The sequence below is a fragment of the Neophocaena asiaeorientalis genome, unplaced genomic scaffold, assembly GCF_003031525.2.
Source record: "Neophocaena asiaeorientalis asiaeorientalis breed wild unplaced genomic scaffold, Neophocaena_asiaeorientalis_V1.1 scaffold5, whole genome shotgun sequence".
Classification (NCBI taxonomy): domain Eukaryota; kingdom Metazoa; phylum Chordata; class Mammalia; order Artiodactyla; family Phocoenidae; genus Neophocaena; species Neophocaena asiaeorientalis.
Genome location: NW_020174698.1, coordinates 884,513 through 1,028,691, shown reverse-complemented (window position 1 = coordinate 1,028,691; position 144,179 = coordinate 884,513). Strand labels below are relative to the sequence as shown.

Genomic DNA, 144,179 nt, shown 5'->3' with positions numbered 1-144,179 from the left:
TTTGTTCTTTAATTCTTCTAGGTGTTTCTTCTTTAATTCTTCTACGTCTTTGTTAAACATTTCTTACATCTGCTTGATCTTTGCCTCCATTCTTTATCTGAAGTCCTGGATCATCTTCACTATCATTATTCTGAATTCTTTTTCTGGAAGGTTGCCTATCTGTCTCCATTTCATTTAGTTGTTTTTCTGGGGTTCTATCTTGTTCCTTCATTTGGTACCTAGTCCTCTGCCTTTTCATTTTGTCTGTCTTTCTGTGAATGTGGTTTTTGTTCCACAGGCTGCAGGATTGTTGTTCTTCTTGCTTCTGCTGTGCCCTCTGGTGGATGAGGCTATCTAAGAGGCTTGTGCAAGCTTTCTGATGGGAGGGACCGGTGGTGGGTAGGGCTGGGTGTTGCTCTGGTGGGCAGAGCTCAGTAAAACTTTAATCTGCTTGTCTGCTGATGGGTGGGGCTGAGTTCCCTCACTGTTGGTTGTTTGGCCTGAGGCGACACAGCACCAGAGCCTACAGGCTCTTTGGTGGGGCTAATGGCGGACTCTGGGAGGGTTCTCGCCAAGGAGTACTTCCCAGAACTTCTGCTGCCAGTGTCCCTGTCCATGTGGTGAGCCACAGCCACCCCCCATCTCTGCAGGAGACCCTGCAACACTAGCAGGCAGGTCTGGTTCAGTCTCCTATGGGGTCACTGCTACTTCCCCCCCCGGGTCCTGATGCACACAGTACTTTGTGTGTGCCCTCCAAGAGCGGAGTCTCTGTTTCCCCCAGTCTTGTTGAAGTCCTGCAGTCAAATCCCGCTAGCCTTCAAAGTCTGATTCTCTGGGAATTCCTCCTTCCGTTGCCAGACCACCAGGTTGGGAAGCCTGACATGGGGCTCAGAACCTTCACTCCAGTGGGTGGACTTCTGTGGTGTAAGTGTTCTCCAGTTTGTGAGTCACCCACCCAGCGGTTATGGGATTTGATTCTATTGTGATTGTGCCCCTTCTACCGTCTCATTGCGGCTTCTCCCTTATCTTTGGATGTGGGGTATCTTTTGTGGTGAGTTCCAGTGTCTTCCTGTCGATGGTTGTTTAGCAGTCAGTTGTGATTCTGGTGCTCTCACAAGAGGGAGTGAGGAATATTATATACTCCTAATTCTATAATGCTACATACAAAACAAGGTATATATAATTTTAAATTATCAGAAATCAGTAAGGAAACCAGTAAAAGATGTATCAAGCAGCTAAGATAAATTAAGAATTCAATTGATTGCTAAATTTAGCTCTGTGTTTTGACTGCCCAAATAAAAAGAAAGCACATGATAGTACAGACATTCATGTGAAGAGTCAAGTCTTAACCTGGCACTGAATTCTACAAAATAAAGACTTTATTACATAGAATCTGATACAGGGGACATTGGGGAATACAGTACAATTGAATATGGATTTGTAAAAAAATTATATATGTTCTTCAAATTTAGATTTAATATTTTTAAAACCAAGAACCTGATATTAAATATTAATTCAGTGAAGGCATTATTTTAGAGGAATCTAAAATAGTATTCAGATATAATGCTTTCTGGTTATATTAACTTAATAAAAAAGAGGAACTGAGGGGATTATATTGTTCACTGAAAGCTCACAAGTTGGCATTCCACAGCAGGAAAAAAAAGAATTCAAGGAAATGGAGAAGTAACATATTGCTTGGATCCTTACCACAAAAGCAGGCTTCCCTAGAAGCTTTTGGCAAAGATTAAATCACAGTCAATGAATGATAGAATTATAACTTTGTAAATAGTCTGTGACATCTTTACACTTTAAAAGGGCAGGGCAACAGAACTGAAGTTCACTAGTCAAAATTATATCCTCCCTCAGAGTCCATTGCACTTCCACTTAGAGATTGCCCGGGGGACACCTTTGAGAACACCTACAGGTAGGGCAAAGAATTTTCCTGATAAAGAGCTAGAGAAATATAAGGGAGAGATTTCCACTTCTGATTACAACAGATTAGGTAATACTGATCAACCGGCTCACTAAAGAAGACTAAGAAGGCTGGACAAAATTTAAAATAAAGGCATCAAAGGACTAATAAGACAATGAGGAACTATCTGGAGAGCTTCTGAAAGAAAGGAATGGGATTCAGAGGGTGGGCCTACAGTTGGGGCTGCTTTGGGCCTGGCAACTTTTGTGCACAGGAATTAGGCGACTGGGAGGCTGAACTGCATTTCTGACACCTCAAAGGATGAAGAAAAAGTAAGGGTGTTATAGTCTAGTCTAGACGTATGTGTGAATTGGACGCAAAATGACCCTTTCGTGGATAGCAACTCTTCCTTCTGAACATATGAGTAGCCCAGAAAAAAGTCTCAAACCCTGAAAGTGGATTAAGGTAACTCCAGGCATTCAACAAACAAAATTCACTCCAGAGAAAGACAAATCATCCTGGACCATGAATTATTTCACAAATATAAGATCCGTAGATGCAGACAAACATTTTAGTGCATGGTAGAATGGTAGAGTAGGAACAAGAATACGAATCCAATCCTGCCTTGGCCTGCTGTTCCTGAGTTCTCCCCTCCAGAACTACTCTCCATTTATATCCCCACAGACTCTGCCTCCGGAGGCTAATCTGTGTGAATTAAATCAATGGGTTTCCTTGCTTTCTGTTTACCAATTGGGTTTGGTCAATGCGGAGTCCAGCAGGGGTTCTGAGGAAGGACAAATACTGGGACTCATGAGTCACCTCAGGCTGGCTGTGTTGCTCAATAGGAAGTCATTCCTCTTCTCAAGGTGGCAGATCCTAAAGGAAGTACAGGCTTTCATACTCATCCCTCACCTTGTCCTTTGGCACCTAGAAATGATGATGGCTCTGAAACTGCTGGCTCCAAGTTACTGCGCAATACCTTCAAACTTCCCTATAATCCCTCCACACCTTTGCAGTTAGTCTTTTTGTAAATAAATCCACCTCACATTATCCTGTTTCCTGCTGAGACTCTAATAACTACCAATGAGCCTTTAGAAATTAGAAAACGAATCTAACCTCTTTCAATTTATTTCTTCATCCATAAAAATAGTGTTGAATTAAATTAAATTGAAAATCCTTTAAAGCTTTAATGTGCTTCGTTTAAGAATTCAGTAGTGATACCTGTTCTTATGCTGAATTGAAATGTGTAAAGAATCAAAGTACTACTGGGTAACCAAACAGTGGATGAAGGTATGTTATCTTTATAGAAATATTTCAGCTAATACATATAAAGAGTCGGAGATAGTTAGAATGTCACCATTTTGCAACGCAGTGAATTTGGATCCAGGTATGGATAATCAATAGTTACTAACATCACTAAAGGAGAGACAACCGGATCTGTCATAAGCCTCCTGATAGGAAAACAGACCACCACTTATGAGGTGGTCATACCAAAAACAGTAGGCGTGAATCTCATCAAAGCCCTGGAATCCAAAGCTGAGGTTCAACAACTAATTCCAGGAAATACAAAGAACAAAAAAACAGGTTAAAATACTCCGGAGATGCAATGAGTAAAATCTAGATGGTGGGAAATTCTGCAAGCAAAGGACTCGTTTTAATTTTTGCACAAGTAAGTTACTACCACTGTAAATGATTGCTAAGTTCATTTTCTAGTAATAACATGATCAAATGTGTCTGAGAGCCATTTCCATTTGAAAAAAATACAAGTGCCCATCACCATGCTAACTGCTTTCTATGCATATCTCACATCTCCCATCATTATAATGAGAAATCCAGGAGCCCAGGGGGAAAAGGTTACCCAATATCAGGCAAGGAGTTAGTAACAAGACCAGGGTTCCAATCCCGAGCTTGTGCTGCTTGTTATAATGGGAGGATAAGACCATTGCCTCTGAAAATATCAAACAACCTGCTTTTTTCATTGTGGTGTGAGGACATACAACCAGTTCGTTTAAAGCTGCATGAAGTTTAAAAGAAGGGTGATGAGAAGTTAAGACAGAGTCTATCTGCCAAATTTGGAATTGAAATATCATGTCCAAAGACAATTCTTTCTTCTTATCCTGGAAGCTGGGTACAGTAGCTGTGTTTCTAAAGTCCACAAGGGTGAATGTGGTTTGTGTTTGTTTGATGCTTCTGTTTTGTCTTGAAGTTTGCCATTTATTTCATAATTAATGCTAATTTGTTTTAATACAAAATCATGTTTTGGATTTCTTAATTCTCCGAGAAAAACCTGTGCTCGTGGAAGATGAACCAGGTTCCTTGGCTTATATATTAGCTTCTAATTCTCCCTCCACCTGCTTCAGCAAACTCCTGGAGCAATGGTACTTAGCCATGGGCGCAGATCAGATTCACCTGAGGAATTTTACACACATAGAGACCCTCCCCCCAACTCCTAACCCCAGAGATATGATTTAAATAAGTTTAAGAACAAGAGGCTTTCAATATACCTATAGGATTTGATAAAGCAATTTTGTTATCTAGAGATCTTACTCTTGGGATTCTTTTCATCTTTTTTTTTTTAGATCAGTAAAAATTTATTTATATCTTTTCATCTTTAAGTGACTCAATAAATGCTTAAAAATGGACAGAATTGTCACACAGAGTGAAGTAAGTCAGAAAGAGAAAAACAAATACTGTATGCTAACACATATATATGGAATCTTAAAAAAAAAAAATGGTCATGAAGAACCTAGGGGCAAGATGGGAATAAAGACTCAGACCTACTAGAGAATGGACTCTAGGACACAGGGAGGGGGAAGGGTAAGCTGGGACAAAGTGAGAGAGTGGCATGGACATATATACACTACCAAATGTAAAACAGGTAGCTAGTGGGAAGCAGCCGCATAGCACAGGGAGATCAGCTCGGTGCTTTGTGACCACCTAGAGGGGTGGGATAAGGAGGGTGGGAGGGAGGGAGACATAAGAGGGAAGAGATATGGGGATATATGTATATGTATAACTGATTCACTTTGTTATACAGCAGAAACTAACACACCATTGTAAAGCAATTATACTCCAATAAAGTTGTTAAAAAAAAAAGAAAGGGATTTGCCATAATACTTAAAAGGATTTGTACTCATTCATTTAGCACTACATTAAGCTTTAAGTATTAAACAGTAAAGTATGATCTCAACTGAGTTCACTCCTATCTGGAGAGACAGATGTGTAAAGAGATTGAGCTGCGATAGAATAGGTACAGAAAGAGTGGGAGGAGGAGCTATATCAGTCCAGCTGAATGGGAAGAAATTGTGGCCTATGGAAAAGCATGCAAAAATGTACAGACACGGGCTTCCCTGGTGGCGCAGTGGTTGATAGACATAAATTGGTATGTTGAACTATAGAAAACTGCAAGCATTTCAAGTACTAATATGTGTAAAAGAGTCATAGTAGTAATAGCTTCATAGAAATTATGGTCTTACAGTCCGCCACTACTAGCTATTGCTACTCATTTTCAGACAGGCTGGGACCTGGGACCTGAGGCCCTTTGCTGCAGTGCTTGCCCCTGGACAAACATCTCCTTGAGCAACAGAATACAAAGACACTGTAAGGGTCTAAAAATAATTGTATGCGTGTCCAGCATGTGCAGTTGGGGCATATTATGAACAACAGCATACAAAAAGACCAAAACCCAGCTGACACTTCTGAGGTGCCGGAAGCAAAAGCAGTGTACTGCGTGTGATGCCTGCACACAGCACCAACAAGGGGGTGGGCAGCCCACCTAAGCCACCACTCGGCCTAACCCACCGCTCCTCCCCTCACCTGGCCTCTTATCAATTTCTAAAGAGTCCAAGAACCCAGGTCAGTAACAATTATTTCTACAAAACTACTTCTACTACTACAACTGCTCTATTGTTGTGCTACTACTACTATTACTAGGATGCATGTCTGATACGGTAGTTGTTAAGAAAGTATGGAAACCAAGGCTGAGGCCGGATTTTGAAGCATCTTCATGAAAGTCAAGTTTAATTTCATCCTATAAGGAAAAAAGACATTCAAGGATTTTAAGCAGAGGAGTAATATGACCCCATCTATATTTTAGACAGAAAACTATGGCTTGCTGTAGAAGTTTAGGCCTGTAGCTAAACCCAGAAGGAAGTTAAGATGCTTCTGTAAGATTCCAAGCCTGGCCTCGGGAAGGAGCAGTGATCTTGTTGCCTCTCAGGTCTCCTCAAGCTGGAATTTTTTTTTTTTTTGCTGTACGTGGGCCTCTCGCTGTTGTGGCCTCTCCCATTGCGGAGCACAGGCTCCAGACGCGCAGGCTCAGCGGCAATGGCTCACGGGTCTAGCCGCTCCACGGCATGTGGGATCTTCCCGGACCAGGGCATGAACCCGTGTCCCGTGCATCGGCAGGCGGACTCTCAACCACTGCGCCACCAGGGAAGCCCTGATGTAATCTTTGATATGCTTCTTTTAAAAGTATAGCTACCAACATTTTAATTTCTATTTCTGTCCTAATAAGTTAAAGCAATTTTAATGCAGAGAAATGGTTCTCTTCACTTTTTGTGAAAGGAAGACCAAGGCCCTCTCTATTTAGTATTGTTCTATGTCCCACGCACATACTCACCATTTCCCAGACTGTCAACGTGTCCCCTTCTTCCTCCCTCACTTCGACTAACGTTCTTACTGTTAAAGGCATCCCTTTAATTTAGATAAACAAATCATGGCAAATACATAGATAGAGCCACAGTAAGAGCTTCTGTGTAAGAAATGGAAACCAACTCTGACTACCAAAACCAAAAAATGAATTTTTTATGAGGATATTGGGGCTCACGCATCAATGCAAGGTTGGCATCCAGGCTCAGAAAAGGCAGAAACCAAAAGCCTTCAAAGGCCAGGAGCTGTAGCTGAGGTCGCTCCACAGGAACAATATCTGTGACTTTTTCTTTGTCACAGAAAATAACTGTGAATTACAGTTGTTAAAGACATAAGACTTCTAAAATTAATAGTGCTACTTCATGAATAAATAGACAAATCAATCAGACAGAATAGAAAATCCAGAAATACATCAAGTTACATAGGAACATTTAGTATAAGATAAAAACAACCTTTTAGAGTATTGGAAAAAAAGGACTTTCAAAAAAGTGGTGTTGGAATAACTGCAAAGCCATATAGAAAAATTAAAATTGGATTCATTTCCCACACCATACACCAAGAAAAATTCCATATGGATATGAGATCTAATTATAAAAAATGAAACAATAGGAGTACTCAATAAATATATGGATATATTCTTTTCAGCTTAGGAGCGAGAAAAACTTTCAGGACTATGACTCAAAATTCAAAAACAAAAGGAAAAATAGATAAACCTGATAGCATACAAATAAAAAGTCTTTATATGGCAAAAGATGTCACAAACAAACTAGAAAGACAAAGAGCAAACTGGGAATAAATATCTGCAGCTGATAGCACAGCTCACAAAATGAGCTTCTAAAAATAGAGACTAAAAATCCTATAGAAAAATGAGCTATAGAAAGCTACAGGCAATTCATAAACATGGAAAAACAGGTGTCCTTTACCCATATAAAAAATGCTCAACCTCATTCATAATGAGATAAATGCAAGTTCGCATTCCATTTTTCAGTTACTAAGTTGCCAAGAATCCAAAACTTTGACAACACACTCTATTGGTGAGACTGTAAGAAAGTAGGCACTCATTCATATCTGGTGGAATAAAACAATGATAAAATACCTGCAGAGGGAAATTTGGCAATATCTAACAAAAGTATATACTCACTGATCCCTGGCCAATCAATCCTACTTCTAAAAATGTATCCTGAGGTTACACTGGTGAAATTATGAAAGACATTTTTAAAGACTGTTCATATTAGTACTATTTACAATAGCAAAAGATTGAAAATCACCCAAGCGTTCATAAGTCAGGAACTGGTTTAATAAACTATGATATAGTCACTCAATGGAGTACTATGCAGCTATAAAAAGGAATGTTGACTATCTTTACCATAACCATTTTTTCTAGTTTTCTGGTTATTTTCACTAGGATGATAATCCCAGGTGAATTCAAGAAATAATTTTTTAAGTAATGTGTTATATTGCTACTGAATTTTGTAATATAAATTCATACATACATGTATATGTCTCATTTTCTTAATAAAATGGTAACACATGATATACAATTGCTTACTGCTTACGGTTTCAGGTATTAGACAACAGGCAGTACAGGACTGGGAACCCTGAAATAAGGGAAATGAATGAGGTGACTTCTGTCAGAAGGCATTTTCTGTACAGTGCCGTAAGGAGAACTCATACATACACGTATATCTCTCATTTCCATTAGGATGATCAAAGATTATCTTGATATCTTGGAATACTATATGAATAGCAAAGATGGATACATGTAAATATAGGCTGCCCTTGAGATAATCTGAAATCCTCTTTCAATGTATGGGCCAAAATATCATATATATTTCTACTATGTTTATCTTAATTACAGATCTCTAGTATAGAGTTCCAATTTATGAGACCTTTGAATAAAAACAAATATTTATTGTCTTAATGATTTGTGAACTAAAACATACAAAAGCCAACCAAGAAGAATTTGTTTAAATAACATTTTATTTAGATAATAACATTTAATTAAATTGATCATTGTGATGATTAATTTTATGTTTCAACTTGACTAGGCTATAGTGCCCAGTTGTTTGAGCAAACCCTAGTCTAGACGTTCCTATGACGTCTATGACGTTGCTAGAATGGTTAAAACATACAACAACTGACTTTAAGTGGATTACCGTCTGTAACTCATCCAATCAGTTGAAGACCTTTAGAGCAAAGATTGAGGTTTCCTGGAATTCTGCCCCAAGACTGAAACATAGAAATCCTGCCCTAATTTCTAACCTGCACTATGTATATTAAAAAAATATGTCAAATGCTAAACATTTAAACTTCACCCACAATTTCAAAACAGAAAATTTTCTGTAGATTCAAGAAGTTTTCAATTTTCCTAACTTGTGTTAGAACTGATTCACAAAACGTACAAGTGTTTACATACTTCAAGCACAATACATTTCATTTAAAGCCTCATGTTTTTCATTACATAAATTTAACTATTTAATTTTAGTACATGATTCTGAATTTGTGCATGCCATCAAACATACCATATCCCAATTCCCAATTTGGTATTTTTTAGTAACTGTGCTTGTCATTACTGAGAAAACCAATAAAACTATATTTCTTTAAAAATTAAGGTAAAAATTTAAATCTTCCAGACTCATTGTAGAATATTTTGTATCTTTAGGTATTTAAAATATGTTTAATATAAAATACCCAAATTTGGAGTGTTAAAAAAAAATCCTGAAATTCATAAATCATTTTTCTACCAAAAGGGATGGGAGGGTTGGTTTAATCCCTATCTTTGTAAAACCAGAGATTTTATTTAAAACTAGATAAAATTTAAAACTGTCATTTTTTTTCTCCTTTATTTCTTTGAAGTTCTTTGTCTATTTCCTATCTTTGAAGTCCCTTTGAAGTTCCTATTCTTCTCCTGTGGCCTATGACATTTCTTTTTTACTTTTTTGAGCTTACCTCTGATTTCAGAAAAAAAAAATTATTTTTAAAAGTTTATTTCACACCACTTTTAGCTTCATACAAATACATTCACAGCCCTACCCCCTTTCTGGATAAAAGCAATTTCAAGTACAATACTCAACCTCCAGTTCATTTTATTTCATGTGTTTTACCAATTAAAGCTTCCTAATTTCAATTAAATCATGTTTGGAATACACAACTCTTAGATAATCATTCTTAAGCCCTGAGATCTCTGAATGCCATTTCCAGTTCGATAGACTTCTACTATGTTTGTATGATTCACAGCACTCCAAGCTCTTTTTGGATAGAATAGAAAATTTTGTCTGTATAACAGATTACCCCACACTGTAAAACAGAGTCTTAACATTTACAAATATTTAAAATTCATCAACAGGGGACTTCCCTGGTGGCGCAGTGGTTAAGAATCTGCCTTCCAATGCAGGGTACGTGCGTTCAATCCCTGGTCAGGGAAGAGATCCCACATGCTATGCCTCGACTAAGAGTTTGCATGCCACAACTAAGGAGCGTACTGGCCGCAACCAAGACCCGGTGCAACCAAAAATTTTTTTTTAAATAAAAAAATAAAGTTCATCAACAGCTCATTTACTGCCTCTGTTTCACTGGGATTCTTTATTTCAAACATGGACAGTTCTTTACTCTTTGTAGTCTAGGTTTATTCTGATTTTTAGTTTCTGAAATACTAAGCTTTAGACTATGAGGAAGTTAATTTCAGTACATCTGACCTCTTCTGGGGAGATGTCTTTAGTCCATTTAAGGTAGTTGGGGCAAACTCCACTGGAGCACAGCACTTTAATAAGGCCCATACCCTGGTAATTCTATTTCCATTATTTCTAGGATATTCACTAGGATATTGCCTTTCTCAAATTGGAAGGCTGTTAGAAAAAAAGCGTCAGGGAATAACTAGTGTGGCTAGGGTCATGTGTAGCTCCAGAATGAGACTATATCTAGATCAGAGGACTAGGAAAGGCTTGGCCTTGGTTTTAAACCCAGGCCTGTGGAGTGAGGGGTAGAGAGAGCAGACGTCAGCTATTACAAGTGAGGGAGCAAGGAGCAGATAGGATTAATAGCCATGGCAGAGACTTTAAAGTCTCTACCTGTAGACTGAAAGGAATTACCCAGTCTAACCTGTTTTTGTGTGAATTCCATCACATTATTCCCATCAGCATTTCCTGGGACCTGAGCTCTGTAACACTGATACTTTGTTCAGTACTCAAGTGTCATAGTCACACAAGGGAGACTTTTTACCAATAGTCCTGCCACCCAGCATGAAAGGGATTAGATAAGATAGTTGGTCGCAATAATTGGAAAATGAAAGCATTCCATATTTATTCCCAAATGAGCCGAGATATCTTTATCACACCACTTATGGTCCTTTATAACCAAATGCAGAAAATATAGTTTTGTCAAACGTGTGTGTGAACCTGATGCTGACTGCCTCACTTCCGAGTATAGGGGTTGCTCTGTTGAACAGAGTCCATATCGAGTCAAAGCATGCAGTTTCAGTGAAGAGCCCTGAAAGTGTTGCTCACTTCTAGTCCTTCTGGTTATTACAAATTTCTAGGGGAAAAAAGAGAAACTCTGAAATGTGGTTTTCCTCTCTTACAAATGTTCTCTTCTGTGTCCTCTGCAAATCCATCTTTGCTGTGCTGCTAGTGTAAAGGGAAGGGTTTCAGATTTTTTTTTTTTTTTGCCTTTTTAGGAAGAAGTTGGTGTTTTCTTTTTACATGAACATTTAGTCAAACTTGCAGAGGAAACATTTTTATTAACTGTCCCCAAAAGTTTGTTGGATACTCTAAATCCCTATTAATTTTACTTGGGCTGTCTATCATTCATCAATCATTTCTCTGCTCATTTATTATCCTTCCTATGTACCTTTAAATTTAGATTGGTTTAATGGGAATACGATATGAATTTCCCTGAAAAGAAGGCACTTACTATCATCAATGAACATTACTAGCTCCTCATTTACTAGTGGCCCTGACTCATTCTAAGCATACGTCATACTCAAGAAAGGGGAAATGAACTAATGAAAAAAAACCCCAAAAAACCCCATTGTATTAAGCAATGCATTTCCAATGGCATTTTACTTTTTGTATTCAATAGTTATTTATCAAATTTAATTACAAGTTCATATAGCTTTGATTAACAATACTAGTCATCATACTAGTACTGACAATAAATGAATGATAACTAGTCTTAGAAAGAGACAATCCCCCAAACCATATGGTTATAGGATACGTTTTTAATTAAAAATTTAATTTACATGCATATTTTTCTTATGGTGATATATGATAAGGAAATAAATAAAATAATTCCAAGCATAAAAATATATTACATTAGAATAAGATTCAGAGGAGAATAGAATGGAATTAGGAGTTCAAGGAGAAAAAGAAATGATAAAATTTCTAACAATTAAAGATGAATCTTCAAGCATTTTTAAAAATTGATAATAGTGATAGGCAGGCTCTATAAAGTGGCCCCCAGTGATCCCTGCTTGCTGGTTTTTTTTTTTTTTTTTTTTCTTTTTTTTCAGCTGTACTACTCGTGGGATGTTAGTTCCCTGACCAGGGATTGAACCTGGGCCCTCAGCAGTGAGAGCACAGAGTCCTAACCACTGGACCACCAGGGAATTCCCTGCCTGCTGGTATTTATACCCTTGTGTAATCCCATCCCTTTGAGAATGTATTGACCTAATGACTTACTGCTAACAAAGAGAATATACAGCAAAAGTGATGGGATGCAGCTTCCAACATTAGAAAAAGACTGTGGTGACCAAAAGACTGTGATTTCTCTTCCAAAAGAGGATCTTGCTCATCCTCTTTTGTTCCCTCTCTCCCTCTCTCACCTGTTCTGAGGGAAGCCAGTTGTCATGTTGTGAACTGCCTTATGGAGAGCCCCATGTGGCAAGGAACTGAGGGAGGATTCCAGCCACTGGCCAACAAGGAACCAGGTCCTTAGTCCAACAGCCCACAGGGAACTGAATCCTGCCAACAATTACGTGAGTGAACTTGGAAGCAGATCCTCCTTAGTCAAGTCTTTAGATGAGACTGGAGCCCCGGCTGACCCCTTGATTGCAGTCCTGCGAGAGATCTTGAGTGATCTGACCCAGAGAATCTGTGAGAAAATAAATGGTTTCTTTAAACTGCTTAGTTTAGGCACAATTTGTTACATAGCACTAGGTAACTAATATAATAATTGTGAATCAAATGGATATTGTCCTTAGAATCTGTTGGACACATTTAGGAATGAGAAGATATTTTGAATTTTAAAATGACATTTTTCAATAAGCTTGAAATTATATCATTTGCAGCTATTTAAACTTGTGAGAAAACGTTTTAGAAGGCAACTTAAAACCTGTGTGGGGTTCATAATTTTTCTAAATTCTTTTAGGGAGTACAGAAGTGAAAAATTAGCCAAGACCTAACAGCACTGGGAAACCCCATTCCTTGGTGATAGTGGAAAAGGTTAAGGGAGAGAATTAAATCTTAAATGGAATTAAAGAGTTCAGTTATCTGCCTTGAGAAAGTAACATTAGTAATTGAGCCAAGCTACGTGGTGCACAGCTATAATAGCCTCTACCAAATGAGGACTTAACAGTTACACATTTTACCTCACTTAATCATTACAACAACGCTTTGAGGGCGATTTTATCTTTATGGAGATTTGAGGAGGCCAGTCTTTCACACCCAAATTATTATGTTGAGTTGAGCCTACAGAAGGGGCACTCATTTATGCAGCCATTTCTCCATGTGATCCAATATCCATTTTTGGGATAAATCCACCCATTTATCCCATTTATCCTATGACTAATCAAGGGACTGTCATTACATGTGCAGCTCACCTAAAATGTTATCCTGCCCCAGAGCTGAAAGTGGATAAAAAGATGTCAGACTCTCCTCATTATACAAGTTAAAAAACACAAGGCCTAAAAAAAAAAAAACACAAGGCCTGGGTTCAGTCCTAAGTCCCTGATTCTGAAGGCCTGTGCTCTTAACGGCTCTGTCTTTCCAGAAGATATGAAAAACGATTAAATGCATTTTCTACTGTGTTCAGATTATGTCGATCATACAGATTTTTGCCTCTCTACATAAAGGTTCAGTAAACACTAACACTCTAGTTAAGATGCTAAAACGTTTTTATTGTAGTAAAATATACATACCATGAAACTCACCATTGTAACCATTTTAAGTGTAGAGTTCAGTGGCATTGAGTACATTCACATCGTTGGGCAACCATCGCTGCCATCCATATCCCAAACTTTTTCATCTTCCCAAATGGAAACTGCATTCCCATTAAGCAATAACTCCCTATTGCCGCCTCCTCTTACCCCTGGCAACCACCATTCTACTTTCTGTCCCTATGAATTTGACTGCTCGATGTACCTCATATAAATGAAATCATATAATATTTGTTCTTTTGGGGCTGGCTTATTTCACTTAGCGTAATGTTCTCAAGGTTCATCTATGTTGAAACATGTGTCAGAAGTCCCTTTCTTTTTTTAAATTTTATTTTCTTTCTTTTAATTTCTTTTGGCTGCGTTGGGTCTTAGTTGCAGCACGTGGGATCTTCACTGAGGCATGCGGGATCTTTCGTTGGGGCGAGTGGGCTCTTCCTTGTGGTGCGCGGGCTTCTCTCTAGTTGTGGCGGGTGGGTTTTCTCTTCTCTAGCTGTGGCGCGCAGGCTTCAGGGCACGTGGGCTCTGTAGTTGTGGCGCGCAGGCTTCAGGGCACGTGGGCTCTGTAGTTGTGGTGCGCGGATTCCAGAGCACGTGGGCTCTGTAGTTGTGGTGCACGCAGGCTGTAGTTGAGGCGCGTGAACTCAGTAGTTGTGGCTCGCGGGCTAAGTTGCCCTGAGGCATGTGGGATCTTAGTTCCTGACCAGGGATCGAACCCATGTCCCCTGCATTGGAAGGTGGATTCTTTACCACTGGGCCACCAGGGAAGTCCGAAGAAGTCCCTTCCTTTTTAAGGCTGAATTGTATGTATGTATATACCGCCTTCTGTTTATTCATTCTTCTGTCTGTGAACACTTGAGTTGCTTCCACCTTTCGGCTATCGTGAATAATGCTGCTATGAACATGGGTGTATGAATACTTGTTTGTCAGTTCTTTAGGGTATATATCCAGGATTGGAATTGCTGGATTAAATGGTAATTCTATGTTTAATTTTTTGAGGAACTGCTATACTGTTTTGCACATTGACTGTATCATATTGCATTCCTACAAGATTTCAAGTGGTTAGTGATGAACAATGAGTAATACAGACAATTAGCCCACAATTATGGACTCTTGGAGCTTGAAGACACTTTACATTAGTCCAAATATCCTTCATATTCAAAGATAATGCTTAAAGTGTTTGGATGCTGATTATGTTACCCTCTAGCAAACATTGATTAAAGGCTTCCTATGTGCCCAGCACAATGCTGCACAGAACTAAAAGGGAAAAAGAAATTACCCATCCTTTTCTGGAATTCTTTCCTGTAACTACCATATGCAGGCTTAAACATAGCAACCTGTTCATTTACCTTGGATAATCGGATTCACCTGGGTGGAAAGACCATACATTTCAATTATTTTACTTCCCATCTATCTCCATGGGAAAGATAAACTAGTTTCAATAAAGATGTGGGTTGGTAAATATTTGCAATTAGAGTCTTTATGAGGTCACCATAGCAGTTATAAAAGCAAAACAATTTAAATATAATTGTAGATCCTTACATAAACCTGACATCTAGCCATGTCTACCTACATTATTTTAGTCTTCCTCAGCACTGGCCAAGTTTAGAAGTTACACAATTCTGAGGTTTAATGAATGTTTAGATGAAAACAGTTTCTACCTCAGTTGTGAAAAACCAAATACCCTGAAATGATAATGAGGATAGGTAGTAGACAAGCATATTATAATAATAAAGGGAGCTCTGTATAAGTGCTGTTAATGCTCTAAGTGTTCTAAGTGCTGGAAATGGTCTCTCTGCTGGACCTTCAATGACCTGGTATCTTACCTCCTCTTCAAGACTTCTGTTAAAAGTCACAATTAAGTGAATACTATTCAGTTTTGAAGAACAAAGAAAGCCTGTGATTTGGCACACTATGCTAAGTGAAATAAACCAGACTCAGAAAGACAAATACTACATAATCATGCTTATATGTGGAATCTAAAATAGTTGAATACATAGAAGCACAGAGTATAATGGTGGTCGCCAGGGGCTGGGGTGGGGGAAATGAGAAAATGTTGGTCAAAGGACACAAAGTTTCGTTATGCAAGATGAATAGTTCTGGAGATCTAATGTACAGCATGGTGACTATAGTTAACAATACTGGATCATATACTTGAAATTTGCTAAGAGGGTAGATCTTAAGTATTCTCAACACACACACACACACACACACACACACACGCACGACTATGTGAGGTGATGGATATGTTAACTAGTTTGATTGTGGAGATCATTTCAAAATGATAGCGAAACATGTATAAATATATACAATTTCTATTTACCAATTACACCTCAATAAAGCTGAAAGAAGAGTATCAACAAGGTGTGCATGGCAGACAGCAAGTCTATGCCTTAGTTTTCTTGGCTGTGCAGAATCTTAGAAATCAACCTGTTTAATACCTATAAACCTTTTCAAAATTTTTCCTCCATGAGCTCCAGAAATGTCATGGTTTCATAAGTGGTTAATCAGAAGTTAATATCAACATCAGAGAATGAATGTAACCACCCTGCATTCATATAACCTCAGCCTAAAAACAAAGAAAATTAGAATTTTGTCTGGCCTTTGCTGCAGAATTATAAACGTGCAATTCCTATTTGGCTTTTGAAATATTTAGATTAGTTTAATCTTGTTGTAGTCTTTTAAGACCTCCTAGCTAGAAATTATTGATCCAGTTGAAACTTTTCCATTTTACAGAGGAAGAAATAAAAATCTAGGGAAAGTATGGAATTGAGAATTAAAGGGCAAATTGAGATTAAAACGCAGTATTCTTTATCCCATAGCTTACTTGCATTTAAAAAAGGAATCTTTAATTAATTTAAAAAGTCACAGGGAGGGCTTCCCTGGTGGCGCAGTGGTTGAGAGTCTGCCTGCCGATGCAGGGGACACGGGTTCGTGCCCCGGTCTGGGAAGATCCCACATGCTGCAGAGCAACTAAGCCTGTGCGCCACAACTACTGAAGCCTGCGCACCTAGAGCCTGTCCTCTGCAACAAGAGAAGCCGCCACGATGAGAAGCCCACGCACGGCAACAAAGCATAGCCCCCGCTCGCCGCAACTAGAAAAAGCCTGCGTGCAGCAACAAAGCCCCAACGCAGCCAAAAATAAATAAATACATAAATTTATTAATTAATTTTTGGCGGCGTTGGGTCTTTGTTGCTGCACGCAGGCTTTTTCTAGTTGCGGCGAGCGGGGGCTATGCTTTGTTGCAGTGCGTGGGCTTCTCATCGTGGCGGCTTCTCTTGTTGCAGAGTACAGGCTCTAGGTGCGCAGGCTTCAGTAGTTGTGGCGCACAGGCTTAGTTGCTCTGCAGCATGTGGGATCTTCCCGGACCAGGGGTCAAACCCGTGTCCCCTGCATTGGTAGGCAGATTCTCAACCACTGCGCCACCAGGGAAGCCCGGAAATATGTTTCTAGTACTGGAGTTTCAGGCAGTCTTTGACTCTACTTCCATCCATATGCCTAGCAAAGCTGGAGAGTACAGGTGTGGGGAGAGGTGTGAAGAGAGGGAAAGGGAGAGATAGGAGAAGATAAAAAATATTTCACGTCTCTCTTATTCCTTAATTTTCCAATTCAACTCAAGCTGTCAAACATTTATGGAAGGCCTACTGTACATTGAGCATTCTTTAAGATTCTGGAGATTCAAACAAATTAGACCTGGACTTGACTTCAAGTGCCTAAAATCCAGTATAGGAGTGGGTTTATTTATGTATATGTTTGTTTTTATTCTAGAAAACCTAGCCTGTGGGATGAACTACAGTATTCTACAATGCTGTAGTCACGTATTACTAGAGAAGGAGTGGCTAATATCTCAGAGTCCCTCAGAATTTTTTCCATGGTCAGGATTATCATAAACGATTTACCCCAGTTGGAACCAGCCTTTGTCCTTTCCAGAGAGACCACACTATTTTTAGCTTAGACTGGAAATTTTCCTGTACCACTCTTGGGCAAGGTTCCAGCTGTTTTGTGTTTGCTCACTTCAATATTTTCGTAACTTCTCTTTAGCATTGTGAAAAACTCCAGAAATTTGCTAATTTACTCTTTGCACTATTACAAAAAATACAGTGAGGGTTTAGGCTTGTATTACGCTGCAATCACTCAATAATAATATTTCCTGAATGCCTATCTCAGGTCCCTGGGATACACCATTGAACATAACAGGCAAAGATTCCTGCCCGCGTGGAACATACACTCGTTACTACATATAATAGAAATCTGAAATAATTAAGACTCAAAATATAATTTTTTCTCTCATATAAAATAAGTCCAGATTTAGTCAGTCCAAGGTTCCACTGGTGGCTCCACTGTCACTAAGGATCTTGACTCCTTCACTATTCGTTCTCTCAGCCTTGTCTCATAGCTTTCATCCTCAGGATCACCTCATACTCAGAAAATGGCTGATGTAGTCCAGTCATCATGTCTGTATTCCAGGCAGCAGGAAGGAGGGGAGTGCAGGCAAAAGACCGTGACTTCATGCTAATCAGCTCTTTTAAAATAGCTTTCTTAGAAGCCTCGCCCAATTATATCCACTTAGAGAAGCGATATCTGCTAAGGAGCCTGGAAACTGTAGCTTTAAACGTGGCAAGTATACGCAGCCAACGATTTAGAGGTTTTGTTACCAGGAAAGAAGGAGAGGATGGATGTTGGATAAGCAATAGCCTTTGTCACATATATCTTAATCTTCAGTATAATGCCTGTGCATGTGTGTGTATGTATCTATAAATAGAGAGATGATAGGTAGGTAGATAGGTGGATAGACAGATGTACAAGGAGAAATTTTAGAGCATCATAAAGGGGACTCATCATATATATGTAGTACTTTGGGGGTTGTTTTTACCCTTGTAAAAAATCATATATATAAAACCTAACTTTAAATATTAGACTTCTACCCATCTTTAAATTTTTACAGTGATTATCCCACCTAGACAGTTATTGTTTAAGGAGTGTGGGGTATGGGCTGTCACTCATTTCACTGAGTGAAATCCACTATCCTTAGTTCTCAAAATAATCTGCCAATTCCTTACTGTATTTATAATCTGAGTCAAAAAGATCTCCCTGATTTCGTAAATAAGAGAAAAAAAAAGGACTCCTCTGAGAGGTCCTATATTTGGTTCAGGTAAAGGAGTGTGTGTCCTTAAACCTTTCGGTCACATTGGGGGTTGGGGCTTGAACATATAAACTGGGGGTGGGGGGAGGGGGAACACAGTTCAGACCACCACAAACAGTAACACAGAGAGCCGTTCTCTACCATCATTTCTTGATAACTGTGGCAATGCAGTAGATGAAATACATAAGCTATATGTTAGTTTAAAGTCTCAAATTGCTTCTTCATTTTGGGCCTAAATTATTCAAATTGGATAGCTTAACTGACTATAAGACTGGATAATTGCTCCATGCACTCTCATTTCCCTGATTTAACTACCTGAAAAATAAAAAAAACAAGCTTCCTTTCAAAGGGTACATGGTCTTAGATCCCATTTAATTTAACACTTACTCTTCAGAATTTATTTCTTCAGAGCAGAAGTCTACTACGAACACAAAGACAGAAATAGTTAATAACAACATACTTTTGTCTTTCTATTTCAGGCATTTAACTAACTTTTTCAAATGACTAAAAAGCCAAGAGAGAAAGAAATCTAAACTTCACTGAGCGCTTACTATGTACCTGGCATAATACTAGGCCCTTTGCATAAACTGACCACTACATCCTTACAACAGACCTAGAGGCTATTATTATATCCATTTACAGAGAAGAACTGCCCACAGTTGAACTGAGAGGGTGGAACCCGGATTTTAAACCAGATCTGCTTAGTTCCAAAGCGTGTTCTCAGCAATATTATTTGGGGTAAAACTGAATATACATAATTTCAAGTAGATTAAGATACTTCTATGTTGTTAAAAAGCATGGGATTAAGACTGTGTGTGGTTATGGCATGGTCTTCAAGATATATTGTGGGAATTTTTAACTGATAGTTTCATATGGCTTAGAATTAAAAGATTAAAAAAATATATCCAGTGACTAGTAAGTCTTGATTCCATCTTATCTCCTAGTGTCTCCATTACTGCTTCCCAGTGGCAACCACTATTACCAGTTTCCTTGTGTTTCTTTTGAGATATTCTATCAATTGAATAACAGGACATCTACACACATACACACATTTTGAAAACACAAATGGTGGCATATTGAAGCCCTGTTCTGCACTTTATTTTTTTTAGTAAACACTATATTGCTCTCTGACCAGGGGCACTGAAAAGTTAGAGTGAGAAGGACACTGCTTCTCACTATATACTCTTGAATAATTTTTTTAACCATGTGCATGTATTATTTTTCTCAGTTGTAAAATGTACATACAAGAAAATGTCTGCATATTTTTAATATTTGGACAAAGATCTTAAAAATAAATAGGAAGATTTTAAAGAAAACTAACTCAAGGCCATTTTATGTCTCTTTTAATTTTGTGGCACAATTTCTTCCTCTTGAGGAGCATGATTTTCAGCAATATTTACTTTCTGAATTAAGCTTTGGGTTGTGATGCTACCTAAAGTCAACTCACCTCTAACAGGAAATGTTACTCTGTTGTCTATGAAATATAGAATCCAAGTTTTGGAATAAAGTATGGCTACAGCCTGGTGGTCTTACTTTGAATTTAAAAAAGCTTCATTTACAATCACTTTTCTTTAAGACAAATCTTGGAGTCATGATATTAAGAGATAAAAAGAGTCAGAATCTATCACACTTATTTTACACCTAAGAAAGAGTACCAAAATGTAAAGCAATGTGTCCCAAAACATAAAACAAAGATTCCTGACATTCAGTCCACTGCTGTTTCCATTAAAAAAAAAAAAACCTTAATAATCATTATCCTTATATTTTATTCATTAAACTTGTCACAAAAAGGATATGACCTGCACAACCCCCCCCAAAAAAAAGAGAAAATAAGAAAAGCAATTACAATTCTTAAAAATGATATTAGATGAATGTTCTTTTCATATTCAGAAGTTAAGTTCTAGAGATGAGTTAGAACTTCTGGAAGTATTCAAACTTGAGGGAGAATATGAAAGAGGACAGAGAGCTTGTGGGATAACAAAGCAAAGACTTTTCCTGCGTAGGGGGTAGCATTAAAGAACACCCAGAAAAGTTAGTGGGTGTAGGGAACAAAAGAATCTTTCAGAAGAAATCTGTAGGCAATCCGTGTTAGTGAGGTGGGGGAGGGGAGATTTTATTTTCTTTTTTAGCTTTTTGAAAGTTTTCTCTCTGAAGAGTGGTGGAGAATAAAATTAAATTATAAAAATTTTCAATTTACTTAAGAACATTAAAGTTTGTTTTTAATGCACCAGACTTTCTGTAAAATTAGACTTCTTTAGAGCAGTTTTAGGTTCACAGCAAAACTGAGGGGAAGGTACAGAGATTTCCTATACATTCCCTGACTCCACACATGTGTTGCCTCTCCTACTATGAACATGTCCCACCAGACTGGTACATTTGTTAAAACTGATGAACCTACATTGACACATCATAATCACTCAAAGTCCATAGTTTACATCACGGTTCAGTCTTGGTGTTGTACATTCTGTGGGTTTGGACAAATGTATAATGACAGGTATCCATCATTATGGAATCATACAGAACATTTTCACTGCCCTAAAAATCCTCTGTACTCTGCCTATTCATCTTTTCCAACCCCCTCAATCTCCACCCCATGGCATCCACTGATCTTTTTACTGTCTCCATAATTTTGCTTTCTCCAGAATGCCATAGTTGGAATCATACAGTAAGATTGGCTTCTTTCACTAAGTATTATGTATGTATAGTCCCTCCATATCTTTTCATGACTTGATAGCTCATTTATTTTTAGTGCTGAATAATATTCCATTGTCTGGATACACCACAGCTTATTTATCCATTCACCTATTGAAAGATATCTTGGTTGCTTCCAAGTTTTAGCAATTATAAATAAAGCTGCTATAAACAACCATGTGCATGCTTTTCTGTAGACATAAGTTTTCAGCTCCTGTGGATAAATACCAAGGAGCACAACTGCTGGGTTGTATTATAAGAGTATGTTTAGTTTTGTAAGAAACCACCAAACTGTCTTCCAAAGTATCTGTACCATTTTGCACTCCACCAGCAATGGATGAGAGTTCCTGCTGCTCCACGTCCTCACCAACATTTGATGTTGTCAGTGTTCTGGATTTTGGTCATTCTTATAGGTGTGTAGTGGTATCCCAGTACTCTTAACAATTCTCTAAGTCATATGGCTTCCAGATCCCTCACTGCTCTGCTTGCCCTTCTCAGAAGCTCTATTTTATGAAAAACTGAGGCTCGAAGAGATAAATTATTTGCTCAGAATCATACCGTCAACCACATCTGAGCTAAAATTTGTATTCATCATTATTTGCAATGAATTGACTCACAGTGCAGCCACTTTTTTCTTTTTTCTTTTTTTTTACTGTGAATAATGCTGTACCGTAAATCATCACGCAGTCTGGGGACTATGAGAAGAATGCCAGACAACTTCTAAGATTTCTCTTTCACATGAAAGCATGCCTACCTTCTTGCACAGGTTTGAAGGAAATCAGTGCTGTTTCTACTTCTTAGTTAATGAAAATGATAGCTTTTGAAGAATATGCTATTTTCCAGAGCTAAGAAGTCCAAGGCAGGTAATGAACATACTAGGTTTTTAATGTCTGATACTCACTTTTAAGATGACCATGTATATTCCTTTTGTACTTGGTAAGTTGTTTCTCTATCTGAACTTATCTTTCTTAAGAATATATGAACCCATACACAGTCCTGAGAAATACCTTCGTACTATTGTGCATATTTGTCTGAGAGAATGAAATATATATAGTGACCTAGGTTTGTGTTCATTGTAAATGGTAAGATTTATGAATTGTCGAGTCAACCTTACAAAGAATCCTGGAAATGAGTGATCCTGATCTGACTGTGATTTCTCCCTGAGGTCAGCTCTAGGATACCATATTCTGAGTCTTTATGCCACTTAGTCATGATGGGAATTATAGTTGAGCTGGATTTCCCCATTGACATTTCCACTTGATTAGCTGTGTTTCATTCTAGACTTAAGTAGGAGGAAACTTCTGTTTTTCTTCTCAGACATATGCTCTCAAATCTATAGAAGTCAGAAGTCCTAGCGGAATCACACAACAGACATTTCTGGTATGTGATTCACCCATAGGGACTATGTGGGCATCAGTACAGGGCCTCCAGGTGTTACTTAACAAATTAGAGCCATTTCTTACTAATTCAAACTAATTGGACAAAGAAAAGTCTGAATTAGTAAAATCTTTAATCATATACTTAAGAAAACCTTTTAATTGTAATAATTTCAAACTTACAGAAAATTTATAAGAATAATACTTGAAGTGGCCATATATGTTTTACCCAGATTACCAAATTTTTAACATTTTAAACCACACTTGTTTTTATCTTTCTCTCTACTGTGCCTGTTTATATTATTTATTTTTTCTGCACCATTTGAAGAGTTATCCTTTTATAACTCCCTTTACCTCGTATTACTTCCTAAGTATTTCCTAAGAACAAGGGCATTCTCTTATGTAGCTACAGTACAGTCATCAAATTTGGGACACAAATGGATACAATAGTTTTTATCTAACTACCATTCATAGTTTTCAATTATCCCAATAAGGTGTGCATGACAGCCAGCAACTACATTCCTGAATCCTCTTGGCTGCACAGAACCTTAGAGATCAACCTGTTCAATATCTATAAACCTTTTCAAAGTTTTTTCCTTCGTGAGCTCCAGAAACATTACGATTTCATAAGCAATCAATCAGAAGTTAATATCAACATTAGAGAATGAGTGTAACCACACTGCATTCACATAATCTCAGCCTAAAAACAAAGAAAATTAGATTTCAGGCTGGCCTTTGATGCAGAATTATAAATGTGCAACTCCTGTTTGGCTTTTGAAATATTTAGATTAGTTTATCTAATCCTGTTATAGCTTTAAAGACCTCCTGGCTAGAAATGATTGATTCAGTTGAAACCTTTCCCTTTTACATAGGAAGAAACAAGAATCTAGGGAAAGTGTATTACTGAAAAGTAAAGGGCAAATTGAGATTGCACCTCAGTATTCTTTGTCCTATAGCCTACTTGCCTTTAAAAGAGGAGTCTTCAAGTAATCAATCAAAAAACTCACGGGAAGGGCTTCCCTGGTGGCACAGTGGTTGGGGGTCCGCCTGCCAATGCAGGGGACATGGGTTCAATACCTGGTCTGGGAAGATCCCGCATGCTGCAGAGCAACTGAGTCCCATGCGCCACAGCTGCTGAGCCTGCGCTCTGGAGCCAGCGTGCCACAGCTGCTGAGCCTGAGTGACGCAACTGCTGAGGCCCATGCGCCTGGAGCCTGTGCCCTGCAACGGGAGGGGCTGCTGCGGTGAGCGGCCCGTGCACCGCGGCGAGGAGTGGCCCCCGCTCGCCGCAACTGGAGAAAGCCCACACGCAGCAGCGAAGACCCAACACAGCCAAAATTAAATAATTAAATAAATAAATAAATAAAAACAACTCACGGGGAATACATTTCTAGTACTGGAATTTCAGGAAAAAACAGGTCACTGGTGGATCAGGAGGTAGGCGTGGGTTTGATTGAAAATGGGCACACGGGAACTTTCAGGTTAATTAGGCTCTGAAAATATACTACTAGGTTAGGCTCTGGTTAACTTGTTTTCCCTGAGACCAGGCCTTGTTAAGAAGAACCGAATGCGCTGGCTTATTTCAAAATGGTTCCTTTTCTCTTCCCTCTGCAGGAAGCACAAAGTGGTTTTTTCCCGATATTTACTGTGAGAAACTGGCTGGCCTCCTAGGCGTAAATCTCACAATACTGTAGAGCATGACTCTTTTCACCCCCATTACCATAATCTTTGTTTAAATTCTTATCTTTTGCTTGAACTATTGCTAAAGTCTTAACTGGCCTCCCCATTTCCAATCTGTTTTCCAGTTTGTGTTGCCAGAAGATCTTTTAAAAGGAAAACTTGGTCATCTAATTTCTCACATTAGAAAACTTTGATGGTTCCCCATTGTTTACGTTACAGTAGAAGTCAAATTCCCTTGGTATTGCACACAAGACTCTTCATGAAGCAATACAATATTCTAGTCTCTCCGTCCAATACTCTTCACCATACCCCTTTCATCTGGGCAGGCTGATACCTGGTAGCCACAATCTCCTATGGGTCCTGCTGTTTTAGGTCTCCTGTTATTCCTGCTCCTATAATGACCTCCACCTCCTTGTCTATTTAAAGAAAACCTTATCATCATTTACACAAACATTACTTGTTTTCTGAAGGTTTTTCTCCCATCCCCCATCTTCCAGCACTGACAATTCCTTTAAAAATAGCCCCTATATATTTTTCATAGCATCTACAGTTTTTTGATTACACTTAACTGATGACACAAACTATATCTTATTGCATTTGAATCCCCAGTGCCTAGCACGGTACTTTGTGTATAAAGTGGCCATATGACTAGGTTTGTACCTGTTGACCTGGCTTAATTATTAACTGCACTCTCTTTTATTCTCAGAAGGGTCTTGTTTGGCAGATAAGCAATATATGGCCACCCTCCACATGGTATACGCCTGGTAAATATTTGAATGGATGAAGGAGCCTTCGTTTTCAGAGCATCTGAGCACTTACTACTATACAATAAATATAGGAAGAATTTTAAAAAAATTTTAAGTTAGTTTCTTACGATGTTTTTTGCCTTAGCTTGACTACCGCTGATTTAACTTTGCTTTAATTTACCTCGGGCAACACCGCGCTCAATTGCCTCCTGGACTCGCAGCATGGTTTCAGACTTTGCTGTAACTTGTCTCATTTTGTAATCATCAGCCACATTTCCTGATGCCAGTCTTTCAAAAGGTCAATAAATTAATAAAAACCAGATAGCCCGCAGTGGAGGCTGATATGTAAAAACAAAAGGTGTCAGAATCACCACCTAACTCTCAGAAATACTGCCTTCACGTCTACTTCGTCACAGCGGGCGCCAAGCATCTGTTTTGCCCAAGACAAAAATGGCCTCCGTCAGAGTCAATTCCCTTTCCTTTGCGGACCAATCGAAACCTAGCATTCAGGGCACCCAGTGTCCTCACTTCCGTCTCAGCTGCCAGGATCTCTAATTCTCTTAGCGAGTCCGGACCGGTCGCCTCCAACTCGGAAGGGCTTCGGCGGTTGGGGCGGCCAGGCACGCAGGCGGCGGGCGGGATGAGCGCGGCGCGTGGCGGAGCGGTGCGGACGCTGCGGGTGCCAGGCCGCCACGGCTATGCAGCCGAGTTTTCCCCGTACTTGCCGGGCCGCCTGGCCTGCGCCACCGCGCAGCACTACGGCATCGCGGGTGAGGCCGGGCCGCGCTGAGCCGCCGGGGCGGGGGCGGGTTCCAGCTGAGCTCCAGCTCCCTCTGGTGGTCCAAAAGCACTTCCGACAGTAGACGGCGCCAGAAAAGAACACCAGGGGAAGCAGAGGAGGAACGCCTGGCTCCCTGACCGCCTTTGTCCAGTGTGGGGAGTTGGTTTAGAGTCGAGTCCATCATCTTTTCCAGTTACAGTGCGGAAGTAGCGTGTGGAAGATGCCTAGTGCCCCTAGTTCTTATGCCTTAGAGCGCACCGACACCATCGCCCCTAGTGACACACACCCCTCCAGGTACACGTGGCCCTGCGTAGAGCGGGCTGAACCTGTGGGGCCCCTTCTACCGGTCCGACGGGACCAACAGCTCTTGGAAGACGGTCTGCAGGGCCACCCCAGTACCCACTAATTGGACCACATTCCCCACAGGCTGCATTCCGGCTGTGCGTCTTAAGGATGCTCCTGAGCAGACGCCAGGAGTTTCCCCGCAAGTGCCAACACGAAATTGTTCACGTTCTTTTCTCGCTTTTTATTGTCTCCGGAGGAATACAAACATTTGCAGGCAGTTAAGAGGTTCAGGTTAATGGTCTCTGGTCCTGGACTAGGTTGAAAGGCGGGGTTCTATTCTTGACTTACGGGCTTTCTTTTAATTCATCTCGTAGCTGTTGTATACGCACTGAAGGTCTATGAAAAAATTCATTGCATAATGTCAGCTCTCGACAGTATTTTTTGTTGGGTCCTACAGTGATTTAGTGATTTCTAAAACTGAGAGGGAGAGAAATATTTGCCTTAATATTTTCACCATTAGCTTTTAGTGGTTGCAAATTCAGGTTTACAATACTTGCCTACCATTTAGGTTGAAGACTCGTGAGTTTGTAATGATATTTTAAATTAGATCCTTAAAAAAAAGTCTTAAGAGGAATTGATATTTTTTTAAGTCAGTCATATTTAGTAGTTTTCTTTCCTTCAACCCAATAACAAATATAACTTTTAAAATATGCTGATCCTTTAGTAAAATAATTCCTCTTTGGTAGTTAATGATATGTTGTGTTCAGCATTTTACCACCAAGTACGTGGTGAGTTCCAGTAGGCATTTTGTTTTAAAATTCCATGCTGAATTTATTTTATTTTATTTTTTAAAGTATGAAACCAGTACTCTTTATTTATTTTATTTATTTTTTAAAAAATAAATTTATTTATTTATTTATTTTTGGCTGCGTTGGGTCTTCTTTGCTGTGCGTGGGCTTTCTTTAGTTGCACCAAGAGGGGGCTACTCTTTGTTGCGGTGCACAGGCTTCTCATTGCGGTGGCTTCTCTTGTGGAGCGTGGGCTCTAGGTGCACGGGCTGGGTAGTTGTGGCTTGCCGGCTCTAGAGCACAGGCTCAGTAGTTGTGGTGCACGGGCTTAGTTGTTCCGTGGCATGTGGGATCTTCCTGGACCAGGGACTGAACCAATGTCCCCTGCATTGGCAGGGAGATTCTTAACCAGTGTGCCACCAGGGAAGTCCCAGAAGGTATTGTAGATTTATTGTGAAGGCAGTGTGATGTAGAAGGTACACAATCCTTGGGGTCTGTTAGCCTGAGGTTTCTCACCTGTAAATAGGGATGATAACACCTGTTTGGGAGGTTTGTGTGCCTGTCAACCTGCCTGGCCATAGAGTATGCACTTAAATATCTCTCCCCTGTTAGAGCTGTGTCTGGATTCCAAGCATAGGTGAGATGGTAAGCTTAATATTTAATTAAGCACAATGTAGAGAGAGAGACAGAAATGGAGAGCACGGTCCTGATCATTTTGTATACATGGCCTCAAGTAACTTGAAATTTGTGACTGTAAAATTAGGTACTCAGTACTTGATACCTCTTTGCCTTGACATGGTCCCCCAGCGGGTTCAACAGCATGACCTCAGCAATTTTCTCCTTAGGCTGTGGAACCCTGCTAATACTGGATCAAAATGAATCTGGGCTTAGGCTTTTTAGAAGGTAAGATGACTCTAACTATTAAACTTATACGTGTTCTCTGTTGCTTTTAAGACCTTAATAGAATTAGTTTTGAATCTTTGTGATCAATAAGATGTTTTAATTTGCCGTATAAAAGAACCTTCAGGATTTGCATAGTATAGAGCTTATTTTTGCCATGAACTTGTGATTATGTCACTTTTCTTCTAAAGCTCTTGTCTCTTAGCATTCACTTATACATTGTAAAACTTAAACATAAAAAACTGTGAGCTCGTTGGTATACTGTTTGACATTCCTATCTTTGCTTTCTTCTTAATGTACTTTAGCTTTACTCATTCAGGAACTAATTATCCATTTTGTGGATTATCGCTTCTTTCCCTTTCTTCTTTCCATGCCTGTCTTGTCTGTGTGACTGTTAGACTCATTAACGTCTCCATCAGAGTTAGTCAAGGGTAGAGAAAGGAAAGGAAATTTCATCAGAAATAACTGCCTGCTGATAGCTCAGGTGAAAGATTTATGGGAAACACTGAAATTATTGATCTAAATTAGTACTTTCAAGTGCTTGTTCTTCCCTCCTATGAAACACAGAAAGCAGTGAGCACCCAGGTGTGGCAGCATGTCCTCATGTAAATGGTATTTCTAGTTGGGAGCCCTGATTTTAACCTAGCTGTGCAGTTTTCTGGCTGTGTGACTAGGCTGTTCTTTTAAGCTCTCTGAAGTTGTTTCTGAATCTGGCAAGTGCCTGCTCTACGAATCTCCCATATTTGTGAAGACCACGTGAGATAATGTGTGTTAAAATAGGTGATAAACTGTAAAAAAAAAAAAAAAAAAAGCAATGATTGTTATTTTATGTTCAGCTGCCTATGTAACTAGATTTTTTTGTTTTAATTTTCCTGGTGTAGCTTTGACTGGAACGATGGTTTGTTTGACGTGACCTGGAGTGAGAATAATGAGCATATCCTGGTCACCTGTAGTGGTGATGGCTCGTTACAGCTCTGGGACACCGCCAGAGCCACAGGGCCACTGCAGGTCTACAAGGAACACACTCAGGAGGTAGGAAGGGAATCTTTCTGGGCTGATTGTTTTTCTTTGGTTGAAATCCATTTGGGGGTGGAAACATGGGGGGATGTCTTCAGGGGACAAGAAGTTTAAGCTTTAGTGTTTCTTGTACATGTGTACATGTTAGATGTCACTTGTTATTTGATTCTTCAAACATAAAGTACCTTTTAGCCTAAGGAGCTGGGAAAGAAGAAAAGGTCAGGCTTCTCATTAGTCAGTAAAAACGCCTCCGGTAGGAAATATACCGTGGCACCGGTTCCTCCAGAGGCGCATGGCTTTCTTTACGCTGTAAGGAAGGATATGCCTCCGTACGCTGCCTTAAGATAGAGGTAGGTGGACTTTTCACAGAGACATCATAAGATTGCCTTTAGGACTTCACTATGATTCCTAAGGATTTTCAGAATATATGGAAGCAAGAGCTTGAAATACTGACTATAAGGCAGAGCTTACCAAAGAAGTTTAAAAACTAAATCTCTTACACGTGCTAGATATTGTGTGTGTGTATGGGTAGCAAAGAGAATAGTTTGGCCTTCAGTCATATTAAAATACGTATATACTTTTCATGAACATGATGGTAAAGACATTCTCTTTTGGTGTTTTACCTTAAATGTTTTAAGAATTTTCTCAAGGTAGCAATAGATGCTTCAAATGAAAACTTGCAAATTTACTTTCAAATTTGTGCCTGGCTCACGGAAAGACCTCAGTAAATGCTTATTAGGTGCAAGAATGTTAGTCTTTTGTAATAATAGACTGGTTATGTGAGGATTCTAGACATCATTTTTATAGTTCTAGCTATTAAAAATGAATATCTCTAAGATCTGACTGAAAATAATAGAAAATTTTAGTTCCTCCATATTATTGTAAAGGAGACTCTTTGAATAAATGTAGTTATAAATGATCGTGTTTTCATAGAACCACTGAATACCAAGACAACTTTGGTAAAGGAGGAACTCTAGTTTCAGCATGGTCAATGCAAAAATCCCCACGAAGCAGCATGTCCAAAATTCAGACATTTTCGTGGTACCTTCATGATTTTTGCCATTTTCTTATACCACTTAGATTATGATTAACTTAATGTTTTTCTTTCTTTTTTAAAAATATTTTTCCTCTCAAAAGTTTTCTTTCTTTTTCTTAAATCTTTGGGCCTTGTATTGCTTATCTATATAAATTCTAGGGCTGTAGCTAACAAATCGTAAAATAATATATCCAGTTTTATTAAATGGTAGATACTGATTTAACGTGTTTCTTTAAATGAACTTTACATAGTTATTTCACTTATTCTAAAACAGCGCATATTCATGAAACCATGGAATTGATAGCTTAGTATGTACATTTATTTCATGTATGGTAAAATAAATATATAACGAGTAAAATAAAATGTATGTACCAGTTAAAATCATCTCTCGTACAACCAATGGTGTTTGTACTGCTACTACTCTGGAAAATACTGTTTGACAATGTTCCGTGTGATGGTCACGCAGTCTTTGCTTCTGCTCATTGAAAGTGAATTTCACTGTCTCATGTGATAACTTATTTGACTTTTTGATTGCTCTATTGGTTAGATAATTGCTCTCTTAGGCCTAAATCTACCTTCAATATCAACGAACCGTTGCTTCAGATTCCTTTCTCTGACATGGTGAGACCAAGTGCAGTCCCTCTTTTCCAGGAGAATCCTTGAAAATAGCTGTCATGCCCCCTGTAAGTCTTCCCTCTTCCAGACTGTACACTTGTAATTCCTTCGACCTGTCCTCAGGTTACACGGTCTCTATATCTTTCTCCGTCCTGGTAAACTCCTTTGGGTGATCTCTTGTTTTACACTGTTGCCTTTAATGTTGTAAAACCTAATTTATTCCAGAAATGTGTTTATTAGTGCTGAGCTTTATATGACTTCGCCACCATGATCTTGAGCCTCTGTTTCTAATAATATTACCTAACATGGCTGTGCATTTTCCTCAGCCACGTTGTAGTGCTGGGTTACTTTCAGTCCACTTGTAAAGATCTTTGTACTATTGTTAAGCCAGTGGTTTACATCATTCTATAATTATGTAACTGGTTTTTTTGAACTGAAGACTTATTTTATTGTTTGTTTTTTCAGACTGTTGTTCTAGGTTGTCCTTCCTCATTTTCTTGTCAAATGCAATTTTTTTTTTTTTGCGGTATGTGGGCCTCTCACTGTTGTGGCCTCTCCCGTTGCGGAGCACAGGCTCCGGACGCGCAGGCTCAACGGCCATGGCTCACGGGCCCAGCCGCTCTGCGGCATGTGGGATCTTCCCGGACCGGGACACGAACCCGTGTCCCCTGCATCAGCAGGCGGGCTCTCAACCACTGCGCCACCAGGGAAGCCCTCAAATGCAATTTTTGATAAGCATTTTGTGTCAGTTAGATGCCTTGGCTGTTACCATAAGAGAAAACCAAACTAAAAGTGCTTTCAACGATCTGAGTTTTTTATTTCACATAACCAAGGATATGGAGCTGGGAATGGGTCCAAGTTTGTTTAATTTAGTCTTGGCAATGTCATCAGATACCCGGGTTTCTCCTGCCTTTCCGCTCTGCTGTCCTCGGTGGGTTTCTTTCTTCTAACGCTCCATAGAATTCCAGTTATCATCTCATCACATGCCCAGTCGTAACTCTGTCACTTGTGAGGGAAACAAGTCACCACTCGTACTTTCATCTAAGTAAGATTCACCCCTGGGATGAGGAAAGGACAGAGCTTTTCCTGAAGGGCAAAACTGGGGTTCTGTGGGGAAGGAGAAAGGGAGATTGGTGGTTGGGGAGTCCCCATCACTGTGTGCCACAATATTACTTCTTGTCTTTCTCACGATTGTTAGTAAAAGTCGAACCACACCAAGGCGGATGACGAGTAGAGAACTGTAGGACCCTCAGAAAGGTTGTCCTCCGTGAGATTGTTAAAGAATTTCTGGTGATCAATCTAAAGCTCAGTGTTATAATACCAAACATTTGGCATTTTTCATTAAAGAGAAATACAGCATTTATTTAAAGTTTGTCTCTTATGCCAAATATGCAGAAACACTTTTAAGGTGTTTGATTTAAGGTCAAATAGAGTTTTGAGGAGCAAATAAATATTTGTTGAATATTCAACAAATAGTGTTGAATAAAGTCCAACAGTCAGTTTTCAGATAGTCAGACAAGTACTTACTGAAGCAAAAAGGAAAATTCCAAGACCTAGATATATTTTAGGCCTTAAGGAATAAAGGTCCTGGTGAAATGAAAGAAAGAAAAACATGGAAAGTTTCCCTTTGCATGGCTTCTAAACTTAGCATCAAAGCAGGAATCGGATTCTTCTCTGTATTATTTAACTGCAGAGGCCATTATGTCTTTTGAGCCCCATAAAATGCCTTCAGCTTAGCCTGCTGCTGAATATATAATAAGAATGGAAGAATAAGAAGATTTTAAAAAGTTCAGCAAGAAGGAGAAAAAAGAGAGTAATTGAGAATTTTGTTTCTGACTTCATGGCTTATAGCACTGTGCTATTGAGAGTGAGTTAAAAGTGACTTTAAAGATGACAGACTCAGTTTAATATTCATTTCAGCATCTAATTCTCAGTGTTGTTATTACAGTTTTTAAAAAATAGTTAAAATTTGTCTTCATTGTCAAATAGTGAGGCTTATCAGTTTGCTGAAAAATTTTAAAAGATATTTGATCCATTTAAAGTTTTTGATCATGAATTTATAAATAAAGGTAAAGAATCAAGGCATTTATCCTGCTTTTCCTGTATGAATTTCACTGTGGGGTAATCAAATCGTTGGTGCAGAAATTTTCTTGTCATAGAATTCTACCTAGTAAATGTAGAAGGGATAATAGAATTAGAAAATCACCATTTAGTAGCCCCTAATGAAATAATGACCCTAGGCAGGGGTTATCTGTGGATGCTAAAACCATTAATTTAAAAGTGATCCATCTTATGAACAATCTTAGGATCACTAAAAGTGGATCAACTGGAAATTACACACCTCCTAATACAATAGAAAGCTAAAAAAAAGATTGAACTGAATCAAATCAAGCCTCTAGATCTAACTTCCAATTTTAAGAAAATAGGAAGGGTAGAGGAAAAAGTTGCACACCACCATGAGGAAACAATTAGCCAAATCCAGAATGTATTTAGAACATTCCATAGGACCAGTAACTTTGTTTCTTCAACAAGTAAATGTCGTTGGTGGGGTAGGGGGACCTGAACCAAGGTGGGAAAGGGAACTTTCCTAGATTAGAAATAACTTAAGAGACATAACAGCTAAGTATAAAATATGGATTTTGTTTGGATCCTATTCAGATAAACCAACTATAAAAGGACGTTTCTGAGACAATCAGGGAAATATGAATATGGGCTGAGTATTAGATGATGTTAGGAACTGTTGTTAATCTAAGATGTGAAAATGGCCTTGTGCTCATGTAAAAGGTGAAGACATTCTTTCTCCTGAAGTATTTGTGAGTGAAATGGTCTGATGTTAAAATACTCCAGTAAGTAATGGAACAGATGAGACAGGATGGGTAAAATATTGACAATTATGGAAGGTATGTGATGGATACCTGGGGATTTATTATGCTATTCTCTCTACTCTTATGTGCATTTTAATATATCTATAATGAAAAAAAAATTAAGTTTCACATTAAAAGAAATATGTAGCGCTTTTTTTTTTTAACTTTTTTTTGTTTTTCTTTTTTTTTTTTTTTTTTTTTTTTTTTTTTTTTTTTGTGGTACGTGGGCCTCTCACTGTTGCGGCCTCTCCCGTTGCAGAGGACAGGCTCCAGATGCACAGGCCCAGTGGCCATGGCCCACGGTCCCAGCCGCTCCGCGGCATGTGGGATCTTCCCAGACTGGGGCACGAACCTGCATCCCCTGCATCGGCAGGCGGACTCCCAACCACTGCGCCACCGGGGAAGCCCTGTAGCCCTTTCTAACCGCTCAGTAATTAAAAGTCAGTGTCCCTTTCCTTTGTATTGATACAGATAAGTAGGAACATTCTGGACACAGTTTTTTATTTGATGATTTTTAATTAAATAGACCAACTTAAAAAGGGCAACACTGTACAGTAGATTAAAAATGAGCTCTTTGGGAATTGGATTCAGTAATAAAATTTGTCCTCCTCAAACTGTGGTTCTGATGAAGTTCAGATTTCATAAAGCAGCACAAAATAGTCTTCAGTGTTTTTCTTTTTTCTTTGTGTAGTTTCCCAATTAATTTTCTTCAATTTTCTTTCTACCAAGAGTAATTTCATTAAGATAGGCCTTTAGAGGACCCTGCTTTTAAAGCATAGCTGCATATCTCTCTTCTTTTTATATTTCCCGTGTCCACTATTTGAGTGCGAGTGGAGGGGGGAATTGGGAATAGGGAAAAAATGTAAGAGTAGACTAATGTGAGATGTGCTTTCTAGTCTTCCGCCCTTGTTATTATTTTCTAGTCTTCTTACTTTACATTATTTTTCTTAGTAGTTTTTAAAAAATCACAACCTGAAATTGTGTATTTATACTTACAGCCTATCTTCCCTTGCTAAAGTATAAGACCCATGAAGGCTGGGGCTTTATCTGCCTTGTCTAACACTATACTCTCCCTCCCACATGCCTTGTTCATAGTAAGTGCTTAATAAATATGTATTGAATAGTTATGTGACTTGAGGTTGGGATAATGGAATCTAGTCATCCCTTTTCAGCTGTCTCCCAAACATCTCTCTGGTTGTAAACTTTTTTCAGGGCTTGAGGTTAATGCCCAAACCCTGTTCTTCCTAGACATTTCCACTTGACTGTCAGGCTGTCACCACAAACTCACTGTGTCTAAAATTACACATTATCTCCCTTCCTCCAGTCGTCCAGTTTTGTTAATGCCACTGTCACTGACAGTTCTGAGGCACAAAACCTTGGTGTTATCTTGCAGTTGTTCACTAGTCCTATAATCCCTAGGGTGCTTTATGTCCCCATTTATGTCTTTGGGGGAGTTTCTGGTCACTATTTTCACCTCTGCTTTCTGCTATTGACATTTTAACCAGCCCTCAGGGCCCTGCTAGGATACCTCTCTTCATCAAGCTGAATTTTCCATCCCTCCAGCTTTTGTATTTATGGTCTACAGTTTTCGTTTTTGTGTTTTAAGCACAATATCCTGGCTTATACTGTTAGTTTCTTTCCCATATCCTAGTATATTAAACACAGTAAAACAAACGAACAAAAAGTATATGTTGATTGAGTCACCTTTATTTCCTTCTTTTTTATCCCATTTTTAACCTCACCATGTATGCCCTGTGCTTGATTTTGTCCTAGACCCTGATTAATGCTTGCCACTTTGTTATGAGTCACATAGAAGAGCTGGCAGCAGCCCTGGTATCAGCATAGTTTTCTTAAGTCGTGTCTTTTGTTCTCACTGGGGCTGGGTTCTCTCTGAGCCCGCGGAGGCTCTTGCAGTTTTAAAAGGTGAGAAGTTGTCAGGTTTCAAGTCCTCTGTCATGTTGGAAATGTGTAGAGGTAGAGGAGTCTGAGCTAATGATGTTATCTTTTAATTGTATTTGTTCAGTTATCCTCTAAAATGAAAACAGTAGCTCTTTATAACTACTTAGCAACAGCACAGGTTGTGGAGATAAATTTGGTTGGTTAAATCATTTTAACTCAGTTTCTTGAGTGCCTGTTATATTGCAATGAGCATGAACAAGATGGTTTTGTTTATGATGGTTCTTCCAAAATATAGCAGGTGTGGCAGTTATTTAACACTAAATTTAGTAAAGCATGGTGAATGCTGAACTAGGAGTAGGTGTAAGATGCTGTCGGAGTGCACAGAAGGAAGCATCTGACTCCTCGATGCCTGAGGGGTTCATCAGGGGAGGCTTACTTCACAGAAGATTTAAAGGGGCTGGGTCTTGACAGATGAGCGGGGGTTCACCAAGTAGATAGATAGGTAGGGGCTTTAATATGGGTATGGATAATTCATGAAAACAAATTGCAATCAGTCTGGGCCCAAATGGAGCTCCAGTGAAGGGTGATACCAAAAAGGGCAGGGTTTTATTTCCTTAATATCACAGTCCAAGGTCACTGAAAAGTTCCATTTTAAAGCGCCGTCATGCAACATATTGTAGGGACAGCCTAGCATCATGATTAAAGGTGGACTCTGCGATTAGGCTGCCCAGGTTCAGACTTCAGCTCTGCAGCTTACCAGCTGTGGGAATTTGGACAAGTTACTTAACCTCTTTGGGCCTTGGCACGGTATCTACTGCACAGAAGTGAAGATGAAATGAGATAAAATACGTAAAGTGCTTATGACAACATCTGGCAAACAGTAGGTGCTCAATAAAGATTTCCTATTGTGGTTATTTTTGACTGTTCACATCAGCTTGGAGCAGAGGTTGGTCAGTTAGTACTCGTGGGCCAAAGCCAAATCCAGCCCACTCTGATTTGTAAAGCTTTATTGGAACACAGCCATGCCCATTTATTAAGTATCATCTATGGCTACTTTGTGCTCTACAAGCCTGAGTTTAGTAGTTGTGACAGAGACCAAATGGTCCATAATATATTTATTATGAATATAATAAATATATTAATATGGTTATTATATAAATATTTAAGGCCTAAAATATTTATATGGCCCTTTACAGAAGAAACTTGCTGAGCCCTGGCCTAGAGGGTAAAATCAACCTCTTTAGGTCTCAAGCTCTTCCCTGATTGCTTCCGAGCCTGCCTTTTTCCATCCATAACTGACAGATGGCTGCAGCAGCACTTTGGATTTTGCTGACCTTTCTGTATACTTTATGAGCTACTCTCTGTTGCTGGATCATGATTTCTTTAGTGTTCCAGCTGCTTTTCTCTCTTGTGCAAGAATATGGGCCGCAACAGGGCCAGAACTGGGTGGTGAAACACTCACCTTAGTACATAATTTAAGTACATAATTTAAGGGGGCCCCAAAAGCTCAGTAGTCAAGATAAATAATCTCTTAATGCAGTATTTAAAAAATCAAAATTAATGTAAGAAAAATCTACAATGAACAAAATAGCAAAGTTTTAAGTAAGAACATAATTCGTATTACTAATTATTTTTTGTTTTAAACTCAGGTTCCAACATGGCTAGGCATAGCACTAGGCAGCAGAGAACAGGGAATCCATACTTAAGCCACAACAAACCCCAGACAGTCATGCTTTCTGCATAAATATGGTAGAGTTTTTAGATTCAAAATAACCTGCTGGCTGGTCACATTTAATGGCATACTCAGGTCCATGGCAGGACTACTTTTGTAAAGTTTAATTATACACATATTTGGTTGAACTTAGCTTCCAGTAGTGATCTGTATATAATCCGTTGTATCAAATAACAGAATTAAAAGTATTTCCATAAGTTTTCATATAATTCATTTGAAGTGGTTTACTGAGAGCAGCATTGGATAACTAAAGCTGTTTACCAAGAGATCTGAAAGTATCACGTCATTCCGATAAGCTTTTTCAAAGAAAGGCCAGAAAGGGATATTAATTGAATTTTAATGCTTTCTGATAAACATTGACCTGGCAAGCTTTTTTAGATGACTAACTTTCTAATCTGCTCTGACATTTCTTCAGGGTGCTGCAAACAGTGATTTGTTGGTAGGTTTAAAAATATGTATAATTTGTTTTAGTGAAGAAGGTTTTGGAAATATTCTGTAGGATCCTGCTAAAGTAGAATGGAGTCTTATCTGTTAAGGGTAAGGCTGGAGGAACGGACAAGATGACCTTTCCCTTTCTCAGACACCATATTGAGATTTGCAGGACTTTATTTGATGTTTCAGCGAAGTGAATTAGTTGTTCTAACTGACTGTCACTGTTACAAACAGATAACTGTAATATTGAACTTGATGCTCTTTTGCATTCTAAATGACACTTTAAAATGTTTTTAGGTGTACAGTGTTGATTGGAGTCAAACCAGATGTGAACAGCTTGTGGTGTCTGGCTCGTGGGATCAAACTATCAAACTGGTATGTCCACATTACTGTATTTAAAACCAAATATTCCCTTCCTCAAAGCTTCCACTGAAGTTTTTTCTTTTCTGGAACATACTTCTGTTGCTTTTCAGTTAGGCAGTTAATTTTCTTTTCAAAAAACATACTAAAGCATTTAATAGAATTTAAAATTTTCTAATCTTCTAGCTGGAAACTAATAATTAGCTCAGTGTTGATTATTTTGGCCCCTTAAATACCATCTTGCTTTATATAAAAATAGACTTTTGGGCTTCCCTGGTGGCGCAGTGGTTGAGAGTCCGCCTGCCAATGCAGGGGACACTGGTTCGTGCCTTGGTCCGGGAGGATCCCACATGCTGCGAAGCGGCTGGGCCCGTGAGCCATGGCCGCTGAGCCTGCGCGTCTGGAGCCTGCGCTCCGCAACAGGAGAGGCCACAACAGTGAGAGGCCCGCGTACCGCAAAAAAAAAAAAAAAGACTTTAAAGAAATCCTTGAGATATATATGTATATTTTGTGTGTATATAGATACATATATATGGTAATATAAAGCATAATGAATTTGCCTCTGTTAAGTAATTGATCTATTCATTTATTTGTAGTGGGATCCAACTGTTGGAAAGTCTCTGTGCACCTTTAGAGGCCATGAAAGTGTCATTTATAGCACAATCTGGTCACCCCACATCCCTGGTTGCTTTGCTTCAGCCTCAGGTAAAGAATTCATTTACCAAGTGTTATTTGTAGGGAATGGTGGCCTCACTTTCCCCGGTAGGTGGCACTGTGTACCTTAGATTTGGAGAAGAAAAGAGACTACATTCCTATTTGAACTCGAGACTCTTTCATTCTTTCTCAGTCTCTAGGTAAGAATTAGCCCAGCCTGCTTCTAAACCTTTGACTTAACGTGTGCCTTTTTGGTGAGGTGAGAGGTAAGGGACAAAGTGAGGGCTTTGGCATCAGACTTGATTGAATTTGGAAACTCTCTTCAGTGGCCGATTGTGGGGCGTCAGGGTGATGTGATGGGTTTTCACATCAGTAATATGGGGCTAAGAATGTCTAACTTACGGGGTTGTTGTCAGCATGAAATAAGGAAACATGTAAAATGTCTAGCACACAGTCAACCTCCTTTGCTTGATATTTACCCTCTTTTTAGGGATAGTCTCTTTAATTCATTGCCACTAAGCCATAGCAAGAATATGTTTGGTATAATCTTTTTTCCTAACTGTTTACTTTTGATTCATGTCAGCAATTCTAAGATAAAGCGGATACTTACATTTATATGTCTCTATGTTTTTTGTAGAGAAAAGTCATTTTATAGAAATTTAAAATTACACTTTGTACTGTTTGCATAAGGATTTACAAATTTGGTTTGTTGGCCGATTCCTAAATCGTGTATAATCTGAACAATCTACTTTATATATAATTTGAAGAGAAACATTACACAGTTTCTCTGCAGTGCCATTTAAAACAGCTTGGTCCACCTGCCAAATGGTCATTTAAATAGCTGTCCTCATCTTCACTCGCCCCTGGCTGCTCTGGAGTGGGTCTCCCCTGGCCATTTACCTTCTTCTCACACCCTGTAACCCTGCCGTCACAGCTCTTGTACTTTTCTCCTCTTACCTTTTCTTTCTGCCAGTCTATCCTGTCACCCTTCTGTTGTCCTGACTTTACATGAACAAGTTCAGTGGAAGGGTCCTTCCATAAGGTGATGGGGAGTAGAAGCTGAGATAAGAAGAATAACACTCCCTTCTTCCCATGGTTAGAAGGTAGAATCATTCCCAGTGGGGAAACAGTATGTTGGAAGGCATTTAGAGGTTATATTCATGTGGTTAAGGATATAGAATATTAATTCTCAGTGATATTATATCTGTGATAATATCTGCCACAGTATGACTTATCATACTGTGAATTTTATAAGCACAACTATTAATGAATAAGTATGGTTAATTAATGATTAATTAATGATTAGTGGTCTGTCTTAGGCAGATCATAACCAGTTATAAATCTTTCAAAGTTGGGAACCAGTCTAGCTCGTTTTATTAGCTACTGAGCTGCTTTGCTTAGATGGCTTTATTTTTGGTTGGTTTATCAGAACAAAGGTTGAGTAACCGTTATAAGAATGTGTTAATTAATCATAAATATTTGTGGTGATTGACAAGATAATATCAGCTCTTTATTTCTTGCTTCTTTTATAACTTTCAAAAAATAAATTTATGAAGAGAAAACAGAAATGGTATCTCGATAATTCCTGTTTGAGCATATGCGTAGTAAAGAAATTTAAACAAAACAGAAACATGCCAAATAAAAGTAAGTGCTCAATCCCCTCCTCCTATAGAACCACTGTTAACATTTACTTGTATTCCTCCATAAAAATTCTTATGCTCATTCCAGAATATATGTTCAAAAAATTAAAAGTATTAATGGGGAATATTCTTCAGGAAAAAGTCAGATATCTTTAAAGGCTGAATTTGCTTAGTGATGTTAGGTTTTACATGCTTATAGGTGTAAAACTTTTGTTGTTGTTGAAATTGTACAGGAAAATAATTTTGCAGTTTTGAGTCAGAAAATCTCCTGTCCCAAATTCATTTTCCCCACTGAAAACATTGTTATTATAAAACAATTTTTGATTGTGGAGATTTCTTAGTAGCTGTAGTCCAGTATTACAGCTGAATTGAGTGAATCATACCACCATTCAGAAAGAGTTCTTAGACTATAGGTTTGAATACACTTGATGGAAGAGAACATCTCCCAATTATATATTATGAATTATACATATGCATTTATATTATATATTTAAGTTTATAAAATTAAAACAAATCTAAAGTAGAAAAAGAGGTACAACAGGTTTCTTTTATTTGATATACCACCAATAAACATTTGTCTAAAGAAAGATTTCTGATACTATTTCCTTCCTAAAAGCTCTGATACCTTAAAATATATTGCTTCACTTTTCTTTTAGATAATTTGTATAATGTATTGAGTGCCATTAAAGCTGTAAAAAGCGTAGAAATAAAACAAAGGTGAGCAATTTAATTGGCGTAAGCAAGGGCAGAGTTTCTTTTCTAAGGCTGCCTTTTTGAGTCACTTTCATCTGCCTCAGAAGACACATACTGGGAAGGGGAAACTGGTATCTGCTCAGGGTATTCCAGTGTAAGGAATGATTCAGTTAGACCATTTGGGAAAATGTATGCATAAATATAATCTATATGACACTTGTTATTTTCCAATGTGTTTATTTCAGGGCAGCAACACCTTATAGATTAGACAAAACAATAACAACTTTCCCGGTCTAGATGATGTCAGTTTATTCTGATAATGAGAATGCTGATAGTGTCAAGGTAACAGTTATTTTAAGGTTTGGACCTTGAAATGGTGAATGGATGTGTCTCCTCCATCTGTTAGAGGTTTGCCAATTCCATGAATGAAAAATTACAACTAATTGTTGTTTTGATTTGTGTATTTGATTACTAGGACTAGTGAACACATTCAGTATGTCAACTGGCTGCCGTAGTTGTTCTTTTGTGAGTCACCTGTTCATGTCTTTGGCCTGTTTTGCTACTGAGAGCTGTTTGTTGTTGTTTTTCTGTATTGATGTATGAGCTCTTTTTATTTTTGCAATACGCGGGCCTCTCACTGTTGTGGCCTCTCCTGTCGCGGAGCACAGGCTCCGGACACGCAGGCTCAGCAGCCATGGCTCGCGGGCCCAGCCGCTCCGTGGCATGTGGGATCTTCCTGGACTGCGGCATGAACCCATGTCCCCTGCATCGGCAGGTGGACTCTCAACAACTGCACCACCAGGGAAGCCCTGAGCTCTTTTTATATTTAGGAATTAGTTCTCTGTATCTTACGTCTGTTACAAATATTTTCCCAATTTTTTTCTGTCCTTTAACCTATTTATTTTAATTTTTACTGTATAAGCATTGAAACTATTTGGTAGTCAAAACTATCAATTTTTTGCTTGATAGGTTTCTGACTTTCATTTAGGATGAATAAGGAGTTGGCTCAGTGAAAAGTGGGAGGCCTTAGATGGCATAGCAAGAGAGAACATTCCAAGCAGAGTAGTATATTCAAAATTAAGAACTTGATGCATTTGAGAAACTGAAAGAGGGCCAGAGGGACTGTTGCCTAAGAGGAAAAGGGTAGTAAAAATGAGGTCAGGATCACAGGCAGGGGCCCAGATCATGCCTTGTGGGCTGGATTCAAGACTCTGGATTTTATCCTATGGACAGTGGGAAGACATTGAAGAGGTTTAAGCCTGGGAGTGATATGATTAGGCTTGCATTTTTATAAACCCATTTTGGCTGTTGTGTAGAGAATAGTTTGGAGGTGAGCCAGAGTGGTTGCAGAGAAAGAATTAAGAGAGAGATGAAGGCATGGATAAGGATAGTGGCAGAAGGGATGGAATAAAGTAGGCTGATTTGAGTGGTATTTCGAGATGATTTTATAAGATGTGGAAGAGGTGGGAGAGGGATGAATAAAGAATAAGTCCTAGATTCCTGGCAAGGACAAATTCATGGATGGTAATGTCATAACTGAGATAAGAAATACATTTGCAAACAAAGATCTTGAGTTAGTTTTAGAGCACGTTGAGCCTGTGGGATACACAAGTGGGGTTGTCAATAGCAGGTGGAGTTTGGAGCTGAGAAATCAGGCCTTATGAATAAAAATTGTGTCGTTGGCTCATAAATGGGATCTAAAGCCATTGCAGTACATCAGAGCACCCAGGAAAGACTAAATAGAAGAAAGCTTAGAATAGAGCACAAGTTGGCAAACTATTGCCCTCAAATCAAATGACCCACTGACAGTTTAGGTAAATAAAGTTTTATTGGAACACAGTCATGCCCATTCATTTATATATTGTCTGTCTATGTCTGTTTTCATGCTATAGTGGCAGAGTTGAGTAGTTCTGACAGAGACTGAATGACCCTCAAAGCCAAAAATACTTACAGTTGGGCTCGTTACAGAAAATGTTTGCTGACCCCAGGTATAAGTCTCATTTGAGGGCAGATAAAGGGATGGAAGGTCTTTTGCACAGTGTGGTTATTTAGGGGAGGAGAGAAGGCACAGTAGCAGGGGAGGGGAAGAGTGCTTCCTGTATTGTCTCCTCATTTCATTATCTAGCATCTGAAGATAGGCAGTTGGTAGGATAATTGCTCCTTTCTTGCTAATAAGCTAAATCAATGCCCTGAGATGTTGAATCATGTTGAGTGGGTTCCACAGGAAATATAATATCACAGAAATCCTTTCTATTTGTTATGTTTTTTAATTCTAAAACTTAAAAATGCCCAAATGTCCCTGAATTCTGAGGTATGACTAAGTTGGAGAACCTCAGAAGTGGAAACCTCCAGGTAAATTGTGAACAGACAAATACGTCCCATTTAGATTAAGCAATTTTTTTAGATCCTAAGATAATAGAGAATTATAATAACTTCTGTGTGTAGAGGTTCAGTTAACTCAGAAAATGTTTTGTTTGCTGATTAAAATTAATAGTATTTTCTAGAATGAAGAAAGGTACACTGATAAAATTATTCCTACTATTTTTAAAATTTCTAAGTTGTAGTTTCTCAGTCCATAATTTGAACCAAATCTTTTCTGAAATATCAAATCTTTGGGGATGGGACCAGTAATATATTTTTCCTTGTCACATTTCCTTTTCCAAGCCTAAATTTCTTCTTTGATTTTTTTCAATCTTTCTGAGGCACAACTAGCCATAAGCCTGGGTGTGTATTAAGTAAATGATAGCAATATTAACACACTTGTTTGAATTAACTAACCCTTTAGCCTGCATATATAACGTGAGTTAGTCATTTTTATGCTTTTAATGGAAATGCTAATGAGTTTCATGTTGATAGTGAATCAGATCTGCAAGATGACTGCAGTTAAGAATAATGGTTATAATTTGACCATTTTATAATTTTACTATTGGTGAAAAGCCCTAATACAGAGACTGTTAGTACAAGTTCAATTAAAATTCTTGTAAGGATGTGAATTAGTTTGACATTAACATCATTTTCTTAGTGTAGGGATGCCCTTTGGTCTTATATTCTACAGTTTCAAAGTATTCGCCTCAAACTCTGGAAGGAATTAGTGGTATAGAATAGATCCATCTTCAGAATGAACTGAAACATACTTCTCTTCTAGTGAAGCAGAGAAGGCATGTCTGCTAGGAGCTCTAATTGGTAGCATTTGTAATAAACTAGAATTAATAATGAGTATAATTTAGAAAAGTATTAATAAATAAAACCGTAAATTACTGATACATTTAAAAAAATTCCTTCACCTTACTATTGCATGTAATTTTATTAATTTGTATTATTATTTAAGGCCCCCAAATTATCTTTCTTTGTTTTTAATTGTTCTTTTACTGACCATGACCAAAGGTAAAATCTGATAGTGACAAAGTCAGGCAGGGGGAACCTACAAGATGGCGGAGGAGTAAGATGTGGAGATCACCTTCCTCCCCACAAATACATCAAAAATACATCTACATGTGGAACAGCTCCTACAGAATACCTACTGAATGCTGGCAGAAGACCTCAGACTCCCCAAAAGATGCCTGAGGGCAACCTACATGCAGAGGCGGGGCCAAAACCAAAGTTGAACCCCAGGAGCTGTGCAAACAAAGAAGAGAAAGGGAAATTTCTCCGGGCAACCACAGGAGCAGCGAGTTAAATCCCCACAATCAACTTGATGTACCCAGCATCTGTGGAATGCCTGAATAGACAACAAATCATCCCAAAATCGAGGCAGTGGATTTTGGGAGCAACTGTAGACTTGGGGTTTGCTGTCTGTGACTGATTTGTTTTTGATTTTTATGTTTATCTTAGTGTAGTTTTTAGCACTTGTTATCATTGGTGGATTTGTTTATTGGTTTGGTTGCTCTCTTTTTTTTCATTATTTTTATTTTAATAATTATTTTTTAATTTATTATTTTTTTATTTCTTTCTTTCTTTTTTCTCCCTTTTCTTCTTTTTAAAAAATATTTATTTATTTTTGGCTGCATTGGGTCTTCGTTATTGAGTCTTCGTTGCTGCACGCAGGCCTTCTCTAGTTGAGGTGAGCAGGGGCTACTGTTCGTTGCAGTGCATGAACTTCTCATTGTGTGAACCTGCAACCTGCGAAAAGGAGACCACAGACACAGTAAGTTAAACAAAATGAGAAGACAGAGAAATATGCAGCAGATGAAGGAGCAAGGTAAAAACCCACCAGACCAAACAAATGAAGAGGAAATAGGCAGTCTACCTGAAAAAGAATTCAGAGTAATGAGAGTAAACATGATCCAAAATCTTAGAAATAGAATGGAGAAAATACAGGAAACTTTTAACAAGGACCTAGAAGAACAAAAGAGCAAACAAACAATGATGAACAACACAAAAAACAAAATTAAATATTCTCTAGAAGGAATCAATAGCAGAATAACTGAGGCAGAAGAACGGATAAGTGACCTGGAAGGTAAAATAGTGGAAATAACTACTGTAGAGCAGAATAAAGAAAAAGGAATGAAAAGAATTGACGACAGTGTCAGAGACTTCTGGGACAACATTAAGTGCATCAACATTTGAATTATAGGGGTCCCAGAAGAATAAGAGAAAAAGAAAGGAACTGAGAAAATATTAGAAGAGATTATAGTTGAAAACTTCCCTAATATGAGAAAGGAAATATTCAATCAAGTCCAGCAAGCACAGAGAGTCCCATACAGGATAAATCCAAGGAGAAACATGCCATGACACATATTAACCAAAGTATCAAAAAATAAATACAAAGAAAAAATATTAAAAGCAGCAAAGGAAAAGCAACAAATAACATACAAGGGAATCCCCATAAGCTTAACAGCTGATCTTTCAGCAGAAACTCTGCAAGCCAGAAGGGAGTGGCAGGACATATTTAAAGTGGTGAAAGGGAAAAACCTACAATCAAGATTATTCTACCCAGCGAGGATCTCATTCAGATTCAACGGAGAAATTAAAACCTTTACAGACAAGCAAAAGCTAAGAGAATTCAGCACCACCAAACAAGCTTTACAACAAATGCTAAAGGAACTTCTCTAGGCAGGAAACACATGAGAAGGAAAGATCTACAAAAACAAACCCAAAACAATTAAGAAAATTGTCATAGGGACATATATATTGATAGTTACCTTAAATGTAAATGGATTAAATGCTCCAACTAAAAGACATAGGCTGGCTGAATGGATACACAAACAAGAACCATATATATGCTGTCTACAAGAGATCCACTTCAGACCTAGGGACACAGACAGACTGAAAGTGAGGGGATGGAAAAAGATATTCCATGCAAATGGAAATCAAAAGAAAGCTGGAATAGCAATTCTCATATCAGACAAAATAGACTTTAAAATAAAGACTGTTACAAGAGACAAAGAAAGACACTACATAGTGATCAAGGGATCAATCCAAGAAGAAGAGATAACAATTGTAAATATTTATGCACCCAGCATAGGAGCACCTCAACACATAAGGCAAATACTAACATCCATAAAAGGGGAAACTGACAGTAACACAATAAAAGTAGGGGAGTTTAACACCCCACTTTCACCAATGGACAGATCATCCAAAATGAAAATAAATAAGGAAACACAAACATTAAATAAGATGGACTTAATTGATATTTATTTATCAGGAAACAACAGAATACACATTTTTCTCAAGTGCTCATGGAACATTCTCCAGGATAGATCGTATCTTGGGTTACAAATCAAGCCCTGGAAAATTTAAGAAAATTGAAATCGTATCAAGTATATTTTCCAACCACAACACTATAAGACTAGATACCAATTACAGAAAGAAACTGTAAAAAATACAAACACATGGAGGTGAAACAATATGCTACTAAATAACCAAGAGATCACTGAAGAAATCAGAGGAAATCAAAAAATACCTAGAAACAAATGACAATGAAAACACAATGACCCAAACCTATGGGATGCAGCAAAAGCTGTTCTAAGAGGGAAGTTTATAGCAATGCAATCCTACCTCAAGAAACAAGAAAAATCTCAAATAAACAACCTAACATTACACCAAAAGCAATTAGAGAAAGGAGAGCAAAAAAACCCCAAAATTAGCAGAACGAAAGAAATCATAAAGATCAGAGTAGAAATAAATGAAAAAGGAATGAAGGGAACAGTTGCGAAGATCAATAAAACTAAAAGCTGATTCTTTGAGAAGATAAACAAAATTGATAAACCATTAGCCAGACTCATCCAGAAAAAAAGGGAGAAGACTCAGATCAACAGAATTAGAAATGTAAAAGGAGAAGTAACAACTGACACTGCAGAAATACAAAGGGTCTTGAGACATTACTATAAGCAACTATATGCTAATAAAGTGGACAACCTGGAAGAAATGGACAAATTCTTAGAAAAGCACAACCTTCCGAGGCTGAAAAAGGAAGAACTAGAAAATATAAACAGACCAATCACAAACACTGAAATTGAAACTGTGATTAAAAATCTTCCAACAAACAAAAGCCCAGGAACAGATGGCTTCAGAGGTGAATTCTATCAAACATTTAGAGAAGTGCTGACACCTATCCTTCTCAAACTTTTCCAAAATATAGCAGAGGGAGGAACACTCCCAAACTCATTCTACGAGGCCACCATCACACTGATGCCAAATCCAGACAAAGATGTCACAAAAAAAGAAAACCACAGGCCAGTATCACTGATGAACGTAGATGCAAAAATCCTCAACAAAATACTAGCAAACAGAATCCAACAGCACATTAAAAGGATCATACACCATGATCAAGTGGGGTTTATCCCAGGAATGCAAGGATTCTTCAATATACGCAAATCAATCAATTTGATACACCATATTAACAAATTGAAAGATAAAAACCATGTGATCATCTCAATAGATGCAGAAGAAACTTTTGACAAAATTCAACACCAATTTATGATAAAAACTCTCCGGAAAGTAGGCATAGAGGGAACCTACCTCAACATAATAGAGCCCATATATGACAGACCCACAGCCAACATCATTCTCAATGGTGAAAAACTGAAACCATTTCCTCTAAGATCAGGAACAAGACAAAGTTGCCCACTGTCACCACTATTATTCAACACAGTTTTGGAAGTTTTAGCCACAGCAATCAGAGAAGAAATAGAAATAAAAAGAACCGAATTGGAAAAGAAGTAAAACTGTCACTGCAGATGACATGATACTATACATAGAGAATCCTGAAGATGCTACCAGAAAACTACTAGAGCTAATCAATGAATTTGGTAAAGTAGCAGGATACAAAATTAATGCACAGAAATCTCTTGCATTCCTATACACTGATGATGCAAAATCTGAAAGAGAAATTAAGGAAACACTCCCATTTACCACTGCAACAAAAAGAATAAAACACCTAGCAATAAACCTTCCTAAGGAGACAAAATATCTGTATGCATAAAACTATAAGACACTGATGAAGGAAACTAAAGGTGATACAAACGGATGGAGAGATATATCATGTTCTTGGATTGGAAGAATCAACATCGTGAAAATGACTATACTACCCAAAGCAATCTACAGTTTCAATGCAATCCCTATCAAACTACTAATGGCATTTTTCACAGAACTAGAACAAGAAATTTCACAGTTTGTATGGAAACACAAAAGACCCTGAATAGCCAAAACAATCTTGAGAAAGAAAAACAGAGCTAGAGGAATCAGGCTCCCTGACTTCAGACTATACTACAAAGCTACAGTAATCAAGACAGTATGGTACTGGCACAAAAACAGAAATATAGATCAATGGAACAGGATAGAAATACCAGAGATAAACCCACACACATATGGTCACCATATCTTTGTTAAAGGAGGCACAAATATACAGTAGGGAAAAGACAGCCTCTTCAATAAGAGGTGCTGGGAAAACTGAACAGCCACGTGTCAAAGAATAAAATTAGTACACTCCCTAGCACCATATACAAAAATAAACTCAAAATGGATTAAAGACCTAAATGTAAGGCCAGACACTGTAACACTTAGAGGAGAACATAGGCAGAACACTCTATGACATAAATCACAGCAAGATCCTTTTTGACCCATCTCCTAGAGAAATGGAAATAAAAACAAAAGTAAAAAAATGGGACTTAATGAAACTTAAAAGCTTTTGCACAGCAAAGGAAACCATAAATAAGGCAAAAAGACAGCCCTCAGAATGGGAGAAAATATTTGCAAATGAAGCAACTGACAAAGGATTAATCTGCAAAACATACAAGCAGCTCATGCAGCTTAATATCACAAAAACAAACAACCCAATCCAAAAATGGGCAGAATACCTAAATAGACATTTGTCCAAAGGAGATATACAGATTGCCAGCAAACACATGAAAGGATGCGCAGCATCACTAATCATTAGAGAAATGCAACTCAAAACTACAATGAGGTATCACCTCACACCAGGCAGAATGGCCATCATCAAAAAATCTACAAGCAATAAATGCTGGAGAGGGTGTGGAGAAAAGGGAACCCTCTTGTACTGTTGGTGGGAATGTAAAGTGATACAGCCACTATTTAGAACAGTATGGAGGTTCCTTAAAAAATTGAAAATGGAACTACCATAAGACCCAGCAGTCCCACTACTGGGCATATACCCTGAGAAAACCATAATTCAAAAAGAGTCATGTACCGCAATGTTCATTGCCGCACTATTTACAATAGCCAGGACATGGAAGCAACCGAAGTGTCCATCGACAGATGAGTGGATAAAGAAGCTGTGGCACATATATACAATGGAATATCACTCAGCCATAAAAAGAAACGAAATTGAGTTATTTGTAGTGAGATGGATGGACCTAGAGTCTGTCATACAGAGTGAAGTAAGTCAGAAAGAAAAATACTGTATGCTAACACATATATATGGAATCTAAAAAAAAAAAAAAAAAAGGTTCTGATAAACCTAGGTCAGAAAGAAAAATACTTTATGCTAACACATATATATGGAATCTAAAAAAAAAAAAAAAAAAGGTTCTGATGAACCTAGGGGCAGGACAGGAGTAAAGACATAGAGAATGGACTTATGGACATGGGAAGGGGGATGGGTAAGCTGGGATGAAGTGAGAGAGTGGCACTGACATGTATACACTACCAAATGTAAAATAGCTAATGGGAAGCAGCTGCATCACACAGGGAGATCAGCTCGGTGCTGTGTTACTAGCTAGAGGGGTGGGATAGGTAGGGTGGGGGGGAGACACAAGAGGGAGAGGATATGGCGATATATATATATACATATAGCTGATTCACTTTGTTACACAGCAGAAAGTAACACAACGTTGTAAAGCAATTATACCCCAATAAAGACGTTAAAAATAAATAAGTCAGGCAGAATTGTATATATTAGCCCTTTATTCAGGCTGAGTCACACACACTTCTTTGTATTACATTGGCCTTTTGTGTAGCATGTTATACATAATATTGACTCTGGATGTTATATAGAGAGTATTCAGTGTGTGAGACTGAGTAGCAGAAAAAGACTGTGTGTAGAGTGTTAGCAGTATAATTACAAAACTTAAGTATCTCTACTTTGTAAGTAGTATATAAAAAGAGTCTTTTATCAACAGAATGTCCATTCGCTTTAACAGAAAAAAGAGACAGTTTAATGACATTACCTTCATGTGTTATATTAGAAATGAATGTAAATTGTGGTCATACCAGCCAGCACGTCTTTGGTTGAAAGTGAAAGAAATTCTGACCCAAACCGCCTTAAGGTAGAAGGTAATTTGTTTGCTCACATAGTTGAAATGTCCAGAATTACACCTGGCTGTGTACACACAGCTGGATGTAGGGCTCAAAGACTGTTCTTGCTATCTCTTTTGTTCTGTGTTCTGTTAAGTTGGTTTCAGTATCTGGTACCACATGATAGCAAGATGGCAGTAGCTCTAACCCCTGCATCCTTTCTTGTTTCTGTCCAGTAGGAGAAAGTGGGAGATTCCTTTTCAGACATCTAAAAATGTTTCATTTTCTCTCATGGGCTCTGAGCCCGTGTGGATGTTCCTAAACTAATCACTGTGCCTGGGAGAGGAGGCTGTAATGTGTTGATTGGCTTGGGCCTGGCTCAGCTCCTGCAGTTGAGAATGGGAAATGGGAGAGAGGTGGTACCCAGCTACATATACTGAGAATGGCAAGAGTGAATCCTGGTTAGGTGAAGAAGATGGATAAGGGGTCAATATGAACTAAATTGTCTGCACATCCAAGGCTTGGAATAAATCAGAAGGGATTTGACAAAAACCTAGCACTGGACCTGTGAGCTGTAACCTATGTTCCTTAAAAAAAACTGAATACAGTAAAGCCGTTTTTCTGCCAGATTTTATGATTTTGGAAACTCATTGGAAGGTTTATTTATCAACCATTTGACATTTCCCTGAAATATTTCTTCATGATGATTTTTCCAATATTTGCCTACTCAATAAAGTTGAAAAGACTTAAAGTTTTTCTACCACTCTACAAAAGGAGGGTTTGTGGCATAGTAAAAGTTGGGGTAAGCTCTAAAGCTCTCATTGTGCCTTTGCCATTTCAAGAGAGAGAAGAAAATTTGCTTACCAAGCTGTGTGCAGTGCACTTCTTTGCATGTTTTCTTTGCTTGACTTGTGTTTGTATATTTCCTATAGGGCATGTATATTCTTTGACATAGCTGAGCACCTTACACAAGCAAACACTAAAGATTTTTGATTATTATTATATAATATATGGGAATAACCATCTTACCAGAATTTTTAAAACATACTTAAGGTTAAATTTGATTGTTGACAGGGACATTGTCAGTGAGTCAGTCAGATATTTAGTGAATGTCCACCTGTGTCTGGGCACTGAAGATACAGTGAGTGTATAGTCCAGTGGGAAAGAGAGATGCTAAGAAAAAGCCTAGCAACAATAACGGTAAGGAGCATGAAGCTCTTTGAGGACGAGGGTACAGCACAGTGGTTAGGGACATGGACTCTGCAGCTAGCTTCCCTGTGGTCAAATTCCGCTTTCACCACTGTTACGTGACTTTGGTCATGCTACTTAACTTCTGTCTCTTCAGTCCTCATTTAAAAAATAAGGGTGATAATAATACCCATATCATGGAGTTTTGATGAGGATTAAGTGAATTAGTATGAGCAAAAGGCTTAGGACAGTGCCTGGCACAGAGTAAGGGCTCTCTGAGTGGTGACTCCTGTGATTAACCTGTGTGCTCAGAATTCTGTGGAAACGTAACAAAGGATTCTTGAGCTTGTCAAAGTTGGCTGGTCAGAGAAGCTTCTCTGAGGAAATAGTGTTTAAACTGCTACCTTATGAACAAGTAAGAGTTAGGAGATGAGAAGCGGGAAGCAGAGGGAGGGGATGTGGAGAGAGCAGGGCATATTTGAGGAAGATCTGAATGGCCTTTGTATACGTATGTGCTGTAAGGATTAAGAGTCTGCTTACCTAGAAACTAAAACTCTGAGAACGGAGTTTTAGAGTAACTTGCTCCAGGTGGAATCTGGAATGCATGCTTGTGTAATAACATACTAGTCCAGTGATCCTGAAACCTGGCCTACCAACAGAGTCATTGGGAAGCTTGAAAAAACAACAGAATTCTAGCCTTCATCTTAGTCCTACTGAATCAGATACCTCTGAGAAGTGTATGTATGTATGTATTTATTTATTTTTGGCTGCGTTGGGTCTTCCTCGCTGTGCGCGGGCTTTCTTCAGTTGCAGCGAGCAGGGGCTGCTCTTCATTGTGGTGCGCAGGCTTCTCATTGCGGTGGCTCCTCTTGTTGCAGAGCACGGGCTCTAGGTGCGTGGGCTTCAGTAGTTGTGGCTCGCAGACTCAGTAGTTGTGGCGCACGGGCTTAGTTGCTCCACAGCATGTGGGATCTTCCCGGACCGGGGCTCGAACCCGTGTCCCCTGCATTGGCAGGTGGATTCTTAACCACTGCACCACCAGGGAAGCCCCAGAAGTATATTTTTTAATCACCCCAGCTGAGTCTAGTGATCAGCCTAATTTGGAAAGCACTGTACTAGTCTGTGGTGTCACTCTGTTAAGATCCCTAAATAAATAGCTTATTTCTGTTGATGTGATGGAAATTGCATGCTTGTTTTAATAGAAATATACTCATCTCTTTAAAAAAAAACTCGACGGAATGGTTTCAGTGCTGAATTCAGAGAGGAAGTGGTTTCCTTAGATTGAGAACTCTTTAGTTTTTTTCCTCAGTTTTGTCAGTTATAGTTTGAGTTATATTATGGTCTTTATCAATTAATTCTCTTACTTTGTCTTCTTGCTTACAGACAAGAGCTTGCTATAAAACATACTGTAATCTTTGCATAAAAATAGTTTCAACTGCAGAATTCATGGTTGAGAAACCCAGTATTGTAAAATATTTGTCTTCACAAATATTACAAATGGTAGAAGCTTATATGATAGGCAGTCGAGACATAGTTTTATGTTGAATCCTGTGGCACATGTATAGCTAATTATGTCTTTCAACTGCTTATAACAGTTTATAGTTTAAGGTAGTATATGCGAATATAGCATTTGAGTTTTTCCAAGAATCTGGTCACCTTCAAAGTTGTATGGTATTTGCAAATCTAGACCTAAATATATCATTAGCTAAGTTAAGACAGACCAAAAGGGAGGAGTATGTAGAGATTTAGATCTTCCTTAGCAGAGTTCTCTAAGGACATTGGTTTTGTTTAGTTCATGAAAGTTGTATTAGTACAGAATTCATATTTCTAAATTATATGAGATGAAAGGGAAGAATATTTGAGCTCTTTACATAAAGAGGATTAATATGAAGTAAACTTTCTTTTGAACAATGAAAACTAAATTACTGCTATTACAGACTCCATATAATTGCATAAATCATAGCCATGCCTGAATATGTGGAGTCCAGTAGTTAAAAAAAAAAATCATTCTACTCTAAGAAAAAAGTCATATTACATCTGATAGGCATCTGGCATTTCAAATAAATTATTTGGGCCCAATATGCATCCTTTTTCTACTCATTTCACTTCACAGTTTCAGATTCACTGTTTACACTTATTCTCCTTACCCAATTTCTTTTAACGCTGCAACTTGAATTAGACATAATAGTAGCCAGCCCATCCTATACCATATTCTGCACTTAAATTCACTGGTTCTGCTGCCAGTGGCAAGTCTGCAACTGACAAGAGAAGCTGGTAATTCAGGTGGTTCTATGGCACTATCACGTCTGGCTGACAATGAAAAGCCAGTTGTCTGGAAAATGTAATTTGAAAAATATGTAAATATAGATGTCCTGGTGGCTAAAAGAGTTGAATGAGTCCTGGTACCAGTGGGCCAGAAGGTCCCTCTCCTACCTGGAAAACAGCGTGGTGAGGAGGAAGTGACGAATGTGTGCAGCAGAAGTGGAATTCTCAGCTCATTCAGAGCAGTGCTCACTTTTTGGTGCCCTTTAAATTAACGGCAAGAGGGGACAACCTAAGCCATGGCGTTTTTAAAAAGCATTGCTTGAATATGATGGTGAAGAACCAAAATATTGTCCCAGAGTAATTTGAAATACACATATATAATGTATATAATGTACATAATATAACAAGACATGGTATAACACACATACAGAACAGTGCATAATCTTAAGCATGTGATGAATTTTCACAATGAACACACCTGTGTACCAGCACCCAGATCCAGAAACAGAGCATCCCAGAGGCCTCCCTCACATCCTTCCAGTCATTACCCGACCCCCCCGACTCGAGGGTGACTACTGAACTGCCTTGTAATAGCATACATTAATGTTACCTGTTTTTATGTTTTCATGTCTAGTTTCTTTTGCTCAACATCATGTTTTGTGAGATTCATCCATATTGTTGCTAGAATTACTAGTTGTTTCTTAATTTCCTAGTCCACGTTTATTGTAATATTTTGGTACTTTAAAGCATTCACATATACCCATAAAATATAATTATTAGGAATGTAATTATTAGGATGAACACAAGCTCATTGAACTTTAAACAAAGCTTAGTCAGACCTGATATTGCATATAAATTTTTGAAAGCTAGTATACATCATGTAGGCATTTCCTATGTTTTAGTGGAAGGCTTGTGCCAAATTGAATCTTTTTCTCTGGGGCTAGGCTTTATACAGTTTGAAGCTTCAGGTGAATTCCATTCACTGCTTCCATGATGATAAGGACTCGCCTTGCCTATAGATGATAGAACTTGAGCAATCTTAGGTCTTTGTAGAATTTATTGAAAAGCAACCCCAAAAGGGGAAGGGATGCTTAAATGACCCCCGGACACATTCTGTGTCTCTAACCTGGACTTTTCTCTGCTTGTTGACTTGACTCTGAAGGCCAGATTTCTCCATACAGTGAAACACAGGGCCACCAGCAGCTTCTCAATTTTATAACCTGTAAATTCTACTGTGAGAGAGGGACTGACATTTTTTCAGTTATACTTCAGAAAAATCCCAAGTAGATACTTTTGACCTGTCAGCTGTGGCAGGGGCAGAAAATGAGATAGTATGACTGGTCTTGCTTAGACCTGTCCTTGGCCAGTCGATTGTGTTGAGCCATAGGTCTTCCAAGAATCACATGGTGAAAAGAGGGTGCTGTTCCTGGAAGGGTGTTGCTGGGCAGACCAAATCTGGACATCTACACCACCCTGCTGTAAACTCTGAAGGTTAGGGAAAGTCATGAAAGATCATTTAATCAAAGCTACTTAGACTTCTGAAAGAAATTCTACTGACTGGTGGCTAGACCACAGACAGTGATTATAATTAGGACCCCTGAAATTTTGGGAGCTCTAGTCTATACCAATTCTGAACCATTTCCGTTTGGTACTTTCAAACTCATCATTCCGTCTCATCCCCACTGTCCTTAGCTAGATTCAAAAACGTTAGTCACTCTCTTCTCTTTTTTTTTTTTTTCCTTTTTATGCTGTACGCGGGCCTCTCCCTGCTGTGGCCCCTCCCGCTGCGGAGCACAGGCTCCGGACGCGCAGGCTCAGCGGCCATGGCCCACGGGCCCAGCCGCTCCACGGCATGTGGGATCCTCCCGGACCGGGGCACGAGCCCACGTCCCCTGCATCGGCAGGCGGACTCCCAACCACTGCGCCACCAGGGAAGCCCAAGTCACTCTCTTCTATCAGAGTGGTTTTCAACCTTTTGTAAAGTAGGAGGATGATGCTTTTTAAATATAAAAAAAAAATTTAATCTCACACACAAACAATAGTACATATTTATGAATACATAAAAATGTAGAAGTATTACCAAAACACAAACTACAGGGATGCACACCGAATTCAGGATTGTGGTAGGCTTGGGCAAGGAGGATGGGGAATGGGGTTGGAAATACAGTAGAGGTTTCAACACTGTCTGTTGTGTTTTGTTACTTTTACTTCTAAAATAATTGTGGGGCAAATATGATAGAATGTTATGTGTGTGTGTGTCTATTAAAATTTTCCCCAATTTATAAAATACTTAACGTATAAATTAAAAGAATAATTGCTCCAGGTTTCGCCAACATTGATCACGTGGCACTTCTCCTCCGACAACATTAGGGGGCAACGTTGTGTAGTTATAGTTCACACAGGTTAGGAAGCCAGGCATTCTAGGCCCTGATTCCATTGTTTCCTGTCTGCTGACTTACTTCAGCTCCATGTGCTTCAGTTTCCTCATTTGTAAATTACTACAAAAATTACTTTTTATGTTATCAAAATTTTTACCTCACTTGCTGTGATGTTTTTAAAGTTAATATGTTCATCTCTTGGTATCTGTTGGCGATTGGCTCCAGGACCCTCCCAGGATATCAAAATCCCTAGATGCTCAAGTCCCTTGTATAAATTGTCATCATATTTGCATATAATCTATGCATATCCTCCTGTATACTTTAAATCATCCCCAAATTATTTAAAATACCTAATACAATGTAAATGCTGTGTAAATAGTTGCCAGCACAGCAAATTCAAGTTTTGCTTTTTGGAACTTTCTGGAATTTTTTTTTCCTGAATAGTTTTGGCCCATGGTTGGTTGAATTCACAGATTTGGAACCCACGAGTATGGAGGACTGACTGTACATGTAAAATGCTGACCAGCATTTGGCATATAGTAAGCACTCAATAAATATTAGTTATTATTTATTCATGTTATTAATAGGGACAGGAATGACTTCTAATCATGGTTATGTTTTGTTATTTTATTTTTAAAACTTCATCTCATTTCAACTTTATAAGATTTGTTTTTGTTGGGTTTTTGTGAAGTATAGTTGAGGTACAATGTTATATAAGTTGCAGGTGTACAATATAGTGATTCACGATTTTTAAAGGTTATACACCATTTATAATTATTATAAAATATTGGCTATATTCCCTGTGTTGTATAGTATATCCTTGTAGCTTATTTTATGCCTAATAGCTTGTACCTCTTAATCCCCTACCCCTATATTGCCCCTCTGCCCTTCTCTCACCCCACTGGTAACCACTCATTTGTCCTTCACATCTGTGGGTCTGTATAAGACAGATATTTTATCATAGGTGAGGAAGGTAAGAATCCAGGATGTTAAGTAACTTGACTAAACGTCAACAGCTACCAAATGATTGAGCTGGATTAGAACCAAGCTCTGGAGCTCCAAAGCCCCCATGCTTAACTTCTACATTTCATTACCACCAGCAATTTCATTCTTATCTTTCTTAAACAACTTGCAAAGAAATCAGAAAAAATGGTCTAAAACTCTTGAACTTAGGTAAATGATTTAGAATTGGGATGATAGGAAATTGTATGTAGGTAACCAAAGGAAATTTTTAAAATTTAGCATTTTTATATACCACATATTAGCGTATCTACTATATTCTAGAGCCCATGCTAACGATTTACAGAAACTTTGTTACACTAAATTCTTATACCATTCTGCATGTAGTCATTCTGTTTCTTTTTTAGAAATGAGGAATCAGTCTCAGAGATATTATATAACTTCTGCAGGGTCAAACAACTACTAAATGGAATCAAGACTATGCCTGCCATCACATTGTGTTTTTTTTTTTTCATTAAGCTGAACTAGCTTTCTTACATGATCAGTTATTGTTTGTAATTTAATTTTGATGTAGATATACGTATATTCAAGGTTTTTCATCTGGTCATTGTTATTTCCTCATAGTTTACAAAATTGAAGGCAAACAGCATGTAAAACATTTAATCAGGGTTGACTTTGTTCAGCTATGTGATATAAATCATTTTTGTAGTAATTCAGAGTATTATCTGTAGTAATCAGAGTAATTCAGAGTATAATAATTCAGAGTATAATCATTTTTGTAGTAATTCAGAGTATAATGACAAATTTTCTCAACTTGTTTTTTCCAAGGTGAAAAATATACCTTTGGATGGCCCTTTAAAATATAACAAATGTAAAAGCTAAGATTTGAAAATTATCCATTTCAACTTGGTAGATTTTGCACACGTTTAACAGTAAAACTATTACCATTTTGTTTCTTAGAGAATATGCTGGTATAGGGTGCTAACTTTATTTACAAGAAACAAAGATTTTCAGGGCCTTTTCCTATCCTGAAGAAAAATGCATTGGGTGTGTGTTTAGTCACTGCTATGTTTGTCTTAGTGTGAGATTTAGATTTTCCTGCTTTGAGTAGATCTAAAAACATTATCATGGTGCCTTTTTTTTTTGTAGTTCATCACTTTTAGTAGGTCTTATGCATTATTATAGAACAAAAACAATGTATATGTGTATATGATATATAGGTGGCAGTATCCTGATAGTGAAAGTGGTGTGTTTTCCCCTGACTTGTTGTCATGGCTACCGAGTATCCAGGTGGTGTGATGGAAAGTGATCAAGTCTTCCTCTTTCACCAGGTGATCAGACTTTGAGAATTTGGGATGTGAAGACAACAGGAGTCAGAACTGTGGTTCCAGCACATCAGGCAGAAATTCTGAGTTGTGACTGGTGTAAATACAATGAGGTACCTTGTCTGGTTCTATCCTGAGCTGCTGAGCCCTTCCTAATGTTGAAATGTTTTAGATTTTATTTTATCTTTGTTTATGTGGACTTTGATAGTGTTTATGGACCATTAAGTTAAATTCAGTCCCTTTCGTTTCTAATTGATGATTGTGAGTGACCTGCATTAGCATTAATTGGATTTAAGTGCACATAAAACAGGCTGAATAAGAAACAGAAATTCTCAAAAGTTCAATAGTGCAGCCTTACTTGTTTATTTGGGAAACTGCTTTACAACTTACGTAATTTTTTACTTTATTGCTCTTAACCCTGCCAGTTTGTATCATCTTTTGCTTTCATTTCTTGTTCATTTTGCTAGTGAGGCTGCTGAACTACTTGTAACTTGATTTTTAATTTGACAGTCCATCAGTTTTTAGAATTTTCTGTTTTCTCTTCCCTTATAAGCCTAACCAAGCTTCATGTTTCTGTAAGATAGCAGTGTCCATTTGTAACTTTTTGCAGAGCTTCAGCTAACTATATGAGCATATGAATTAGAAATAGAAATGGATTAAATATGTGTTGATATGCTGTTTAAATATGTTTATGTACCTGAAGTAGTCTGTTGACTATGACAAATAAGTATAACATATGCCTTATTTTTCCCACTTTTAAAGTAATCAGTGAAGGTTAAGAGAACATTGTATCAGCTGAGTTCTTTAAATAGAAAGAAATAAAATAGATTTAAAAAATATAGAACATATTCAAAATAATACTTGATTTTAATAAAATTTTCAGTGCTGATGACTACAGTTCAAATCTCTCTTGTGAATTTTCCAAATAGGAAAATGAAATTGTGGACTGTGTGTTATACTTTTAGGAATTCTAAAAAAGTTGCTGATATATACTTGAGAGTAGTTAAAAAATTTTTTTTTAAATCATTGCAGCTTTTTTTCAGATGAGCTTATATTGAAGCCGAAAATGTTCAGACAATGGATTACTGCCCTGGTTGATGTGGAATGGGGCTGAGTGTGGACGCAGCTCTTGGCCTCTTGAGCCATGAACTCTGGGTTCACCTAGGGTTCTAGGTAGCAGAATTTATAAAACCTGACTAGATAGGAGACTTACCACTTTCTGCATAAATTCTCAGGTAGTGTTACATATTATATTAAGACATGGCCCATGAGAGTTGAGAGCAGTGATTGATTTAGAATTAGAAAAACATAAAAATTTAATTTATACTTTGCACTTTCAAATATTTGTAAATTAGCAGGCCTCTTGCCTTTTAATGCTTGGTAGAAACCTCAGAGGATGCTGAAAAGAAGGGTGGGCTCGTTTGTCAGGTATAATTTTAAAAATCTTATGTTCTTATTAATATTCCTAAAAGTAGATTGGGAAATCTACAATGCTGTTTGAGACTATGCCTTTTTCTGTTGTGTATAGTGTTCCATCATATGCCTAAAGCATATTGAGTTCCTTTTCTTTCAAGTCCTACTAATTTTTGCTTTTTGATGTATATTTTGACTCCTTTCTATAATGTTATATAACTTTTCAAGAATGACTCCTGGGATCAGATTAAATAAATACCAGAAAATAGACACTGTTTCTAGTAGGAAAGCTTGGGTACTGCTTAATTGCAAAGATGTCACACTTTACTTTTCTCTGAATTGTTTTCAGAATTTGCTGGTGACAGGGGCAGTTGATTGTAGTTTGAGAGGCTGGGACTTGAGGAATGTACGACAGCCAGTATTTGAACTTCTTGGTCACACCTATGCTATTAGGAGAGTGAAAGTAAGTTTTTATCTTTTCTTTTTATACATAGAACAAAAATGTAAATATATTTAATGAAGTATATACAAAAGGTGTTTAGGGGCTGGGTTATTGATTCTTTTTTATGCATGTTTTTGTTATCCAATGAATGATAATGAATATTGAAAACTAAAATTGGGTAAAATACTGGAATAATTATTGAATGAATTGTAATAATGTAGTCAAGCAGTACTTAGGATTAAATAAAAATGTTTTTCTCATTCTGTCATTCCCGTTCTACTATTCCTTTTAATATTTTTTAACTATAGTAATTTACTTTTAGTATTATATTCTTTACAATTTTTCATTCAGTGGGAAGATTTCTTTATTTTGTTGAAACTTGCACACAGAGAGAGTTAATTCTTTATTTTCCCTAACACGATTGTATATATGAATGTTCTCAGAAGTTTAGGGTAGATACAGTTTTCCACTTTCTAAACAGCAGAGAATGAGGTAACTTTTTTCTGCTGATCCCCTCAAATTTGTCAGGTATAAGGTGACTTAAGTTAGTTTCCCAGCTTTTATTTAGGTAAATTTTGCTAAGTCACTGTGGAAAACATCTTATTAAAGGACATTTCCCAATTTCATTCTTTGTATTTTTACATTAAGGATAAAAAGGTACCTTTTTGATCTTTTCATTAAGATAATTATGTTATTCCTATTTTAAAAATTCTAAATTGTAGTTAATATTTTAAATTTTACTGGTTACAACTCAACATATGAGACACAGTGCCCTGATTTTTTTTCATGGCACACAGGTTTTAGTAGTTAAAAAACATTTTCTATATATATCTCACAGTGCTTCTGAGAATGAAATAGGGTAATGTAGTGAAAGTATTTTGCAAACTATGAAGAACATTCAAATGTAATTATATTATGTGTATATAACTATTAAAGTACTGGTAAGAAAAACATGGAAGAAATAAAATTGCAATGGGCAGCCTGGTAAAACATGTTTATTACTAAATACTACTTGTCTTTAAATTTGCAGTTTTTGACCTTGATATCATTTTCATTAGATGTGATATACAAAGAACATAAAAATTATTTTAAAACTTTTAACATTTAAATGTTTATTTGATACTTGTGCTAATAGCAATCATAATACATATTCACAAAATTGGTTAAGTTAGATGAACTTTATTATAAATTTCATGGGAATGACCTTATGAAGTAGCATGTTATAATTACAGTTAACCTCAAAAAGGGTTTTTTGTGTTTTTTTTGTAGTTTTCACCATTTCATGCTTCCGTGTTGGCCTCTTGCTCCTATGATTTTACTGTAAGGTACAGTGGCTTTTGATATGTTTCATTGTGAAATACGAAGTACCATTTGCCTCATTGCAGCTTTTCTGAAGGGTAATAAGTTATCTTACTAATATAAAAATAATCTGAGCTGAGCACATAAGAATATTTGCCACTGAGATTAATATTATTTTTTTCTGTTTTTATGGTCTGGCCACATATATGAGTAAATTCTTTAGTATTTAAAGGTTAGCTTGATTGCTCTGTTTAAAAGCCTTTTTTCCTGACAGTTGTTCCTCGTAATATCTTCCTATGCTATAAATTGAATAGCCAGTATCTTTTAAATTAAAATTTTAAAAATTACGAAGTTTTATTTCTTCAGTCTAATTATGTGAATCTTAAGGCTAAGATTGTTATATATGAAAAAAATCAGCATGAGTGTATGTATGTTTGTGAATATATATATATGACTGTGTATGTATGTGTATGCACATGTGTATCTATGTATTAATATGTGTATGTGTATCTCTAATCATACCCCCAGTTCTGATCCCACACCACACAGGGTTCATTCTACTTTTTCTCCTTTTCCAGATTTAAAACTCCTGATTCTTATTATTCACAATATATTTACCTATTTGCTACCCTAGAATTCTCAGAAAGTAGTTTAGAAATCACTGTATATCAGTTCATAGAGATCTTTTTCATTCTGTATAATACTTCATTATGTAGACGTACTATAGTTTATTCAACTAGTCTCCTACATATGGGCATTTAGGTCGTTACAAATATTTTATAAATAAACAGTGCCACAATGAATAATAACCTTGTAAGTACATACATTCACATCACTAGAGAATTAGCTTCAGAATATATTCCCAGATGTGCGATTGCTGGATTAAAAGGTAAACATATACATATATATAGTTTTGTTAGATATTACCAAATTCCCGTCCATAAGGAATATACCAGTTTCCATTCCAAGCAGCAGTGTTTGAGACTCCCTGTTTCTCTACCATCTAAAGATCGTTGATTCTTTTTTTTAAATTAATTAATTAATTAATTAATTTTATGTTTGGCTGTGTTGGGTCTTCGTTGCTGCGCGCGGGCTTTCTTTTAGTTGTGGCGAGCGGGGGCTACTCTTCGTTGTGGTGCATGGGCTTCTCATTGTGGTGGCTTCTCTTGTTGCGGAGCACGGGCTTTTGCCACGCAGACTTCAGTAGCTGTGGCATGTGGGCTCTAGAGCTCAGGCTCAGTAGTTTTGGTGCACGGGCTTAGTTGCTCTGCGGCATGTGGGATCTTCCCAAAGCAGGGCTCAAAGCCGTGACCCCTGCATTGTCAGGCAGATTCTTAACCATTGTGCCACCAGAGAAGCCCCAAGATCATTGATTCTTTAGGGGTTTCCAAGTTTGTGATCATATCATCTATAAATATAGTTTTACATCTTCAATTCCAATTCTGATGCCCCTAATTGATTTATCTAATTGCATTGACAGATACCTATATTACAGTGTTAAATAGTGTTATAGAGATGTCTTAATTCTTGTATTAGTAAAAATGCCTCTAGTGTTTCCTTGTTAAAAGTAAGATACTGACTTTAAGACAAAGTGTATATATTTATTTATCATGCTAAGAAAGTATGCATCAACTCCAGTTTTCTTGAGTTTTTTTTTTTTTTTAGAGTCAGGAATTGATCTTAAGTTTTGTTGAAGGCTTTTTCAGCATCTATGGAGATGATCATGATTTTTTTTTTGAGCTATTAATATAATGTATTATATTAATGGATTGAACCAACCTTGCATTCTTAGACTAAATCCCTCTTGTTCTTTGTGTATCGTTATCTTACTGTGGTGTTGGATTTTGTCTGCTAATATTTTATTTAGAGCTTTTACATCAATATTTGAAGGTGATATTGACCTATATGTGTATGTGTACCTCTAGTCATACCCCTCATTCTGATCCCACACCACACAGGGTTCATATAGGGGTTTTTTTCTGTTTCTTTTTTAAAATTTTTGGTTTGTGTATCAATGTTTTAATTGCTTCATAAAAAAGAATTAAGAAGTTTTTCTACATTTTCTAAGCTCTGGAACAGTTTGTGCAACACGGAGGGTATTGGGTTTTTGAAGCATTGGTAGATTTTCCCTGTGAAACCATCCGGGCATGGCTCTTTTTGTGGAGTACTTCTTGATAACTTTCTTTATTTCTTCTATGGAAATTTGTCTGTTTAAACTTTCTGTCTCTAACAGGAGTTTAGGAAATTATCCTTTGCTTATAGGTTTTCACATTTATTTATACGGATGTCTGTAGAGTCATGACTTTTTAATTTCTTCTCATTCAATGGTAATTTCACTATTGTCATTTCTGATTTTGTATATATGTGATTCCTACTTTAAGTTATCTAATGGCATGTTTATTTTGTTATTTTTTCTTCAGCATACAAGATTTTGATTTATGAATGAGAACCACTGTTTTTCTATTCAGTACCTCATTAATTACTGCTTTTATCTTTATTTCCTTCTTGATACTTTCTTTTGGCTTACTTTCTTTTTCCAACTTTTGATCTGGGAATTTACTTATTTTTATTGTTTCATTTTGTTAATAAAGTGTTTAAGGCTATGAATTTTCTTCTAGTTTTCATTTCAATTGTAACTCTTAAATTCTGATATATAATTTTTTTCATTATCATTAAAAAAATGTGTAACTTCTATTTGTATTTCATCTTTCTCCCAAAAGTTGTTTAGTAGGAAGTTATTTAATTTCCATATGAAAGTGCCTTTTAATTTTTGAAAATTTGTTGATAATTTCTACTTTTATTGTGATCAGAGAACACTGTTATTAGTCATTCTGTTTTATGGAATATGTTGATTTTTTTGTGGAGGAGAACCTAATAAATGATCAATTTTTGTGAATGTTACATATGCAATTGAAAAGAAGGTATATTGTCTATTATCACATTGTAAAGTTAAATATATAACCATAAGCTCTACTAATTGATTATGTTATTTGGATCTTCTGTATCCTTTCTTATTTTTGGTCCACTTAATCCATTTTGTACTGAGAATGGAATGTTAAAATCTCCTATTATCAGTGGGTTTCTATCTGTGTCTCCCTGAATCTCTTCTAGTTTTGAGTTCATAAAGCCATATGCTGTATTATTTGGTGCATAGATATTTTCAACATACATTAGTGAACTGAGACTTTTAGCATCAAAGAGACTCTTTCTTTGACACAGCTAATTGCTTTTTAGTTTTAATTATGCTTTATCTCTTATTAGTATCATTGCCTCTGCTTTCATACTATTCCCATCTTCCAGGTATACCTTTTTCCATACTTTTAGTTTTTTTGAACCATGTTGTTTCTGGTATGTCTTTCATACAGAGCATATATTTGCGTTTTGCTTGGCAAGCTAAATCAAAAATCTTTTTATTATAATATGCAAGTTTAACCTATTCATATTTCTTGATAAAAATATGTTTGATAGCAAGTCTGTCATATTATTTTATGTTATTATTATGTGTATTATGTTCTGTTCATTGTTTGTGTGGTGTATTTTTTTGTTGTGCTTTGGGGGTTTTTTTTGATCTTTTATCAAAAAATTTATATTTAGGTAAGTTTTTTTCTTTGTTTCAGTGGTTTCCTTTGGTCTTATAAATTTTGTAATGCTTTTATTCCCTTTGTTTTATTTAAACTTAAAAAAAAAACACCCCAAACAGTTCACTCACTTCTCCTTCTCCCCATCTGCTGCCTTTGGCAACCACCAATCTTCTGTTCTATCTGTGAACTTGTTTTCTGTTTTGTTTTGTTTTTGTTTTTTTCCATCCATGTTGTTGCAAATGACACAATTTCATTCTTTCGTTATGACTGAATAATATTCCATTGTATACATATGCCACAATTTCTTTATCCATTCGTCTGTTGATGGACACTTTGTTTCCATATTTTGACCATTGTAAATAGTGCTGCAAGGAACATGGGGATACATATATCTTTTTGTGTTAATGTTTTCTTCAGATAAATACCCAGAAGTGGAATTGTTGGATCATATGGTATTCTATTTTAAGATTTTTGAGGAACTTCTGTACTGTTTTCCATAGTGGCCTCACCAATTTGCATTCCCACCAACAGTGCACAAGGGTTCCCTTTTTCTCCACATCTTCTCCAACACTTACTATTTCTTGTCATTTTTTTTTATCATTTTGATAACAGCCATTGTAGTTTTGATTTGCATTTCCCTAGATTAATGATGTTGAGCAACTTTTCATGTACCTGTTGGCCGTCTCTATGTCTCCTTTGGAAAAATGTCTGTTCTGATCTTCTGTCCATTATTAAAATGGATAGTTTGGTTTTTTGCTATTGAGTTGTGTGAATTCTTTATATACTTTGAATATTAGCCCTTCATCAGATATATGATTTTTAAATATTTCCTCCCATTCAGTAGGTCACCTTTTCATTTTGTTGATGGTTTCCTTTACTGTGCCGAAGCTTTTCAGTTTGGTGTAGTCCTACCTGTTTCTTTTTACAATACCAGTACCATACTGTTTTAATTACCATAGCTTTGTAATATAGTTTGAAATCAGGGAGCATGATGCCTCCAGTTTTGTTCTTTCTCAAGATTACTTTGGCTATTCAGGGTCTTTTGTGGTTCCATACAAATTTTAGGATTGTTTGTTTTATTCTGTGAAAAATGCCATTGGAATGGCCATCAAACTCAATAGTAAAAAAGCTAAAAGTTTTTCCTCTAAAATCAGGAACAAGACAAAGGTGCCCACTCTTGCCACTTTTATTCAACATAATATTGGAAGTCCTAGTCAGAGCTATTAAACAAGAAAAAGAAATAAAAAGGCACCCAGATTGGAAAGGAAGAAGTAAAATTGTCATTATTTGCAGATGACATGATATTGTATCCAGAAAACCCTAAAGACTCCATAAAGAATGTTAGAACTAATAAATTCAGTAAAGTTGCAGGATACAAAATCAGTACACAAAAATCTGTTGTACTTCCATATACTAATAATGAACTATCAGAAAGAGAAATTAAGAAAATAACCCCACTTACAATTACATCAAAAAGAATTAAATACTTAGGAGTAAATTTAATATAGGAGGTAAAGTACCTGTTTATTGAAAACTACAAGAAATTAATGAAAGAATTTAAAGAAGACACAAAGAAATGGAGAGATATTCTGTGCTCATGGATTGGAAGAATTACTATTGTTAAATTGTCCATACAACCCAAAGCAATATACAGATTTAATGCTATCCTTATCATTAGTCCCTTGTTTTTCAAAAAATTTAACCATTTATTATCTGGTTTGTGAGTTTTTAATGGTATTTATTTTAACTCCTACTTACTGCATGTACAATAACCGATGAACTTATTTTACCTTCCTTTTTTTTACCCTCCCTTTTGCATCAAATTTTGAGTTGTTTTATTTATATTTTGTTAGAACATACCACATATAACATATAATACCTACCATGTTATATATTATTCTTCCACTCTTGTTTCCAATTTTGTTTTCATCTTAGGTACATAACTAAATATATTAAATGCTCATCATCAATCTTTTTGCTAAAATTTCCTCACCATGTTTTAGTTTGATGAAGTTTATATTCTAGTAAATTCCTCAAGAAGGGCTCGTGTGTACAGACTTCTCAGGAGCTCTCGCGTATTTAAAATTATTTCTCTGTAGTCTCGATGCTTGAAGGATAGCTTAGCTGAACATGAACTCCTTGATTTACATTTCTTTCCTATAGGGACTCCAATTAAACATAAATTGAATCTCTCTTACTTGTCTTCTATATCAGATGCTTTCTCTCTGATACGTTTTTAGTCTCATTTTCATTCCTTAGTTATTTTTCTCCTGTCTTTGATGTCCTTATATTTTTGTGTAAATTTATTCTTTGAGCACCATGTAATTTTGTCTTCATTTCTGATATGAATTTGCCTTTTTTCTTCTATTTCTTTCTTGTGTCCAGTTAGCTCTATTTCACTTTTTCCTGTTTTTGTCCACTTCTTTTCTTTGTTTTTGAATTCTTGATTGTAAGGGGAAAGCTCTATACTTCCGACACCAGATGTATGTGGAGTTTTCCCACACCAAGAAATTCTCTAATTCTCAGCAGACACCAATGGTGTGTCCTACAAAGTTAACTCAATTCTAATTCTATCTACCTGGAGATAACATCAGATCCCACAGATTAAGAACTCAGTTCCACTAGACTGCCCTTACTTCAGATGCAAATTGCAAGCCTAGATTGTCACCTGTACTTCTGACTGACTAGCTGTAAATTGGGATTCCCAAGACCCCCTCCTCAGGTTTTGTAATTTGCTAGAATAGCTCACAAAGCTCAGGGAAACGTTCACTATGTGTACTAGTTTATTGTAAAAGATATTGTAAAGGATAAAAGTGAACAGCCAGATGAAGAGGTACAGAGGGTGAGGTCTGGAAGAGCCCTGAGTGCAGGAGCTTCTGTCTGTATGGAATTGGAGTGCCCCACCCTGCCAGCACATGGGTAAGTTCACCAACCTTGAAGCTCATCAAACCTTGTTCAAGAGTTTTTATAGAGCTCAATTTCCAGCCCTCCCTCTTCTCTGGGAGTTCAGTGGATGGAGCTGAAAATTCCAGCCCTCTAAACACATGAGACTATGTAAGGACTCCATCCTAAGTCACCTCATTAGCATAAACTCAGGTGTGTTCCAGAGGGACTCCTTATGAATAACAGAAGACATTCCTATCATTCAGGAACTTCCAGGGGTTTTAGGAGCTCTGTGCCAGGAACTGCGGACCAAGATCAAATATATTTCTTATTATACCATACTGATCTAGGTCAATTATTTTTCCTTCCTGTCCCCAGATGCTTGTTTAGAGATATTAATTCCGTTTAGAATGTTATATTACAGTTTTTCTTACACTTTGCTATTTATTTTTTTGAGGTGGTCTTTTGTCAGGTGAAATGTTTGAGTTTATGGTATCCATTTTATTTTTATGTTTTTTTAAAAATAGATTAAGACTTTATGTGTTTCTGCATATCCATGTACAGGATTGATGGTTTGGGATTGGTACGTTTCCTTCCTTTTAATCCTCTTTTCCCTTTAAACTATTAACTTCCTAAAATAACTCCTTGTGTCCTATATACTTTAAAATCTGTACTCTACTCTATGCTAGGCTTTTTTCACTATTTTCACTCATAGGATGGTGGTGGCTCTAAATCAGTTTTAAACCTTATCCTAGCTCTTCTCTGTTCTATTCAGTTTTTCCTAAATTGCCCTTGCTGTCCAATAAAGCTTGGATCTGGAACATGGGAGAATGCACATTGGGATTCTGGGGGATTTTTTTGTTTTGTTTTGTTTTTTTACGTGTAATTACAAGTTTGGATATGTTGCAGCCTGAGTTTTATGTAGTTTTATTTGTTCTTTTTGTTGTTCTGCATTGGTTTTTTGTGAGGATACACTAAGAGGTTTGGATGTACATGACCTCATTGCTTCGAAGTACCCAGAATTCCTCTCCCCTTTACTTCTGAGTCAGTATTTGATATGGCAGAAGCTATGTAACTTTGTTAGTGTAGAATAACAATAAATTACAACAATGCCTTGGGAGAAATTACATGCTCTAACTTGGTTTTTTTGACTGATCCAATACAAGCAGGCAGACAAACTGGGAAGTATAATCACACTGTCTTCCAGCTCTCAATTAAAAGGGTACCATAACAAGTTTTATTCTTTAATAGTCTGTATAAAATAGTATGGAGTGGTTATAGAATTTTTAGCATGGGAGCCAAAAAATGGCAACCTGGCAGACAGGAAGAAAACTTATCAGTTGTTCACCACCCACCCCAATCTTTTCCAAAGTGCATCTCTGGAGCTAGATCATTGGCTGAAGGTTAGGGCTGTAAATATGGCTTTGAAGACCATTAACTTACTGGTGGTTTGGTCCATAGGAATGCATCAATCCAAGAGCGATAAGTTTAGAGAAAGAAAAGCAAAAAAACAAAAACAAAACAATACAAAAAAACTGTCTTCAGGAGGGAATTAATGTTGGAAGGAAGAAGGGAACAGCCCACCCAAAACAGGAGGAGATCCCAGAACATGCAGTATGTCAGAGAAACTGCTGGCGAGGATATCAACCAGATGTGGATGGCCAGTAATGTGAGACCCTCCAGGTAGGCTGAGCAAGATGAAGAGTGAACTTGTAACTTTTTTTTTTTTTTTTTTAGAGGAAGAGAGAACTTTTAACATTTTTTTTTTTTTTTTTCCTGTACGCGGGCCTCTCACTGTTGTGGCTCCGGTCACGCAGGCTCAGCAGCCATGGCTCACGGGCCCAGCCGCTCTGCGGCACGTGGGATCTTCCCGGACCGGAGCTACGAACCCTTGTCCCCTGCATCGGCAGGAGGACTCTCAACCACTGTGCCACCAGGGAAGCCCCAAGAGTGAACTTGTAATCTTCTCTCACATAGTGTCACCTGTGGGCTCAAAAGGGATTTCCGAGTATAGAATGTAGTTCTCGGATTTCAAAGTCTTTTCTGGTGTTTAAAGCTGATTGCAAAAGTCTTGACAACTGAGGTGGGAGCATTAATCTTTTGACATTTTAAATCCATTTCACTGTTCTGTTTCTAATTAAAGGGGAAAACCTAGTGACTACTTATTCTTTCTTTTCAGGATTGTCATTATGATCTTAATCCTACTGACCACTCCCTGTTTTATCTATATACTTAAGTATCCTAAAACACCCAGTTGGGAAATGCCTTACCTTTGTTGATGTAGGTTTAACTCGGGAATATGTTAAAACTGGGCTTTTGAATGCAAACTGCAGTACTCTAAAATCTTGTAGGTACCTAACTATGCTCAGAAATCATTACAGTTTTTGGCTCAGCGTCTTAATATTCCCTCCACTTTTTATTGAAGTATAGTTGATTTATAATATTATATTAGTTTCAGGTGTACAACATAGTGATTCAGTATTTTTATAGATTTTTTTTCTCTCCACTTTTAAAAATTAGGCTTTGATTCTTTCCTGAATTCTGAGCAAGACTGGAGATTGGGGGATAGATGTTTAGTGCTTCTGGGGAGAGAGAGATGGCTTAGGTCATGGTTCTGTGACATACTACAAGATCAAAACCATTACAGCTAGATTTGTAAGCATTTGGAAAAATTGAGATGATAATTAGGTAATATGAGATCTTAAACATAGTTGAAAAAGACTTCAAATAGGCAATTTTTCTATATAACTTAGAGTTCAGGTTTCTTTACTATGTAAAATGGAATTAGTAATATCCTCATAAGCTTGCAAGGTGATTATAAGAACTGCATAAGAGAACATACTTGAAAATACTGTGCTAATTCTTTATCTCGGTTTCCAACCTTTGCTTCTCTTCTCAGGCCACCCCCCACCAACCCTATTCCCTGCACTTTCAACAAACAACCATATCTCTCTCTTTAAAAAAATTACTGTAGGATGCAAGCACAGATTATCTATTTTCACTGCAAGCCTGTAAACTTATTTAAATCTCTACCTATCCGTTCCTCCTCTGCTATGTAGAAGTCTTGCACGAGTGCTCTTAACCCCATACACTTCTGTGTCCTTCAGCACTTTGTTCCATTAAATTACCTATTCTCTCTGTTATATCCTCAGTCTCCAACTCTCTACTGACTTTCTCCTCAGCCTGTAACTTCTTCCTTTATCCTGTATTTTCCTTTAAGTTTTCTTTCCTTCTTAGCCAAGCTTTTAGTGTCGCCTTAAGCTCCATTCACCAAGGCCATAAAAGCTCTGCAGTCCTAGGGTGCTCTGCTTGGAGGTCTTACCCTATATCATTTGAATCTGTAAAACGGATCCACATCACTGATTAAACAGGGCTAATTATCTTGAAAAGATTTTTAGACTTTGGCTTTTGAAGTCATTTGGCAGTGAGTGGCTCACTTATGATTGATTATGATTTCTTGGCAATTATTATGCTTACTTAGGAATTTTTGTGAAGTGAAAAACTCTAACTTAAAAATTGTCTTCAAATGGAATGAAATGTTTAATATAAAACTTAGCAGTTAATAATATTAATTTATATACACTTAATTAAAAATTGATTTTAATTTTCAGCTCTTAGACATTTTTGTGGACCCTTGAAAGCATATAGTCCTAGGCACTTATGGCCATATGTCCATTTACTCCTAAGCCCACAGCTGGCTTTGGCCACACTTCTTTACTGAAATTGTTCTGGCAAAAGCCATCATTGACCTCAGTAATACCACATCCAGTCCACTTGTCAGGACCTGTCATACTGGACCTCGCTGCTGTATTTCAAATTGTTGATCACACCTTCCTTCTTGAAACTCCTTATCCCAGGGATTCCATGTTCTTCTTCTTTTTTCTCATCCTCCCTGACCCTTCCTTTTTGTACTTCATCATGGAATCTTTCTCTCCCCCTTAAACTTGGCAGACTCTGGCTTAGTACTTTTTTACATGTCCATTCTAAGTGATAATGCCCACCCCCCTTTTCCAGCTCTGACCTCTGCTGAGAGCTTCAGGTGCAGTTATTCAGCTCTATGCTGGATTCAGGTACCTAGTGTCCAAACAAGCATCTCACTCTGAGCTCTTTATTTCTTCCCTTCCTTCCCTCTGCAAGGCTTGCTTATTTATCTACGTTATTTGTCTCAGTTAATGAGAACAGTATCTCTAGTCAAGTCTGAAACCTGTTCTCCTTTTCTCCTACAAAATTGGTAAACATTTCCCCAATATGAAGTGGAGTAAGAAAACTTAAACCAAATTGCTTCACTGGCAGTATATAGAAGCGACATCATTTTACTTCCAGAAATAGGATTTTAATTTTAACATACATTATAGCTACTATTACTGTTCCACCTTCATACTAAATGTAACTGGGGCTACTAATCATATATTCCAATGTAGTATTATCAAAGACTTTCTTATGCAAAGGGAAATGAATAGAGAAAAGAAAGCAAAATGATTTGAAAAACTTTAATTTTTGAATGTATGTGTGTATGTATGCATATTTGTACCTCTCATCACATGTTGAAAATATGACTTTTAATTGTACTAATGCCTTGTGTGAGTTTAGTCTCTCATTACTTTTGTGTGGTGACCACTCATTAGAAAGGTCAGAAAAGGTGCATTTTGGGTAGATTTTTACACCATGTGATATGAGTTAAATTTATCCTCTGAAGAATTTTAAATCTCAGTGGATTGATGATATTTTTAGTGGCAGAAAAATTATTTTAAAACAAAAATGATTTGAGACATAAGACCAACAGTAACCTGTTTAATTTTTAGCACTGATAATTATACAGCTATCACTCTAGATTCTGTATGGCTAGTTTTTGTAACGTAAACTCTTCAAATATAAGTTTTCATTTACTTGCTAATTTATATTTTGTTTATTTTTTTAAGCTTTTAAAATAGTTTATATGGTGGGCATTATATCAAAACCGACACTATGATGGATATTTTAGTTTTATAAATTGCAAGTTCCATATTTTTTTACATGGATCTATTATCATATCTAATAGGGAAAATCTTTAAGTCCTTTACCTGTATAGTAGTTCATTATGCTTCATCAAGTAAGTAATAAAGATCTAGAAAGTAATGTATACAACATATTTGAAATTATTTTGTATGGTTTAGGTTCAATAAAAATTCCAACCTTTTGGAAAAAAATACCAGAACTCTCTTCAGTTGATGGGCAATATATTCTGTAAAAATACACGTTGGTTCTTTCTAAACTTCACTGAAGATAGTACTAAATTTAAAATATTTCAGAGTGGATTATTTCCATTCTTTTATGAATGTTATCATCATAGATTTTAGCACATTATCTTTCTTCCGATGTACTTTCCATTAGGTTACTGCTTCTTCTATCAAGCCGTGTTTGCTGTACCAGCCACACCTAAGTATGGTTTGAGTTCTAAATGCTAGTGTTTGATTTTATACCGAGTAGATCATTTCATAAACACAGGCAGAAATCAACAAACCAGGTATATATGACAGCCAAACAAAAATAAAAGCTATAATTATGTTTCTTCATTAGGAAGAACATTTTGTCTCTTCCGTGTTGTAGCAAATATTTCTCAGATAAAGATATAGCTTTCATAAATTGCTAAAGCTAAAACGATTAGTTTAGCCTCAAACAGAGTAACACTCTTCTGTTTCATGATACTTTTATAAATATTCTAACCTTTAAAACATTTTAAAATCAGTGGTCTTTGGTAATAATAAACCAAATAGCAGGCTTTTTTTTTTTAGACTTACAGATTTTTTTTGGCAAGAAAAATATGAAGTGAATTTTAATTCCAGTGTTTTCAAACTGTACTCATCTACAGTTTGTATGATTTGAAACTCTTTGCCCATACCAGCAATTTTAATGTTTCCAACTCAACTGTTAAGCTCCTTTTTTGGATCTAAAATGATACAGCTGTACTCTGCTTTAAAATTCAGGCATATTTTACAGAATGGCTGTTATCTGTCAGCCATTGTGGTAGACAGTTTGGAATATCTTGCTGAGGAAATGATAAAAGCAAAGGCTTAAAGAGAAATAGAAGCACACAAAGGAACCCCGAGCATGTCAGTTGTGTTGACGTAGTGGGAGATATGTAGTCACAAAAATAGATGTGGGGTAATGAGAGATACATGTTGAAGGGACTAACTCTGGGTTGGCACATTCCCGGGTAACAGGAGTTAGGGCCACAGACTATGAAGCCAGACTGCCTTTAACTCTCTGTATAAGCTTGAACAAGTTATTTTAAAACTGTGTGGCTCAATGTCCTCATCTGCAAAATGGAGATAGCGATAGTACCTACTGCATTAAGATTACTGTGAGGATTAGGTGAGTTAAGATACACAAATTCTGGCACATTGTAAATGCTATACAAGTGTTTGCCACTATAGTCATTATTATTATCGCCAGAATGGATAGTGACAGAAGAGCATCTCTGGGGTTGAGGCCCATTTCAGCTCTAGTCTTCAAGGGTAAGATAATTTTTATTTTACGACAACAAAACAGGCAGCCTCAACCTGGCCTTTTGTTGGCCCCTGCCTCCTTGGAGTTCAGTTTCTTAGTGACAGTGTGAAACTTTTTGTCAACATGTTCTCCAATACATAACTTTTACATTCATAGTTCTAGCTCTGAGTTCTAAAAATATAAATACAAGGTAAGAGTATTTTATCAATGCTTCTCTTGTGTGTAGACCTGATAATGACACCTTTTGAGTTTACTAACAATTTATTATTCAACATAAAACACAGTGAGGGCTGACCAGTGGTGTGCTGATAGATATTTAACAACCAGCTCTTTAGGTGGGTGGGGGGAGCCTGATGTGTAGTGTTTGAGATAGGAGTTCAGTGGTGTCAATACCCCCACCAGGGCAGTATCAAGCTACCTGTGTGATATGATGTCAGTAAGCATGGGGTCGGGAAGAGATGTGTGCATCCAGCTCTCACAAGCCAGTATGAGCTGGCTCCAGCACTCTGCTGGGACTGGCCCTAGACCTAGATGCTTGCTATCTTAATAATTATTGATTTTTTTAAAACTTCTGTAATTATATGTGCATATATCTACATTTTCATTGAAAAATGTCTAGAAAGGAAAGGTATACACCACGTAAACTTTACTTACGCATTCTCTATCTCCTCTCCTTTCAGGGGCTTTCTGCCCCCTTGGCAGAATGTTTTTTCTCTTCAGGGCATCTTAGATTTCTAGAACTTTCACATTGTCTCCATGGGCTTCTAGAAGAACATTCTTACCCATTTATTTATATGGAGGTAAAAGGGCTTAAGGCTTAACGTGTATGTTTTCCTAGTTACACTTACACTTTAAGTTACACCTTCAGTAATTCTTAGTGGGGACATATTTGATTTTGTGGCAATGGTAGAAGACAATACTGGTATTTGGTGGGCAGGGACCAGGCATAAGGTCCTGCAATGGCAATGATAGTCCCTACAGTTAGGAATTGGCTCCCCTTCCTCCAGTGTCAGAAGTGCCCCGATTGGATTGGATTTCAGGCAGTCGGAACACTGAGTGGGATAGGGCCAAGAGAAGATGAGTCTTTATTATGCTGAAAATCCTTCCACATCAATATCTGTTCTTACATTTAACTTCTTAGTTTTGGTTATCTGGGTCTAACTTATATTTTCACACAACACTGCTGTGGGGCGTGTGCTCGTTTTATCCAGAGGACAGTTGACTCAGAGAGAGAGAAAGACTGGCTGATGTCACATAGAGTCAACTTGAACCTAGATCTTCTATTTCCAGTCTTTTTATGTTACTTGATACCTGAAAACATCTTGTAAGCCTAGGGCTCATATTTCTGATCGAAATTGCTGAAAACAAGCAGAATCACTAAAAGACTCAAGTCATGTTGTCTGTAGTTTATTTTTAGATAGCTCAGCAGATAGTATTTTATATACGTATGTGTAGAGAGAGAAAGATAAAGCAAATGTGGCAAAATTTTAACAACTGGTAAATCTAGATGAAGGGTATATGGATGTTCAGTATATTACTCTTTGAATTTTTCTGTGTGTTGGTAATTCAAAATAAAAACATTTGAGAGGGCTTCCCTGGTGGCGCAGTGGTTGAGAGTCCGCCTGCCGATGCAGGGGACACAGGTTCGTGCCCCGGTCCGGGAAGATCCCACATGCCGCGGAGCGGCTGGGCCCCTGAGCCATGGCCGCTGAGCCTGCACGTCCGGAGCCTGTGCTCCGCAACGGGAGAGGCCACAACAGTGAGAGGCCCACATACCGCAAAAAAAAAAAAAAAAAAAAAAAAAAAACATTTGAGAGAAAAATAAGCTGTATTTGCTCATGTAAAATAAGATGCTGAAAATGTTTCTTACTATCAATACCTTTAAGTTAATTATTAAATGTGATATTTAATTATAATGTTTAATTGTAAAATAAGATAAATAGCTTTATTATGTTGCATAAGTGTGAAAATGGCCTTTAGGTGGATTGTGGTAAATTTAGAAGCCTAACAAAGCAGCAGACAAAGAAATACCTTTTATCTTTGTCACATTTACTCTCGTGGGATTTGCCTTTATACAGTAAGTGTCTTTACTTTGGTGTGCATGATGGGCTTTTTTTGATCCTTATGATTATTAGCACAGAGATTTCCACTAGCAGATACTTCTTTTTCTTCCCCTTATCCATAAAAAAAGGTCAGCCAAAGTAAACAGATAGTATAGCTGAATATGTACTCTGTCTCACAAACCTTTCATTTCAACTTTACCTAGTCCCCCTTACTCACAAAAAAAGGTCAGTTAAAGTAAATAGTTAAGAAATGTGGCTGAATGTGAGCTCCTGTGCAGGCTTCAAATGATCATTTTACTTCATCTTTTAAGATAGTTGCTTTTAATTCCTCTACATTTGTTCTTCAAACCACAAGAAATTGTGTGGCTAATGATATGATACTAACTGTTAATATTTGTAGGAACTACGACTGTATTCTTAAAATGATCCAAGAGTTGTTTAATGTTCCATACCTTTCAGACATCTTAGATACAAATGTCTTTGTAACTCTATCACATTTTTTGCTTTGTAGCAAAGGTTCACTAAACTTCATCACTGATATTAAGAAAGCATCTTAATGTAGTTGTCTTTGGTTTCCTTTTTAATAGTGTGAATATTTGCATTCACACCTTTGTTTAATTCTTGCAAGGATATTTTAGTACCAAATATATTTTATGTTAATAAAGCATGTTGCCTGATTACAGGGTAGGACTTATCTGTTTCCTTGTTTTGTCCCTGGCATCCGGGGCATGGATGCACTAAATAATTGTTTATAAATATAAGTGAATTTAAATTATATGAAAATATATGATATCCTTTGGTCACTCTGATCTTAAAAGCCTGCAAAAGATTGTATTTAAATGAGGTTTTCACTTTATGTTTGAAGTAGTAAGTAATAAAACCAAATTTAAAACAGAAAGTCCTATTGAGATAAGAAAATGATATTTTTCAAGGAGAAAACTTGCTGTTCTCTTGTATTTAACTCAGTAATGGCTAGATTGCAAAATTTTACTGTTGAACAAAACTTGGAATCTTTTATTGGTATCCTGATTGTTAACTAAAGTTACAGAAAGATGTTTTATTTTTTTCTACAGTCAATTGTAATATGCACTTTACTGTTAAATCTCTTTAAGCTTTATATTCGTAATGCTTAAGATATTTGTAGGTATGAACCAGTAACTCCCAAGTCCGTTGATATGTCCCCAAAGATTTTTTCCATTTGACTTGTTTAAATTAGAAAATTCTTAAGGTAATTATTCTCATACTGGAAATATCTTTTGATGAAGTGAAACTTAACTTTGCTAGTTAAATGCCAGGTGAAAAATGAAAATAATTTCCTATAAAATGAAACAATACACATTAATTAGAAAAAATGTGTAAGACTTTGGATTTTAAATACTTTGATTGATAACTGCAGAATGTTTTTCAGAATTATTTAGTACTAACATTTTTCTTTAAGAATCACATCAAATCCATGTCTAATTCAAAACCTAATGCAAGCACATGAAGAAATAGATCTAAAAGGAGTGAGGACGCTGGTCAGAATGGCCATCATCAAAGAATCTACAAACAATAAATGCTGGAGAGGGTGTGGAGAAAAGGGAACCCTCTTGCACTGTTAGTGGGAATGTAAATTGATATAGCCACTATGGAGAACAGTATGGAGGTTCCTTAAAAAATTGAAAACAGAACTACCATATGACCCAGGAGTCCCACTACTGGGCATATACCCTGAGAAAACCATGATTCAAAAAGAGTCATGTACCACAATGTTCATTGCAGCACTATTTACAATAGTCAGGACATGGAAGCAACCTAAGTGTCCATCGACAGATGAATGGATAAAGAAGATGTGGCACATATATACAATGGAATAGTACTCAGCCATAAAAAGAAATGAATTTGAGTTATTTGTAGTGAGGTGGATGGACCTAGAGTCTGTCATACAGAGTGAAGTAAGTCAAAAAGAGAAAAACAAATACCGTATGCTAACACACATATATGGAATCTAAAAAAAAAAAAATGGTTCTGAAGAACCTAGGGGCAGGACAGGAACAAAGATGCAGTTGTAGAGAATGGACTTGAGGACACGGGGAGGGGGAAGGGTAAGCTGGGACGAAGGGAGAGAGTAGCACCGACATATATACACTACCAAATGTAAAATAGATAGACAGTGGGAAGCAGCCGCATAGCACAGGGAGATCAGCTCGGTGCTGTGTGACCATTTAGAGGGGTGGGATAGGGAGGGTGGGAGGGAGATGCAAGGGGGAGGGTATATGGGGATATATGTATACATATAGCAGATTCACTTTGTTATACAGCAGAAACTAACACAACATTGTAAAGCAATTATACTCCAATAAAGATGTTTAAAAAAAAAAAGGCCACTCTGGGATACTGTATAAATTAAAAAAAAAATAAATAAATAAGTAAAGGAGTGAGGAATGTTAAGCCTTAGCTTAATGCAGTAGGAGTCACCGCTTTGAACTCTGAATTGTGCTGATTAGTTCCAACAGAAATTTTATGGATTTTGTCAGTTAATTTGCATTATAATTTTAAAAGTGTGTTGTGCAGTGTCAAAAGGCAACTGAGTGGATTTTGTTGTATATATTTGTACAACATCTAATGTAAGTGTTGCTTTGCCTCATCTTCCATAGTAGGAAGTCAGAAGATAAAATCTGAAAATGAAAATAATCAGTGAATTCTGTGTGTGTATTATTTAGAAAATACGGACTAAAATATCAGAAGAAACAGCTGAACGAATTGAAAGTGATTGCCTTTGAGGTGAACTGCTCTTTGTCATGAACCTTGTAGAAGTAATGGACTCTAATCTGTGCAATTATGGTTTTTAAGAAAAAAGTTATAGAGCAGGGAACCTCACTGTTTTCCTCTCTTAGTGACTTGCATGCATAGTCAGTCTCTTTATTTAGATCAGTGGGGTACTACCTGTCAGCTCTTAGTCGTTTACTCTGTCCCCTGAGAACTCAGGGATAAATAATTCATCCTTGAGGGCTGTCCTGAAACCCCAGTGTAGAATGTGGGAATACTAAACGTTCTAAAACTGAATTCTTAGAGATTTGACCTAATAGAATGAACTATACGGAGAATAAAAAACAATTAATCTGTTTTCATCTTAAACAAAATTCAGCATCGTCCCTTTTCTTTCTTCACTATTAGATCGTGTGTGTGTGTGTGTGTGCGTGCATGTGTGTGTAAAACAGTAACCATCTTGAACTAGCTTCAATAGAAAAGGGGAATATTTCTCAACATATGGGATCCCTCAGAGTCCAAGGCTAGGAGTGTAGCAGAACCTAAGGAAACTACTGAAACTGCTTTACTCCAAATGCCTGCTTCATCATTCCTCTTTTTTTCCCTTAAGCTTTCATGTCCAATCACCGGAAAAGAAACAGAATTACTTGGTCTGCTCTGTCTCTGTTTTTCTCTGTCCCACCCTTATTCATGTCTGTCTTCTTCCCCTCACCCCCTTCACTGTATCCATCCCCCTCTGAGGAGAGATTTGTTCGACAAAGGAGATCCTTGTAATCTGTGCAGACATTTCACGGCCTGATAAACCCGAGTGGGTTTATTCACAAATGCTTAGCTGCTGAGGTGAAGACATTAAGTATTTCATGGTTATAGAGCTAATCAATGACCAGAGCACAGGCAGGCGGCTGCTGTGAGTTTAATGTTCTTCAGCACTGAGGTGTGGAGTGAGGTTCCACTGCAGCCTCATCTGATCGTGTTAATCACGTTATCGTCTGTACTTCTGTGAAATGCTCTTCTGCTCCAGGTGCTCACATGTTGGCACCAGTTACAGTTGAGATGTACATAGACTATTCTTATCCCTGAGATACTGATAACTACTTCATGAGTAGATAGCGTTGTTACCATTTCTGTTTTAGTTTCTTTTTTAGTCAGATATTTGTTTGGAACTTTACTGCGAAATTATTTCATGGTTCTTCAATTTGTACCAGTAAGCAGTAAACAAACCCAGTGTGAGTTTTTCTTTTTTCCTTTATCTCCTCTTGTTGAGGTGTGGCATTCTTCAGAAAGTCATCTGCATCCCTATGGATCGCAGCCATAAATACTTTCAGAACAAGCCTTCCTTTAATGGTTTTCTTTAATTTGTCAAAGTACTCTAGGCCTTGTGGCGTATGGTTCCTGGGCTTAATGTTTATTGTGATGAAGTAGAGTCAGCCCATCTGAAATACTGATCTAATTAAAATCTTAATTGACATATTATTATTAATTCATTTAGAGAAAGAAGCTTAAGTCTAGAATTTTATCATATTTAACCCTGAAAGTTTGTAAATATGGTATGGTTTCCGGATATCTGTAATTCAGTGTTCTAAAAGTCATCTGTGAAAATTGTTAAGTAATTCTTCAAAAGTAATCATATATTCTTCATTTAGCAGGCAATTAATATTTTTCTGTTTTAAACTTTATTTTTGTTATTACCAGTTCCAAAAACAAAAAAAACCACAAATAACTCTCCAGTCTAATCATTTAAATGAGCATTAGCACTCAATAAGCATTTTTGAATTAATTAATGAAAGTTTACCTCTTTAAAAAATTGTTTCGATAGTCTACAATTTCTATTTTTTTAATCCCCTCCAAAAGTGATACAGATGATAAAATAATAAGGCCATGATTTCATGTGTTCTACTCAGGGGCTTGTGACTTCAAAAGGACGGGAATCTCTGAGGTTACAAAAAGAGCTGATCAGTTGAGTGATACCCAGGTTAGGAAGAGACAGCAAGGTAGATGAGAGGATGCAGTAAGTGCACATACAAAAATATTAGAAGAGAGAAAGGAAAATTCCTATGCTTCTTGCCATGGGAATGCAGGTTTATTCTAATTCATGAATTCCTTGGGGTATTGGTTTTGAATGTAAATTGGCAGGCTAATGGAGTTTTGGTGTGGGCTTTGGTTTATGAAATTTTCTATGGAGTTTGAGGAGTTTGGGGGAAGCCTGACTTGGTCCAGTTCATTTGAATTTTCAGGATGTTAATCAAAACCACCTGAAGAGTCCCAGATCCTTCCCAGCTGTATTCCAGATTCCCTGGCATGGCCCAGGCCTAGAGAAAAAGGGAATGGGAGCATCTTTCAGTAGAATGTACTGGACTTGAAGCCAGTAGTGTCTCGTGCCTTGGGGCTGTCGTTAATTAGCTGTGTCACCATGAATTGCTTAATTTCTTTGACCATATTCTCCTCATCTCTGAAGTGAGAATAATTATACCCTGTATATCTACCTTGATAAGTTTTTGTGCTGATCAAAAGCAGTACAAGAGAATGAGAAAGCACTGTGTAAACTGTCAGTCTGTTGCTGAGGATGGATTGGGTAAAGTGAAGGAGTCAGTTTTGGATCATCTTTGTTCTTTATTATTGGTAAGCTGGAACTAACAGCTGTTAATACACTGACAGGTTATTAATAAATTCTTCCCAGTAATTTGTTACCACCAGTAATCAGTGATTCTCAAAGTGTGGGCTTAAGACCAGCAATATCAGCTTCACCTGGGAACTTGTTTCTGAAGCAAATTCTCAAGCCACACTCCAGAACTTCTGCATCTGGTTTTAACAAGCCCTCCAGGTGACTCTAATGCAAACTTAAGTTTGAGAGCCAAACTTAAGTTTGAGATCAGTGATTCCCAATTAATGGGTAATGCACCCCACGGGGGTCAGACTCTCAACCTGGGCTGCACATTACGATCACCTGGAGAATGTTTGCACCTCCCAGAGTACCCCAGGCCAATTAAATCAGGATTTCTAGGAATAGTGCTCAAGGTCAGTATTTTTTTAAAGTTTCTCGGTTGATTCCAGTATAGTCAAGGTTGAGAACCACTGCCCTATTGGCCTCACCTTCTGCCTGAAATCACTACTGTTTCTGATGGGAATTTATCAGATCTGTATCTTGAAATAATTTAAGTTTGCGAAGTACTGCTTTGGATGGTGATTCCCAAACCTAGCTGGTTGAGCATCAACATTTCCTGTGAAAAGCTTTCTGGATTCCTTTCAGACCCAGTCAACTGGAATTTTCAGGAAAAAATTCCTCAGCAAGGCTGGGGAATGTGTATTTTCTGAATGTCTGGTATAAGGAGTTTTTGGTCCATCATTTGGGAACCACATCAAAAGGTGATTTAAAAGTTACCTTATTGTGAGGTTGGCCTTAGTTATCTATCTTGTCCTTAATATCCTCACTTAATTTTTTTATTCATCCTTTCATGAAATATTCTTTGGGTGTCCATGTGTCAGACAGATACTTTTATACATGTAAGAGATACAAATAAGATACTGTCCTTGAATTCAAGGAGCTTGGTGCCTATTAGAGGAAAATAGATCTATAAATAAATAAATGCATGGAAGCATTGTAAGTATTATGATAGAAGACAGAAACATGGGAATCATTCTTGATTTCTTCTGTCCTATTAATTCTTCTGCCTAAATTTATCTCCAATCCATGAACCTTTCTTAATCTTCACTGTTACCGCCTTAAATCCAAGCTGCTTTCTCTGCTTTCCACCTGGCTAACTCCTCAACCTTCAGATTTCAGCTCAGTGTCACTTCCTTGGGAGTTCATTCTTACATCCCTCTGCATTGTCTTTTGGGGCATTTGTCAATTGCAATTACATTTGTGTTTTTGTGATTAAAAAAAAAGTGTCAGTCTACTCCACTGGACTGTGAGCTGTGGAAGGGCTGAGGCCAGGTCTCTCTTGCTTTTGGTGCTTATACCTCACACATTCTAGGGCTTATAAATTGTTGAATGAATAAGTAATTAAATAATGAGAAAAGAAATTGTTACATTTTTGCTCATCACTCTAGAGAATGCTGGACCCAAATAGTACAAACAGAGGGAATTACAATGGTGCAATTTGCTTAAAATTTCAAAAGCACTAGATGACTATGAGTTACTAATAAAGGACCTAAAATGCCTTCTGGTCCCTGAAAAATTAAATTATGAGCAGTGTGAAAACAAAAACCTCACAATTACTATCTGATTACTAATTAATAACTAATTTAAATTAATGTACATGCAAGGCATTGAAAAGTTGCCAAAACATTTCCCCATCATTTTCTTGTAGTTAGGAAAGACTCACAAAGAGTTAATAACTAACTCAAGTTGAAAACAGGAAAGAAAAAGGAAGAACTTTGAAAAATATTTTAAACCCTCTGCTGAATTCACCTGTAGGCTTAATTTCAAAAGCATTGGTATAGAGATTTCAAATTACATTTTAATCAAGTAAAAAGTAATTTCAGCTTAATTTTTGAAATAATTTTGGTGTTTTATTTGACGCAGTGCTACATGCTTGCTTTGTTCAAGAATTGTGCATTCAGAAGGCAAAAAGGAACTCAACCAAGACATTGTACTGTGATGAATTTTTCTCTCTTTCCATCTCCAATTTAAATGAAAAATGTCCCTACAGTTCTGTAATATTTTTAATCATTGGAGGCCTGTCCAGTATATTTACTTCCCATGAGAGAGCTTAAATAGTCAGTGATTTCATCAGCAAAGAGACAAAAAGGCACCAAGTAGTATATGTGCTGGACCAAAACAAACATTTCACTTAAAAATAATGTGCCTTATTTGACCACTTAATGATATATGTAGCCTGACTTCTCCCATATTAAAAGGAGCCCATTTTACTTGTGATAGGTGCATGAAGGCTCTCAGATATATAGAACTTTTGGGGCCCTGGAGTCCAGGGGAAGATTGCACGGAGAGACCTTGCCCACTCCCTTAATTGCAGTCGTGAGAAAACCTGGAGAAAAGCTCGCCTCCTCCTTACAGTTCACCCCTTCCTGTTGGCACTTGAACGGAGATAGATAGAAAAATTCTGGCAGTGTACATGTCAAACTGTTAACAGTGGTTGCCCTTGGAGGGTGGGAATGAGGAAGGAAAGACATACATTTCTTCTGTTATTTATTGAAAAGGCCATTTATGATGAAAAAACAAGTTACAGTTTATAGTAATAGTGCTCAGCTTTTGGTTTTCTCAGCTTGTTTAGCTTATGCAATTTACTGTATTCAACTTGATATTTTTTGATAAGACATTTTAATTTACTGAAAATTATTCATATTAATATTGCTTTTTCTGGTTTTCCTGGCTCCTCCCTTTGAGGTTAAGAAAATTGAAGCTCAGGTTCTCCCTATTTCACACACCCTCTAAGGCAAAAGCTGGGTTCCAGTTCCACGTCCTCCTCTGGGTTTCAGTGTTTCCATAGTTTTTACCTGAGTGTTCCTCACTGATGCTTTTGTGAAGTTTTTGTAGTGTTTGCTTTCCTGTATTATGTAGGATTTTGGTGTTTTTCAGTAAGAGTGCTGGTCTAGGCACCTAGCCAGCTATTCTGCTGGGACTGAGCCTCCCGTCATTTTTGCAGCATAATGTACACTTTGTATATTACATAGTTTCTATCAGAGCTATGAAGTGGTATCATAACCAATGGCGCCTTTATGGCATTCACTAGACTAGCCCTCCCTTCACCAAATACTAACCTTAGAGTTTTAGCATGCGTTTTGTTTGATGAATTCTTTTTGCAAAATGCAGATAAATACTTGATAGTTTTTCCTATGTTAAAATTAGGGTGGTATGAATCTGTGGTGTGGAACTGGGTGGGGCTGTGACTGCCCATCAAGTTATATATTAGCACAAATTCAAATTGACTTTTTGAGTAGAATTTCAGCCCTCCTGCGTGTGTGACTTTCCCTGTCACACTTATTCAAGCTAAAGTTGGATGGTTTCACACATGTCCTTATTAGGTAACCTAATTTTCATAAGGCCCACCTCTCCTGTCCTCAGTGCAGCCTTATCCTTTAACTGGCTTAAAATACCAATAAAAACTGTTTTCTAGGAACTTGTCAGGAGGGTATAAATGAATCCTTGTTGCTTTTTATTATCCCTAAAAAATTCTAAAAGAAACCAATCTTTATGGTTTGTCTAAAGAGTAACCCATTCTACTGAAATAAAATCTAAATCCCAAATGAAGTCAGAGAGCTGATACCTGGATTAAATTGACTTTCCCATAGAAGGGACTGCTAAACTACCCTTTGGGGTGATGCCATTGACTCATGAGTAACAGCCCATGAAACAACATCTCTGTGTTTCCTTAAGAGATGTTGAGGATGCTCTTCATTACCTAAGCATAGGGTTTCTTCTCTGTGAACTCCCAAGGATGAATTCCCTTCTGAGATTTCCAAGAGCAATTTGGATGTAGACACTATGAATTCAGGGCCTGATCATGTCTCCCTTTCTTCTTTGGCTGATGGAAAGCTTAGCGTCTCAAGGTCCTCCCTGTCAAGTATATACAACTTCATGAATATATTTTTGTTTACCAGTCTCATTGCAGGTTTGAATTTACTTTACTATCCTTACTTTTCATTTACTTATATATTTTTGCCATATTAGATGCATATTTTAAAACCATTTTGAATATTTTTTGGAACAAAGTGGGTATATACAAAATCATTTGATTATTGTTTCAAATAATGCAAATCAGTGAATAACCATGTTTCAGGAATGAAATTACACAATTACATATTTACTTTTGGTTATTCAAAATCTGGAACATTAGATTTCAGTACAATTTCTGTCTCTAGACCCAAAGGAACAAATATGCATAGACAGTGGATACCACTATTATGATTTCTGAGAGAGACTGCAGCCTGTTCCCTCATTTGTTTGGACAGGAAAATTTTCAAAAGTAAAATCACTCTCTTTAAATATTGTGTAGATTTCAGTAATCTGATAAATGAGCTATTTATTCATTGTCTCTCTGGTACCCAACAGTGGATTATCCATAGCAACAATCCTTTTCAAACTTAATGAGACCGACTCTGTATTTATTAGGGAAATACTACCACCAGGTTAAACAAACTGACTGTTGGTTCTGTGTATTTACTCTCTTTCAAAGAGATCTGCTAAACCTTCAGTGTGTTCCATGTCGTAGATCATTAGGGAAGCTGAATTGGATATGACTCTATGATTTTGAATATGCCATTTTTGTGGTGTGTTTAGAGTCAAATAATAAAGATGATGAGCAAATAAAGCTTTAGACATAAAGTACTATTTTGTGCATTGAAAATAGGGCCAAATTCTTCTCTGTACAGTAGAAATCAGAGATATATTATGATAACTATTACCACTCCCAGTCTATAGAGGATAAATAGAATACTTAATATTGGCCCAGGAAAACATATTTCAGTTTTTCTTTATGCTAGAAATTACATTGACGTGGACTCTATAAGAAAGGTCGTGCCTCAGAAAAAAGGTAGTTTCAAAATTGCAGAGATTTTCATAAGAGAACAGATTCTTTTTAAAGACTTTGAATTGCTGTTGAAATGTAAATTAAACCTGCAATCTTTTCATGTCAGTTGTTGAGAAATGAAGTAGTATTTAAAAACACAAAATGTTAGAGTTCATGTAATCCAATATCCTTATTTTATAGCCATGAATGCTTTTAGAAATTGCTAAAAAACTCTAGTGTCTCTCATCTCAAATGTCCTCGTACTATTTAAAAAAACAAACAAAATGTGTTAAGCTTCCATCCTACAGAGTATGTTAATGGGAATATAATAAACTTTTGCAAGGGTAGATTGAGTAATAATTCCATTTGGTTTTTGTCTTTTTATATACAGTAGAAAAGAGCACATTTTTTTCCTTATTAGATTTTTAAATGTACATTAGTAGTGGGGCTCTGCATTTATGTATTGGTTGAACCTGTTTTGATGAAATCTGCTATGTTAAATATCTATTTTTTCTTAGATAAAATTTTTTGTAGTTTTAATATTTAAATTATTTCTTTTTCTTTATGTTCACAGATTCTGGAACTTTTCAAAACCTGACCCTCTTCTTGAAACAGTGGAACATCATACAGAATTTACTTGCGGTTTAGATTTAAGTCTTCAGAGTCCTACTCAGGTAATGAATCAATCTCCGCATGTTTTTTCTACCCATACAGTTTACAAATAGCTCTACGTGTGGCATGTGTTGCTTTTATGAACAAGAGTCTTGCCTTTAGGGCAGGGCAAAGTACATTTACTTAATAAACCTGATCTTTTTTGCTGTATAAACTTGAGCATTTGAAATACTAGGGAAGAAGAGGTATCCAGAAACTTGGCATACCTCTCTCCTTTTGAGAGATTGACTTGTCTGAGAGGAAAAGGAAACTTCCCCAAAAGTATTGTGCTTAACATTGTAGACCTCTTCCAATGGGTAACAAGAGAATAGAATGAGGAAGGATTGTCCCCAGAGGTTGGTGGGAGTCAAGAGTGTGTGGTCCTGGATTCAGCTGTCCTGCTAAGCATTTGAGATGATGGGCAGGTCATTTCCCTGTCAGGACTGTCACCCTTATCTCCACACCCCACGTTGGAAGAGAGGCTTTACATGAAGAACAAAGTAGAGGAGAGTGGCAGCTGTTTTAATTACTAAAGTTCATATTTCCCCCCTTTTTTTCTCTTGAGAACTTCAGAGTCAATATTTTAGATTTTAAATATTCTTCAGGTATTTTAAAAAAGCAGTTTCCGTTTTGAAAATTGTAAACTCAGGTCAGAAACACTGGACTGTGTTGAGTGATAAGATGCTTTATAATACAGACTATGTGAAAACAACATATCAATGGAACAAAGTAATACGTGAGAATTCTACAATATGACTAAGAAGTTATGCATTTATGATAAATTTTAGAAGTTAGACAAAAAGCAAATTACATTTCTCAATACTGTATTCTTAAGTTTAAGTGAATACATGGGTTTCTTTTTTTTTTTTTTATTTTTTTATTTTTGCTGTGTTGGGTCTTCGTTTCTGTGTGTGGGCTTTCTCTAGTTGTGGCAAGTGGGGGCCACTCCTCATCGCGGTGCGCGGGCCTCTCACTATTGTGGCCTCTCTTGTTGCGGAGCACAGGCTCCAGACGTGCAGGCTCAGTAATTGTGGCTCATGGGGCTAGTTGCTCCGCGGCATGTGGGATCTTCCCAGACCAGGGCTCGAACCCGTGTCCCCTGCATTGGCAGGCAGATTCTCAACCACTGCGCCACCAGGGAAGCCCATGGGTTTCTTTTTGTTTTAGGAGTTCAAGACAATTCTGAGTTTAAAATGTTTTCATTAGACATTAGAATATTCTCATTAACATTAGAATAATTGTTTGAAAATGACTTAACAGCATCTAAGAAGAGAACAAATTGAAATAGTGAGGGGTGAAATGGCATTATCTTTAATGTGTATACAATGTGCTTTAAATGTACTAGTTCTTTTTCTGAAAAAAACATTTATTATAGATGACTTTTTAATAAAATAATTATACCTGTTTGCTAGCCCAGTTTAAAAAAGTTGTAACGTACCTATTGAAATACAGTGATACCCAAAAAATGACCCTAAATAGATATCTTCCTTCTTGTATATTTCTGTTAACCCATCTCTATGATCCCCAGACTGTGGCCTGAGGCAGCACATGTGCCTCTGTGACACATGGCAGTTCCTCACCCAGGTCTTGGAGAGAGCCAAATGTCGAATTAGTGTTTTCACTTTCTTCAGTTAAGTACGTCGAAGTGTAATTCCTGGATCACATAGTAGTTCTATTTTTAATTTTCTGAGGAATCTCCAATATTTTTTTCCATAGTGGCTACATCAATTTGCATTCCCACCAACAGTGTATAAAGGTTCCCTTTTCTCCACATCCTCACCAACGCTTATAATTATTATTTGGCTGCATTGGGTCTTCGTTGCTGTGGCCGGGCTTTCTCCAGTTGTGGTGAATGGGGGCTACACTTTGTTGTGGTGCATGGGCTTCTTTTTGCAGTGGCTTCTCTTGTTGCGGAGCATGGGCTCTAGGCACACAGGCTTCAGTATTGCGGCACGCAGGCCCTAGAGCATGCAGGCTTCAGTAGTTGTGCCACATGGGCTCAGTAGTTGTGACCCGTGGGCTCTGGAGTACAAGCTCAGTAGTTGTGGCGCGTGGGCTTAGTTGCTCCGTGGCATGTGGAATCTTCCCTGACCAGGGATCGAATCGAACCCGAGTACCCTGCATTGGCAGGCGGATTCTTAACCACTGTGCCACCAGGGAAGTCCTAGAGTTAATTTTTGTGTATGGTGTAAGATAGTGGTCCAGTTTCATTCTTTTGCACGTGGCTGTCCAGTGATTTGTGTTTTTAAAGATCATTCTGGCTGTTGTGGGAAAATAGACCATACGTATGATTGGAAGTGGGGTCATATTGGAGTATCTTGGAGTAATCAGGGAAAAGACAATGGTGACTTAAAATCTAAGAGATGTAGAGATGGAAAGATTCAGAATAAACTGCTGGATGTTTCGTATGGTTCAACTTAATAGTTTGGAGATAGTGATTGTAGGATTTGCTGCTTGATTGGAAATAGGCTATGAGCAAAGCAGAAGAACCAATTTGGATTTGGATCTGGAAAACAAGGTGAGATAGGGGAGGAGGAAGGAAATTCAAATAGGAACAATCAAGAGTTGTGTTTCAGATGTCTTCTGTTAGACATTCAAATGGAGATAGTCAGTTTGATAGAGGCTGTCCACCTCAGGGAAGAGTTTAGGGCTAGAGACACAAATATGGGAATTTTTAGCATATAAATGGCTTCAAAAGTTTGGGGGCAGAGTGAAATTATCTGGAGAGAATATGTGGAAGAGAAGGCTCAGAAAAAACTAGAAGCCTGAAAGAAGAGAATTCCAGCAAAGGGGATTGAGAAGGAATGACTAGTGAGGTAGAAGAAAAACTATAAAAGTATGGTATCTTTGAAGTTCAAAGAAAATAGTAGTTCAAGGAGGAGAAAATCACACATGCTGCTGGTGGGAATATAAAACGTTGCCATCACTTTGGAAAAGTTTGACAGTTTCTTAAAAAGTTAAATGTAAATTTACCATACACCTCAGCAATTACACTCTTAGATATATACTCAAAAGAAATGAAAATATATGTCCACATAAAGACTTGTATGTGAATGTTCGTAGCCAGAAAGTAGAAGTAATCCAAATGTCCATCAACTTGGTGAATGAATAAACGAAATGTGGTATACCAATGCTACAACATGGATGAATCTCCAAAGTATTATGCTAAGTGAAAGAAGCCAGATACAAAAGACTACGTATTGTATAATTTTGTTTATATAAAATGTCCAGAAAATGCAAATCTATAAAGATAGAAAGGAGATTAGTGGTTACTTGGGGAAGGAGCTGAGAATGGGAATTATCTGCAGATGAACACAAAGGGTCTTTAGGGCGTGATGGAAATGTTCTAAAACTGGATTGTGGTAATAGTTATACAGCTGTGTAATGATACTAAAAATCATTGAATTGTACACTTAAAATGGGTGAATTTTGTGGTATTTAATTTATAGTGGGTTGGCCAAAAAGTTCATTTGGGTTTTTCCATAAGATGTTTCTAAAATACCTGAATGAACTTTTTGGCCAGCTCAATACCTTGGTGAAGCTGTTTAAAAAAAAGAGAGATAGAATGGAAGAAGTTCTGATTTTTCCTAAGATGTAAAAAGATGAAAATCTTTTCACTGTAAAAATAAGAAAAAAGGCAGATAAACTATAAAATCGGAACTTTGTGAACCCATCAGAGAGCTGAGGTGGCAGGGAAAAAAGAAGCCTGAAATCCAAAGAGAGACAGACCCCTTCCTCTAAGGAGAGGTGGGACACTAGGACTATTTTACCTGTGACAAAGCACAGGAAGAAGACACAGCTGCTATACAAAAGGGATATAGTGGAAAAAGTGAACAACATGTGTGAACAAATGAGGGATTTCAGCAGAGAGATGAAAATATAGGAAAGAGTCAAATGAAAATAGGAAAAAATTTAGAAGTACAGTACAAGGGATACAGTCCTTCAGTATACTCATCAGTAAATTTAGAGATAGGTCACTAGAAACTACCCAAGCTGAAACAATAGGAGAAAACAAGAATGAGGGAAGTAAAAGAGAATAGAACATCCAGGAACTATGGGACAATGTCAGATTGGAGTCCAGAAGGAAGGAGAGAATAGGGAAGAAGCATTTAAAGAAAAATTTCCAGGGAATTCCCTGGTGGTCCAGTGGTTAGGACTCAGTGATTTCACTACTGTGACCTGGGTTCAATCCCTCGTTGGGGAAGATCCCACAAGCTGCGTGGCATGGCCAAAAAAAAGAAAAAAGAAAATTTTCCAAAATAGTAGAAGTTGTCAAACCACAGATCCAAGAAGTCCAGAGAAACCCAAGCAGGATTTAAACAAAGAATCAAAACATCAAGGCATACCCATATTCAAACTGCTAAAAAACAAAGATAAGGAGAAAATTTTAAAGGCAGACAGAGGAAAAAAGAAACATATCCAGAAGACTAAAGATAAGAATTACAGCAGACTTCTTGTCATAAATCATATAGACCAGAAGATGATGAAATGTCTTTTTAAAGTACTGAATGAAAAAACTGTGAACCCATAATGCTATACCCAGTGAAAGTACCATTTGAATATAAAGAGAAAATAAGGAAATTTTCAGACAAAGGAAAGCTGAGAGCACATCTCTGCTGTAAGAAATGTTAAAGGAAGTTCTGTGCAAAGAAATAAGCCCAGACCAAAACATGAAACTATGGAAAGAGAGAAAAGGAGGGAGGGAGGGAGGGAGGAAGGAAGGAAGGAAAGGAGGAAGGGAGGGAGGGAGGAAGGAAGGGAGGAGGGAAGGGAGGGAAGGAAGGAGAGAAAGGGAAGAAGAAGAAAGAAAGGGAAGGAAGGGAGGGAAAGAAGGAGAGAGGAAAAAAAACTCTGGAAATGGCAAAAATGAAGTAAATATACAAGACACTGTTTAAGTTAATTTTATCACTCTGAAAAATAATTAACTGCCTAAAGCAAAAGTAGTATTGTATTCAATACATTTGTGTACAATATATTGTAAGGTTTTTAATATATGCAAAAGTAAAATGTAGGACAATAATAGAACAAGGGAAGAGAGGGAGGAGTTAGAAGTATATTGTTGTAAAGGCATTACTACATGTGAAGTGCTATAATACGATTTGAAGGTAGATTGTGATAAATTCAAGATGTATATTGTAAACCCTATGGTAACCTCTAAGAAATTTTTTTTTTTTTTTTTGCGGTACGCGGGCCTCTCACTGTTGTGGCCTCTCCCGTTGCAGAGCACAGGCTCCGGATGCGCAGACTCAGGGGCCATGGCTCATGGGCCCAGCCGCTCCACGGCATGTGGGATGTTCCCAGACCGGGACATGAACCCATGTCCCCTGCATCGGCAGGTGGACTCTGAACCACTGCACCACCGGGGAAGCCCTCTAAGAAATTTTTTTAAAAGAGCTATCATTAATAAGCCAATGGTGGAGATGATTATTTTAAAAATCAATTACTTCAACATAATAAAAGCCACATCGAAAAATCACACTTAGCCAACATCATACTCATTGGTGAAAGACTGAAAGCGTTTTCTTTAAGATCAGGGATAAGACAAGGATGTTCACTTCTACCACTTCTATTCAACATAATATTGGAAGTCCTAGCCAAAGCAATTAGTCAAGGAAAAGAAATAAAAGGCGTCTAAATTGGAAAGAAAGAAGTAAAATTATATCTGTTCTCAGATAACATGATCTTATATGTGGAAACCTTTGAATCCAACCATTTCAACAATTATATTAAATGTAAATGGTCTAAACACCAAAGTTAAAAGACATTAAAAGTGATAGATATGTGAGGGACTTTGAGAAGACTAGGTCAAGATTTAGTGACCTATCAGATTTGGGGTTTGAAGAAGAGGTTTTCTGACTCCAAGTTCTAGGATTTGGTTACTTTCTGTATAACATTTTCAGTGATTAGTTTATCCTGTTCTTCTCCATTTTATTTATACTGTGTCTTGGGCTTTAAACTTTCCTTTCAAACTAAGATCATGATCCCAACCGGTATGTTTTTTTAAAAAAACATATCTAACATTAACACATTTTAACCCAAACATTTTTATTATCAATGTATAGTTTTACCAAGTAACATTAAACTCCTTTCTAGGGGAAGTAAGAATCAAGTTCTTAGTGCATCTCCCTATTTTTTTCTCACTTATTTTATCTCAGTTATCTATTGCTATATAACAAACTCCCCCACAATTTATTGGCTTAAACAACAATTTTCTTTGCTCACAGTTCTGTGAGTCAACAATTTGGGCTGAGCTCAGCCAAGCAGTTCCTCTGTTGGTGTCTCATGTGGCTCTGGTCATCTGGTGGCTTAACCAGGACTGGGTGGTCTAAGATGGCCTCACATAGATGTGTAGGGTGTAGCACTGGTTGTCTTCTGATCCATGTGTCTCTAGAAAAGTTCAGGTTTCTTCACCTAGCATTGTAGCTTTCCAGGAGGACGAGAGCAAAAGCTGCAAGGTGTCTTCAGGACTAGACTTTGAAGTCACACAACATTCCTTCTGTGGCAAAGCAAGTTACAAGGCCAGCTCAGATTCAGAGAGTGACAGAGAGACTCCACCTCTTGTTGGGAGTAGCTGCAAAGAATTTGTAGCCATTTAAAATCTACCACATTAACCTTTTGTTGGTATAGTTGGTAGTTTAAGTTATTTTTGACATATAATATTTATCCTTTATTCTCACAAATATGTATTCAAGTTTACTTGTTGCATGTTAATTTAATTTCACTCTTTGTTCATAGTTTATTCTCTTAGAAAGTACCTTTCCATCTACTTTCAAAAACGTGTCACCTCTGTGGTGATCTTAACAGCTGTGAGACTTTGCTGATGTTACTTTTGGGCTCCCATGTCTTAATATATTCCCTGTCTTAAAAGAGATTTTTCTTGTATTTATAATTTTATATTTTTCTTTTTAGCTTCTCTATTCTTAGAGATCTGAAAAATGAGATCCAAAGACATTCTTGTATTATAACCTTCTTTCTTTTTGACAGAGTGTAAGATCTTGTCTTTAAAGGTTTAAAACTTGACAAATAAGTGTCTGGGGTCATTCTTTAAGGGTAATTGCTGAGAAATACTCTGTGCCCTCTTGTTAACCAGGCTGAAATCATCTTTCACTTCAGAAAAATTTTCTTTGAATTTTTTCCCTCTGATCTTGATTTGTATAGTCCTGGCATTTTCTCTTTTCTTTCTTATCATTATCTCTGCATTGGAAACCTTTTTTTCTGTTTTTAGGCTTATGATTCTAGACCTGTAATATGTCCATTTGTATAATTGGGATTTTCTGTATTAATGTATTTTTAGAATCCCTGACTTTGTGCTCTGCAGTATCAACTCTGCTCTTTTAAATGTTCATGGATATTTAGTTTAGTATTTATAAGCTGGGTACAGGTTTATATATCATTACACATTCCTTTTGGAATATAGTTATTTCTCTTTTAAATCCCCTTTAAACTAGGCATTATTAGTTCATTCCAAGACATATCATCTATGTGTTTAATAAATTTATCTTTTTTCCCCATGATGAAATTGGGAAATTGTGTTTAGAAGAAAGAAAAAAGATTACCCATGGTTTTGCCACTCTAGAAACAATCTCTATTATACCATATTAACTTGTTTCTTTTCAGCCCTTTTTTAGGAATTTTTATTTGAAGTGTAACACCCGTATTGGAAAAGGCACATATTTTAAGTGTGCAACTCAGTTAAGTTATCAAGAAGTAACTATACCTGAGTAACTACCATTTAGGTTAAGTATGGAACACACTACCAGTATCCCAAAAAGCCCACTCATGTTTCCTCCCAAATCTTATACCCCTTTCTCCTTCCCAAAGATAAGTACTCTTCTTTTCATTTTGTTTCAGTGGAAGATGCTTAGATTTGGTTCTGATTTAAACTAGTTCTGTAGGTGTGGTTTTTTGTTTTTTGTTTTTGTGGTATGTGGGCCTCTCACTGTTGTGGCCTCTCCCGTTGTGGAGCACAGGCTCTGGACGCGCAGGCTCAGTGGCCATGGCTCACGGGCCCAGCCGCTGCGCGGCATGTGGGATCCTCCCGGACCAGGGCACGAACCCGTGTCCCCTGCATCGGCAGGAGGACTCTCAACCACTGCGCCACCAGGGAAGCCCTGTAGGTGTGTTTTTAAAAGCATATTTGACCTTATTGATGTTTTAGTAAAAAATATTAGCAATATGTGTGTGTGTGTGTGTGTGTGTGTGTGTGTGTGTGTGTGTATATATATACACACACACACACATAGAATCATTATGCTGTATACCTGGAACTGATGCAATATGGCAGTTCTATCTCAATTAAAATAAAATAATAAAGAAACAACAGCAAAAATATTAGGGTATCATTTTAAAATTCAGCTTATGTTTTGATTCAAATCCCTATTCCCACAATCTTAGATATCAGGTTTATAGGTTGACAGTGGATAAAATATTTTAAAATTCTCAGTATGAGGTTGGAAAATCAGATTTTGAAGATGGCTAGCGTTACTGGTAGTTAAGATATATGTGTCCTGTTCACCTTTAATCTGAGGTGATATTTTCTGCATCTGTCGCAGACTAGCTTTAGAGTTGAAAAGAACACGTGCCAGAAGCACCCAGTGTCCTCAGGCATTAGTCTCTGTTGTTTCCTCTTTGATGCTTTCATAATTGTGTAATTTTTAGCTTAAAACTGTATAACAAATGATTGTTTTCCCCCAGCCATAAAACCTTCCCCAGGCCCAGCTCCATAGGATCTTGGTGTAACCCTGTGTCTACTGCCCCCTGCACTGCATGAGCTGCCCTTGCACTAAGAGCTTCCGAAATTTTTGACGCCTTAGCCTCTGCTGCCTCTGGGCTCCCATTCCTGAATCAGTCATTTACTCTCTTATTCATTTTTCTTTCTCTAGACTATAGAGCATTGCTTCTTAAGAAACAGCAGACTTGACACACAACAAGTTACTTTTCAAAAAAACTTCATTTGGGCTCTTGGTCCTACTCAGCCTACCTCTGAAGCCTTTTTGATTTTGTAACCCATTCTCCACAATATCGTTCCTCAACCTTCTGCAGTATCATTAGCACTCCGGACATTTGTCCTTACCTCCTATCTTATTGTTAAAATAGACAAGAATGAATATCTTCTTCCAGATCTGTCACCTCAAAATATTTATGTTTCATCTCTCTTTTTCCCCTTTCCATTAGGTTCCTAATTTTCTCATTGGCTTCTTCGTCCAGGTCAATAATCCACTGGTTTTTGTTTTGTTTTGTTTTGTTTTTAGACCATCAGTCAGTTCTTTTCTCTATTTTCAAAACTCACTTGATCCCACTGTCTTACCTCCCTACCAGTATATTCAGTTTCTCATCTATTATTAGACATCAAGAATTAGTAGTTTACCTGTTGCTTTTAGTTTCTCAAAATCAACACTCTCTTTTAAGCCCCTGCATCTGTCTTCCTTTCATCATTCAATTAAGCCCCAAAAGGTCACTAGTAAAAGCTCCTGAAAACCAAGTTAGCCTTTTCTCAGACTTTTTTTAGCTATATAATGTTAATTTTTTTAAAAGAAAAATCTTCCCCTCCTATTGCTTTAATGCTAACCATGCTAAGCAGTTTTCCTTACCTGTTTGCTAAATATCTCCATCTCTTAGGCCAGTTTCTTCCTTACCATCCTTCCAAAAGCAGATATTCTCCAATATACAAGTCTTAGTCCTCTAACTTTTATGCATCTTCTTCTTGCAGTTGGCGTTTAATTATATGTTAGTGATGCTTGACCCATTTATCCAATTGCCTTTACTGTGTAATCTCAATAGATGTTATTATATACTTATCCTTCAGTATTCCTAATGTGGTCAATTGATTGCATGATGGGGCCAGACTAGAGACCTGAGAAAGCATCCTAGTTTTCTTGTTTCTCTTTGCATCCCTAAATTCAAACGGGCATCAAGCTTATGAATTTTTCCTCACCAATATCTCTGAAATGTGGACCATACTATTCTAGCTCCACTGCCTTAGATAAGCATTTATTAGTATCTCTGCCATGGATGACTGCAGTAATCTCCTAACTGGTCTCTAAGCTCTTTCCATCATTCCACTGATTTCTCAGCACTGCTTATGGGGAGAGCTCTCCATAATGCAAGTCTGATTTTGTTAGTCCTTGACCTGAAATATATCAATGGCCCCATTAAAGGCAGCAACAAGATGAGGTTTGCCACCCTTATTACTGTTAATCAACATGGTTCTAAAAATTGTAGCCAATTAGTAATAGGAGAAAACAAAATGGAATATAAATATTTTTAAAAGGTAGAAAATTTTATCATTATTTGTACTTCATACTATTGTCAAATGTTATAATCCAAGAACATCAACTTTAAACCTATTAAAAATAATAAGTGTTCAATAAGGTCAATAAAGATATACAAAAATGAATACCATGTGGATACCAGTAATCATCAGTTAGAAAATAAAATGGCAAAAATTACTTTTACATGGCAAAAACTATGTGTGTGTATGTATGATACATAGAAGAATAAAAATTTTTAAATGTGCAGGACTCTAGGTAAATAAAATTATATACCTTCACTAAGGGACTTTTTAAAAAGACTAGAATAAATGAACAGACATATCATGTTCTTGCAACAGAACACTTTTTTTTTTTATTACGGCTGTCATTATTTTAGGCCTTTTTCATCTTATAAAGATATTACATTTGCCTCCTAACAGGCCTTTGTCTTTTTGGAACGCGTGGTCAGTCACTCCTGTGATTGCTCTTTGACTAATCTGACCATTAACTTTCTGCCATACTAGTTATATACCAGTTTTAATTTACAAATCAACATAGATAAATTGTCATCCTCATCATGTTCTCTCAGAAAACTTTCAAGAGGCAGCTTATTACCTCCATAGTAGAGTCTGAACTGTTAATCTTACTTTCAAGACTCAATATTATCTATGTTGCTTTCTAATTTTATTTCTCAACCATCCTATGTAATCTCCCTATTTCATACCAATTATATTTTATTATTTGTGATCTCCATGTGTTTGCCACTTTTTCCCTCACTGTCCTCCACTTCTGCCTGGGCAAAGTATTTCTCCCTTTCCAAGTCCTGGACAAGGTCTTCTATTCCTTCTCTCCTTTCTCTTTTTTTTCTTCAGTACATATTCGAGTGCCAACCATCTGTCAGGAGTTACATAGTGAATTTATGCAAACTCCCTGATATGTATGTACTAAATAAATGTTGAATGAATGAATGAATGAAAAGACCTTTTTTTAGTATATTAGTCAGCACTTTCCTTACTTTTACTTAAACTCCATACTGATTAACATAATAAACCACGTTCTTCTCTGTAGTCACCTCCTTCCGGAAGCTGGTTGAGTAAATAAGACGTATTTTCTTTAGCCTGTTATTTAATACATTGCAACATAATGTCTGGGCTGCTTTTTCAAAATTTAGAGTTGACTGTGATTTCTTTCATTCTCTTTACATCTCTCTGCTTATTTTTCTTGTTCATTTTTGCTAAAGAGGTCATATGTCATACAGATAATTATAGTAGTTTGAACAAGTTTCCCAAGGGCAAAAGCAATTGTCCACAAAATTGAGAGAAAGGAGTATAATGATAAATAGGAAATGGAAAACTTGTCAATAAAGTAAATCTCTTCATGGGTCTGTAGGGCTTCTTTGTTATATTAACAGCCATATTAAATCATTTGAAGTGTTACCTTATCAGTGGCATGTGTAAACATTTTAATAAAATGGAGAAAATTGATAAATTAAGGAATATAAATTCATTTTCTAAATTATACATGTATTTAAAGTCTGATATTTTCATTATAATGTTTCCTTTTCCAAAATTTGCATTTATAGGATCATTATTATTGAGGATGTTTTATGACAAGTCTTCTTTGATCCATCAGTGATAAATTTTTATTATAAACTCCTTATTGACTAGATTTGTTTCTTTAATACCCTTGGGTCTACTGTAGAACTTAGCCCAATACTTTGCACATAGGAAATGGTAAAATATTTGTTTAATACAGTTGCTCTCAAGCATTCCATGTATAACAATGTCATGATGTATACGCTATAGCTGTATTCAGAAATTGATGGGCTATAGTGATAGATAATAAATTTCTATTCAGTTTTTCAAGAATGCTTCATTATATGTGTTGAAGAAATTGACATATTAGGGTATAGCAAGAAATTCATATTTCTAATTAGTGCGCTTATTCTTAAAACTTAGCAATATCTATTGTGCTGTTCAAAGTAAAACTGAAATAACTAAAAATAGAAGTTATATGGACTCTTACCCTATTCATTATTTTCCACTACCCTAGGAAATAGCAGCTTTTAAAAATAATAATGAAAAAGGCTGATCCTGTCTTCAAACTTTACACTAAACAAAGAAGTATAAAACTTTTTGACAAACCATTTTTCCTGTAATGTCGATAATTTTCATTTTGAGTTTTATTGAAAAGGTTTGTGTTTTGATTTCAGATTAAAGGAAACTTAGGGGAGATAGGGATGAAATGTACTGCAGTGGGGGCTTGCAGGTTAAGAAATAAGTTTTCTACTTGAATATCCTTGCAGAAGATGTAGAGACTGGAGGCTCCTACCCTGTGGTGTCCACATGCACAGTCACCGCAAGGGGAGAGGGCCACACAAGATAGGCCTTGGCAGCCAGCCCTCAAGAAACCCTAGACGGGAGTCAGACAGGAGCCAGAAAAAAGCCTCTCTCAAAAGATTAAGAGTTTCATCAGAGGACTTATAATGCAATTTAGTTACCTTTAAGCTAGAACTTTCAGTTTTTCATTTATTCTTTTTTTGTTGTTGAAGTATAGTTGATTTACAATATTGTGTTAGTTTCAGGTGTATAGCATAGTGGTTCAGTAGTTTGGCAGATTATATTCCATTACAGGTTATTATAAGATAATGGGTATAATTCCCTGTGCTGCACAGTATGTCCTTGTTGTTTATCCATTTGATACGTAGTAGCTTGTATCTGTTAATCCCATACTCCAAATTTGTCCCTCCTCTCTTCCTTCTTCCCTTTGGTAACCATAAGTTTGTTTTCTATATCTGTGAGTCTGTTTCTATTTTGCATGTATACCCATTTGTAGTATTTTTTAGTTTCCACATGTAAGTGATATCCTATGGTATTTTCTTTCTCTGGTCTTCATTTATTCTTATTTATTCCACTGCCTAGAACACTTTCCTTCTCTCCATTGTATCCCTGCTCCACAAACAAAGGCTCTCTGGCTTAGCCATACTTCTTTAAGCCACAGCTTAGATAATATGTCCTCCTGAAAGCATCCACTTTCCTCACATTTGGTTATAGTGACCCTTTTCCTATTTCTACTAGACCCTGTCATTCCTCTATCATGGTTCACATCACTCTGCGCTGTAGGTATCTATTTACTTATTAATCTCTCTGCTGGACTCCAGATCTGTGGAGACGGAGACGAGGACCATCTTGTTTACTGTAATATCTCCAGCATACTTCTGACACAGAAGAGGTGCTCAGCAAATATTTGTTGAATAAATGGATGAATATAAGTATATATGTATATGTGTATTATATTTTAGATAGCTTCGTAGTGCAGAGGAGTATTTTACTAACAGCTCCTGGGACATAAAAGAAAGCTCCCTATGAAACCTCTAATTAATACAGGCAGACCTCGGAGATATTGCAGGTACGGTTCCAGACCACCACAATAAAGCGAATATCTCAATAAAGTGAATCACACAAATTTTTTGGTTTCCTGGTGCGTATAAAAGTTATGTTTACCCTCTATTGTAGTCTGTTAAGTGTGCAATAGCATTAGGTCTAAAAAAAAGTACATACGTTAATTTTAAAAATACTGTATTGCTAAAACACGCTAACCATCATCTGTGCCTTCAGTGAGTTGTAATCTTTTTGCTGGTGGACAGTCTTATCTCAATGGTGACGGCTGCTGAAGGCTGGGGTGGCCGTGACAATTTCGCAAATAAGATAGCAGTGAAATTTGCCGTATTGATTGACTTCCTTTTACAAACAACTTCTTATACTATGTAATGCTGTTGGATAGCATTTTTACCCACAGTAGAACTTCTTTCAAAATTGGAGTCAGTCCTTTTAAACCTTGCTGCTGCTTTGTCAACTAAGTTTATATAATATTCTAAATCCTTTGTTGTCATTTCAACAGTCTTCACAGCATCTTCAACCAGGAATAGATTACATCTCAAGAAATCACTTTCTTTGCTTATCCATAAGAAGCAACTCCTCATCTGTTAAAGTTTTATCATGAAATTGCAGCAGTTCATTCAATTGAATCACAATTCAATCAGGCTCCACTTCTAATTCTAGCTCTCTTGCTGTTTCCACAGCATCTGCAGTTACTTCCTCCACTGAAGTCTTCAACTCCTCAAAGTCATCCATGAGGGCTGGAATCAGCTTCTTCCACATTCCTGTTCTTGTTGATAGTTTGACCTTTCCCCACGAGTCATGGATGTTCTTAATGGCATCTGGAATGGTGAATCCTTTCCAGAATGTTTTCAGTTGACTTTGCCCAGATCTATCAGAAGAGTCACTATCTATGGTAACCTTATGAAATGTTTTTCTTAAATAATAAGACTTAGAAGTCGAAATTACTCTTTGGTCCATGAGCTGCAGAATGGATGTTGTGTTAGTAGGCATGAAAACAACGTTAATCTAATTGTACATCTCCATCAAAGCTCTTGGGTGGCCAAAGTGCATTGCCAATGAGCAGTAATATTTTGAAAGGAATCTTTTTTCTGAGTAGTAGTTTTCAACAGTGGGCTTAAAATATTCAGCAAACCATTTTGTAAGCAGAGGTGCTGTCATCCAGGCTTCGTTGTTCCATTTCTGGAGAACAGGCAGAGTCAATTTAACATAATTCTTAAGGGCCCTAGGATTTTCAGTATGGTAAATGAACATTGGCTTCAACTTAGAGTCACCAGCTACATTAGCCCCTGATGAGAGAGTCAGTCTGTCCTTTGAAGCTTTGAAGCCAGGTATTGACTTCTCTTCTTGAGCTATAAAAGTCCAAGATGGCGTCTTCTTCCACAAGTAGCCTGTTTAGTAGTCTAAACATTGGGAGTCTGTTGTTTAGTGTAGCCAGCTCATTATCTTAGTTTGATCTTCTGGATTAACTTGCTGTAGCTTCTGTATCAGCACCCTCTGCTTCAACTTTTATGTTATGGAGAGGGCTTCTTTCCCTAAACCTCGTAAACCGAGCTTTGCTCCTCCAAATTTTTCTTCTGCAACTTCCTCACCTCTTTCATTTCTTCATAGAACTGAAGAGAGTTAGGGCCTTGCTCTGGATTAGGCTTTGGCTTAAGGGAATGTTGTGACTGGTTTGATCTTCTATCCAGACCACTAAAACTTTCTTCTCCATGTCAGCAATAAAGCTGTTTCACTTCCTTATCATTCGTGTGCTCACTGGAGTAGCACTTTTAATTTCCTTCAAGAACTCTTTTTTTTGCATTCACAGCTTGGCTAACTGGTGAAAGAGGCCTGGTTTTGGGCCTGTCTTGGTTTTTTTTTTTGTTTGTTTTGTTTTTTTTTTGCGGTACGTGGGCCTCTCACTGCTGTGGCCTCTCCCATTGCGGAGCACAGGCTCCGGACGCGCAGGCTCAGCGGCCATGGCTCACGGGCCCAGCTGCTCCGCAGCATGTGGGATCCTCCCGGACCGGGGCACGAACCCGTGTCCCCTGCATTGGCAGGCGGACTCTCAACCACTGCACCACCAGGGAAGCCCTGTCTTGGCTTTTGACACGCCTTCCTCACTAAGCTTAATCATTTCTAGCTTTTGGTTTAAAGTTAGAGACATGCGACTTTTCCTTTCACTTGGACACTTAGAGGCCATTGTAGGGTTGTTAATTGACCTGTCCTGGGGAGTAGAGAGGCCTGAGGAGAAGGGAGCGAAATGGGGCAGATGGCCAGTTGGTGGAGCAGTCAGAGCACAAACAACGTTTATTGATGAAGTTTGTTTTCTCGTATAGGCACAGCCGTGGCACCCCAAAACAATTACAATAGGAACGTGAAAGATCACTGATCACAGATGACCATAACAAATATAGTAATAATGAAAACGCTTGAAATATTGCAAGAATTACCAAAATGTGACACAGGCACAAAGTGAGCAAATGTTAGAAAAATGGTGTCAGTAGACTTACTTGATGCAGGGTTGCCACCTTCAATTTATAAAAAAACACAGTATCTTCAAAGTACAATAAAGCGAATCACGATAAGACGAGGTATACCTGTATTCATGGTGCTCAGAAATTCCATTTATCCCCCAAATCCTATAAAACTTTTTGCCTTTACCCAGATCTCTGACCTCACACCTGATTAGGTGCTCGTTACCACATTTGAGGCTCTACTCAAGAAAATCTTTGGAGGAGGAAAATCACTGCGCATACATGGATTCATTCATTCATTTATTCAACAAGCATTTATTAAAGGTTTATTATATACAAAACACAAGGAATACAGATTTGCTCAAGACATGTAATCACTGACTCTAAAAAGATCCTGTTTAGGTTTAGTTGTACAAAAGTGTTTACATCCATATGTGAATGTTGTTAGAAAACAGAAGCTATATTGCCCAGAGTACTGTCACTTTCTTCTTAGTTGTCATAAAGCATAGAGCCTAATTTATTGTGCAAGTGTGGTAATGTGCTCAGCTCTGATGCCTGAAAGATTTTGCTCCATTTGTTCCCTTTAGAACAGATTTTTTTTAAATCTGTATTTCCTTAATTTGGCCCTGTGGGTTTTAGCCCATTTAGAACTCACTAGGGTACAAATCTCAAATAAAATGAGTAAAATAAAAATATTGTTATTAACCATAGTTTAAATGGGTAATAAAATTTTCTACTGCGTTTGAGTAGAAATTCTGGATACTTGCTTACGTATCAATAGAATAAGATCGGGAAGCTATGTAAACTTTTGGTTAAGAACGCTTCAGGTAGGACTAGTGTTTTTCTTTAAAGATAGTTCAGTCATGTTTCTTCTTTCTTAGTCCTCCTCCCAATTCACGGTCTTCCTACCACATATCAACCTACCAGATTTGAAGCTTAGATTCTAAATAAAAATGTGAAAATACGGCACAAGGTGTTTTCCATTGTATTAGTGGCAAATTAACCTCTTCTTTCTCCTCAAGAAAGGAAGAGAAATTTTCCTTTAGAAGATTACTTGAATAATGCTAAATTTCTTTTTAGTCAACAACAAAAAATTCCTGCACATAAAGTACTCCCAAAGAAGTCCAGGTTAGTGCACAGGACAGAAGTCCTGTTAATTGATATACAGTCAGCCTTCTGTACCCACGGGTTCCCCATCCACACATTTAACCAACTGCGGATTGAATATTAGGGGAAATAAATTCCAGAAAGTTCCAAAGAACAAAACTTGATTTGCCACACACTGTCAACTATTTCTGTAGCATTTACATTGTATTTACAACTATATACATGGCATTTACATGATATTAGACATTATAAGTAGTCTAGAGGTGATTTAAAAGTATATGGAAGAATGTATATGGGTTACATGCAAATACTACAGCATATTATATAAGGGGCTATAGCATCCATGGATTTTGGTGTGTGTTGGGGTCCTGGAACCAGTCCCCTACAGATACTAAGGGAGGATTGTATATCAGGGGTTCTATATTAGAGGTTCTCATTTCTGGCTGCATATTAGACTCTTCCCTATGTATTTATAATACTCAGCTGGTGAATGCTCTGGATTAACTTTTGGGGGGCCAGGGGTTGAGACTCTGAAGGAAATGATTGATTTTCTCTCCCCTCCCCTCAAAATGTATATACCCACAAAATATTGCATTGTGGACTTTCTGAAGCCCATCTGTGGACCTTGGTTTAAAGACCCCCAGCTGGGGCTTCCCTGGTGGCGCAGTGGTTGAGAGTCCGCCTGCCGATGCAGGGGACACAGGTTCGTGCCGCGGAGCGGCTGGGCCCGTGAGCCATGGCCACTAAGCCTGCGCGTCCGGAGCCTGTGCTCTGCAACGGGAGAGGCCACAACAGTGAGAGACCCACGTACCGCAAAAAAAAAAAAAAGACCCTCAGCTGTAGATCAGCCCTAGATGATACCAATGAAGCTGCTCCCAGGACCACACCTTGAGGACCAGTGCTATGAGGATGGCAGTCATCTGTCTTACCAAGCCCTCCAGGTGATTCTAATGCATGCCAAAGCTTGAGAACTACTGCCCAATAGAAATGCCTCTAGGAAACTACAGTTTAATAGTATGCTTTTGTCTCAATTGAGGGTTGAGATGTTTATTTTAAAAACAGCCATGTGAAGAATGACTTGTATCTCTTGTAAATCCACTCTTTTGGTATTGAATGCTTTTTGTAGTGGAGGTATATTATTATATATTTCTCTTATAGTCAAGTTCTAGAAAAAACTTTATCTCCCCTGATAAACTGGTAAATTTATTATGCTGTTTGCTTATCTTACATTACTGTTTGCATTTGTCAGCTTTGCTGTCAGAAGGTGGAGATAGAGCTCAATTTCATACCCCATTTTAGCAGTTATTCTTAGCCTCTTTTTCCTAGTATAATTATCGGCCCCTTATCCCCATTTCATGTGTGTTCTTTTAATGAAATGGCTTTTCTGTGGCCATGTTAAAGGATAATTTTCAAAATGGCAGTCATGGCTCTCATACAAATATAGCATGAACATGTGTCAAAGACCTTATGTAACTTGTGAAGGATTTTACAACTAGCTCAAAGGAGCCGAAGAAAAAACACATATAGGCAATTGCTGAATGTGAAAATGAATTTACTAATAGGTGCAGAACCGGTCAGTATCTATAAGGCAGTAACATTTAATGATTAGAATCATCTCTTGGGAGACAGGATGAGGCATCAGTTGCATCTCCACAGGGCAACCTTCATTTGCAATTTTAATGGCTGAGAATCATTTGATTACTATCAGTTTTCTATAACTTTAGAGTTGTAAAATAATCCAGTCAAAGACATTGGAAGGCATAGACCCCTATAGAATCAGGTAACCCTGTGGGGCTCTAGGACAATGCCAGCATTCTGCTGAAAGAACACCTAGCAATCTTTTTGCTGATTGCAATCTTTCACAGTTTTTCCTGACAGCAAGGTAAGGAGCAAAGAAATGAGTCCTCATATAGGAGACTGAAACGGAGAAAGAGGATCTTCGGTAGATGAGGAAGGAGATATCCTGTTATCGTCTTCTCATTCTCTATGCTGACTCTGGCCTTGAAGGAGTCTTCATGGCAGGAGTGCATTCCCGGGGATGGGAGGGAAAGACGGCTTGTTGTGGAGAAGCAGGATGAGACCTGGGAAAGATTCCTTGCTGTGTTTGACAAGCTAAAGCAATGAGTGGATCTCATCCAGTAAAGCAGATTTTTTATTATCATGTCATCTGTTTGTTTATTTTTTGGTCTTTTTGTTAACTCTTATTTTTAGCAGTCTTTTTTTTTTTTTTAATGTCTTTTAGGCTGGCCTCAGATAGGTAGTATGGGAAATTAAGAAAAAGCCCCAGGGGCTTCCCTGGTGGCGCAGTGGTTGAGAATCTGCCTGCCAATGCAGGGGACACGGGTTCGAGCCCTGGTCCGGGAAGATCCCACATGCCGCGGAGCGGCTGGGCCCGTGAGGCACAGCTACTGAGCCTGCGTGTCTGGAGCTTGTGCTCTGCAACAAGAGAGGCCGCGACAGTGAGAGGCCTGTGCACCGCGATGAAGAGTGGCCCCTGCTCGCCACAACTAGAGAAAGCCCACGCACAGAAACGAAGACCCAACACAGCCAAAAATAAATAAATAAAATTTAAAAAGAAAAAGCCCCATGTTTACCCTAAGTTATAGAATGCCTTTAAGGCCATTGGGGTGGTGATGGTAATTAATGAGTGCCCCCTAACCCGAGACCCACAGCGACCACACCGTCACCTTTCTTTACCAGGAAGTCTCTACAGTGCCTTCCTTAGAGAATCTGGAGCTGCATTGTTAGTTTACTAAAGTGCTTCTTACCTTATTATTTTTTTAATTGTTAGCTTTTTAAAACTTATAGCACTAGATGAGGTTTAATTAATTAGTTAATGGAGAAATAGTGTTTGCATTAATTTGAGTCAATCTGTTCATAATTCTGTATCATTGCAATTTTAGGTCTTTCTCATATTACCAATTAACGTAGTACAGAATTACGAACATTTGCTGATTCAGTGGCCTTGACATCTGTTAGTTATAAGTTCTGAGTAATTAAGAAGCTGGATTGAAGGGTGCTAAATAGGGATTCAGAAAGGTAATTTACTGATACCTTATATTAGAAGCTTAAGTCTCATTTCTCTGATTCTTTTCTCCATAATAGTTGACACTTAACATACAGAAAGGCCCAGCACTTGGAAAAAAATGTACATAGGTGAGACGGATAAATTTGTATAATGATCTTTGTATCCCGTGGTATAAAAATTTACAGTTGCAGGATTAGGCAGATGATGAGTGTCAGTTGGCCTTCTGTGAGGCACTATTTTCAGTGGACAGACTCAACAGATTTAGGTTCTGGTTCCAACTCTGCTGCTCTAGTGTGGTTATGAGAAAAAATTAATCTCTGCGATCTTAATCTATAAAGTACATTCTTTGAGCTAATCTTCATTGTGTCATTGTTATGACATGGAACATGACATGGTCCATGCCCTCAAAAGAGCTGAAGACTCATGTGTCAATAAATAAGCACAGCTGACTATTATAGGTACAGCAAATGACTTCACAGAGGAGGTAATGCTTAAACGGATTCTTCCCCAAAGAGGTGTCATCTCCAGGCAAAACAAGGTGAGGGGCAGAGGGAAAGGGAAGGAGAAAGAGGTTATTCAGGGGAGGGGATCAGTGAGAGGATAAGAGCACAGAGGCATGAACAAGATGCCAGGATTTGAGTGTGTGAGCCTGGTGCAGTGAGAATAAAAGAAGTGGGTAGCAACCAAATCTTGAAGAGTCTGGTTTTTAATGCTTAAATTAAAAAAATGTGACTGAAAGGTCTCTAATGCTTTCTCTAGCTTGGATTCTGATCTGAGATATTGTTAATGAATGATAAGGAGTTAATATGTTCTGATTAATCTGAGCAGTTCCTGTATTCTATAGTGACAGCCAGGTAATTAGATTGACCAGGACTGTGAGTTCCCTTATATAACTTTCAGCCTTTGCAACCATTAAAGGACGGGAAATACAGTGCAAATAACTTTGGTCAATTCCCTCTCCTGCTACTTCATCCTTCATGTTACTATCTACATTTTTTCATTTCTTCTTCTTATTTTATTGTGGAAAATTTCAAATGTATAAAAAGCAAACGATAGGATAATGCACTTCCATTATCCAGCTTCAACAATTATCAACATTCTTGTTTGTTTATTCCTCTACTCATGTCCCACGCCTCATTCATTATTATTATTATTGCTATTATTCTTGTTGTCATTATTATTCTTACTATTTTTAGGTATCATCTACATACAGTGAAATGTACAAATCTTAGATACAGGTTTTTGACAGATACACTGTGTAATCTACATCCCATCTCAATACAAAACATTTGCATCTTCCTCCAAAATTCCCTTGTACCCCTTTCCAGACTTTCCCTAGCCCCATCCCTCCCTCCAGCTGAAAAGACAAAACAAACCAAAGCCCTAATTTTTTTTTTCATCTTAGATTAGTTTTACCTGTTTTAGAACTTATATGACGGAATCTCCTGAATGTACTCTTTTGTTTCTGGCTTCTTTCACTCCACTTATTATCCGTGGGATTCATCCACGTTCTCTCCATTGTGTTGCTTAGCAACATTCTGTTGCACGAATTTACTACAATTTGTTACCCATTCTTTTGTCTGTCTTTTGGTTGTTTCCAGTTGTGCGGTATTGTGAATGGAGTTGCTGTGTACGTCCTTGCATACATTGCTTTGTGAAGATGTTTTCATTTCTGTTGGAAACCCCTCTAGGAATGGAATCACTAGGTATATGTTTAACTTTATAAGTTAAAGTTTTCCAAAGAGTGGTTATACCAGCAAGGTATGAGAGTTAGAGCTGCTCTACATCCCTGCTAACGTATGATATTGTCTATCTAAAATTAAAATTTTAGCCATTCTCATGAGTAAGTAGTGGTATCTCATGGTGGTTTTTATTTGCATTTCCTTGATGCCTAATGATGGTGAATATTTTTATGTGCTTATTGGTCATTCATATATCTTTTTTTATCTGTTAATAAAATTTTTTTTTATTTGTGTTGTCTTTTTATTATTGAGTTATAGTTGTTCTTTATATATTGTGGATACAAGTTCTTTGCCAGATATATGTTTTGTGAACATTTTCTCCCACTCTGTGTTTTGCTTATTCGGTTTCTTAGCAGTGTCTTTTGATGAGCAAAAGTTTTATTTTTGATTGAGTCTAAGTTATCTAATTTTTATGGTTATTGCTTCCTGTTTAAGAAATCTTAACTTACCTTCAGATTGAGACTATATTCTCCTGTGTTTTCTTCTAAAAGCTTAATACCATTAGCTTTTATATTTCAGTCTGTGGGCCATCCGTCTCAAATGAACTTTTGTTTATGGTGTGAAGTTGTGGTTGAATTCATTTTTTTCCATATGGACATCCAGTTCTAGCATCATTTGTTGAAAAGACTTTTATTTCCCTGTTGGATTGTTTTGGTACATTTGTTGAAAAGCAGCTGTCCAAGTGTGGGGTCTATTCCTGAGTATGTTCTGTTCCTTTGACCTATTTGTATATCCTTATTCCAGTATTGCATTGTCTTGATTACTGTAGTTTTATGATAAGTCTTGAGTCAGACAGTGTAAGTAGTATAACTTTGTTGTTCTTTGTCAAGATTTTTGTGGTTATTTTAGGTCCTCTGCCTTTCTACTTCAACTTTAAAAGTCACTTTCTCCATTTCTGTTAAAAAGCCTACTGGGATTATGAATTATTTATAAATTAGTTGGGGGGAGAATTAACTTCTTAAATACTGAACCCATGAACATGGTATATTTTCCATTTATTTGGGCCTTCTTTAATTTCTCTCAGCTGTGTTTTAGTGTGGACATTTTGCATATCTGTTGTTAAATGTGTTGCTAAGTATTTTGTTATTTGATGCTATTGTAAATTAATTTTTTGATTGTAATTAAAAATTTTTTTCTTGCTAGTATACAGAAATATGATTGATTTTATATAGTAATCTTATACCCTGAGACATTGCTACACTTACCAAATTTTTAACACACAGTTCCTGAGCACCATGAACTATCTTCCCTTCATGTTTTTATGTGACTTTTTGGACTCGAATGTCCATATCTCCCATGTCTGCCCCTAAAGAGGGCCAGTGTGAATGCCACGGCATTTGTGAAATCTTCTGACACTGCCCCAGTTGGATTCAAAGAGTTCCTCCCCTGAGACTCTCTATTAGAGCACTTTCCACTTTTGGTTTTGAATGAGCCATTCTTTGAAGGCAAGAGCTATACTTTACCTCCTTTTTTATCCCCACAATAGCTAGTATGATGCCTTGGTTCACAGTTTAGGAATGTATCTTTTCAACATTTATCTCAGGACCTATAGGGAATTATGTAGCTCTGGCAGGAAATCCTTACAGGCAACTTCAGTCATTTGGAACCAGTCCCCAAAGTGTATCTTAAAAAGGGAAAATAGACCTTTTTTCAAAAACGTGTCCCTGTGTACTTCCTATTTAAAGAGATGTTCCCTGGTGGATGATCTACTTACACTCTAAAAGACTTAGGCTTTTCTGCCAGTTTTGAACATTTGTAGATTACGTTTCCTTTTTGTTTTCAGGTGGCTGACTGTGCTTGGGATGAAACAATAAAGATATATGATCCTATTTGTCTTACCATGCCTGCTTGAGATAAACTACTCAGAAACAAAGGATATGACTGAAGAACTGCTTAGCAGGAGATAAATGATTGATAACATAGAGTTTATGTTTTTATATACTATTCAGATTTCAAAATTGAAAAATGTATTCTGGAATCAGTTTTGAGGAAGCTGATAAAGACTTTGGCTCACTATTTAAGCCTCTGGTACATGAGCCATATTTCGTAAAATCCTAAGGAATATTGAAGTTATGATATATCTTATAGTATCTATTAAAATATAACCTTTCTAGTATAAAATGGATTAAAATATGAGAGATCTATAGATTATATTGATAGTGATATATTTCATTTTTAATTTGCCATTTTTGATGAAAATATCACTGCCGTTGATAAAAATCACAATAAACTGCATCCCTTGATCATTTATGATTTTATGACACCCCCAACAAGGTTACTTTTTCTAATATAGTATATATGTATATAACACTATATAATATAGATATACCTATGGTTCAGTAACAGGGCTCTAATAATCACTGATTTATTCAGCAGTTATTTATTGAGCATCTACTGTGTGCTTGATACACGGAATGAATGAGATTCTTTCAAGGACTGGTTGTCTGTCATGCTTTAAGAACATGGATGCAGAGAGTTAAGAGCTTACATGTATTTTACATTTATTAAAATATTTTTAGATATTATACCCATGACCCTATGTCTCTCTTCCTATTTCTCTACAATCAAATTTTAAAAAATCTGGTCGCTGGGCAAAAAGTGTTAGGTCCCACCAAGGTTGCAAGCAATTACCCTTGAAACTAAGTAATGAAAGCCCTAAGTAATGCTGTAAACCCTCCTTACTACCTCCCTAAGTCTTGAAAAACCTTTAGGTGTGATGACCTATAAAAAATTAGGTTAAAAGGGAAAAATTAGTAGAATAGACAACTTTGCATAACACTTATGTTTTTATATAATGTTAAAATAAAACGTTATAAATGGCAAAAATTGTCATTAAATTTTTAACAAGTTTTTGAGATTTTTTTAAAGAGCAAAATATACTTGTAGTAATCGGAACAAAAATAAATGTAAATGTATGTATATTGTCTAATTTACATATTTCCCTGTTTACTTGTTACAGAAAAAAAATTAAGACAGCTTACAAAACACAAAAACAAGCCCACAGGAACAAAAGGAGACATAAAGTGGAGCCGGGAGTGGGCTTGAAAATATATGCCTTAAAGTCCTAGAAAGTTGCTACTGGCAGCATCAATGGGAAGTCTGGTCAAGTACACAATGCTGTCCAAGGCCTGAGGGCAAGGACTTCGTCCTAGTCCCTGGCTTGGCCCTAGCACCGTGCCTGGCACATAGAAAGTGCTCAATGCGTATTTGTCAAATGAATGAATGGTCTCACAGAAAGTATAACTCTTTTCAGTTCTTAGACCAATCAGTGCTAATTGTTTTTGAGAGGCCCCCATAGAGAGGACACTGCTTCACATGAATGTCTTGTAAGGTACAAGGTGCTCAAACTCATCCTTCGATGGGTCACGATGATTAGGTTGGTGCATAGAGCTGCTCTGTGTTGCATGCAGTTCAATAAAAGTGGGTTCACAGTGAATGTTCTCTGTATGGGCAGAATTTATAATAGACCTTTTTAAATACCTAACCCAGATCATATTTACAGTGAAATGAAATTACTTATTTTTCTTTTAGAATGCAAGAGATTTTATTAAAATAATCTACCATGTATCATTTGAAACAAATACTTGTGATTTAAAAACTAATACCTCTCTTGATTTATTTCCCCTCTATTTCAGGGATGTTAGAGATGTTTAGAACCCTAACTTCATAATACTTAACTCAGGTGCTTGGAGTCTCTCAATCTGAAGGAGGGTGGGTGAACATTTCTTCAGCGAGTTCCCTGAGCTAGGATTGGCAAACTAGAGGAAAAGGAGCTGGATTGTGTCCTGAAAGGGAATGCACATGATTTTTGAATTCTTGGTAACTCACAGGCCGAGCAGCCTCTGGATTTTAGAGGACAACCAGTCATTCTTCTAGTTGGGAAAATTAGAATTTGTCTCCTGGCAACTGAGTTCTTGGGTTTCATCCTGCCTGCCTCCCCAAGTTCCTCCTGCACCTGCAGTGACAGCACAGCACTGAGGAGTGGATGCAGGAAAGGGGAACTCAGGTCACTGAGCATCTTCTGTGATCTGGGCATTACATGAGATGCTTTCTGTATCTAATCCCCTTTAATCTTTATAACGTCCCTGCAAGAAAGCCCTCCCATTTTCCAGACAAGGAAACGAAGGCTCTCGGGAGTCACAGCAGCCAGGAAATGTGGAGCTGGAATTTGAAATCTGCTATGACTGGATCTGGTCCTGCCGTGTGGCCACCTTTTCCTAGGAATAACAGAAATTGGCCCACTGAGAAATAGTAAAGCTGTGGGACACTCTGGTGACTAGATCCTGATCGTTCCTGAGAAAACTGGCAAAATTGTGTTTCCAAGTCTAAAGCGCTAAGAAGCTGACCCTGGGGCTGGGGTGACCCTAAAGTATATCACCCCCAGGGAGATCCAGGCTGAGAGCCACCCACCCATCCCTTCGGCCTTTGGCAGTGAGCGTTCTCTGCATATCTTAGCTATAATTTGACTCTTCCAGCAATGAACTCATTAATTTCTTATTTAACTGGCCTCTTCTTGAAAGAGATAATCCACTTACTTGTTTTTGACTTCCATACTGACTACTACCAAATCTCCTGCCTTCCCCACTTGGGTCTCCCTCAGCCTTTGCACTCATTTTCTTTCAACCAAATTCATCTTGCTCACCAAATGGGCTCCTCCTGCACATGCTTTTTTCATTTGTTGTCAATACTGTCCACCCAGGCTCTCAAGCTAAAGACCTAAATGCCATCCTTGTTCCTTTCCTTATTCCCACCTCTCCAGTCCAAGGCACATCAAATAGGTCACTAAGTCCTATCCCTCTCACACCCTAAATACTTCTCCATTCTGTCTCTTCCCCTCAATCCAAACACCACTGCCCTAGTTCAAGCCGTCATTAGCTTTTCTCTGGATGATCACAACAGCTTCCTAAATGGTGTGTGTTTCAAGTTCTGTACCCTTGGAGTCATCCTCTTCAACACAGCTGCCGGAGGCTGATCTGAAATGCAATCTGACTACATCAATTTCAGTGTAAACCTTTCCTCTGCTCATAGGACTGTCTACGGGAAAAAGTTCAAGCTTACTAACCAGGCAGCCAAAGTCCTCTGGGGCTAGCCCTTGCCACTCTCTGCAGCATGGCTTCTCTCCACATTGTCGCGAACTTTGTGCTCCAGCAGCACCAGTGTGCTCACTAACTCCCTGTGTAAATAATGCAGGTTTTCATTTCTATCTTAGCTTAAGGTAGTCCGGGTGCGTGGATTACCCTGCTCTTGGCTTGGCAAATTCTTACCCATCATTTATTTGAAAGTCATGTGAAATGACTAAAGAAAAAGTTTGACAGCACACAAAAATTAAAATAGCAAAACACACTCTTAGCAAAGCTAAAAGAAGACATATTGGAAGGATATATTTGCGACATATGTAACAAATGATGTAATATCCAGAATTTATAAAGAGCTCTTAAAAATCACTAAGAAGACAACCAAACATAAAAGCAACAAAGGATATCAATAGGAAAACAAATGTTTAATATACTACAAAAGGATACTTAGTTGAACTTGGTCTCATTGATGACAAAGACTTTTTTTGCTTATTAGTTTGGCAGATATTTAAAATATTGATAATATCCAATATTGGTTAAAGCGAAAGTACCATTATACACCTTTTTGGAAGGCAGTTTGGCAACAAAGGTTTTAAATTAGCCATTGACCCAGCAGTTTCAGGCCTAGGATTCCCTGCCTGTACCCACCAAATCCTTACAGAAGTGTCTAAGAACAAATTTCCAAGGGTAATCATTCCATCAGTGTTTGGTAAAACCTAGACGCCTGTCTGGAGAAGAAAGATTATATGATAGAACAGTCATTTAAAAGAATAAGGTAGAACTGTGTGTGCTGACATGGAAAAACAGATTGTTATTGATATGTGTATTATCTATTTCTGTGTAACAAATCACCCCAAAACTTAGCAGCTTAGAGCAACAAAATTTATTTATCTGACGGTTTCTAGAGGTTTGGAATCCAGGAGTAGTTTAGCTGCATTGTTTTGGCTTAGGCTTAGGTTTTCTCATGACATTGCAGTTAAGCCGTCACCTAGGTCTGCAGACATCTGAAGCTCGACTGGGGCTGAAGGGTCAGCTTCCAAAGTCACGTGATTGTTAGCTGGCCTCAGATGCTCACCGTAGAACCCTGCACTGGCTGGCTGAGTGTCCCTACGACATGGCATCTGGCTTTCCTCCAGACTGAATGATACAAGAGAAAGAGAAAATTCAAGATGGAAGCCTCGGTCTTCTGCACACTAATCTCAGGAGTAACGCCATCACCTCTGCTGCATTCTACTGGTCACTCAGACCGACTGTTGTACAACGTGGGCGGGGTTAACAGGAGTGTAAATATGAGGAAGCCAGCCATCTCTGGGGGCTCTCTTGGAGGCTGGTTACCACAATATGCTTTTATAGACAAATGTGTATGATATCCTAATTTTATTTTTTTTTAAAGGGAGAATTATGTATGTATACATATATGCACAAGAAAAACTGAAAGGTTCACGCCAAACTCTCAACAGTAGCCAGCCCCGTGTAGTGGGGCTGGGGGTGGGGAATATTGAAGACAGCATGTTCACTTATTACTTACAAAGTTTGTTTTCCTTTTATGTACTATAATGAGCATGTATTACTTTTACAATTAAAATAATGAAGTAAGACCGTATTTCCTTCTCCAGGAAGCCTTCTAGGACACACTTCTCGAGGTGATGCTATTGCCCTCCTCAGCACTCTCCTGTTTCTGCCACAGGCCCCCAACTGTTGCATGAGTGTCATTGTGTTGCCTCACCTCCCTCTGTGTATCCCTAAGGACTAAGATGAGTGCTCATCTTTGAATCCTCTGTGGCTAACAGACTGCCTGGTACAAAATACTAGCTCTGTATATGTTTGTTGAATGAATGAGCTAAAGGATTTATTTAATGCCATCAGAATTTATTGTGTAGCTCCAAAGGTAATGGGAGGTTGAGTCTTGACCCTTGATACCAGTAGGTCAAATAGCTTTTTGACCTTCAGATCTACATTCATGTTCAATTAACCTTGCTAAACATAATATCCTTTCTTTTTTCTTTTTGTTATATTTGGTTCTCTATATCAGATTTGTTATCAATTGTTTGGTTAATGTAATCTGATATCTATTTATATATGCTTATATATTTTGAAGCCCTGAAAAACTGTCATAGTCCCATGAAATTAAAGAAAATAGTTACTGAATGGAACCCTCTCCTCATTTTCTCCCAAATACAAGCTTGTAGTGGACAATGAATACTTTTTTTAAAAATATTTTTAAGCCATTTAGAGTTGGTTTTTTTTTTTTTTTACACACGTAGTATTCTTACTTTTCCCATTTTTCTTTTAGGAGATTAGTAACTGGTGTGGGAGATGGTATTAAATTTTTTTTAAAATGAAAGCCCTAATGGAAAAAATTATATGCAGTAAAATGGAGAAAATGTACTGTTTCATGCCAATGTAGGTTTCAAACATTACGCTAAATATTCTTGCCTAAATGAGAAGGGGAAGAGAGCTGAATCAGCCCCAAATCTTTTACCTAATGTTAGTATCACAAATGGAAGCAATTATAATTGCTGGCAGAAATGAATCATTCCAAAACTAGGTCTGTGCAGACAATTCTTTATATTCACTTAATATGGCTTAAAACAACCATCCTTTAATTGGAATAGTCCCCAGAAGTAGAAATGTGTTATTTGCTGATGCTGTCTTTAAAAAATTAATTTTCAAAGTTTTTATCTGAGTGTACTATGAATATATGCTTATACCACCACACATATAAACATAAATTTCAACTGTTGCTTCAAACCTCATTATTTTCTAAAGGAAGGACATCAACACTTGAAAAACAGAGTCTCTGAAATAGCCAATAGTGTGTAACCATAGCTTGTAGCTACAAAACCCAAGAATTCGCCAGGGAACCGGAAGCACAGTTTTCAGTATAATGCTTTCCGGTTGCCACAGGGGGCCATTCCGCAAGCATTTTCTTGAGTGCCCACTTCTGGGGGCCTACTAGGCCCTGGGCATACCAGCAGGAGGACTGGTCGAGACCAAGCTCTCTCCCACCAAAGGGAGCTCCCAGCACACACAAAGCTGACGCACATGAAGGACTGCAGTGATGCTACCAGTCCCTGATGTAAACTGTTATTCTGCTGCTGCGGCAATGATAATCGCGGCTTCAACATCTGGGCTGGAAGCGTTGCGTTTAGCACAGAAGTGGAAATATGGAGGAGAAAACAAAAGAATTAGTAGGGAAATGTGCCGTGTGTATTAGGGCAATGTGGTGGTTAGAAGGCTGGGATCCCAGTGCGGGTGGGTGGGTAATAGAAGTGAAGGAAAAGAGAGGTAGGGCGCCGCGATCTCGCGCGCTCTTCCTCGCTCCGGAACCCTGGCCAAGCCGGTGATTTTTAAGCAGCGCGAAAACTAAACTGTGCTGACTCTTAGTGGTGACATCTGCTGAGCGAACCCGCTGTTGCTACCGAGTTTACGGTCCGGACATTACTTTCCAGGGAACGAAATTCAGATCGTAGGGACACAGAAGTCTTGCACCTGCAGAAAATAAGAATTTCATTCTTTTTACTCTTAGCCAAGTAAGAAGTAAACAGTTCACAAGTCCTGTGGGAGACAGACATGCCCTGGGCCGGGGAGGCAGGAGGTAGGGGTTGTCCTCCCCAAAGCGGCCCGTGACGGTTCCGCAGGTGGCGGTCGGTTCCAGGGCATCCAGAGAAAGCTGCACCCAGTCTCGGCTCTACGTCCGCGTTCCGCCCCTGGGACCACGCCCTCCCTCCCCTGCTTCCACCCACACCCCATTCCCCAGAGCGGCCAGTCTCTCCCCGCTCACCCCTGGGAACCGTTGCCCCGGCGATCCTCCGGAACTAGTAGAGGCCACTTGGACTTAGTTTCTGCTCTTTTGCCTATTTCACATCTTTGACTCACTTGGAATAGGTGTCCCTGCCCCCGGCCCCAGGCTCGGCTGCCCAGCGAGGCCACGGCGCCCCCGGGAACCTCCCCCCGCCCCTAGCCGCGAGCGTAATTCCAGGTCCCTCCTCGGAAGGCGCACAGGCAGAAAAGCGCGTCGCCCGGGACTGGGAGGGACCAGCTTCCCGCTCTAAATAAAGCACGTCCCGGCGGCGGCCCGGGGCCCTGGGCTCCTTCGATGTTGGGGCGTTGGCGCCCGAGAATCCGGGAGCCCCGCAGCCCGCTGGCACCGACCTTTTCCCCTTCCCTGGCCGGCAGCTGAACAGGGTCCCGCGGCTGCGCCGGGAGGAACCGTGGGTGGAAAAGCCGCTGCAGCTCAGCGGGAAGGGGGCTGAGGGAGCTGTCACTTGTTGCGGCTAATGAACGGTGCCCGACCGTGGAACGCAACTGTTTCTAAAATCTTTAGCTGTGCCCGCGATCCCCCAGCCTGCGCCCCTCAGCTCGGAGCCGGGAAGCAAGGGCAAGCGGGAGCAGCTGGCCATGCGGGAGAAGAGAGGACCGCGCCCCGAGAGCCCGCCTGGCTGGGTGCTAGGTGCCCGAGGGGCGCAGGTCCGGTCCCGCTTGCGGCCGCTGCCGGGGCTTCCGACCGCAGAGCGTCCTCCCTGACGGGGAAACCGCACGGGACACAACCCAACGCAGCTCGTCACCTACTTACAAATCGCTGTCGCTAGGATTCCCGCCACTCCTCTCAGACCAGCCCCCCACCCCTGCCACTTTTCGGAGTCCCCCGCCCCCGTCACTGCCTCCCCGGAGCTGCGGGGCAGTCGGACGCGGAGCCGCAGAGCCGCGAGGACGCCCGGCTGGAGCTGCCCTTTGCAGCCGAGCCGGCGCCCCCTGCCCTTCGCCGTGGTGTTGGGCGGGCTCCCCTGCCGCCCTCGCTCCGCTCCTCCCGGCTCTCTTCCCCGCTCTCCTTCCGCAGGTCTCGTAGCTCCACCACCGCCGGGTGCGGCGGGGCAGGCGCGATGCGGCAGCTGTGCCGGGGCCGCGTGCTGGGCATCTCGGTGGCCATCGCGCACGGGGTCTTCTCGGGCTCCCTCAACATCCTGCTCAAGTTCCTCATCAGCCGCTACCAGTTCACCTTCCTGACCCTGGTGCAGTGCCTGACCAGCTCCACCGCGGCGCTGAGCCTGGAGCTGCTGCGGCGCCTCGGGTTCATCGCTGTGCCCCCGTTTGGCCTGAGCCTGGCTCGCTCCTTCGCGGGGGTCACCGTGCTCTCCACGCTGCAGTCCAGCCTCACGCTCTGGTCCCTGCGCGGCCTCAGCCTGCCTATGTACGTGGTCTTCAAGCGCTGCCTGCCCCTGGTCACCATGCTCATCGGCGTCCTGGTGCTCAAGAACGGCGCGCCCTCGCCGGGGGTGCTCGCGGCCGTGCTCATCACCACTTGCGGCGCGGCGCTGGCAGGTGAGCGGGACCCGCGCGGACCCCCGGTACACCCCACCCCACCAGTCAGAGACCGCGGAGATCACTTAGGGCAAAGCCCTCACTTCCAGATGGGGAGACTGAGGCAGAGAGAGGCGGAAAGCTTTGAACGTGGTCGCTCGGCTCGAAAACGGTACTTCTGAGACCCAGCAGAGCCTTCCCCAGGGTTCCGGCCTCCCCCTTTCAGAGACCCCTCCCCCGCCCCCCGTCCTGGCTTCCGACCCCCGCCCGTCTCACTCCGTATCGCCCTTCCGTTCTCGCCCTCCCCCTTCCGTCTTCCCCCTTTATTCGTTCCTTCCTCCGGGAGGGGTGGGAGAGCCTCCTGAGCCTGGGAGCTAGAGTCCCCAGACCAAGACGGATGGAGGGGGCCGTGAACTTCCCTGGGTCACGCGGGGCCGGAGTAGGGAGGGACGACGGGAGCCAAGCTGGAGCCCCGGGGCTAGTTTGGGATCTCCGGCGCCGCGCGGGGGGCTGCGGGCGCGAGGCAGAGGCAACTGGATTGAGACCCGTGCGGGCCGGGCTTGGAGGACTGAGCGAGATGGGAGCTGGCGAAGCGGGATGCCTTCATTCGAGGGTCGAGGGGAGGGCGTTCTTCGCCCGGTTCCCAGCCCGCCGGCGGTTAGAAGCCACTAGCCGGGGCCCGCTCGCTCCTCCGGTGCCCCACGGAGGCGACAGGCGTACCACGCGCCTGGGTGACATCCGTGCCAGCTCGGGAAGCCACAGCGCCTACCCCGAGGGCATCTGCGCTGTCCTGGGCCTCTGTCTTGGATAGAGGTAGACGAGATACCCCCGGGGATAAGGAAGGGAAGGCGCGCCTCTCCTGCCTCGAACTGGGCGTTGACTGAACTTGGCTCTTCCTTTTGATAAGCGTGGGTAGAGCTGGGGCGCGAACCCTGTCTACTTTCCAACAGACGCCGTTGCCCCAGTGGGTACCCACCCTTGCCAACCCGGTGTCTCCTCTTTTTCCTTCCTGCCCTGGCTCCTCCGGCCTCTTGATGCGCTCCAGGAGCCGGCGACCTGACCGGCGACCCCCTCGGGTACGTGACGGGCGTGCTGGCGGTGCTGGTGCACGCCGCCTACCTGGTGCTCATCCAGAAGGCGAGCGCCGACACGGAGCACGGGCCGCTCACCGCGCAGTACGTCATCGCTGTCTCCGCCACCCCGCTGCTGGTCATCTTCTCCTTCGCCAGCAGCGACTCTATCCACGCCTGGACCTTCCCCGGCTGGAAGGACCCGGCCATGGTGTGCATCTTCGTGGCCTGCATCCTGATCGGCTGTGCCATGAACTTCACTACGCTGCACTGCACCTACATCAACTCAGCGGTGACCACCAGCTTCGTGGGGGTGGTGAAGAGCATCGCCACCATCACGGTGGGTATGGTGGCCTTCAGCGATGTGGAGCCCACCTCTCTATTCATTGCCGGAGTCGTGGTGAACACCCTGGGCTCCGTCATTTACTGCGTGGCCAAATTTTTGGAAACCAAAAAGCAAAGCAATTACGAGGACTTGGAGACGCAGCCCGGGGGACAGGAGGAGCAGCCAAGTGGAGGCCAGCTGCGGTTCGGCTTGGAGGAGCTGCCCGCGGAGGGTGGAAGTGGCGGGTCAGAAGGTGGGAAGGCAGCAGGTGGCGCCACTCAGCAGGGTGGGCAAGAGGCGAGGGGCAGCCCCAGAGGAGTCCCGCTGGTGGCTGGGAGCTCGCAGCTCTCAGACAGCCCTGAAGAAGTGAGCAAGAGGTCATTAAAGGATACTTACCTGGAAGTGTGGAGGTTAGTTAGGGGAACCAAGTACGTGAAGAAGGATTATTTGATAGAAAATGAAGAGTTACCCAGTCCTTGAAAAGGAAATGCATGTATGTATATATGTACATACACTTATTTTCTATGTTAGAGATGACATATTTTAATGAGGAGCCGCCCAATATTTTGCTTTGAGGAGTGGGGAAGGGAAGCAAAGAAAGAAGCTGAAACGCCTGACAGCAACAAAATTAACAACGGCGTGTGAATAATTTAGCGGGAGTTTAGCCGAGGCACCACAGAGAGGAAAGAATGTGACGGTGACTAAAATTAAGGCAGGGTTTCCGGCTGCAGACTCCCGGCACATTTTTTGTCATTATGACCATAACCACATATCTGCATGTACCGAGAGTCCTTCAACCACCCCCTACAAAGACGGAGTGTAGAAATGATAGCAGCGCTTAGTAAACTCAAAGGTTACATGCAGGGGCACCTTTTTGGAGATAGTTAGATCTATGGTTTTTACGGCCAGCTGGGAAGAGTATATTATTGAAATGACATTTTTAAATACACTGATGTTTACTGTTTATAGTCATCTGAAATATGTTTCCTCTAATATTTCCTCACTTTTAAAAAATATATAAGTGCTCTACTATTCTATTATACATTGGTAGAAAATGTTAAAGCTATTTTGAAACTATGAATCCTTAGCTTTAATCATGAAGTTTAAAGTTGGCTTTTAGTAATTGTAAAAACAATTGGAGAGGTTGTTTTGGTTCATTGCTTTATAATATTTATTACTGAATGCCATAACCTTTTTAAAAAACAGTTTTACCGTGTCCAGTATTCTCTCAAGTAAATGCAACGGCTGACGTATAATTCACTATTAACTGGAACCCAAACAGAAATGAGACCATTCTGTTAAGCTAGGCCTTTCAAGTTGCACTGCACATCCAAACCGTGTTACAAAAAGAGCAACTGCTATATTCACTTTATGATATTTTTCTATCTTAAATTTGTCAAAATAAAGTATGAGTCTCTCTGCTAAAAGGGATAATGTTAGAAATTTGTTCTAGACACATCTGTGTCCTCTTGCTGTTGTGTGGCGCGTGTCTGCCTTCCATGGTGGTGTTTTAGTATCTGGGATGCAGGGCCCATCCCATCAGGAACTTCCTAAATTAGCATGGCAGTTTGGTTTCAAACAACAACAGCATCAAAACACTCTCATTTTCCAGTCAAGGAAAAGTAAAGTAAAAATAAGTCCTGCCCCATGCTGTAGTATGAAAGCCATCCACAGCCGACTTCAGTTAACATAGAGTTTGAGACATAATAGTAGCGGGCAGCCCTCTCCTGGAGAGGTACTTGGAGGGTGAAGACACTCATTATTTGCCAGCATATTTCTGAGAGTCTCAGATGGTGGCCTCCTTTATTTTTCTTTATTTTTCCAAAAATCAAAACAGAGCAAAAAGCAGAGGCGTCGGTTTGTCTCCACAAGCTGGTTAAGTGACATTGTAATGGTTTGTAATGGTTTGTGACTGGGTCTGGTTGACTTGTTCTCACGGCAGTTGATTGTTTCCATAGGTACGTCTACAAGCCATTTAAGATGTAGGAGCTCTCACTTGGCTGCAGTTAGGAATGGTTGGCTAGAGTTATACTGGCTTCTTTCAAAATAAGCCTTAGTTGTAATGCCGGCATGCCAGAAGCCAACCTCCTGCTGCAACTCTGTGAAGCTGAGGATTAGTGAAAAGCAGCGAAGTTGAATGAAGTATATATATTTTTGTTAAGCCCACTCTCAGGCAAATGGATAAAATGATTGTTTTTCACTGAAAAAAGAATTCCTTTTGGTTAAAAATGTTGGTTTGCATTTACTACAAAAAGATTAACTCTTTGCTGTCAATAAACTTTTGGAGACACTGTATCAGTTAGAATTCTCCAGAGAAACAGAACCAAGGAGGTGTGTGTGTGTGTGTGTGTATGTGTGTGCATACTGAACCTAGAAGATCTATCTATCTGTCTACTTTAAGGAATTGGCCACTGTGGGAGTTGGCAAATCTAAAATCTGTAAGACAGGCCAGCAAGTGGGAAACTCAGGTGGGGCTTTTATGTTGCAGTCTTGAGGCAAAATTCCTTCTTCTGCAAACCTCAGTCTTTGCTCTTAAGGCATTCAACTGATTGGATGAGGCCCACCCACATTATGGAGGGTAATCTCCTTTACTCAAAGTTTACTGAGTATAAATACCAGTTATATCTTTAAAGTGTCTCCACAGCAACATTTAGACTACTATTGGACCAAACAACTGGGCACCACAGCCTAGACAGTTGTCATAGAAAAGTAACCATCACAGAGACCTATGGTAGGAGGGGTGAGGCGGGGTATGATAGGATAGAAAACACCCAGGAAGATCAAAAGCGTCACATGTATTGGTTTGGGCAAAGCTTGGGAGTCTCTCCGTGGAGCAAGCAAGTCACAGGGCAGGGCAGAATAGGAGTTAGTGCTGGAGCTCAGCCACAGGAGGGCACGATTAGGTGGCAGCCATGGCCTGGTTTGCAAATCCTTCCTCCACGGTCTGTAGCACTTGAGTCCATCCACAGACTCAGGTCCACCCTGACCTTTGGGCTCTGTCAAGGCATTGAGTCAGGCACGAAGGAGGCTTCTGACATTCTCCAGAGTATCACCATGGGAGGGACTCAGCTAGAAGTCACAACTGTCGCGTGAGTGACCCAGTCTTTGTGCCCATTTCTGACAACTTGGATTCTCCCTTTTTCTGAGAATATGCCCCCACCTTGTACGCCTTTTGGTGTCCGGTCCCAACTGACAATCTGTTCCTCTATCAGTTCTTCAGGATGGAGGCCCTGCCTCACACTCACTTCTCAGCTGGAATCTGTCTGTGGAACACAGCATGATGTCAGGCATTCTCAATGCTGAGAAGGACCCCAGGGTCCTGAGCTGGACCCCCACCCAGATTCTGTCTAGCCCTCTATTGTTAATTGAATCATAGATCAATCAGAAGCTCTGGGGTAAAAGATTTCCCAGAACTGTGCAGGTGAGAGGGTGTGTACATGCTACTGCGGGTTGCTGAACAGAGCTGAAGCAGTGACCTAAACTTCTATGAGACTAGCCATCCTGAAAAGTGGTGTCAGAGGGCCTACTAGTCTGTATGATTAATAGCAATAGTTCACCAAGACAAAGCTGGGTGAAACTCACAAGTCCTTACCTGACTGAAGATTTTTTTTTTGCCTTTTAGTTTGAGAAGTTTCTATTGACCTATCTTCAAGCTCACTGATTCTGTTTTGGCCATGCCCAGTCTGTTGATGAGCCCATGAAGGTCATTCTTCATTTCTGTCAGTGTTTCGGTTTTTTTAAAAAACTTCTAGCATTTCCTTTGAATTCTTTCTTAGAGTTTCCATCTCCCTGCTTACATTGCCCATCTGCTCTAGCATGTTGTCTACTTATTCCATTAGATCCATTAGCATATTAATTATAGTTATTTTAAATTCCCTGTCTGGTAATTCCAGAACCTGTGTCAAATCTGAGTCTGGTCCTGATGCTTGCTTTGTCTTATTCAGACATGTTTCATCCTTGTTGCTTAACATGCCTTATAACTTTGTTGTTGTTATTGAAAGCTAGGTGATGTATGGGATCATAGAAACTGGGGTAAATATGCTTCTAGTGTGAGATTTCATGGTAATATTGACTTTGTTTAATGTTTGCTGCAACTGTTGTCTTTGGGCTTCTCTAAGAACTCCTCCTTAAATAGAGTTTGACACACCTCAGCTCTTACAGCTGTAATCCACTCTTATTAGATTGGAGCCTTGTCGGTGTGCTGGTAAAGTGTAGGGGCGGGGACGTGTTCTACAATCTTATTATTACATCTCAGTCTGTTAGTGGCCTGTGTCCCTGGGTTGTGACCTTCACAGGTGTTTCTTAGCCTTTTCTTTTTTCTCCACTTAGATGATACAGGAAGACCAGAGGGGCTTCCAGTGGGAAAAATGCCCTTTCCCCAGGGTGGGAAAGTCTGGTAAGTCCCTGCCGCTGGAGAGTAGGCCTCTGTTGTGAAGAACCCTCTGGGCATATTTCAAAATGGTAACTCTTTCCCTCCCTCTGCCAGAGGGCCAAGGTTTCGGAGAAGTCAAACCCATGAAAATGTAGTGGCTCCCCTAAGACTCCTCCAGGAGTTTCTCACATGGTAGTCCACATTCAGCCTCCAGAAATTTATAAAAGTTACCATTGAAGTGTTTCTACTAGTTTATAGTTCCAATGGCTTCTGCTTCAGGTAAGGAGGTCTCTGCTGTAACTTCCTGGATTCATCTGTCTATCCAGATTTAGGGGTGGCAGTTTGCCCTGTGACCTCAGTTCTCTGATGAGTCCTTGAAAAGTCATTGATTTTCAGTTTGTTCATCTTTTTCTGCTTGTAAGGAAGATAGTAACAACTTCTAAGCTCTTTATATGATGGAGCTGAACCAGAAGTCCTGGCTGAAGATTTTTGAAAAGTCTGCTCAATTTCTATAACGACAGCCACTGTGAAGGGAAAGTAGACATTCCTAAGGAAGGTTCCAAAAGAAAATAAAAGCACCCAAAGCTACTGGCCCTTCTTGTAACTCCTGACCTCTGCACCACATGTTGAGTGTTGGCCACTCCTGCACTCAAGCTGTGGTGATATACGCAGGTGGGTGTGGGCAACTTTTGAGTCCAAGTGTGAACAAGAGTCAATGCACGTTGAGATTGGTTGCCGCAGTAGTTGTCGTTAGTATAAAACAAAGTCGTTTTTATTGTTGCTATTTGCTTAAGTCATTTTAAGTTGAGATTTCTGCCACTTTCAACCCAAAGAGTCCCAAGTGGCCCCAATATAAATGAATGGTTCTTAGCCCGCAGGGTGGGGTGAACAACAAAAGAGGTTTGTGTTTGTTTGTTTTGTTTCTGTTTTTCATTTTTCACCATGCAAGCTGTTACCTGCACCTGACTAGGGATTAGATGTGTCACCCTGGTCTCTTACAAATTACCATCTACCGTGTATCACCTATGGTCTTAAACAACCCATGGTTTTACCTGTCGTCTTTCTCTTCAGTTTACAATTCAGTTGAATCCCACATTCATGCTTCACAAATTCACTGGACATTGGAGCAATGTTGTGTATCGCACACCATTATAAATAATAATGCCTGAGTTTTATTATTACATTGCTTGCTATTTGCTCAATGCAGTTCTAAGTGTTTTATATGGACTAATTCATGTAATTCTCACAATATTCCTACAGGCTGGCATTAATATTATCCCAATAATACAAAGGATAAACTGAGGCGTGAAGAGGCTCCGTAACTTGCCCAGGTCTCATAGCTGGTAACTTGTAGGTGTGGGGGCTGATCTGAACCCAGGTGGTCTAGCTCCAGTGCCCATCTGTCTCACCATTATGCTATTCTGCCTCTTGGTAAGAAGCACTCAACCTGACATCATAAAACTGGAGGAGGTGGGAGTGGTGGTGGGCAGTTCCAATGCTTGTTAATTTTGCAACTCAGTGAGGACCCAGACTCTATCCATGATTCCTTTCTGCTGTCCTCAAAAAGGAAAAGGATCCAACCTATACGTTTGTACGTACGAACAGTTTTCTGTTTGTGAGCACTAAGGGACCCAGAGAGCAGTTGAGGTACCATGAAAACAGAATAGAGATAGGGGTCCAATTACTTTTTTTTTTTTTTTTTTTGGCGGTACGCGGGCCTCTCACTTTTGTGGCCTCTCCCGTTGCGGAACACAGGCTCCAGGCGCGCAGGCTCAGCGGCCATGGCTCACGGGCCCAGCCGCTCCGCGGCATGTGGGATCTTCCCGGACCGGGGCACGAACCCGTGTCCCCTGCATCGGCAGGCGGACGCTCAACCACTGCGCCACCAGGGAAGCCCTCCGGTTGCTATTATAACCAAGTCCCCAAGATCTCCAGGCTTTTTGGTCCATCTCTCATCTAATAGTCAAATAAAGCAACTTAATCCTTCACCTTAAATAACCCTGAAAAGTACAGAGCTTCAGACTAGTGTTTCTGAGGATTCCTTGAGCATGCTCAGTGTTGTTGATGACTTCCTTCTCCCAGCTGCTGTGCCAATCACTTAAAAAAAAAAAAAAGCTTTATTGAAATATAATTTACATCCATAAAATTTGCTCATTTTAAGGGCACAATAGTCATTAGTATATTTATAGAATTGTACAACTGTTACCACCGTCTAATTCTAGAACATTTTTATCATCCCCAGAAGAAATCGTGTACTGTTAGAAGACAGTATCCATTTCTCCTGAATCTTCCTAGCCCCTAGCATCACAAATCTACTTTCAGCCTCTATGGATTTGCCTCTTCTGGTCGGATGCTTCCTGCTGTCCTGAAATTGCTCTTTCAAGCTGCTCTTCCTAACCCGCTCCTGTGCTCCTTTTTTACGCCAGCTGTTGCTAATAGAAAGTTGATGTTGGGATGCAGTTGAGGAGATCTACTAAATGCTTGAAGCTCCCTATCATAAGGGCATTTCAGTGCAGGAAAGGAAAACTTGAAAGTTAATGTCGAAAGTCCTTGGTGTCTCTGAGTATTTCTCTCCCTACTTGGGCCTTGCTTGCTGCTATGCACAGTCCCTTTCCCATAGTCACTCTTACCCTAGACTTAAGCCCCCAAGTTCCTTATTTTCTTAATATTTTTCTGAAGAAGTAACCGGAAGGGCTATAATACTGTTCTCTAAGACAAAAGAGCAATCATTCTCCAATATAATTCTTCACCACATCCTAGAATGTGGAAAAGCCATAGTTATTAAAGCATCACCCCTTTTCTGTCCCACTACACAAAACACACACACACAGATATGTATATATGGGGATATATATATACATATATGTACACACATATATATATCTATATATATGTGTGTACATATATGTATCTATCTATCTATCTATCTATCTATATATATATATATATATACACATGGATAGAGAAAGTTACTCTGGAAGATTTTACAATTAATGCAAAGTTAATTGCCCATCTGTCATCTCCCAGCCCCTCTCCTATTCTTCCTTGCACACAGAACTCTAAACTTGTTCAGGTACAAGCAGCAATGTGCTCAGGGAAGGTGGGCCGACCCCCTAGTTGGATTAGTCATCATTTTTCTAAAGCCATCATGGTGGACCCATAGCTCTTTGCCAATGATTGGTTTAGCGGTGGGCCTGTGACCCAGCTAGAGAATGAGGTGAATGAGTAAGTACGCTAGGGAAGGGGTTCTGGGCAATTTCGCTCTGATAAGAAGACGCTCTTCAGAAGAAACTCCCTTTGTCCCGCCCTTGCACACAGTTGGTGTGGATGTGATGTCTGAAGCTACAGTAGTCATTTTGTAGCCGTGAGTGGACAGCCCTAAGGGTGTACAACAACGTGCTGAAGGCGACGAAGAAAATGAGGGAAAGAGTCTGTTTCTTGACACCGTCATTGCGCTGCTGAATTAGGAACACTGGAACTGCCTACTTCAGGCTTCTTGTTATAGGAGAGGATAAATTCCTGTTCTAAAGTCATTTTTGGTTGGGCATTGTTTTTCTTTCAGTCAAAAACTTCCCAACTGATATAACTTAAATTTGATAATTAATTTTGCTTCTGAAAGAAAATACACTTGAAAAGCAAAACTTTTTTCCATTGCAACACCGATTTTAACCCATCTATCTATAATTTATCCCTTTATTCAACTTTTATTAAGTAAATATTTTATACCAATTTATGAAATGTGTTTCCTTTTTTAAAATATTTCTTTATAGTCAATGTAATTAGTGATTTTATATACATAAAGGATTTCTTCCAAAAGGGCTAATTTGAGGATAAAGACTAGTCAAAACATTCTTTGAAAGGGCAATAAAAATTCTAAGGTTGGGCTTCCCTGGTGGCACAGTGGTTGAGAGCCCACCTGCCGATGCAGGGGACACGGGTTCGTGCCCCGGTCCGCGAAGATCCCACGTGCCGCGGAGCGGCTGGGCCCGTGAGCCGTGGCTGCTGAGCCTGCGCGTCCGGGACCTGTGCTCCGCAACGGGAGAGGCCACGGCAGTGAGAGGCCCAACAAACAAACAAACAAACAAACAGAAAACAAAACCCAAACTCTAAGGTTTATCTTCTAAAGTTTATCTTCAAGACACAACTGGACAGTGTTTCTCATATTCACCAAGAGTTTAAAAAACAAACTAGAAATGTGATAAAAAAAGGGGGGGCAAAAGGTGTCAAAAGAAAGTTTTTCGCAAAGGAGAGCAAATGTCTCTTATACAGATGAAAGGATCCTTAACATCATTTAAATAGGAGAAAAGCAAATTAAACCACAATGAAAACACGCGTGTCAGCAAGGCTGTTGGAACGAAGGTTGTTCAGGAGAAAGCACGTTGGTACCACCTCTGAAGATAAGAAAATGGATGATAAATAATGCACCTTATTATGGGCTGAATGTTAATGTCTCCCTCCTCTACCCCCAATTCATATGTTGAAATCCTAACCCTCAAGGTGTTGGTATTAGGAGGTGGACCCTCTGGGAGGTGATTAAGTCATGAGAGTGGAGGCCTCCTACCTGGGATTAGTGTCCTTATAAGAAGAGATAAGTGAGCGTGCCTTCTCTCTCTGCTCTCTGCCATGTAAGTGTACAAAGAGGAGCTGGCTCTCTGCAAACCAGAAATCAGGCCCTCGCAAGACACGGGATCTGCCATCACCTTGATGTTGGACGTTCCCAGCCTTCAGAATTGTGAGAAATAAATTCCGGTTGTTTAAGCCACTCAGTCTATGGAATTCTGTAGTTCAAACTGACTAAGACACAGCTATTATTTCATCCAGAATTTATCCTAACAATATGATTGCGCATGGGCACAACAATATATGTACAAGGACTAAACCATTTTTGCCCTACGAAAAATGACAAGAATCCTAAACTTCTATTTAAAGAGTGCTGGTTAAATAATTTATGATACAGCCAAACAACAGAAGACCTGCAGTCATTTACAAAGAAAGACTTGGGGATGATCTTCAAGATAGGTCTAGGAAAAGCGTGCAGTATAGAAAAGTGTGGATTGCATGCTACCGTGTGTCTACAAAAAGGGATGCTGTCCCTTTGTACACATATGATATCTTTGGAAGACTACAGAAATTGGTAATAATTCACAGTTGTCACTGTGAAGGGGAATCAGGTGACAGTGGTACAGGGGTCAGGGGAAGGCACACTGTGTACCCCTTAGTACCTTTTGGATTTTGTGTCCTCTGAATTATCTACTTAAAATTATTAGCATAATAACTTAAAAAGGTGACTACATTTCATGATGGAACCAACAAAGCCTCTTTGTCTCCCAAATTTCCCTTTCCATGGGTTCTTGCTAGATACTGGTGTTTGCTGGCTGCTGTTAACATGATACTGACAACCCACTAATAAATACACCAAGGCTTGGTGAATCCTTAATATTCCCCCCAAAGTATAGAGGATAAATAAATCAAATTCTAAAAAGTAATTCAAAATATGTGCTTGTGCCCGATAAGATTGCTAAGGTCTGAATGTTTGTGTCTTCCCCAAATTCATATGTTGAAAAAATAATGCCAAATGTGATGGTATTAGTAGGTGGGGTCTTTGGGGAGTGCTTAGGTCTTGAGAGGGGAGACTTCATAAATGGATTATTGTTCTTACAAAAGAGACAAAGATTTTATTTTAGATAAATACCTTTGGTGGGCACTTAGTTTTCCCCAGGCATTCCTTCTCCCTTCTTCCTTCTGGTCCTGGAGCGCCCTGCTTTAGCTGCAGACCTCAGACTACAATCCCAAGTCTCCCTGCGACCGGCTGCAGCCAATGGGATATGAATGAATAGAATGAGGACAATGCCCATATCACTTGTTTAAAAGAAACTTGCTTGTTGATGAGAACGTTTTGGAAATGGATAGTAGTGATGGTTGCACAACACTGTGAATGGAATCAGTGCCGTTGAATTGTACACTTAAAAATGGTTAAAAGGGCAAATTTTACTATATATAGTCCGGTCAGACTGTTATAACAAAATACCATTTTAAACCACAAACATTTTTTTTCACAGTCATGGAAGCTGGAAGTCCACGATCAGGGTGCCAGCATGGTTGGGTTCTGTAAGGACCCGCTTCCTGGCTTAGGTAGACAGCCACCCTCTTGCCATGTCCTTACTTGGCTAAGCGAGAGCTCTGGGCTGTTCATCCCCTTGTGTGGGCACCAATCCCTTCGTGGGGCTCTACTCACACGACCTCATCCAAATCCAATCATCTCCCCAAAACCCCACCTCCAAATACCACCACACTGGGGATTAGGGCCTCAACATATGAATTTGGGGAAGGTCACATTCAGTCCATAGCAATATATTTTACCACTATTAAAAAAATTAATAATGTAATATACCCAAGTCCATTGACCTGTACACTTTAAACGGGTAAATTGTACGGTAGGCATATTTTTAAAAAGTAAAAGAAACCTGCTTGTCCTTTCCTCTCTCTCTTTCCTGTCCCATGGCTGGACTGTGGATGTGGCACTGACCCAGCTAGGACCAAACACCTTTAGAAGAAAGCTGGGAACCTGAATAATCCTGTGAGTGAGGTTTTCTACCATTACAACCCTACCCCTACTTTCAGACTATTGTGAGAGAGAAATACACTTGTTTGTTGAGCTTCTGTTCTCAGGATTCTTTGTAGTTCAACAGTTGAGCCAGTGTTCTCACTGAAACACTGTCACCTCACTTGTCACAGTGAGAAAGACAATGATTTGGAAAAAAGAGACAGGGATTGAGGGCATCAACCTACTCTCTTTCTTCTGCTCCTTCCCTCCATCATCTTGACCAGCACTCCATTTGTAACCAGCAACGTCCCAGGACTCCACAATTCCTACTTTAATTTACAGAACTGCTGAACACCCAGTACTGTATATAAGAGTAAGCTACTACTATCCAATTGTTTCCTTTGATTTCATTAACAGTGGACGGAGTTTCAATGAATACAATATTCTACGGTAGAACTTAAATAAGAATTAGTTCATGGTTTATGCCAACAGAGTCAATTGAATATATCAACCATGTTCAAATAAGCAAATCAATTTTTTCCCTAGCTATCTGAGTAATGTCTGTTTGCCATTTGTTCCTTTTATTTCACTACAGAAAAGATTATGGAACATGAAAGCAGAAGGGTAGAAACCATCACTTTTCTTAAATCCATCCTTTATTATAAACTAATTCGGTAGATCTTCAGAGCTTGCAAGAATGTAGCAATGGATTAACTTCAGTGATATGTTCTCAAAATAACCCATAAAGTAAATTTGATGCAACGGAAAGAACAATTACTTATTATCAAAGGGCATGCCTTTGATTATGTCTCTTCACATGATGTAATTCCAAATATGTTTGGCTCATTTCTGCCTCTGGATCAACTTTTTCCTGTGGTGTGATGGAAGAGACAAAGGTTGATTTTAATTGTTTGATGCCAAAACACCTGTTGAAAAATTTAAAAGCTTGATAGTCTTGATGTTTTTCTATCTTGATGCAGACCTAATTCAGAGAGATCTGGACAGTGGACCAAATTCCTTGCTTTTCGTTTGGCTATTTGGCTTCATGCAAAATAGCCATGTGTGTGTATGTGTCCTTGTATCAAAGATCTCTTAATGAATGAGAGATGCTGTTGGTCTTGGACTGGCTTTCCATACAATTACGATGAATCTAGAGTGCTAATGTATTGTGTGATTTAATAAGACATCACCAGTTATAAATCTCTGCTATATAGCACCCCTGCCTTGGATTAGTGGAAGTTAACACAGGTCATGTCTGAAATTCAAAAGTCCTGACTATATGTGGAGTGCTTTCATACTGATTGCCCAGTTCTCTGAAGGGCTACAATTCTTTCTCATCAATGATGGCTGTGCCCAGTTACCCTTAAAGCAGCCCATTGCAAGCAGCCCAGTTCAAAAGACCAGTTTCCTATTTTCCTTTCAGGAGTAATGTTCAATTTTCAAATGAATTAGACAGGCAAATTGGGGAAAGTTTCACATTTTGCAATTCGCCTAGTGGGTGTCTTCCAAAATCTGCAATATATTTTATAAACATTATTACTGACTTGGTAAACGGCCATTTCTGTAGGCACTTACTGTCATTGTGATGGTATAAAGGCAAATTCACTTTACCTAATATTCCCTAAGCCTTCCAGAGTGCTGCAGTAATCGCAGGATGGTGCTACCTCTTCCATGTGATGAATGGCTTTGTAAACAAACACTCTCCCCTTTAATTCCATCACCATATGGAGAGATGATTGTGGAAAGGGAGCCAGTAAACCAGACAGTTCACCGCACAAAGGCAGGTATTCCACTGTCTTATCTGCCCTATTTCCCACTGCCCAGCACTGTGCCTGGAACGTGGTCCAGCACTCAATAAATATCTGTTGACTGACTGACAAAAGAAAACCAAGTCATGAAAAATCAAAGCACAACTTCAGTTTTCTCATTCAATTGGAAACTACATTGGATTATAAGCTCTTTTAGGATGGCCTGATTGGTAAGCCTGATTTCCCTAAAGTGCCATTCTTGGAAAATAAAATGCTGTAAATTGAATCTGCTGGGTAAGGAATTGGCTGTGTAGTCTCTGCATAAGAGGCAGAGGCAGGAAGGCTTGGTGCAGACTGTTTGGAGGTCTGCTCAGCGAGATGGGGAGCTCTCACCCAGCACTCTTGGTTCCCTGAGGCCCCATGCAGTCAGGTTTTAGGAGACTTGCTCTGACTCAATCCAATAAAAATGTTCATAAAGAAAATTTTTTTTTTTTTGGCTAGGATGCTTGTCTTGAAAAATAATATAGAACATTGTTAACAATTCAGACAGGAATGGTAGAAATAGGTCAGACAAAAAATGAAGGGTGAAATTGTCCTGGCCTTTCTTTAATCTTTTGAAGAGTGTTTGAAAGAGCTCTTGGCCGATGAACACATTTGTTCTGTATTGTGGAGTTAATATCTGTGCCAGGGTTTTTGTCATCCCCCTGGGCATGGTGATCAATATAACTAATAAAGAGGAAATGGCTAGACTGAGCCCATTGGAGGCCAGCAATCTCCCTAATGGGGCCCACAAAAGAAGACGCCCTGAGATAATAGTCACACTGAGTTTGGAGAAATGTGGGTCTTCACAGAACAGTTAGTGGCTCCTCAGTTAGCACTGAGTTACCTTAAGGAAGCTTGGCAACATCCAAGGATGACACTAGAAAAGAGACAGCAAGAGAGTGAACCAAGTGAGTGAGGGAAGAAGGAACCATAGAAGACAGTGAATGAGCAGAAAACAAGGGAGCCTTTAAAAAAAAAACAACTTTATTTTCTTAGAGCATTTTTAGGTTCACAGTGAAACTGAGAGGAAAGTACAGAGATTCCCTACACAATGCATGGCCTCCCCCATTATCAACATCCACCATCAGAGTGATACATTTGTTACAATTGATTAGTCTGCACTGACACATCCCTCTAAGTCCATAGTTTTCATTACGGTTCACTCTTGGTGGTGTATATTCTGTGGGTTTTGACAAATGTACACACATCCATCATTATAATATCATACAGAGTATTTTCATGCCCTAAAAATCCTCTGTGGTCTGCCTATTCATCCCTCTCCCACACTCCCAGCCCCTGGCAACCACTGATCCTTTCGTTGTTTCCATAGTTTTGCCTTTTCCAGAAGGTTATGTAGTTGGAATCATACAATATTTAACCTTTTCAGACTGGCTCCTTTCCCTACTTAATAATATGTATTTTAGTTTCCATGGCTTGATAGCTCATTATTTTTCAGTGCTGAATAATAGTCCATTTTCTGGATGCACCATGGTTTACTTATCCATTTACCTTCTGAAGGGTATTTTGGTTGCTTCCAAGTTTTGGCAACTATGAATAAAGCTGCAAAAACATCCAGGTTTTCGTGTGGATTCAGGTTTTCAACTCCTTCGGGTAAATACCAAGGAATGTGATTTCTGGATAGCATGGTAAGAGTATATTTAGTTTTGTAAGAAACCACCAAACTGTCTTCCAAAGAGGCTGTACCATTCTGCATTCCATCAGCAGTGGGTGAGAGTTCCGGCTGCTCCACATCTTCACTAGCATTTGGTGTTGTCAGTGTTCCAGATATTGGCCATTCTAATATGTGTGTGGTGGTATCTTACTGTTGTTTTAATTTGCATTTCCCTGATGATATATGATGTGGAGCATCTTTCCAAATGCTTATTTGCCATCTGTATATCTTCTTTGGTGAGGTATCTGTTAAGGTGTTTGGTCCATGTTTTAATGGGATTATTTGTTTTCTTGCTGTTGAGAAAGGATCCTTTATTAGGACAGCAGAAGAGTTTACTGATGTTGGGAGTGAACCAGTGGTCTGTATCTGATATATATATATGGTATATATATATGTATATGTTTATCCAGTGCTAACACGATCTAGTATATATATGTAATATATGTATATGACATATATCCCTGATATATATATGTATCCAGTGCTAACACAATCTAAGTCACACCCAAGAGAACCTCTGGTTAAAACACAGTGATAAAGAGAAAAATATGTAGTCACCAACTCAAATGCAAAGGGAAAAAATGTATGTTATCGGAGGTATTGTTTGAGAATCAGATAGAAGCCCTGGGTCCAATAGGATTTTTAGGTTTAATGGTTCAATGAGAAAATTAAGGAGGTTTTTCCCTTTAGAGCACAGTTGACTAATTGCCAAAATAGAAACCAATCTAGTTACCAAGTCCTTCAACGTTAGCAGGAAGTTAAAGATGTGTATGAAGAACTGCAAGGCAAGAGCATATACTTTACACCAGGCTCCCATTATTACCCAGGGTGGTCTCAGTTTTCCTCTCTGAAAACTGGGATGATCAAAGAGCTTCAGGATTAAGCTTTTTAGTTTCTTTGTTTCTGTTGTTGTTTTAAGAACAATGAATACACCTTGGTTATTCTTAAAAGCTTAATATGTCAAAATCTGACTAAAAACGAAATAAATGATTTGCTTTGCAGAAACTTGCTTTACAGAAATCGCTTTACAGATTCTAAACATTGTTTAGGTTAGAAAGTTACCGCATGGGGGAAAAAAAAAGAAAGCGACCACATGAGAAGAGCCTGTTCAGCTTCCTCAAGCCTCTCCCAGAAGGATGCACGTCAACACCTGTTAGAGGACTCCCCCCACCCTTCCACCAGCTATGTTTTTATTTATGTTTGTGTATTTGTGTCCCCACTAGACAGAGCTTCCATGGAGCAGGGCTTGGGTTTGTTCATCTTTGTATTTCTAGTGACCATGTGCTTTATAGCACCTAGTGTGCATTTAGTAAGTGCTTGCTCAATGCACGAATCCCTTCTGTGTTGAAAATATGTTTTCAAACAAAGAAACACTTGTAATAAAAGGAGTTCACAGGCCCTTCAATAGCAGGCCTTGAAAAACAGTGATGCACTGAAAATCCTCCCTGCATTTCCTGCTATGGTAGTGTTGTCAAAATGTTCAAACCAAATTATACCACAGACATCCAGTTAATTCTTTTTCCCTTTTTATTAAGTCGGCCATGCATTTCTTACTTGCAAATTATGTTGTCCTCAAACCTGGGCATGTCACTGTTATGTAAGCTGGACATTTAGGGACAAAGAATTTGTTTTTTGTTGTTTTGTTTTCAGGTTCAAAAATGGAAAAAGATCTTCAGGGAAACTAGCAAAGCTGGATGAGTCCAGCTGTGGAAGGGTAGGAAAGGTGGCTTTCTAAAAGAGGTCTAATCAATGGAGCTACGTCTATGTGGCTGAGGATGCATTCAAATGCCTGCCAGACACTGTTATTAGTTCTGGATGAACAATGAGAACTGTAATTTTTATTGGCTTAACTTTGAGGATTTTCCCAAAGCTGGAGGCACTCTGATTAAAATCTCCAAATTTGTTAACTAACAAACATTCCTAAGCAGGCCAGAATTTCTCCTGATTGAACACTCTTAATATACAACATAGAAGTGCAAGGTACCCCAGTAGACAATTATTTAAATGAGGTGCCAAATACTTGTGTTAAACAGACATCTTAATTAGCAAAACAGATATATTTTTGCATTTAAAATACTTAATAATACCACTATTCAAGAGTTATAAAGACTGTCTTCTCTGAGAAGGTCAATGAAGTCCCTACGTTGTTCATTTCCATGCATCCCAAAGTGCCTTTCTTATTTCCTTCTCTTTGTGTCATTCTCATGGATCTGCTTGAGGTGTTGCACTTTCCTGAGAGAATAATTTTTATTGTCAGATATGTAAAATGATGTTTTCCTAAGACTGTATGAATTGGCAAAAGTGAGCGTAAGAATATAACCTCAAATATTTTGTAGAGAATATTTGTGATGTTTTTATTAAGTTTGTGATGGTTTGTGATGGTTTTATTAGCTGCTTATGGCAAAAAAGTCTTTTTTTTCTTAAGGGTTCAACAATGCATGATTTTTATTCTCTCACTCTGAGAGCTTGTATCAAAAAAAAAATATATATATATATATATTAAACCAAGGAAAATAACTGAAGATTTATGGGCCTCTTGTGCTTTAAAAAGGAAAAAAAAAAGGTAGTCACTAATTTGCTCAGATACAGCAGGCTTAGTGGTCCTGTATTTTGAAGATTTTAAGAATGTTTCTTAAGGTAGGAGGAAACGGAAAACATTCACTATCCCTTTCCAGAATTTAAACAGAGGGCAGTAGACATTCTTTACACCCAAATAAAATTATGGCAGCATTTCACATGTGACCAAGGTGAATGTAGAATGGAGATGTTCTAAACACAGCTAGGACTCTCAGCAAAGCTAATACTCTAAAATCATATGATTACATTTTGAAAGAAAATGCACAAAAACCAAATAGGAGTTTTGAGATTTTTCATTTGAAGGTAAATCTTAATGCTATTAAATTCAAATTTAAATTTAAATTTAAATATGTTAATTTAAATACCCTGTTCTATTATCTAAAACACACATTGCAAACATACAAATATCTATTCTCTCCACATGTCAGAGCCCATTCATCTCATGGTTTGGAAATGGGGAGAATAGATCCCCTTAAACTGCAAGTCAGCAGGTGTTTCTTTACAGTTAACTTTAGCAAAATTCATTCAAAATAGTAATTAACAACGATCTTCTTTACTTGTTAACTCACAAGGAAACACCTTCAAAACTGCATTTTGTTAAAGTTTCTGTACTAAAATGTAGAAAAACTGAACTACACAAATATTGAAAAGTTAAAACTTCCTTAATTTTTTATTCCTGGTACCACTACCACAATTTACAGGGCAATATACCTGATTTAATAAAAGGAAAAAGAAAAAGAAAAAGCTACAACAGATAAAAGACCTCAGGAATGTACGTCTAATTGACACTACATTGCATTAACCAATAGCTGCACTTTTGGCAAACTGTGGCTGTGACAGTCCTGAACAAGAAGGGTTTCCTGTTTAAGCTGCAGGAACTTTTCTGACTATGGATCATCGTTCCTTCTGGCAGATTTTTACAGTTCCTCTAATGCATTTGGGACGACTGTCTCAAAGTAACCTGCAGCTTTCCTGACAACTCCTCGCTCTCTCTCCTGCTAAGAACTGTAGCCCTTTTCTTCTGGGTTTTTAGAACCTTCTGCTACCATCCACCACTTCCACCACCAGATCCATAACCACCACCATACGGACTTCCCGAGCTTCTTCCACCAAAACTGCCCCCCTTCATGGGTCCATAATTTGATTGCTGTTGTCCACTATAATTTCCAAAATCATTATAGCTCCCACCATACCATAGTTACCTCCAAAATTTCCTCCTTCGTTGTAACCATCATATCCTCCACCACCGCCACCATATCCTCCACCTTGGTTTCCATATCCTGGTCCACCACCACCATAGCCTCCTCTACTACTGTAACCAGGACCACCGCCATAGTTACCACTGTCGCCTCCAAATCCATCATATCCACCATCACCTCCTCCATGACTACCTCTGCTGCCACCACCTCCACCACCATAGCCTCCTCTTCCACCAAAGTTTCCACCACGGCCAGTTACCTCCACCGCCTCCAAAGTTTCCTCCACGACCCATAAAGTTGCCAGATCCACCTCCACGAGTCTTCCTTTTCTGAGCTGGATTATGATTGGTCCTTGTCCGAAGCTCTTATTAGAATTATTAAAAGAAAGGTATTATCACTCTCTCTGAGTGATACTCAACCTTCTCGGATGATGGATTTTAGTGTCTGCAACAGTGGTTTAAATTTGAAAAAGACTCTGGATTTATACAGCTACCATGACAGATCAAAATGAGGGAGTATACTCCTAAACTTGAAAAATATTAATATGATCTATTAGGCTTCTTTTTTTCCTTGACCAATCATCCAGGTAACAAATATTTCTTGGGCACTTTGTTGAGTAAGGCACTTTGGGCACACAAAGAAATGTACATGAGACTTAGCTCCTGCTCTCAAGGAGGTAACATTCTCCTTGGGAAGATAAGATATATGTACATGGCAAGTGACCTAACAATCCAAAATAGTACATGTCAGTACCAAGAGCAAAACAAAACAAAACAACAGACCTTTCATTTGCAAACTATAGATGCTTGCTCCAAGGCAGAATAAAGTTAGTAACTACCAAAGCAGGATTAAATTGATTAAATTTCACTCCCTTGGTAAGGCTCTAAGCTTGAAAGGTTAGAGGCATATAATTTGGGAATGAGAACTATTGGTCTACAGATAGTGCAAGTCTAGATTGTGAGCCAGATCCTTCAGACAGGTTAGTAAGTGGAAGAAAAACGAATTTCATAGAGGCTACGTGAAATGACTGGATTTATCAAAGTAACTATTGGAAAGGGGACAAATCATTCCAGCAATTCCCAGGCAGGCTGGAATGATTGGACACCAAGCATCAGCAGAAATAATGTTAATGAGATTCCTTCTCAGGTGCCACAAAAAGCATTATTCTTCCTCTGTTCATATCATTGTGGAATAACCACAATGGCTGATGTGCTATTGCCTTTCTGGAACCAAAATCTTGTGCAGCTAAATCAACATTTCTTGCTGTTCACGCTGGGATTCTCTAGGTTTCACCATCAGAGTCCTTGTCACATACAGGGTTCTCCCTTCCTGCTTCCCCTTGAGGAGGTAGGGTCATCATCCACAGAAGAGGCCAGTTGCTTTTCTGCTCATTCATCCCACACTGAGATGAGTGCACCTGAGCTGTTTCAAACAATGCCCCTCCGGATTAGAAATGACCTAGAATGAGATCAGACTCTGAAAGGTGGTCCATATCTGGAGAAGGTTAAAATATGAATGTGGCTTTGTACAAGACATTATTAACAATGCCTGAAAACCCACAGTTGAAGCCAAGGACCGGTGATAACCAACCATATAACCAATTTGTAATACATGGAGGTTTGGGGGGACCACTATTACTTTCAAACACAAAATTTCCCGTTGCTACAGAAAAAGGAATATAGAAAGAGCTATGAGGAGGGAAAGAGGCTGACTCAAAACTCAAACAGGAATATTTCATGTTAACAAGCTGCCTGCCAATAGTTTAAAAAAAATTCACGAGTCTCCATTAAGTTGAATTTCAAACACATCTCTTTTGTGATCTGTTAATGAGGACAGTTTGACATTTTCCCAGGTGAAATAATTTAAGTAGAAACCATGTGACATAATCAATTTAAGCAGCTCTCTAACTACTTCAAGTTTGTCAAAGTGTTTTACAGTTAAAGCTATAATTAGCTAGCCCTAGCTATAATTAGTGCTAAAACTAACTCAGTTCCTCTTAGACTGAAGTTGGAGTTTGAAAAGAATAGAATTGTGTGTTCAGATGTGTAGATGGGAGTTAAAGTGGCAAAGTTAAAGTTAAATAGATGGATTATCACATGGTTTGTTTACCGAGTGGTTTGCTTCCTCCACGGAACTCTTGGGTCTTGACGGCCTGGTGCACTAGAAGCAAGTCATGACTGTGACCTGGTTCAAAGCTTTCATCTCACGGAGATGGGAACAAGCTCCTAGAGGTGAAATTGCTAGAGAGTGGCTGACCCACTCACTCGCAGGGCCTCGGTGCTTTAGATTCAGATAGACCTGGAACCAAATTCCAGCTCGATGGGTTATGTACCCTGGGCTATGGGCAAACCAGTGGACCTTTCTGACTCAATTTCCTGAGAAGTTTAAAGAGAGAATATAATAATGCCCATACGGTAGAACTGTTGGGATGATAAAAGGGAAAAAACACACAAAGGTCTGACAGGCACTGTGTTGTATGAATTCCTGCACCACACACACCACTCTTTTTTTCATTTAAAACCAGAGAAATGGATCAGATTAGTCCCAGAGTTCTCAGCAGGCAGGAAATAGAAGGTGACAGCACGTTCTTAAAGCAAAACTCACCTCTGTCTCCCTCCCTCTCTCTCCCTCTCCCTCTGTCTTTCTCTCTCTGTCTCTCTCTCTCTCTCTCACACACACACACATACACACTCACACACACACGTTCCTCCTTGACCTGAGTCTCCTGACTATTTTTTGTCCCTTCTTTCCACTAGCTTTCGATGTCAAGCTTCCTGAAATTCGAGTCTGCTCTGCTCTTTGCGCTCTCGCTTCTCCCCTTCAGTCTTCAGTCTGAGATCTGGGTTCTAGCCCCACCACTCCACTGCAACCGCTCTGCCAAGATCCTCAAAGATGTCATGCTTACAGAAGTCAAGTCCCTTCTTTTTCTTCATCTTATTACTTTTCTGCGGCATTTGTCCCTGTCGATCACTCTGTCTCTGAAACACATTCCCTCCTTGGATTTTACATGGCTCTCGTGGTTTTCATTCTGCCTATCTGCCCACTGCTTCTCAGTCTCTTTTACAGGGTCCCTGAAATGCAGGTGATCTTCAGGGCTCCCTACCTCTCCTTGACCATCTATCTCACCCCTACCTGTGACTCCTCCTATCCTCCAGATGGCACACAAATGTATCTTTCTATCCTGAGCTCTGTCTCCTGAGCTGTACATCTCTGTATCAATCACCCGTGGGATGCTCCATTGATTAAACATCTCATCTCAGCTGTGTCCACCATTGCCGCTCTCTCCACTTCCTCCTCCTCTATCAGGCTCCCTATTCCTGAGCCCTGAATTGTACCACCATCTATGCTGTCCCTTTAGCTCTCCCTCACTACTAGCAATGAATCCATCGACAGGTTTGGTACCCTCGTTTCTTATAAATCCTCTTGAAGCATATGTGTTTCTTGTCCTCACACTCACTGCTCTAACCTGGCCTTTTCTTTTTTTTTTTTTTTTGCGGTACGCGGGCCTCTCACTGTTGTGGCCTCTCCCGTTGCGGAGCACAGGCTCCGGACGCGCAGGCTCAGCGGCCATGGCTCACGGGCCCAGCTGCTCCACGGCATGTGGGATCTTTCCGGACCAGGGCACGAACCCCTGTCCCCTGCATCGGCAGGCGGACTCTCAATCACTGCGCCACCAGGGAAGCCCCAGGCCTTTTCTTTTTAACTATTATTATTTACTCTTTTTAAAAAACATTTATTTATTTATTTTGGCTGTGCTGGGTCTTCATTATGGTGCGCAGGCTCTTTGCTGCGGTGCGTGGGCTTCTCTACTTGCGGCTCTTGGGCTTCTCTAGTTGTGGCACTGGGCTCTAGAGCACGTGGGCTCAGTAGTTGCGGCTCGTGGGCTTAGTTGCGGTATGTGGGATCTTAGTTCCCCAACCAGGGATCAAACCTGGGCCCCCTGCATTGGGAGCGTGGAGTCTTAACCACTGGACCACCAGGGTAGTCCCTAGCCCTGCCTTTTATCCTAGTTGGTTTTCTTGATTTGAGTCATTTAGAAAGGGGGTGACAGCCTATGTACAACGCTGATGCTGTGAATACAAATCAGATTAATCCCTTCTTAAACATGCTAGTCATTGCTTCCCATCTACTTCAGAATGAAGTTCAAGCTCTTAGTATAGCCTTCAAGACCCTCTATGATTGCCCTGGCTCTCTTTTCCAAATTTCACATTTTCATTCCATAGCTCATATCTTGAGATTGTGCAGGTGAGATTGCCAGGAATGTCCTTCGCTTTTCCTGAACAACTTCCATTCATCTTTCAAAACACAGTCAGCTCTGGGAAGGATTCTCTCACCTTCACCTTCTGCACTCCATCCCCAGCTGGGTTGGGTGCCTGGTTCATAGCATTCTGCTCATAGCAGGAGA

The 144,179-nt window shown here is 38.8% G+C and overlaps 2 protein-coding genes and 1 non-coding gene across 4 annotated transcripts; 2 read left to right on the top strand and 1 right to left on the bottom strand.

Moving 5' to 3' along the window:
* Positions 1-12,070: 12,070 nt before the first annotated feature.
* Positions 12,071-12,143, bottom strand: TRNAE-CUC (transfer RNA glutamic acid (anticodon CUC)). Its single transcript has one exon. It is a non-coding gene; the product is annotated as a tRNA-Glu (tRNA).
* Positions 12,144-25,874: 13,731 nt separating this feature from the next.
* Positions 25,875-114,833, top strand: PEX7 (peroxisomal biogenesis factor 7). 2 transcript variants are annotated; one of them, XM_024759106.1, is made up of 10 exons: positions 25,875-26,095; positions 28,025-28,082; positions 28,961-29,111; positions 37,972-38,049; positions 38,631-38,739; positions 58,837-58,943; positions 60,593-60,706; positions 61,955-62,010; positions 87,789-87,888; positions 111,633-114,833. In XM_024759106.1, the coding sequence occupies exons 1-10, from the start codon at positions 25,966-25,968 to the stop codon at positions 111,699-111,701; spliced, it is 972 nt and encodes a 323-aa protein (XP_024614874.1). In that variant the 5' UTR covers positions 25,875-25,965; the 3' UTR covers positions 111,702-114,833. The 2 variants fall into 2 exon arrangements, with proteins under 2 accessions (XP_024614874.1, XP_024614875.1); XM_024759107.1 differs by lacking the exon at positions 111,633-114,833 and adding an exon at positions 102,197-102,303.
* A 4,974-nt stretch (positions 114,834-119,807) lies between these two features.
* Positions 119,808-123,042, top strand: SLC35D3 (solute carrier family 35 member D3). The gene is made up of 2 exons (XM_024759118.1): positions 119,808-120,246; positions 121,271-123,042. Exons 1-2 carry the CDS (start codon positions 119,808-119,810, stop codon positions 122,098-122,100), a joined length of 1,269 nt encoding a protein of 422 aa, XP_024614886.1. The 3' UTR covers positions 122,101-123,042.
* Positions 123,043-144,179: the final 21,137 nt, after the last annotated feature.

Coding starts and splice junctions, on each gene's coding strand:
- PEX7 (XM_024759106.1), top strand. CDS start 25,966: ATGAGCGCGGCGCGTGGCGGAGCGGTGCGGACGCTGCGGGTGCCAGGC. Junction 29,112..37,971: donor ACAAGGAACACACTCAGGAG/GTAGGAAGGGAA, acceptor AAATGTTTTTAG/GTGTACAGTGTTGATTGGAG. Junction 58,944..60,592: donor ACTGGTGTAAATACAATGAG/GTACCTTGTCTG, acceptor AATTGTTTTCAG/AATTTGCTGGTGACAGGGGC.
- SLC35D3 (XM_024759118.1), top strand. CDS start 119,808: ATGCGGCAGCTGTGCCGGGGCCGCGTGCTGGGCATCTCGGTGGCCATC. Junction 120,247..121,270: donor TTGCGGCGCGGCGCTGGCAG/GTGAGCGGGACC, acceptor GATGCGCTCCAG/GAGCCGGCGACCTGACCGGC.